The following is a 142,289-nucleotide window of genomic DNA, read 5'->3' as shown; positions in this document are numbered from 1 at the left end:
CTCACACACACACATGTATGCACACCCACCAGCACACAATCATTCTTTACAGAACTCTAGGGCGAGGTGCTAAGAATCTGAAAGTCACCCTGACCTGCGTACCCCACAGCCCAACACTGACATGGCATGTGAGTGTCCTCCCTCATCCCTCACTCTCAGGACCATAGGGCCACTTAGGCTGTCATGTCCTGGGGGCAGTGGCCAGCTCAGGTTCCTCGGTCCATGGCAGGCCTCACATCCACACTGTGCCCTGCTCACCAAGGCTGGGCTCCACTCTGGGTGTTCTCTGTCCCAGACCCAAGGTGCCAGAAGAGAAACTGAGCCAGTGAGAGAGGTGACTCAGAGAAAGAGGACCTGAATCCTGTCTTAATCCTAAAAGTTTGTGTATTAAATTTATTTTGATTTTTAACAACCTTTCACTAAAAAAGTTATGACTGGGATTATTGGTGACCCCTTAAACTATGTGACTCTCTCTGCAAGTGGCAATTGGCCCATTCTCTCATTCCCACTGATATACAGGCAGTTGGGTTTGAGGGACATGTATGTATTTCACAGAAATAAAGCAAAGCAGGAGATGTTGAGATTGGACCTCAGCCCTCCTCCCTTTGCCAGTTCCCAGAGTCCTGTCTGCAGACAAAAGTTATGAACACACTCCTACTCACACCTCCGTGGGTACCTCCTCCTTCCCTTCACCCAGAATGGCCCTGACCTTTCCCAGGACAATTCAGATCCCTTCAGAGCTGACTCTTCCACCAGGCAACACCCAAACAGAGAATTAGGCAATCAATGTTTTTAGGTTCCTTCAACATATTTCCTTCAAAATACTTGTGTAGTCAACTAAAATTGACTACAAAAATAACAAATATGTACAAATGAATCTAGTGGGGTCTATTTGTCTTTATATTAATGCATAAAGAAGAGGCTGAAAGTACCTAAGTCTCAATAGGTCATAATGAGCAACTTCCTTCCAATTCTCCATGGCACCTCCACGCTGGTGACAATATTAGGCCCAGACAAAAAGACGATGTCCCTGGATCCACACCTCACATTTTAATATTTTGCTTATTACAACCCCTACACACACACTTGTTTATTAGGGACTCTTGATTCCTGCTCAGTCTCAGTGCTTTGCACACACATGCAGAAGTTGGCCTTTGCTCACTGGTTGATGTGGTCCACTTGGAGAGGAGTCCATATGTCCAGTCCACATGTCTGGAGTGGACATGTGGAGGAAGCAACAAAAGGTCTGTGATGGGGAATCAGAAGGAGAAGTATGACTGCAGTCACTGAAATGGCCATACTCTCATCAGAGTGGTCACTGGCTTGAAAGGGAGGAGAGGCCTCAGGACCCTGAGTAATGGCAGCTTCAAGGATCCCCAGAGCAAGAGTGCAGAACCAGAGGTCATCCCGTGGATCGGGCAGCCTGGGAATACCACCCATCTCCTCAGACTCAGTCCCTGGACCATGTTGGCCCCACCTGCCTGAGGATACACCCAAGCTGCCCTGGTGCACTTAGGGGAAAGCTGATGTGTTCACGTTTCCCAGGGGCCCCTCTTGTCTCGTGATATAGTTGAGGAGGTCAGTCAGAGGGTATTGACTGCATTACTTAGAAAAGTCTCAGATTTCCAGCCAAGATGGAGGCATAGGTAGACACACTGTGCCTCTTCAAACGACCAAAATAAGGACAACAACAATTTAGAAACACAATAACAACAAAATTTCTTAAGAGAAAATTGAACTGTATGGAAGTCCGACAACCAAGGAGTTAAAATAGACACATTCATCCAGACCGGTAGTCAGGGCAGAGTCCAGCAGCCGAGGGGAGACAGGCTGTGGCACAGGAAGTGGTGACACCAGGCTTGCAAGGCATCCCGGGCGCCAGGCAGACCCTGAGCGCCCAGGCGGCAGCTGGCAAACTCCAGGCGTGGGGTGGCCATGGGTAGACCAAGCAGGACGGCAATTGAGAAACATGTACAAGGTGGCTGGCTGACCAGGCAGCAGTCCCACATTCACGCGTAGATAACTGGGGAGCGAGACAGATCGTGCAACCCAGGGTCCTAGAGCTGGGAAATAAAGCCTCAAAACACTAATTGAAAATACATGTGGGGGTTGAGGTGCAGGGAGAGACTCCCAGCCTCACAGGAGAGTTCCTTGGAGAGACCCACAGGGTCCTAGAATGCACACAAGTCCACCCACACAGGAATCAGCATCAGAAAGGCCCAGTTTGCTTGGGGGAAGCTGCGGAAGCAACTGAGGTGCAACAGAGAGGGAGCAAAGCCCAATAGTTCCCTCTCAGACACTACCCCCACATACAGCATCATAACCCAGTGACCTGGGTTGCCCCACCCTGGTGAACACCTAAGGCTCCGCCCCTCATACATAACAGGCTCAACCTGACCAAAGCATTATGGCTCCAGAAGAAGAACAGCTCAAAGCCCCAGAGCCAATACTTCTAAGAGACAAAGAGATAGCTAACCTATCAGATGCACAGTTCAAAGCACTGGTGATCAGGATGCTCACAGAACTGGTTGATTTTAGCCACAAATTAGATGAACAAATGAAGGCTACACTAAGTGAAATGAAGCAAAATGCACAGTGATGGGAAAGAAAACTGGGACTAAAATCAGTGGAGTGGACCAGAAGGAAGAAAGAAACATTCAACCAGAACAGAATGAAGAAACAAGAATTCAAAAACATAAGGAGAGGCTTAGGAACCTCCAGGACATCTTTAAACATTCCAACATCCGAATTATAGGGGTACCAGAAGGGGAAGAGGAATGGCAACAAGTGGAAAACTTATTTGAACAAATAATGAAGGAGAACTTCCCCAATCTGGCAAAGGAAATAGACTTCCAGGAAGTCCAGGAAGCTCAGAGAGTCCCAAAGAGGGTGGACCCAAGGAGGAACACACCAAGGCATATCATCATTACATTAGCCAAGATTCAAATGAAGGAGAGAATCCTAGAAGCAGCAAGAGATAAGGAGACAGTTACCTACAAAGGAGTTCCCATCAAACTGTCAGCTGATTTCTCAAAAGAGACCTTACAGGCAAGAAGGGGCTGGAAAGAAGTATTCCAAGTCATGAAATCCAAAGATCTACATCCAAGATTGTTCTATCCAGCAAAGCTTTCATTTAGAATGGAAGGACAGGTAATGTGCTTCTCAGATAAGGTCCAGTTCAAGGAGTTCATCATCACCAAGCCTTTATTATATGAAATGTTAAAGGGACTTATCTAAGAAAAAAAAGATAAAAAAACATGTATAGCAAAATGACAGCAAACTTACAAATTACTAACAACCACACCTAAAATACAAACAAACTAAGGAAACAATAGAACAGGAACAGTACCACAGAAATGGAGATCACAATGAGGGGTAGCAACAGGGGAATGGGAGGAGGAGCGGGGGAAGGGTACAGAGAATAAGTAGCATAGATGGCAGGCAGAAAATAGACAGGGGGAGGGCAAAAAAGTATGGTAAATGTAAAAGCTAAAGAACTTAAGACACATGCACATGAACTAAAGGGGGGGGAATGTGGATGGAAGAGGGTGTGCAGGGTGGAAGGGAATGAAGGGGGGAAATGGGACAACTGTAATAGCATAATCAATAAAATATATTTTCAAAAATTAAAAAAATAATAAAATTGGAAAAAAAACAGAAAAGTCTCTATGCATTGTGTTAATTGTGACAACAGCTCCAGCAAATACCAGAGGACTAGGTCGCTCAAAGGATTAGAAGAAATATTGGAGATGGGGGCAGGGAAGCACTGGTGCTAGAGTGCCCATACTAAAGGGAAGACTTGTGAGGACCCCAGATGGGGGGGTTGGCTCCCAACAAGCCATCCATGGCCAAATTTATCCAATCCATGCCAGTGAAAATGCACCAGGCCAGCAGGGAACAAAGCAGGTGAAAGCTCCTGAAATGAACCACAGAATGAACATTTTTGTGAAAAGGATTAAGGTAAAGTGGGATAAGAAGGTATGAAAGTGTCTTTGAGACATAAGCTGCGCAACCCAACCACACCTGGTGTCCCCTGAGAAACTAGCCAATAACTTGTGGAGGGAGGCTCAGTGAGGGCACACACTCCAAGATGGCAAAGGGAGGAAACAGATAAGACACCACTTGGCTTAAAGGAGCCATCACAGATGACTGACCATCCCAGGAGGAAAGCCCACATAGTCACGACCCAAGTGTGGAAAGTGGTTATTCCAGCAAGGCTCAGTGCCTTGTCAGGAGGAGGAGATGACTTTTGTCTGCTGTTTGGTGAACGTTTATCCCACTGGGGTTCCCCTGTGCAGTGAGAACTTCCTCTTAATGGTGAGGATTGATGGTGAGGATCTTCATCAGCACTGGGTGGAGGTTGCATGTGGATAGTTGGGGAGAGTCTTTGTCAGCACTGGGTGGAGTTTTCACGGAGATCAAGAGTTGGAGGGGCAACTGGGCTCTCAGGACACTGCTGATACACAGACACTGGACCCCTCGCTGATTGTGTGAGGAGCTTCCTGGAGCCCGTGAACACTGACCAGATTCTCACCCTTTGCATCAGGTGTGGGAGGGTGCATACAGACTGTTGGGGAGAGTGTCCAGGCCCCAGCTGGGGCCTTGCCACCATTCTTACAAACATCACAATCATTGGAATCAATTGGAGCATGTTTCTGACCATGGTAGAATCAATGAAAATCAAGAACAGGATAATAAGACTCAATCAACCTTTGACTGCTTGGTAAAAACCACTGTACCTGAAAAAAAAATCAATGAACCAGAAAATACTTATTAAAATCACATTTGACCTGTGTGTCTCCAGAATCAGGCTATAGTTCTGTGTGGGCAGAAAATAGCAATCTCGTTCAACCCAGAGTCCTCACCACCTAACATTCTGTAGTGCTCAGGGGACCTCAGGGGACAGTGAGATGGTAGGTGCACCAGCATAAATGCCCTGTGGCATATACACTGGTGACTAACTCTGGTGGAAAGAAACAGGAATCACAGAAACCAGTGAGAAGGCTAGAATCACTGGTGTAGGGCCTAGAGTTGAAAGCAGGTAGACAGAGGCGAGACCCTATGCTAATGTTCTCCTGGTCCCTCCCCTGCACAGTCTCAGGTCCACTGTGTGATTATAGGGAGGGCTGCCTGGAAGGGAAGAGAGCGTGTGACATGTGTTCAGGTGGAAATCCATCATTCTGGCTATACTTCCAACCAATGTCTTGGGATTTAAGCAAATATTACCTCTTAGGAAATAGACACTGGAGTTCAACCCCTTTTCACATGATACGTGAACAGGATGGCAACATCCCGGACATGGTCATCATGATAAACCTTTTCTCCCTAGATCTTTGGGGGTATTAGGATAGAAATGTTACACAGTGTTTGCCTTCAATATCAGCCATGTATAAAATAGTTCATATTCTAGAGAGGAAGGATATTGAAAACAGTAACACAATCAATCAGAAGAAAGATATTGCAATGTCATAGGTAATTTAAAATTGTGCAGTTAAAGGAGCAAAAAGATTAAATATGAAAAGGCTTGAAGAAAGCTTAAGGCTCTACAGGGATATTATTAAATGATGCAGTACATGCATTGGGAGTGCTAGAAAGAGAAGAAAGATGGAAAGCAATATAAATGTCATTTTAAAAAGTAGCTGATATTGTTCCAGTTTTGGAGAGGGAAATGAACATTCAGATTCAGGAAGCCTGAAGAACACTGTTGAACTGAACTGAAAGAAATCAACACTGAGACCCATTATACTAAACCTGTCAAAAGTAAAAAAGACAGTGACCTTTTGGAAGTAGCCGTTGAAAGATAACTAGTCATATACCAGAGATTCCCATACAACTACCAATGGATTTTTCAGCAGAAACCTTGGAGAACAACAGGGAGTGGGATCATTTATTCAAAATGCTACTAGAAAATATGGCCCTCAAGTATGCTAGACATGGAAAAACTATTCTTTAAAAAAAATCAATGGATAATTCAACAATTCCACTTTTAAGAAATCGTCATAAGAAAATTCATAACAATGTGTACTACTATGTTTGCTGTTGTGTGTATATAATTTCAACAGTTACAGATGGCAGAGTTGATGCTCCTTAATGATCGATCGTGTGGCTGAGGAATTGGAAAAGCTACGGGATAAACGGCCAGCTTAGAAATAAACATGTTTAGGTGACATCAGCATCATGGCCAAGTGAGAAGACCCTTTGTGTCTCCCCTTAGATTTACAACAAGTAGGACAACCTTTGTGTTCTTATTTTAGTGTGACACTTAGAGTTTGCAGGCCCATGTAGACTAATAATGGGTTCATCAGGTATTTCCCTCCACCACCATTATAATAGAAGCACTTTAGTACTCACTGTTTTAGAGTGATGTTGGCTGTCGACTTTGAACATTGATTATATTGGTTCTAAAGAGTGTTCTTCTAGTCTTACTTTATTTAGAATTCTTTACTAAGAAAGTTCACCAGATTACACAATATTCATTTGTTGATATACGAATGTCGATTAAAGCCTTAGAAATTGAGGTGGACACTTGCTTCTGGAATCCACTCCATACGTTTAAATTGTTAAGGCAACTCTGCTCTCTGTCCTTCACCTAATTGGCACACAACACAAACGTCACCATACACACGCACACTTATGTGCCACTACTGATGGGACCCTCCAACCCAGGGCGTCTGGAACAAAACTTCTTTAATAACAACATTAAGGTTTATGCTCCTGGGTCAATCCCATTCCCTCACAGGTGTGCAGTGGAATCTTCCAGAGACTACCTGACATGTGATACTGCAACAGAGTGAAGAGTGAAGCAAATATGTGAATACACCTGTCTTCCACCGAGCCAGACATTAAGAGACTTGGGCGGATGTAAACAGTGTTACTCTCCCCAGCAAGAACAAATATTTGAATAAAGATCAAAGAACTAAGAGAATTTGAGAGAGTAGAACAGGATTGAGGCTCTGCTACACACTGTATATGCAATAAAAAAAAATAACTACTTCAAGTATGTTATTCAGCGTATTTTGGAAAACATGCTCCTCAGATTCAGGACCAAGGTGGCAATCCATTTCTTCTAGGCCTCCAATCTTTTTCCTCCAGATCACACATCTGTCATCATCTTGCTACCTTTTCCCTTGCAGTGGATTAAAAAACAGTGGATTATCATTGTGGCATCTGGGTGCAGTGCAGAGGCCAGCAGAGGGGACATGCTGCAGGATGTGCTTAGGTCAGAGGGTGGGGCAGTGGTAGTGCCCCAGGGGTATGGACAATGAAGGGTGCACTGTCTGTGGAGAACTGAGAAATGATAATAAAATGGAAGTAACTCCACTGCTTTATCCCCATGGTCCAGTGTTCTCAACAGTATCACTAATGACACAGTCCTCTGTGATGGACACTCTGAACAACTGTTGCCTTGACCTGGATCTACTGCTCCCAGATGCCTGTTCAGGATACATCCTGACCTCAAGGGTTAGTCTGAGACCCAGGCTTCTCCCACTGACTGGCTGCAGCATCTCTCAGGCCCTTAGGGCTTACAGGATCCCTGATGCAATGGCAGAGACTGGGAAAGGTCAAAGCCATGGAGACACTGGAATATCAGTCAGTGGTCTCCAGTGGTTGGGGAGAGAGGGCAGGAAAGCTGTCTGCACTGTAAGGGTGGGTACACATCGTTATACATGTCACCAAACATGTGGAATGTACAAAACAAGTGCAAACCCCAATGGTAGCTACAGGCTGTGAGTGATACTGGTGTACCAATAGAGGTTTGTCAGTTGTGACACATGTCCCAGCCTGATGGGGCTGTAGAGGGAGGCGGGGGGATTGTGCCTTTGTGAGTGGGACGCATGTGGGAAGTCTGCAATTGCTGTTCAATTTCTCTGTGAACCTAAACTGCTCTTTAAAAAATGTTTATTAAAGAAAAGAAAGGAGAAAAGTGTAAAAAAAATTCTCTTCAGACAAGGAAAAAAATCTATATAAAAACGGTTTGAACCATAGTGGGTGTGGCTCAGAGGGTTGGAGTGACCTCCCATAAACCCAAAAGTCACAGGTTTGATTCCTGGTCAGGGATTGTGCCTAGGTTGGGGGTTCAATCCCTGGCTGGTTGGATATGGGAGGTAACTGATCGATAACTCTCTCTCACACTGATGTTTTTCACCCTTTATCTTTCTCTGCCACCCTCCCTCTAAAATCAGTAAGCACATCATCCAGTGAGGATTTTTCCAAAGTGAATTGTTGAGGACTCATGGACATGGGCAACAGTGTGGAGATTGCAGAGGGGAGATGGGTGTAAGGGGACTAAGTGGTAATGGAAAAGTACAATAAAGATTAAATTAAAAAATGAATTGGTGAATTAAACATTTAAGATATCTACTGAAAAATCCTATTGGAACTGATAAGAATTCTTCATATGAGCTGAACTCATGCTCAGCACAGAACAATTGACTTCTCTCCTGTAGCTCAGCCATTCCCACCACACAATGTCATGGGAAAAGTGGGACTGTGGCAACAGGAGCAGTACCAGCAGCATAACACTGAAATGGACCTGCAGAATGTACCACACAGTGTTGCCTCAGAAACACAATTTTTAACTTTGTGTATAGAAATGACTTCACTCTCATACAAATAGTACAATAATGTACACACTATAAGAACACCTGCGCACCTTTTCCAGATCTTCCATTTACTTTATTACACTGTCTCTTTTGGGGAATTCTACTCAATAACAACTCTAGCCAATAGTTTCAATTATGGGACACATTTTCTAATTAGTGTGCAACGTTTTAACCATCAAATCACAACGCCAGCACCCTGGCACAGTCCCCAACACAGGCGGGGCACACAAGGCCTCAGGAAGCTGTGCCGGGCAGGCCTGGTGTGGGCTCAGCCCTGTCAGGGTCACAGTGACCACACAGGCTGGCCCCAGGGTGGGGGACCATGGGCTCTGCACAGATGGCATTGTCATGGGCCCCTGATTCTTCCAGGTGGGACCCAGTGATCTTCTTCACCAGTAGACACTTGGTTGTCAAGGACTCTCCTTCCATCCAGAGCTTCTTTTCAGCAAGAGTCAAGGTTACCAGGCCAAGGGGAGGTTCTGGCCAACACATCTGTTCCTTCTGGCAATTGACTTATCATGAAGCACATCCCAAGGAACAATCGCCTCCCAGCTGTGAAGTGCCCACAGCTCTTCTTGACCCTCCCCATGGTCGGTAAGTGTGCTGGTCTGTTCCAAGGTCCATACTGCTCAGGGTACCACCCGTGAACAGGATGCTCCAGAACAGCAAGTCACAACCCCACCGAAGGTCCCTCCCAAACAGGGGAGTGAGGTCCTCTGTACATACTTCGGCAAGTGTCATTCATGTACACTGATGATAAATGAAAATAAGCAGACTGTCCTCATCTTTAGTCCAGCAACAGAAGTCACCCTGCAGCACCCACACCAGGTTGAATAAAGTCATTTATGGATTTTGGAAGAACACCCGAGACAAAGAGGCCAAACAGCCTCAGGGCTGTGCGAGGAACAGGGACATGGCTGAGCTAACAGTGCAGCATCTCACCTTCCAGACTATTTAATTTTAAGTTAATGAAAATGTTTTTTCATGTTGTGAGCAACAAACTACCAGCTATAACTTTTTTGTTGTTTGTGTTTTTTAAATCTTCACCAAGGATATGTTTGTTGATTTTAGAAAGAGAGGAAGGGAGAGACTTCCGCCAAGGTGGAGGCATAGGTGGATATGCCGTGCCTTCTCACACAACCAAGTTTAGAGACAACTATATATTAGCAACAGAAAACACAGCCAGAACACAGAAAATTGACCTTTTCGGAAGTCGGTTAACAACAAATTCTTCAGCCCGATAGGTAAGAGGGGCGAAACCAGCAGCTGGTGGAGCGGGGTTGCACAGGAAAACTTGATCGGACGGATTCAGGGGCGCGGAATCCAGGCTCGCGGAATCCAGGCGCAGGGTTGGACCTAGTGAGCTACCGAGCGAGCGACCAAGCGAGTGACCTCGGGGGAAACAGCAAGGGAGCAGGGCTGCGGGTTGACTGTGGTCTCGCATTTGTGCGTAGACAAGCGAGGGAGTGGGCCATTGGACCGCCACCCAGCGGGGCCCGCAGTAAGCGGCACGGAGGGCGCCGCCATTTCCCTGCTCTGACCCCACCTCCATATACAGCGTCATAACCCAGAGACTCTGAGTGGCCCGGCCCAGGTGAACCAACTAAGGCGCTGCTCCTCACCCAGCAGTGCGAAACTGCAGAGGGGGTCGCCATTTCCCCGCTCTGACCACGCCCCCACATACAGTGTCACAACCCAGAGACCTGGGAGTCCAAGGCGCCCCTCCTCACACTTAAAGGGCATGCGAACAGACCAAAAATGGCTCAAGAAGATCTCAAAGCCCCAGAGCCTATAAATCTAAGTGATGAAGAAATAGCAAAACTCTCAGACGCACAGTTTAAAACACTGGTCATCAGGATCCTCACAGAACTGGTTGATTATAGCCACAAATTAGAGAAATATATGAAGGCGAAACTAATTGAAATGAATGGAATTGCACAGGACACCAATAGCAATGAAAAGGAAACTGGGACTCAAATCAATGGAGTGGACCAGAAGAAAGCAAATAATGGCCAAACAGAAAAGAGTCAAGAAGCAAGAATTCAAAGAAATGAGGAGAGTCTTAGGAACCTCCAGGACATCTTTAAACGCTCCAACATCCGAATTATAGGGGTACCAGAAGGGGGAAAGGCACAGCCACCAGTGGAAAACTTATTTGAACAAATAATAAAGGAGAATTCCCCCAATATGACAAAGGAAATAGACTTCCAGGAAATCCAGGAAGCTCAGAGCATCCCAAAGAAGTTGGACCCAAGAAGGAACACACCAAGGCACATCATCATTACATTAGCCGAAATTAAAATGAAGGAGAAAATCCTAGAAGCAGCAAGAGCTAAGGGGACAGTCACCTACAAAGGAGTCCCCATCAGACTGTCAGCAGATTTCTCAAAAGAGACCTTACAGGCAAGAAGGGGCTGGAAAGAAGTATTCCAAGTCATGAAATCCAAAGACCTACAACCAAGATTGCTCTATCCAGCAAAACTTTCATTTAGAATGGAAGGACAGATAAAGTGCTTCTCAGATAAGACCAAATTCAAGGAGTTCATCATCACCAAGCCCTTATTATATGAAATGTTAAAGGGACTTATCTAAGAAAAAGAAGTTAAAGAAACATGAACAGTGAAAGGACAACAAATTCACAGTTATTAACAACCACACCTAAAATAAAAGCAAACTAAAAGGACAGCTAGATCAGGAGTGGAAACATAGAAATGAAGATCTCAAGGAGGGTTAGCAGCAGGGGAGTGGGAGCAGGAGAAGGGGGGAGAAGGTACAGAAAATAAGTAGCATATACAGTAGATAGAAAATAGATGGGGGGCAAGAATAGCATGGGAAATATAGAATCTAAAGGAATTGAGACACATGGTCATAAACTAAAGGGGGGGTAATGGTGGGGACGGGGGGGTAGGGTGGAATGGAATGAGGGGGGGAATAGAACAACTGTAACAGCATAATCAATAAAAAAAATTTAAAAAAAAAAGAAAGAGAGGAAGGGAGACAGAGAGAAACAACTGTGAGAGAGAAGCATGGACCAGTCACCTCCTGTCTGTGCCTGACAGAGAATCCAGCCCACAACCTTTTGGTGTATGAGATGATGCTCCAACCAACTGAGCCACCCGGCCAGGGCCAGCTATAACTTTTGTAAGGATCAGATAAATTATCTCCACTGGATGAAAATGAGAATAGTCAGTTTGCAGAGGAAGCTTTGTGATCTTGTTCACAGGCATATGTCGTCGGCCAGTTTGACTCCAACTCATAAAGAATTTGAGAGAAGAAGAAGGGTACTCTGTGGGTCACCGTCACTGGGCCAGAGAGGATCTCTCCTGCCTCTGTCCCAGAGTTGTCTGTCCTACTCACCTTTCTGTTGCTGGAGCTGACGGCCTCCGACTTCCACATCCCAGGCCCGCCTCCAGGTGCCTTCTTGCTAGCATCTGCGTGGAAGGCTCTGGTGGGAGACTGAAGCTGGGAAGAGGGCAGGCACATGTGAGTGTTCTCAGCTTTGACATCGCCTCCTGCAGGGGTCACAGGAGTGGTGCGTGTGGTACCCACAGCAGCCCAGGGAGGCCGTGCGGCTGCTGTGGCTTTGTGGGCAGGCTTCCGGGTTCTCACTCAGTCAGCCCAGTCCCAAGAGCAGCAGCCTCAGCTTCCCCTGCAGCCATGGGGCCTGGGCAACAGCACTTGTCTTTCTCTCTTGCACTTCCAGAAACTGCCTTCCTGCCATCTGCAGTCAACAGGCAGCCTGTGTAGTCTCTTTTTCACTTCTCTAGCCCTGCAAACACCTTTATTACCAACTCCTTGGTGAGCTCCCTGTTCAATAAGCCTTCAGCGTTTTCCATTTTCCTTATTGGACACCAGCTGATAAACACCAGGGAAGACTGCTTATGGCTAACATGATTGTATGCACAGAAATGCATAACTTGTAGAGTCACAAACTGAAGAGAGGAGCCCCATCCTGGACAGGACTGTCGGTCACACTGACTGCCAGCTAAAGGGTAAAATTAAAGTGCCACATGTGGAAAAACCCCAATGTTTTACATTGTCTGAACCAATACTCTTGACATCTTCAAAAGCATGAGATCAGCAGCATTACCAGTACTTCAGAAACTGTGCTAATCTGTGGCTCATTTGATAATTGACACAATATAACATTTTGTGATGCAGTGTCCTTTTGTCATTTCAGTGTCATCAGCTGACCTGTAACTTATTGCTCCTACAGAAGTCAGTTGTACAACCTTTGACTTCTGTCTTCTATGGTGAAATGCCACGTCCTGAGCAAACCCAGGGAACAGGAGAGAGGCAGCTGCCCAGTGCTGGTCATGTGCTTCTCCTCTCATCCTTCCCTCCTTTCAGAGTTAACAATTGTTCACGTCCCACCCTGACCCTCCATTCCTCCTTTGCACAAAAATCTGCTCACTCTGAAGGAGCTTTCTCCAGCACACGCTTGGGCTTCTCTTCCTCCAGATTTATTTCTCAGTGGACTTCATCCTACCTGCTCTCTATCTGCGTGAACAACACTTCTAATCAAATGTCGTCAGTTTCTTTTCCCACCACACTATTGGGTTTACTGTTTTATTCTTTCTCTGTGTTAATCTCGTACTGTGGTTTTTTGGTGGAAGGTGGATTTCAGAGGAGGATGTGCAGAGATTAAGCCCATGGCTGGCCTGTGCTGTCGATTCAGTCTTGGGTGATGTGCTGAGTTCCACTGTGGTCCAGGGCTTTGATTGATCATGACCTTGTGGTGGCAGTTGGAAGTTTGTTTATGGGTTATTTTTTAAGTGAGTATAACTCCCTCTAAATCTCCTTTTAAAATACATTTCTGTACTGAGAAACCTTAATTTCCTATATCGGATGATAGTGACAAAGCTAAAGATTTTGTAGCAGGGAAATCGTTTGAATATTGTTTAAGGGAGATGGGGAAGGCCTCAGCCTAGGGCTGAAACAGGACTCCAGGGTCTCCTTCATAAGGGCTGGCTCAGATGGCAGGGACACAGCCCAGGCAGGCAGTTCAGTGCAGGCTTCTCCCTCAAGTGCAGTTTAGCCGAGAGGTCCTGTGTAGAAATGGCTGCCAGAGTCTGTTTTTTTAAAATTTGAGCCCAGTTAACCACCAGGAGCCCTTCTTAGTAGGTGTCCTTTTCCTCAGGGATCACACTTTCAATTTCAAAACCTTCACGGAACCCCAAAATTCCCTTTGGTCTTGATGCAACAGATCATTGATTGACACTTAACATGTCCTTTCAAGCATCTCCAGCCTTTAAGAAAGAGGAGCAGAAGGTGTAGGTGCCAGACATCCCACTAAGAATCTCTGCTGGGTGGAGGGGCAGAGACGTCCCCGGTCTGGGAGCCACACAACTCAGGTCCGGCCAGAAGTGGAGACTCGGCAGATGTGCAAGATTTTGGGCCACCGCCGCATTCTGAGCTTTACGGTAAATCTGCGCCGTGCGCCCCACCCTCGTGCGCAGGCGCGGTGCCGTTGACCGCAGGGCAGTTGCTAACCCAGCAGTTTTCAGAGCAACTTCGCGGCCCGACAGGGCGGTGCAAGATCCGAGGCTGAAGGGGCGGCTCCGCCCATCCTGAAGCCCCCGGAGTCTTCGGTTAGTCGATAGCGCTGCCTTAGCAGCAGCCGGAGACTGGGGAAGAACCCTCCCTGGAGCTTCTGGTTCGAGGCGGGAGGGCGCTGCTGAGATAACACTGCTAGGATGTCAAGGCCGAGGAATGCCCGGAAGCTACGGCTTGAGGGGAACCGGCGGGACCCCAGCGCATAGGTTGGCCCGGGAAGTCCAAGCGTGTAAAACCGGGACCGGAGGTGGAGCCCGTGGCGCCATTCTCGCATCCCCCCGGTCCGTGGTCCAACGTGGGTCAGGGACTGCGGTGCTCGGAGAAATTGAGGCCCGCAGGTGCCCCAGGCCTGGGCAGCCGGGGGGGGAGGGGGACGCCAGGGGGCGCTCTAGGATTTTCCTGCAAAATTCAATCCCAGCCGCCTCTTTTCCCACCTATCCTGTTAGTATCAAGAAATTGCCCGATTCCACATATAAGTGAGAGCGTACAATATTTGTCTTTCTCTGAGTTGCTTATTTTGCTTAGCATAGTAATCTCGAGGTCCATCCATGCTGTCGCAGAAGGGAAAAGTTCCATTTTTTTACAGCCCAATAGTATTACATTACGTAAGTGACCACAGTTTTTTTAATCCACTCATCTCCTGATGGGCACGTGGGCTGTTTACAGATCTTGGCTATCGTAAATAACACTGCTGTGAACATAGGGGTGCTTTCCTTCTTTCTGATTGGTGTTTTGGGATTTTTAGGGTATATCTCCGGAAGTGGCATTGCTTGGGTCAAAAGGCAGTTCCATGCAACAGACTGAGAGATTGCGCGGGGAGGGAGACTGGATAAAAGAAGATGAAGAGATTGTTAACATGACTCACGGACACTAACAATAGGGTGGTGAAGGCCAGGGGAGGGGGACAGGGGCCTGGTGGAGGTGGGCAAAGGCGGGGGTGAAATGGGGGTCACCTGCGATGGTGTCAACAATAAAAATTTATCAAACAAAAGAAGAAAGAAATTGCCTGAGCTATAAGCCCTGCCTTCCTCCTGGAGTAGAAGCTGGACGGTGTCCTCAGCGGAAACTCCCAAGAAAATTGTACCCCTTGAGGTTTTCCGGAGCGATTTGAAAGGACGTTTTCCTCTTCCTAATCGCTAGGGTCCATCGATATGAATCCCGTCGTCGTGGTCCACGGTGGCGGAGCCAGCAGTATCTCCAAGGACCGCAAAGAGCGGGTGCACCAGGGAATCATCCAAGCCGCCACCGCGGGGTACAACATCTTAAAGGAGGGAGGGAGCGCAGTTGACGCTGTGGAAGGAGCTGTGACCGTCCTGGAAAATGATCCCGAGTTCAACGCAGGTAAATTTGCATTGCAGCTAACCAGGTTAAGCTTCTCCCCCAGAATAACTGGAATCGTTCTAAAGTGTCCAGTCACCTTTGTGGTAGAACTTAGTATGCTTAAGAGGTTTAATTGTTCTCTTATTACCTGTTGACCAAGTTGCTTTAAGAATTTTTAAACCTTTCCACCCATTTTTTCCTTTAAATTGCTTCTTAGAATTCACATCCCAAGAGGCTTTTTATTACTTTTTTGGGGAGGGAGACTGGGGGTGGACTACATACCATATACTGTGCCCACTTTAAGTTTTGAAAAATGTATAATACACCTGTGTGACCACACCATAGTCAAGATTTATCACATTTCCATCACCCCCAAAAGCTGCTTGGTGCTGCTTTGCTGTTAATCTCCTCTCTAACCCCCAGCACCAGGCGTCCACTGATCTGCTTCTATCACTCTAGCTTAATGTTTGGTCTCCAGAATTTCGTGTAAATGCAATCATGCAGAATGTATTCTCTCATGTTTGCCTTCTTTCACTCAATCGATCAGAATAATAATAATCATAACTACTATGTACCAAACAATGATCTAAGAAATTGGCATGGCTAACTACTTTAATCGGCACCATTGTCTTATGAGTTGGGTGTAATTATTATGCTCATTTCTATGTGCCTTAGATGAGAAAACTAAGGCAAAAAAAGGTTAAGTAATTTGCTGCAAGACACTCATTTCTGCTTTATTTTAAAACAGAAAACCTAAGAGGTAGGGATTAAAATACTTCTTGGAATTATGCCACCCACTGAACATCTGTTAGGGAAAAGAATTTCAGGAAATCTTAACCAATTAGTCATCAACTGTTACTACTTGTTCCGTCCCCTTGCCTTTGCTAAGCACTCTTTAACACTCATGCAAAATTTCATAAGTCAGCCTGACACTAGTATGGCTGTTCGTTGAGCCACAATGTCCTAGATGCCTCCCCTTGCAGGCAGGAGGGGCAGCCTGCTGTTGGAGTGGGACCCTCCTTACACTAGATGCCGTTAGTCGCTGCCCTCCTGCTTACACACACCAGTTATTCACAAAGGCCCTTGATTTGGGGCACGCGGTCCTGGTTTCCCACCTTCTCTAACAGGATCCTTCTCCTGAGTGATTTAAGGACATGTGGATCAGGGAACTCGTGGAGCTAGGCCTTGTTTCTTTGCTCTGTAGCCAGGGCCTGCCTTCAGAACGTCTCTGTTCTGGTTTCCCCAGATCCCTGCTGTTCAGCCCGTGGAGAGCCAAGAGAGTAGGGCTGAAGACAAGGCAATCAGAGATGGAGGGAAGAAAGGTGGGACTTTTAACAGTGGTCTGCTCCCCCTCGAGCTCTGTTTTCCCAGCTGAGGTCACTACAAACAGTATTTCTGGTAGCCTGTGCTCTAATCCTTTGGGACAACTATTCAGGAGCTTCCTACAGAAGCTGAGTCTAGGTAGCGACTGCCTTAGGGGTCAGTAATTTGAACAGTGACACAGTTTATCGGAACGCTTATAATTTCAATTATAATTTCAATATAATGCCACATTTCAATTGGATTTCACTTTAGGTTTAAAGCTTATGTCATAATACCTAGTTTATTAAAATTAGTTTATTTGTTAGAAACCAACACTAGAGAAAAATGAACCCTTAGTCAGAGTGATAGAAATACTCTGTAAAGACTTCGATTGGCAACCAAATAATGACCATTTGCTTCCACTGGAGTTGAGCAGTACTCAACACGGAACTTCAGCTAGTTAATTTATTCTCCCTAGAATTCAGTTTGATTAGTGCTCACAGAGTCTTTGAGATAACAGGATTTTTATTTATCCACCCTCTCTGAAGTACCAGGTCTAGAATTCACTAACCAATACCATATAATTTTAATGGGGTTTTTTTAGTGTCATTTTTTTTACATATAGTAAAATTTCCCCCTGTTTCAGTGTACAGTTCCACGAATGTGATAAAGTCATTCTTAATAAATTTTCATATGTGGTGCAAGGTACATATCAAGGTTCAGTTTCTGCTTGATTGTTCCCAGCACCCGTTGTCGAAAAGGCAGTTCTTTCCCCATTGTCTTATCCATTCACCCTTGTTGAAAATGGGTCGGCTTTATGTGCTTGTCTCTGTTTCTGGCCCCTGCTCCGTTCCATTAATCCGCACCTGCATTCTTGCACCAACTCCACCCCATCTTGATTACTGTGCTTTTATGCTGTCTTAAAATTCCATACTAAGTCTTCCAACTCTATTGCTTTCTCATTATTGTTTTGGCTGTTCTAGTCTCTTTGCCTTTCCCACGAATTCGAGAATCCCCTTGTCGATTTCTACCCAAAAAAATTCTACTAGCATTCTGATTAGGGGTGTGTTGAATCTATAGATCAGTATGGGGAGAATTAAAAATCTTAATAGTGATCTTTCTAATTCATAAACACAGCATGTACTTCCATGCACTTAGGTCTTTGATTCCTTTGCTCAGTGTTTTGTAGTTTTCAGCATTCATATGTCATATTTTATTAGATTTATACCTAATAACTTCATGTATTGTGTTGGTATTGTAAATACTACTTTTTAAATTTTCGATTGCCAGTTGTTCATTCGTAGTATATGAAATTAGTTGATTTTTATATGCGTATTTGTCATATATGCTTATTTGCATATATCTTCTTTGCCAGAGTGTCTGTTAAGGTCTTTGACTCATTTTTTAATTAAGTTCATTTCTTATTGTTGAATTTTAAGAGTTTTCTGCCTATTTGGATAACAGTCCTGTGTCAGGTATGGCTTTTAACAAACACTTCCAGTTTGTGGCTTGTCTCGTCATTCTCTTGACAGTGTCTCTCACAGGGCAAAAACTTTTCATTTTAATGAAATCCATCTTAATTTTTTCTTTAATGGTTCAGCCCTTTGGCGGTGTACCTAAAAAGCCAGACCCAGGGTGGTCTACATTTTCTCCTATGTTATCCTCTAGGCATTTTATAGTTTTGCCCTTTACATTCATATCTGCGGTCCACTTTGAGTTGGCATCATTTTTTCACATGTGGGTGTCCAGTTGTTCCAGCTGCTTTTGTCGAAAAGACTTGTGTTTGCTCCCTTGGTGTCCGGGCACGTCTCGGTGCCATGGGAAACCCACACACGCTGGGGCAAGGTGCAGAGTCCTAGAAGAGAAGTGATCAAAGGGAGCACTTGGTGTCCGGCCACTTAGCTTGATCCCGACTCCACCTGCATCCCTAAGTTGGTATTAACGCCATGCAGTGCTTTTTACTTCAGACTTTTTTTTTCATTTCAAGAAGTTCTATTTGGTGGACTTCCGCCTAGATGGAGGCATAGGTGAATGTGCCGTGCCTTCTCACGCAACCAAGTTTAGAGACAACTAAATATTGGCAACAAAAAACACAGCCAGAACACGGAAAATTGAACTTTTCGGAAGTCCGTTAACAACAAATTCTTCAGCCTGACCGGTAAGGGGCGAAACCAGCAGCTGGTGGAGCAGGGTTGCACAGGAGGACTCGGTCAGACGGACTCAGGCGCGGAATCCAGACGCCCGGAATCCAGGCGCAGGACCTAGTGAGCTACCCAGCGAGTGACCAGGCGAGCGACCTTGGGGGGAGACAGCGGGGGACCGGGGCTGCGGGTTGACTGTGGTCGCGCATTTGTGTGCGGGTGGACAGGCGAGGGAGTGGGCAATTGGACCGGGACCCAGCGGGTCCCCTGGCAAGCGGCAAGGAGGGCGCTGCCATTTCCCTGCTCTGACCCCACCTCCACATACAGCGTCATAACCCAGCGACTCTGAGTGGCCTGGCCCAGGTGAACCAACTAAGGTGCTGCTCCTCACCCAGCTGTGAGAAACAGCAGAGGGGGTCGCCATTTCCCTGCTCTGACCACGCCCCGACATACAGTGTCACAACCCAGAGACCTGGGAGTCCAAGGCGCCCCTCCTCACACTTAAAGGGTGCGAACAGACCAAAAATGGTGCAAGAAGATCTCAAAGCCCCAGAGCCTATAGATCTAAGTGATGAAGAAATAGCAAAACTCTCAGACGCACAGTTTAAAACACTGGTCATCAGGATCCTCACAGAACTGGTTGATTATAGCCACAAATTAGACAAATATATGAAGGCAAAACTAATTGAAATGAATGGAATTGCACTGGAAACCAATAGCAATGAAAAGGAAACTGGGACTCAAATCAATGGAGTGGACCAGAAGAAAGCAAATAATGGCCAAACAGAAAAGAGTCAAGAAGCAAGAATTCAAAGAAATGAGGAGAGTCTTAGGAACCTCCAGGACATCTTTAAACGCTCCAACATCTGAATTATAGGGGTACCAGAAGGGGGAAAGGCACAGCCACCAGTGGAAAACTTATTTGAACAAATAATAAAGGAGAATTTCCCCAATCTGGCAAAGGAAATAGACTTCCAGGAAATCCAGGAAGCTCAGAGAGTCCCAAAGAAGTTGGACCCAAGAAGGAACACACCAAGGCACATCATCATTACATTAGCCAAAATTAAAATGAAGGAGAGAATCCTAGAAGCAGCAAGAGCTAAGGGGACAGTCACCTACAAAGGAGTCCCCATCAGACTGTCAGCAGATTTCTCAAAAGAGACCTTACAGGCAAGAAGGGGCTGGAAAGAGGTATTCCAAGTCATGAAATCCAAAGACCTACAACCAAGATTGCTCTATCCAGCAAAACTTTCATTTAGAATGGAAGGACAGATACAGTGCTTCTCAGATAAGATCAAATTCAAGGAGTTCATCATCACCAAGCCCTTATTATATGAAATGTTAAAGGGACTTATCTAAGAAAAAGAAGTTAAAGAAACATGAACAGTGAAAGGACAACAAACTCACAGTTATTAACAACCACACCTAAAACGAAAGCAAACTAAGAGGACAGCTAGATCAGGAGTGGAAACATAGAAATGAAGATCTCAAGGAGGGTTAGCAACAGGGGAGTGGGAGGAGGAGAAGGGGGGGAGAAGGTACAGAAAATAAGTAGCATAGACAGTAGATAGAAAATAGATGGGGGGGCAAGAATAGCATGGGAAATATAGAATCTAAAGGACTTGAGACACATGGTCATAAACTAAAGGGGGGGGTAATGGTGGGGATGGGGGGGTAGGGTGGAGGGGAATGAAAAGGGGAATAGAACAACTGTAACAGCATAATCAATAAAAAAAATTTTTTTAAAAGTTCTATTTGAACCCTTTCCACATTTTTCTCCAGGTTCTGGTACCTATGGAACAACAGTTATAACAGCTATTTTAACATGATGCTTTACTAATTCTTATTATTTCTGGATCTGCTAACCACTGATGGATTTTTTTCCCTTCTTATTACGGGTCAGATTTTCCAGTTTCTTTGCATGCCTGATAATTTCTTACTGGATACCAAACACTGAATCTTACCTTGTTAGGAACTGGGTACTTTTATAATCCTTTAAATATGCTTTCCCTGGCCAGGTGGCTCAGTTGGTTGGGGTGTCATCCTGTACAACCAAAAGGTTGTGGGTTCCATCCCTGATCAGGGTGCACACAGGAGGCACCCAATCAATGTTTCTCTCTCGTACAGATCTCTCTCTGTCTCTCTCTGTCTCTCTCTCAAATTAATGAACAGCCCTGGCCAGGGGGCTCGGTTGGTTGGAGCACCCCTGCCATGAACCAAAAGGTTGCAGGTTTAGTTCTAGGTCAGGGCACCTGACCTAGAATTTTGTGTGTTTAGTTCTGTGTGTTTGGTCCCCAGTTGGGGCACCTGCGAGAGGCAACCAATCAATGATCCTATCTCACATCTGTGTTTCTACCTCCCTTCCTTTCTCTCTAAAATCAGTAAAAACATCTCTTTGGGTAAGAATTAAAAATATAATAAAAATTTTAAAAATGAAATCAATGAGCATATCCTCTGGTGAGGATTAAAAATAATAATATATAAATAAATAAATATTCTTGAGCTTTATTCTTATTCCCTTTTTACAGATGAGGAAACAGTCACAAAGAGGTTCAGCGTAGCCAGACGTGTAGGCGTTACCCTGGGCAGAGAACCCGGGAGGAAGGATACTAGTGGTGAAGAGGGCAGCACTGCCAAGGGGGCAGCACTGCCAAGGGCACAGCACTGCCAAGGGCACAGAGCAAAGTGAGCTTACAATACATTCGGGGAAAGCTGGTATTTCAGTAACATGTGGCCAAGGAGAGGAGATGAAGCTGGAAAAGTAAGTCAGAAGCCAGGTCAGAAAGGCTTCGTACTATCGATTTTGCAGGTCATGGGGCACCAAGTCAGGTTTTCGTTCCCTCTGGCGATGGAGTGAAGGGTGAATCAAAGGAGGCGGCTTAGAGGAAACTCGGAAGCCACTTGTAAATTCTCGCTTTCAACTTCTCTTTGGGTCTAGGTTGTGGCTCCGTCCTGAACGTCAATGGTGAGGTTGAAATGGATGCCAGCATCATGAGCGGCAAAGACCTGTCTTCAGGAGCCGTGTCCGCCATCCGGTGCATCGCAAATCCCATCAAACTCGCGAGGCTTGTCATGGAAAAGGTACGTGTGACCATTGCACCCTTTTCCTACAGCATCGTCACCGCTGTACTTCAGTGACTACAGGGGTCAGACCATATGGAAATGCCTGAGGTCATTCTCCTAAAACTATATGAAAGAACAGAAGTAATGTTGACTTTCTCAAATAAGCCAGGATTCTGGCTCTGCGGACAATGTAATTTGACTGGTAGTCACTGGCCCAGTGATTCCTTTGTTTTCATGTTATCTTCCCGCATTCAGCCTTCTCTCAACACATATAAAACACATACACACTGAACAAACCAACTGTTTAATAGCATATATTAAACACAAATAGATAAGTTCTCCAAATTTAAGGTCATATATGTCACATTCCTAGCATTATACCATTGGGGGGTTTTCTTTAAATACAAAACTCAGAGCCAGGTTCCCTCCCTCCCTCCCTCCCTCCCTCCTTCCTTCCTTCCTTCCTTCCTTCCTTCCTTCCTTCCTTTTTTTAGAGAGTGGGGAAGAGAAGGAGAAAAAGAGAAAAACATCGATGTGTGAGAGAAACATCTATGGTTGCGTCTTGTACATTCCCTACCAGGGACCTGGCCCACAACCCAAGCATGTGCCCCTTCTGGGAATTGAACCAACCCACTGAGCCACACCAGCCAGGGCAAAATACAAAACTCAGAGCCAGGCTCCTTTCAACATTCAGAAAAGTAAGCCACTGAAATTTGCATTTTTAAGGTTCACAATAGGAACAGTTTAAAAGGTTTTCACTTGCCCCCACTTGTGTGGCTCAGTGGGTTGGACGTTGTTCCACAGACCAATTGCCGGTTTGATTCCCGCCCAGGGCACATGCCTGGGTTGTGGGCCAGGTACCCAGTTGCGGGTGTGCAAGAGGCAAACAATCAGTGTTTCCCTCTCACATCAATGCTTCTCTCCCTCTCTTTCTCCCTCCCTTCCCCTCTCTCTAAGAATAAATAATTTTTTTTTTTAAAGATTTAAACTTTTTCAAAAACTAACCATTTTTTTCCATTTCTTTCTGGTTCAAGACACCTCACTGCTTCCTGACTGGCCAGGGTGCCGCAGAATTCGCAGCCACCATGGGGATCCCAGCAGTTCCTGGGGAGCAGCTGGTAACAGAGAGAAACGTCAGGCACCTACAGAAAGAGAAGCAAGAGAAAGCTGCTCAGAAACCATGCCAGCAAATGTAAGTACCCTCTGCCGCTCACAGGCTCACAGCGGGGGCGTCATTCGAGTGTGAAGGTTTGACAAACAGGTGATTATTTGCATTTCTGAAGTAGCTCAAATATCACATGGTAGTTTGTTTTGAACAAAATAATGCACTCTAAGTAATGGGGAAACTGCTCTTTTGATTCTTAAATTTAACCCCATTTATTGCTCCTACGAATAGTAACTCACACGGAGCTGACAGAGTTCCTTCAACAACGTGACTCAACAGAAGAATGCCCGGTGTCGAGGTGTGAACCCTCTGAGTGCTTCCTGCCGGGTCTGGCACCTTGAGTAGACAAAGCAGGCCCCCTGGCCTGTAGTGCACCCCGGGAGCCCTTTCACAGTGAGAAGAAACCAGTGCCACTCTTGGGGGCTCGGGTTAATCATGCGTTCTGAACTGCGGTTTTCTGTGGTGCAGAGTTCAGAATCCCAAATAAAACTCCTCTTATTTAAAACAAAATCTGAAAAATATGCCCTGGCTGGTATAGCTCAGTGTATTGAGTGCAGGCCTGCAAACCAAAAGATCGCGATTCAATTCCCAGTCAGGGCAATGCCTGGGTTGCTGGCCAGTTCCCAGCGGGGGAACACATGAGAAGCAACCATACATTGATATTTCTCTCCCTCTCCTTCCCTTTTCCTCTAAAGATAAATAAATAAAATCTTTAAAAATAAATAAATAAATAATAAAACAAAATCTGAAAAATATAATTTGAATATGGCCTGGGAGTTTATAGTGAAATATAATCTATTAACTTTGCATATTTTTTTAGAGTTGTACTATTTAACCAGACATATCCTTCAGTATTGCCTAGGGAGCTTTTTCAAAATAAACATATCTGGGCTCTTTCCCTGAAAAATCTAATTTAATAGATGGGAGGCTGAGAGGCCAGGCAGGTGTATTAGAAGTTCCCCAGGTTGAGAAGGTGCTTTCCGAGACTGCCATCTGCTGGTAGCCGTTGTGTCTGCAGGCTGGAGGGGCAGGAATGGGCTTACTTACTCAGTGGTGCACGGACATTTCCACATATGTTGCCGCAGCGTCTTCCAAACCTTGTAGAACAACACACATCTCCACCAGCCTGTATTGCCCTTAGAGAACAGTAAGAAGGGCTTCTGCCCTGCACCCTGGCACACCCTCACGTCACAGCTACGCAAAACAGCTGGCTCATTCCAGGTGCTGGGCACCTCTGCCACTCAGTGCTGGCACAGCATCATCCTCCCCATATCCGCTCTTGTAACTGACACCATTCAACCCCCAGGGAAATGCTTCTCTACGTCTACTGCTCTATGTCCCCGAAGCAAAGGACCTCTGAGTCTCATGGTTTGTAGACTGTGCCACGGCAGATACCAGGGATGGGCACAGCTGCGGAGTGTGGGGAAGAGTCAAATAGCAGGAGAAAAGGCAAGTTCATAACTTGTCAGATAAATTCGTGCATGACTAAGGATCATTCCTCCATAGCGCCAAATGTCCATTGTCTTTCCTTTCTCCGTGTTTAGACTGTGGTCCTGGGGTGTTCATGGGTTAGGTCAGTACCTGTGAGCCTTGCTTGTGAGGGCTGATTCCTATCACTCTTACATTTGTACATGTGTACACCAGCATTGTCCACTACAAATATGAGTGCCATGTTTTTAAAAGGTAAAAAGAACCCTGGCTGGTGTAGCTCAGTGGGTTGAGCACCAGCCTATGAACCAAAGGGTCACTGGTTCGATTCCCAGTCAGGGCATGTGCCTGGGTTGCAGGCCACGTCCCCAGTAGGGAGCATGTGAGAGGCAACCACACATTAATGTTTCTCTCCCTCTCTTTCTCCCTCCTTTCCCCTCTCTCTAAAGATGAATAAATTAAATCTTTTTTTAAAAAAAGTAAGAAGAGGTGAAATTAACTATATTTGACCCATTATGTCCAAAATACTATCTCAATATGGAATCAATATAAGAAATTACTTGGGATAGTTTATCTTCTTGTTTCATACTAAATCTTCAAACCCTGGTGTGTACTGCACACTTACAGCGGGCCTCCCCCGGTCGCAGCTGGTGTCCAGGGCTCAGCACCACAGCAGCGAGTGCCTGCTGGGCTGCACGCACAGCGCCGGTGGGGACCGCCGCGGGGACAGCCGGGGCTTCCGGTCGGCAGTGAGATGGACACTGAATATGAGAGTCAGGAATGGCTCCATTCTTATAAAAACATTGAAAAGACAATGTTAACATTTTCAGCTCTCAAATAATTTTGATGTTAAATATTATCGTAATTCGTGGTTTAATTCATGTATATTTTAGGGGAAAGCTAACTTTCTGAAATTATATCTGCAAATTTTTCCCATTTTTTTTGCTTTTATTAAAAGAGTTTATTTATTTATTTTTAGAGAGGGGAAGGGAGGGAGAGAGAGAGAGAGAGAGACATCAGTGTGTGGTTGCCTCTTTGTGTCCCCCACTGGGGACCTGGCCTGCAACCCAGGCATGTGCCCTGACTGGGAATCCAATCGGCGACCCTTTGGTTCACAGCCCACACTCAATTCACTGAGCTACGCGCCAGACAGGGCTTCCTCTTTATTTTTTATGAAAATACATTCTAACTTTACCCATTCAGTATAATTACAACTCACTTTTTAATCTCTAGATGATTAAAAATGAGTATGAGTCTCAAAAACTTGATAGAAAAAGAATACCAAAGTGGACCTCACAAAAGAAAAACAAAAAAAAAAGAAGTAAAAAATCTTCCAGAAGCAGTCTGCTTGCATTTTTAGAAGCAAAACAGTAAAAGTAAGCACTCTTCTTCGAGGACGACCCACATAAAATTTGCAGACAGGACACTACGAATTCTTTATTCAGTGGAGATTTAATTATTTATCAAAACAATGAAAATTAGTAATGATATTATTCTTTCCAAATCCACAGCTTGAACAGTTCAGCTGAAATCCCTGAAACATCATGTTCATTACTAGAGGAGGGTCTAGTTGCTAGTCGCAAAGACTCGTGCACAGGAAAGGACACGGGGAGGTACCAGCACTGGGGGAGCTGAGTAAGTCATGGACCACTGATGGTACTGGGCAAATGATACAAAACATCAGTGTAATGGCCTTGGTAGAACAATACCATGCGTCCATTGTTTAGCCACGCCTCATGATGCTTTTCATGGAACCATCAACACAATGTTTACAAAAAACAGTGGAAATTTTCTAGGTTTATTAACAATTATTTCAAAATTTGATAAAATGCCAAACATGTAATTAGGACAAATAATAATGAATCTAATGATTACTATCTAGACTAGAAAATACGGATTAATTTTAATGGGTAATAAGTGAAAAATGAAATCACATGTAAAAAAATTTTTTAAGATTCTTATTTATTTATTTTTAAAGAGAGGAGAAGGGAGGAAAAAGGAGAGAAACATCCATGTGTGGTTGCCTCTGGTGCGCCCCCTACTGGGCATGTGCCCTGGCTGGGAATCCAACTGGCAACTCTGCTTCACAGGCCGGTGCTCAATCCACTGAGTCAGTCCAGCCAGGACACACGCAAAATTTTTTCAATACTCAGTTCACCTAGAATGTTCCATGGCGTGAAGACATGTTGAACAACTAACATACGCATCATTCCACTGCCCAGAGAAGAAAAACAAGTCTAAATCAATGTTTTGAATGAAGAGAACAATTGGGAAGAATTTTTTTATATTAGACTTTAGTCTAAGATAAACTGTCGAAGGCAAGCCTATGACAATGGAGCTAATGTGGTTGGTAACTAAAAGGTCCGTAAGCATGAAGTTCGTCCCAGAACCCAGAAGTATCTACATGACACAGATGGCTCATGGTTTGAGTCCTTCTAGGAGACATACCCTCGGCGACCCTAGCAGCGGAGACATGCGGGACCACGAAGGGCCTGGTTCAAGGTCTTCCAGATCTGCCCAAAGACAAAACAGCTTGGTCAGACCAACGTCCAGCTTTATGACAAATCTCAGGCACGTGGTGGGGGTACCAACTAAATGCTGCTGAAGTAAAAAAATTTAATTTTGATCAAAGTTGAAAAAGTTTTGATCAAAACCACAGGAGATTCTCAAAGAACAAATCATTGACTCTAACAGAAAGTGAGGTTTTGAATCTATGCTCTCTACAGTTACTTAATTCAAACTGTTTGTTTCTACTGATAAGCTTAACAAAAGCTTTGAAAAACATCTGTTGGCTACTTCATTTTCAAAAGGATTAAAAATATTTTTTTAAGTTTAAAGAAACCAAACCAAAACTGCCTGTGAAATATGCAAGAAAAACAACATTCCAATAAAAATACAAGGAAACAAAAACATGGGCCTGACTTGGAGAAGATTCCTGCGCCAATAATCCTGAAACCAGTTTCTCTTTGTTGTGTATCAGAGCGTAGCATCATTTGAAGAGAGTTTTGAAGGAAATCGAACAAGGTGCTTTCAGTTTCCTTTATAGAATACCAACACGGAAATGTGAAAGAACGTAAGATCTCCGTGGATCTAAATCTTGAGACGATGAAAAGGGCAACCATAAGTGATTGTGAAACACAACGTCAAATCAAAACAGTGACCTCTTCTGTGACAACGTACCACATGTAACCCCAGACGGCATGTGAGTGAGTAATGTCAGAGCCAGGACCCATGCCCAAGTCCAAGTGTTGCTTTAAGAATTCTGTTGAAAATTCCAGCTGCTGCTGCCTTCGCAGAATGATGCTGCTCCAAGCTAAAATTAATTAAAAACTTGCTAAGAATGACATTGACTCAAGAAAAGTTGTCTTATTTGGTACTTTCTGTATAGAGTGTTTATGTACAGAAATGTGGATTGTGAGAACATACTCAGTATGAGGCAAGGAAAGTTAATTTTGTGGACTAAATACACAAGTTATGTATCTCATGTGTGTGTGTGTGTTTTCACTCACCCAGCTGATCAACAGAGGATCCAGATAATAATAATTAAGTGGGCGATAATAATTAAGTCACTGTCGGTAGTTTGTTAGCCTTCAGTCACATGAACACCAGAGCTTTACTGTACAGTGTCCTGCAGAAGGAGCGCCACGGAGCGTGGTGGGTGGGTGCGTGAATGTCCCACACGGGATGGACAGCGATGTGAACGTTTCACCCGACATGCCGTATGGTGTGCTTGAGAGTGATATTGTTATGCTACAGAATTACATGCTTATGATTTTGTAATAAAAGATTTTTATGTAATAAAAAAGGGGCATTACTTGTGCCAGACCCTGTATTTTTGACTTCTGGATATTGACTTTGTCACCCGCTGTTTTGCCAAATTCATTTATTAGGTCGAGCAGTTTTTTGGTGGAGTCCATAGGATTTTCCATGTACACTGTCATGTCATCCGCAAACAGTGACAGTTTTGTTTCCTCCTTTCCAATTTGGATGCCTTTTCCTTTTTTTGTCTGATTGCTGTGGCTAAAGCCTCCGATACTATGTTGAATAGAAGTGGTGAAAGTGGACAACCTTGGGTTGTTCCTGATCTTAGTGGGAAAGCAGACCCTGTATTTTTAAGATGCACTTATCACAGTAAAATACTAGAACACATTTATAACTTCCAAGTATCAAACATGAAGTGTGGCCTCCATTTGTATTGTATGCTTGCCTTGACCCCTGGCCAGTGCTGGGGGTGGGCCTGCCACCAGCAAGGGCTGCTAGCACCTCCTTCCTCATCTGGCACAGGAAGGACAACGCTGTCACCTTAAATTTGCCCCTCCCGGACTGAACAGCTGAGCATTCCGCACATGTTGAGGGCCATTCCTTACCAGGAGTTTGCTTCTTTCGTACTGTGATTATTTTTCTCTTTACTTGTTTCGACTCCTTATCGGTCTTAAGCCTGTCTGACCTATGTTAAATTTTCCCCAGATCTGTAGTCTTTAATCTTGCTTTTACTTTGCTTATGGTGTTTGGCCACACATCAGCTTTCATTTCCTGTAACGAAGTGGGCGCTGCCTTTTCTTGTACAGGTTGTGAGACTAGAAACTTAGAAGGCTCCCCCACCCGAGACGTAAGCACCTAGGTTTTCTTCAGGAATGTTGTTTTACGTTTCATATTCAGGTTGTTAGCTGTCTGGAGTTGATTTTTGTGAGTGGGCTCCTGTTTACTTCTAAACAGAACACCAAATCTCCCCTTCCAGCCCCAGACACCGGAGTATGTCTAGCGAGATTCAGATGCTCTGTGATTGCCTGGCAGGTACCTCAGTCTTGTGTCCAAAACTGAACTTTTTATTTCCCACCCCACCCCACCCCCCACTCCACGAACACCAACAACAAAACAAAACACCTGTCCCTAATAGTCTCCGACATTGCCACCAACGCTTCCTGCAGCCTTTTGGTTCCAGAGCCCGAAGGCCCTAGAGTTGCTCTGAGGTCTAGTGCTCCTGCCCTTCACTGGCCCTTCAGTGTTCCAGGCCCAGCCTCCTTCTCACCTTGTCCACTGAAACCACCCCGACAGACCACCATCTGTTCCCCCCTCATCCCCCTCAGTCAACACACACCAACCATAGTGGTCGTTAAGATAAACCTTGTGTAAGGACTTCCGCCAAGATGGAGGCATAGGTGGAGACATTGTGCTTCCTCACACAGCCAAGTTTAGAGACAACTAAATATTAGCAACAGAAAACACAGCCAGAACACAGAAAATTGAACTTTTCGGCAGTCTGATAACAACAAATTCTTCAGCCTGACCGGTAAGAGGGGCGAAACCAGCAGCTGGCGGAGCAGTGTTGCACAGGCAAACTCGGTCAGACGGACTCAGGCCCGCGATATCCAGGCGCACGGTTGGACCTGGTGGGCACTCAGCAAGCGACCGCGGGGAAACAGCGAGGGAGCAGGGCTGCGGGTTGTCTGTGGTCGAGCATTGGTGTGTGGATAGACAAGCGAGGGAGTGGGCAATTGGACAGGACCCAGTGGGTCCCGGCGGCGAGCGGCAGCAGCAGAGGGCGGGCGCTGCCATTTCCCGCTCTGACCCCGCCTCCACATGCAGTGTCATAATCCAGCGACCTAAGTGGCCGTGCCCTGGTGAACCACCCAAGGCTCTGCTCCACACCCAGCGGCACGAAACAACAGAGGGCGCCGCCATTTCCCCACTCTGACAACGCCCCCACATACAGCATCACAACCCAGAGACCTGGGAGTCCAAGGCTCCGCTCCTCATACTTAACGGGCGTGAACAGACCAAAAATGGCTCAAGAAGATCTCAAAGCCCCAGAGCCTATAAATCTAAGTGATGAAGAAATAGCAAAACTCTCAGACGCACAGTTTAAAACACTGGTGATCAGGATCCTCACAGAACTGGTTGGTTATAGCCACAAATTAGAGAAACATATGAAGGCGAAACTAATTGAGATGAATGGAATTGCACAGGAAACCAATAACGATGAAAAGGAAACTGGGACTCAAATCAATGGAGTGGACCAGAAGAAAGCAAATAATGGCCAAACAAAAAAGAGTGAAGAAGCAAGAATTCAAAAAAATGAGGAGAGGCTTAGGAACCTCCAGGACATCTTTAAACGCTCCAACATCCGAATTATAGGGGTACCAGAAGGGGGAAAGGCACAGCCACCAGTGGAAAACTTATTTGAACAAATAATAAAGGAGAATTTCCCCAATCTGGCAAAGGAAATAGACTTCCAGGAAATCCAGGAAGCTCAGAGAGTCCCAAAGAAGTTGGACGCAGGAAGAAACACACCAAGGCACATCATCATTACATTAGCCAAGATTCAAATGAAGGAGAAAATCCTAGAAGCAGCAAGAGATAAGGGGACAGTCACCTACAAAGGAGTCCCCATCAGACTGTCAGCTGATTTCTCAAAAGAGACCTTACAGGCAAGAAGGGGCTGGAAAGAAGTATTCCAAGTCATGAAATCCAAAGACCTACAACCAAGATTGCTCTATCCAGCAAAACTTTCATTTAGAATGGAAGGACAGATAAGGTGCTTCTCAGATAAGACCAAATTCAAGGAGTTCATCATCACCAAGCCCTTATTATATGAAATGTTGAAGGGACTTATCTAAGAAAAAGAAGTTAAAGAAACATGAACAGTGAAAAGACAGCAAACTCACAGTTATTAACAACCACACCTAAAACAAAAGCAAACTAAAAGGACAGCTAGATCAGGAGTGAACCATAGAAATGAAGATCTCATGGAGGGTTAGCAACAGGGGAGTGGGAGGAGGAGAAGGGGAAAGAAGGTACAGAAAATAAGTAGCATAGACAGTAGGTAGAAAATAGAAGGGGGGGCAAGAATAGTATGGGAAATATAGAACCTAAAGGACTTGAGATACGTGGTCATAAACTAAAGGGGGGTAATGGTGAGGACGGGGGTGTGCAGGGTGGAGGGGAATGAAGGGGGGATAGAACAACTGTAATGGCATAATCAATAAAAAAAATAAATTAAAAAAAAAGATAAACCTTGCGTAGAAGCAGAGCACACGTACAGCAGTGCGCGAGTCACATGTGCCCCTTGGTGAACTTTCAGAGTGGACTCCCCATGTGTGCAGCACTCAGCAAGGAACAGAGCGTTGCAGAAGCACCCCTAGTCCCTTCCCTTCACTGCCCGCCCTCCCGGTGGGTCAGCGCTGGGAGCCCTCCTGTCGTTTCCAGGTTGCTGCATTACAGTAGCACAGCTGTGAGCATGCGGCGCCCTTGGTGAGTGGGCGGCACATTTCTTTTCATTGTTGTTCCAGTTCTTCCCCCATTGCTCTCCCCTACCCCCCCGCCTGCTCCTTCCCGAGCTCCCACACGCATAAAGGACCCACGGGCACGGACAACAGGGTAGGGGTTTGGCTGTGGGAGCGGCACATTACTGTCAGACAGAAACGTAGGAGTGTGACCGCTGAGTGGGCTTTGGTAGGCGCCGCCAGGTTGTCCCCCAGGGGGCTGTGGCCAGAGGCAGAACTCCAGCCCCTGCAGGGCCCCGCCCACACTTGACACCGAGCCTTGCCTTTCAGCCACTCGGGGGGTCGGGCAGTGGTGGGAATGGCGACCCGTCTCGGCTCAAGCTCTCCAGTGTCTTCCCACGTCACTCCACAAATGCCTTACAGTGGCCCATAAGCAGGATGATGACAGGATTTTGTGCTCAAACCGGAACTTAAACTCTGAGAGTGAAGGGGCACTGCTGAGCCAGGACGACAGGCGCAAGTTGTCTGTCAGTCACCGCGGTCCCCAGGCTGCGTGGTCACTGCCTCCCCCCACCCCGCCCCCAGCAGAACCATCACTGTCTGCCTGCTGCACTCCCTCCCCTGCTTTGCTCTCTGCGACCACAGCGGCCTCCTTGAAACTCCGTAGTCTGAGCGATCGCGCTCCCCTGGTGCCGCTGGGCCCCCCTGGCTTGTACTGCTCTTCAGTAAAACCTGGCCTTTTCGTCGCTCTGTTACCCAAAAGCAGCTCCCTGGGAGGAGGAAGGCCGTCCCTGCAGTTCACAGCTGTGTCCCAGCACTTACCAAAATGCCTCAAATGTCACTCCTCATAGAATCGGGGTGGTAGGCAGAGGGCTAACATGCAGTGTCTTCAACTTTTCTACTTGAAGGTTTATAACAAAATGGGAGGGGAAAGTTACCTTTCTCCACCTTTAGAGCAAGCCTCAGAAATAGGCAAAGCGAGGTCTGGACAGGCAGCACCAGCATCACCTGGGAGGCTGTTGCACCCCAGACCCCCCAACTCAGGGTCTCGGGGCCACTGGGGCGGAGAATTCTGTGCACGCTCGGGTTGGAGACGCACTCAGGTGCGTTCACCCCCATGTCACAGGCAGGGGAAATGAGACAACACTAAGGCACACAGCCAGCAGATGGCTGGCGCGGCTGGGCCCCGAGGGCCCTGAGGGCCCCTTCAAGCGGAGGTCTGAGGGCGTGTCTGCAACCTCACTGACTTGTCCAACAAAAAGCAGTCGGCCCCGCTCCGTCGTCTCTGAGGGTCCGGAACGCTGGAACCGAAGTGTGTGGCATGTGCCACTCGAATGTGATGGGCACGTATGGGGTCCAGGCTACAGTGTTACTCGTCCTCCACCTGTCACTTTTCGTCTCCTTATTTTTTGGCAGAAACTTGGGAACCGTGGGAGCCGTCGCCCTGGACTGCACAGGAAATGTGGCTTACGCAACCTCGACGGGGGGCATCGTGAATAAAATGGTCGGCCGCGTGGGAGACACGCCGTGTATAGGTACTCCTGGCGGGGGGCTCCCGCCCCCTCCTTCCCTGTCACCAAGTTCCCACCCTCTGCTTTTCCTGTCTCCTCTCTCCTCATTTATTCCTCCTCCTGGTGGCAGCTGGGTGGGAAGGCACTGCCGTATGTCCTGTGGGCATGCTGTCCCTGGTCACGTGACTTGTGGGGTTGCCCCCAAGCTATCCGCAGTGTCTCTTCTCTGTAGCTCCAGGTTCAGGGTCCACATACTTAGTCCCAAAGGGTTAAATACACAAAACCTCTTCCCAGGCATGGGCACGAATGAAGGAACTAAGAAAGCTGAGAATTTAAGGGTGCAGTTATCACATTTGCATGGCGCAGAAGTGACACACTGCTACTACTAAATGTTACAGATTCAAAGGTTCTCTGCATTAGGGTCGAAGCGGATTCTGGCTAACTCCCAGGAGGGGGCGAGTGGTGGGAGTGGGGTGGTTGTGCATGTTCCGGCCTGGGGAAGACTGCGGGGGCCTCCAGGCAGAGGAGGAGCTGTCCCGGAGTAGCCGCTCCATGGACGGTCAGGCCTACTGCCCCTCCACCTGCCCCGGTGCCCTTGGCCCTCCTGATTCTAGGGCAGTCACACGGTGCTTCCCAGTCCGCCCACCGTTGCATCCCGAGATCTTTGTCCACACTTTGGCACTCCTTGGGATTTAACATTCATGTGGTACTAGACTTGCGATAGGCATTCACCTCTTCACTGTTACTCAGAACCAATCTTTTTCCCTGAGCAGGGTCCGGAGGTTATGCTGACAACGGCATCGGAGCCGTTTCAACAACGGGGCATGGGGAAAGCATCCTGAAGGTGAACCTGGCCAGACTCACACTCTTCCACGTAGAGCAAGGTACGTCGAACAAGTTCATGCTGCCTTGCTGTTTGTAGATAGATGGTGAAGCATCCAAAACCCTTCCTCCTCTGCTGCAGAGGTTGCTTTCAGGGCAACAGTGTTTCCCACCCACAGTTAGGGTGGGATCCGGACTAGGAGAGCGTGAAGGGCACTGCCTGCCGCATGACAGGGGCAGTAGAGGCTTGGAGCCTGGGCACCAGAGACAGGAGGCCTGCTCGGGCCGGTGGCAGGCCCGTCTCGGGGCCAGGAGGGCCTTGGGTGGCACGGGTCCTGCTCGGAAGCCTCAGAGATCGCTGACCAAGAACCTCTGTCACCTCACTTTGGTTTTCCATTCTGCAAATGATTCGTCCATCCAATTCGTACAAAAGTAACATGTGACTTCTCAATGTTTCCTTATTTTCAGGAAAGACACTGGAAGAAGCTGCTGATATGTCACTGGGTTATATGAAGTCAAAGCTCAAAGGCTTGGGTGGTGTCATCGTGGTCGGCAAAGCAGGGGACTGGGCAGTGAAGTGGACCTCCGAAGCCATGCCCTGGGCGGCCGCCAAGGACGGCAAGGTGCACTCCGGCATCGACGTCGGTGAGACCAGCATCACCGACCTGCCCTGAGCCCCTGGAAGATCATTCACTGGCACCAGCCTGCATGCAGGTCAAGTGCAGTTTCCTGGTGTGCAGAGTCAGCTTAACCAATTAGAGCTAGAAATAGAAAAATTCCACAGTCTGTCACTCATTTTGTTGCCTTGATCAATAAGTACCTGAATGTTTGGTGCGGGGTGGATTCCACAGTGATGAGAGAAATGCCCGTGGAGGCTCCATGTAAGATGGAGCCTTTCTCATACTCCACTGTCTTAGGTTGGAGAGAAAAAAATGACATGATCTTGACCCAACTGGGTGCAGGGAGTGCCCTTGGAACTGGGAGGCCCGCGCCTGCAGTGCCCACCCCCACTCTCTTGGTTGCACTTTCCACGAGGACCCCAGGACCCCGTGGGGAGGCTGAGGTGGGAAGGAGAGAGTGGGGGAGGGACCTGAAAGCGAGGCGGGGCGGCAGCGCAGCGCTAAGGGGCCCGGTCCTCTGGACTCAGAACGAGATTGGGCAGAAGCCGCTGTGAGAGGGTGGGTTGATTTTTCTGAGAAAGTTCGGATCTTCTCAACTTGCTAGTAAAGATGGTTCCACATAAGGGCCCTCTGGTAGCCGTAGCTCCCTAATCTGGGGGGAGGGTGATAATGCAGATGGCGGATGACGTGTCTTCAAATCGGAGCGTTCTCTTGGGCTGCGCAAGAGCCACAGGCTTGCCCCCTCTCCTCCTCTCCTGCGACAGGGAGGGCGACCTCTGCAGAGGTGACAGTGTGACGGTGACTGGCCGAGCTGCGGCCCCACCCCCGCACTGGCCGGGTGAAGAAAGTAGTGTCCTTGGCAGGCGGTGGATTCCTGTCCGTCTGTCTTCACACTGGAGTGAGTGGTGGTTCTGCGGTGACATGTCCGCTCCTCTTTCTGGTCTGTCAGGGCCGACCTTCCTTCTGGAAAGAAATTGCTTAACTTTCAATTCCATGTGCCTCTAATAAAATGTATTTTGAAAGAGTAACAGTGTGGTCAGGAGTCACTGCTGACAAAGGCCCGAGTGTGTGCGCGAGCTCCCCTTGGCCTGGGGCCCAGAGAGGTGCCAGGTGAAAGGCACGTGCCGGTGAGAGATGTGTGCAGGTGGCCACCGCGCCCCCTGGTGGACGACACGCTTTTCAGAAGAACCGAGCTTTTTCTGGATGGGTCGAGGCAGACCCCAGACCAGCACCTACAAGGATCAGCGGGGTGTAGGGGTCGGTCTTCCCGCAGTTTGCCGTTACTCACACCGAGAGCCTCACGATTCTAGCTGCTGGCCCCTGACCCTCCCTGCGCCCACGTCAGCTGCTCTGAACTAAAGAGAAAGACGCGGCCCTTGGAGGCAGAACCGAGTTTGAATTCTGCTGGAGACCCTGGGCATGTTAACTTTATCTACAGAGCAGATCACTGTGAAGACCAGATGAAATGACAGAATTGCTCCGCGTTTGTCCTAAGGGTCCCACAGACAAATGTGGACGCCGGCTGAGCCCAGGAGGGAGGCTCCAGGTGTGTGTCCTCGACAGCCTCGGCGTTCGATGGCTGCCCACCAGAAACAAGGGTTCTGTGAGCAGGTGTATTCGTTCGCTAAGGCCACCAACAGTAAAAACTCACAGACAGCGGCTCACACACAGTTCTTTTGTCGCAGTTCTGGCGGCCAGAAGTCCAAGATGAAGGTGTCAGCCCGTTGGGTTTCTCCTGAGGCCTCTCTGCTTGCCTTGCAGACGGCCACCTTCGCTTCGTGTGCTCACGCGGTCTTTCCTTCATATGTACTGCGGCCAAATGTCCCTCCTGTTAGGGACGCAGTCAGATTCGGGATGGGCCCACTGAGCAGCCCCACTTGAACTCCGTCGCCCTTCACAGGCCCCACCTCCAAATGCAGTCGGGCTGGGGCTTCAGCATACGGGTGTTGGGGGGACACTGTTCAGCCATCACAGGAGGTGAAGCAGAATCGCTTTAGGGCAGGGGTCCCTAGCCTCCCTCCTCTCCATGGACACCACCCACGTTATCGCCTGAGCTCCACCTCCTGTCTCCCCCACCCACCCCACCGCAGTCCGTGGAAAAATCATCCTCCATGAAACCCGTCCCCGGCACCGACAAGGTTGGGAGCGGATGATTTAGGGGGTGGCAAAGGAGCGTCTTCGTTGAAGAAGATAACAATCACCAAGTAGAAAAGGGGGACGGAAGGAAAGAAGGGAGGATGGGCTAGTGGGAACATCTGATTTGCACTTATCAGTCTGGCCACCCCCAAGGGAAGTGACTCCAGGTATCTGGGGCTGCGGGAGGCTCTGTCTGCGGCCCCTGACCTGTGTGGCCAAGCAGCCCCACTAAGCCAGCATGCGGGCAGCCCCTCCGTGCAGGCCAAGGCTCGAGTGCTTGCCCCGGCGCGAGTCTGTGGAAAGTCGCCTCCACTAGCCTGGGAGTTGCATAAGCCATGCCTGGGTCCCTTTGCCCCACAATTTGTCCGGTGGCCTTGCTCTGTGGAACAAACAAATGAGCGAGATAGTATCCAAAAGAGAATGACAACCTTTTCATCACTTCTCAGCCACAAGAGGGCAGCAAACTGTAAAATGTCCAGCGGTTTCTGCAGTCCAGCAAGGAAATGATCTTGATTCTGGGTCAAACAATCTACACAGAAAACATAAAACCGAAAGGGCATTCCTGTTCCCCACCTTCAATTCATCCAAATGCCACAATTTATTTTAGAGCAGAATTGTCCAAAACACACCCACACACCAGCAAAGGCGCCACGAGCCCATCAGATGCACTGCCCCGGTGGCTGCGTCCAGCCAGGAAGGCAGACAGACCCTGATTTGGCCCGAACTTGCGGAAAGGCTGGGACAACGCGGAGTGTGAGAGGGAGAGCAGGGAGCAGCATCTGCCCAGCAGGGAAGCAAGGGCTTTGACCCTGTAGCTGTTGCACAATAAATGTTCTTTTCAAACGATACTCTTTCTGCACGTGCTCCGTTCTAGCCCAAGAGTCCATACACTCTGAGGGCGGAAGTGGAGTGGAATGTGGTCAGGCCTCATCGCTGTCCCTCTCGTCAGAAGTGGTGGCCCCTGGGAAACTGACAGGGGACACAGTCCTTCCGACCCACACCTTCCCTGTGGTCCTCCTGGCGGCCCCAACCACCACCTTCAGACTTCTAGCAAACTTTGGGGGAGCAAGGAAGTGCCCCCACAGAGCTTGCCCAGCTGAGAAAAACGCAGGGGTCTCCTCCTCTGCAGAGGTGCGGGTGTGACCCAGGAAGGAGTGGGTGCTGGGCTGCAGGAGTGGGCGCGGGAGGTGTGGGCCAGGAGTGGGTGCCGGTGCCCATCCACTGGGCCATCCAGAGGGCGAATACGACCGATACCACAGCGGGCAAGCAGCCTTCCTGCCTCACCTGCCCGCACACCTGCCCCCAGGAGGAACAAACCCAGAGGTGCAGCCCACTCAGATTGAACCGAGGCTCACCTCAGCCTTGCTGTGGCCCTGAAGTGACAGTCCTGCTGTCCCATCATTCATGGCAGCCAGCCTCCACCAAGACTGAGGGGCAGCCCAGGTGAGAAGCAGAAAAGAGCAGCATGTTTTTGGCAACTTTATCCTTCAAATCCTGCTCCTCTTCTTCCAGCCTACTATTTAAGAAACTTGGAGCTTCATACAGTGAAAGGTCTGGGCCAAGCGTGGGCTGGGTGGGCAGAGGAAAGCAGGCTGGGGCTTTTTTTTAAATCACTGATCATCTCGGAGTTAACCACTTCCGGCTGCACAGCTATCAGCACCTTCTGGCTGCCGTGCAGCTTGGCTCTAAGCTACTGGGGGGGGGGGGGAGCAAGGAGAAAGGAGCCTCGCCCACCCTGCAGGTCTGAGGCTCCCCATGGAACACCCACCTCACATGGGCCCTGGATTGCATCTTGCAGGGTAGCAATGTTTTAATAAACATTGTTAAGTTAAATTTTTAAGTTAAAAATTAACCTTGTCATACACTAAAAGGGGTGTATCTGCATCAGAGAGTTTGGAAAAACTAGATTCACGATCTCAAAAATGTTTAAGTGAGTAAACAGATCCACAAAACTAAGAACTAAAGGGGACATTTCCTAGCAGCCAATAACTATCAGTATTAATGCCTTATTCATTAGTATTTTCCCCAGAATGAGATCATACTGTGCATGCTTTTGCAGTTAACCACTTTGCCACATTAAACTTTCGTGTTATGCAATACTCAGTCACTATTCAAATTTCTGCCGTTCTCTCAAAAACATCCCTGGCAGCAGATCCGACCAGCCCCACCCCTTGCCTGGACTGGTGACGGTGTCCCCTCTAGGCTGTGACTTGGTTGGGCCCAGTCCCCGGCACCACCACACCCTCCGGGTTGGTTGGGTGGCCCCTTCGAGGGGCAAGGTGAGCATTTGGCCAGAACGCATCACAGGGGCTGGGAGCCAGGCAGCCCATTTCAAACAGAAACGTCGACACCCCTTCTGCCACAGACAGTGTTGGGCTGTGGGAATAGGACTGGGCTTAAGGTCTGGGAAGGGGAATTCGGGTTGTGCCAAAAGCCCAGGGTCCCACCCGGGAGTTTGGCAAGGAGGGATTGGAGTCAGAAGAGCAGGTGGGAGCGAGTTTGCCCTGGGCAGCCACCAGGAACGGACTGGCCCACCACCGGGCCGCTCAGAGCCCCCCCAGCATCCTCTTCCCAGGCCACTTCCTCTCCCCGACTGTGCACACCAATCCTTCCCCAGGCCTGACCTGCCGCACAATAAGCCAGAGCTATCCAAGGGCCTTCTGGGCAAAGGGGAAGTTTTTGGAAGTATTGCCAGCCGCAGGTGAACACCAGCCTCCTACCAAATCCAGGGGAACATACCAGGGGGTGAGAACAAAGGCTGGGCTCCCCTAGCCTTTCAGATGGACGTCCCACTGTCCCCCCAGTGCCAGGTCCCTGGAGGGTTGGACTCCTGGACTCTCTCTCCCAAGTTTCTTTTCAGACATCAAGGACTTAATCTTTTGGAAAAAGCAAGAAAGATCAAGACAAGTTCTTCCCTTCCCCCCTTCTTCTGTCTGGTTTCTCTCCTCCCTCCGCCCCATGCCCACCCCCCTCAGCTCGCTTTGGGGCCGCATGCTTCCCCGTGACCTCACCCCGACTCACCGACCCCCACCTCAATCTTCCTGGCCATCTCCCTTCATCTTATCTTAGCTCTTCCACAGATGTCACACCCTGAATGCCTCATGACTAAACTCTCTGCCATTTCTTCCCCGAGCCCTTCCCCACCCTGTCTGTCTTCCTTAGAAATTCCAGCATGGTTTGTCAACTGCTCTCAAGCAGGAATGAACGGTCAGGACCCAGGGTAAGGCACCCTGCAGAACGGAGTGCCCCCAGCACCCGCCCGGCCAGCCCAGCCCCAAGTCCCAAATGGACATGCACAGAAGATAGGCGTCCAGTTTCTGGGAGTGTGACGCACCCCACAAATGTGTTTGCACCCAAGTTCTCACCCAGCTCAGCAGTGGCCTCCCCAGGAAAGGGCTTCATTTTATTTGAGAGAGAATGTTCCAGCACCAATTCCTGCCTCTGAGCCCCCTACCCTAACCCAAAGCAGGTCCAGCAGCCTGCGGCTACAAAAGCCCATAGTCAGAGCAGGTGCTGATGTGCAGTGGTTTATCTTCAGGGACCAGCCACCGGGAAGATGGGGGCTCGGGTCACAAAGCCCATCGCCACCTCTCAGTGCAGCCAGAGATTTTTATAAGGAGGGGGGTGGGCAGAACAAAGAGACCGAGGGGGGGGCTTGCAAAGTTCCCCACATGCCGACAAGTGCGGTCCATTCCGATAAGGCCAGTGATGGCCAGGTGTGTGGCAGCCTGGTTTGGTCACCCCTGCTTCGTGGCTGAAGGTCCGCAAATCTCCTTCAACCACAAGGTTGGAGTCTGTATCTTCTGAGGTTAGTTCCTAGGATTCTTACACAAACATGCTGTTCATCGACAAGCTACATATTACTCAGAGTCAGCACTCACAGAATCAATGCCAAAGGAATGATGGGGCGGGTTACAATCCCCCACTGTTACACGGCTGCCCGGGGCTCAGGCCCAGGGTGGGGGGCACCGTCGTCCTGCTGGCTGGGCAGAATAGGCCAGGCTCCTCTCACGCCCGCACTCCCTGGGGTCAGCTCCCAGGATCGGACGGAGGGGGGACAGCACACGCGGGACCCGCTCCAGGCCACGTGGCTACTGCCCTGGCCTGCTGGGGCTCTGGGCCTCAGCCCCAGTCCACAGACCACCCAGCCTCTGAGCCTGTCCTGGAGGCAAGTCTTCCCCTGGGGGCCACTTGGGTGGCAGCTGGGCCTGTGCTCAAGTGTGAAGACAGAAGAATGAGGAGCCCCTGCCTCGTTCCTCACACTCTGCACCCCGGCGGCCAGTTCGCCCGGGCTCCCCGCCCAGGAGCCCCACCCAGCCCACCCAAGAGCCTTGTGTTCCTGCTGCTGACTATCCACCCGAGACCCCTCGGCTGGCAAGGGGCTCCCCAGGCCTCTGCACTCCCAATTCCCTCTCCCCAAATGCCTTTCGACCCTTAAAGGTGTTCAAAGGGGGAATCATAGGTACCTCCAAAGGGGGAATCAGAGGGTTATCGTGAGGACTGATCAGTTACTACACGGGAAACTCTTAGAAGGGTACCACACATGCCGTGAGTGCTCAGAACGCATCGGCCGTCCTTCCTGAGTGACCGGTTCCCAGGCCACGCCGGCCAGAGGGAGCCCTTCCTTTCCTGCGTCCCTGCCATTCTTTGGGGTCACCAACTCGCAGCCCCCCAAATAGGCCCATGTTCCGGGCACCTGCAAGTGGCTTTGACCATTACCAACAGGTGGGCCAGGTCCTCCGCCAGCAGGCCCAGCCGCTCTGTGTACGGCGAGGTACCTGGGTGGAGCCCCACCCAGGACGAGGCCGACACAAAGGGGACCCCCGCTTTCAGAGTCGATCTTTTACAAAGACCTTTCCCATCTATTTCTATTGTGGAGTAGGCAGAGCAGAAATAATTACTCTGGGTTTTCCATGTGAGGCCTTGGACGCACACAGAGACCACGAGACCCTCTCCAGGCTGCACAGCGAGGGGGAGTGGTCCCATCAGGCTTCGAAACTCCAAGGCCAGCGCTTCGTCCAACCAACTGGGTCCAACCAACTAAGCGCCTCTTCCTCCTCCCAGTAGAAGCTCCAGTGCCAAAGGAACTGGAGGCTGCCACTCGATGAAAACCAGACACCCTCCCCTGTCTCTGGACCAGCTCCCAGGAAAGAAAAAACAACTGACATGTGGCCCGGCTGCCCCGTGAGCTCAGCTCCTGGCCCGCAGAGTCTCCCCGAGGAGAAGCCCGATGGGACCCTGGGGCCGGGGAGCCTCTTCCCGGAGCTGGGGCCAGACCGCAGGGCTCCTTCACGCCACCCTGGGCTGCCACTAACCCGCCCCCGAACCCTAACTATTCTGCCAACCAGGTGCTGTGCCCGTTTTTCAGAGGGCAAAATCAAGGCTTGGAGAAATGTGACCTTCTAAGCTGAAGAAGGCTGAGGTGCAGCCTGCGGCAGACCCACCCCGAGACCCAGGGAAATGCAGCCGGCTCTGCCCCAGCCCAGAGGCAGGGCCCACCAGGATGCCCCTGTCCCCCACTAGCCATTTCACTGGGTCAGGAGACCCCCGTGCTGCCAGGGGGGTGGCATCAGCTCCCAGGAGCAGTGAAAGCTTTCTGGGCAGAGTCCCCAGCAGGTCGGGGCCTGGGAGAAGGGGCCAGGGCCCCGTGAGGGTGCACGTGGGGCCGGGAGAGCAGGGGTGGGGGTGGCTGAGGATGAGGATGAGGCAGGCAGAACAGGAGTCCAGGTCTCAGACGCCCCAGTTCCCAGCCCCAAGCCCCACTTCAGGGGCCACTGCTCTAGGCGGCTCTCCCACCCAGTGACAGAATGTGAGGGCTTGCGGGGCTGCGGGCAGAGCCGGCTCCAGAGGAGCTGGGGAGGCAGACGCTCGTCGGGGTGCAGGTGGGTGTGTATGTGCGGGTGGTGTCCTGGCTAAATCCAAGTTCATGAGCCCAGCAAGGGGATCATTCACGTTCACTTAACAAACATCACCGCCCGGATCACAAAGTACAAATAACAATGAGCTCAAATTACACCCAACCCGTTCTCCAGTACGCAATGCTTCTAGAAGGCTCGGTGAATTGAATGGTGCGCTTGGCGCCTGGCTTTGCCCGCCTCCCCCACCTGAACACGCCCTGTTCTCCTCGGCCCACCGCTCATGGGACACCCTTCCTTCCTGCCATGCCCACTGTCCCCACTGTCCCCGCTCCAGCCTCCCCCCGAGCCTGCTCTCCATCCCTGGAACACCTTCGTAGTCCCCTGTGACCAACTCATACCCGAAAGCCACCGCTTTGCAGCCGAGGCTCCGTGCGGACGGGCTCCGCCCAGAGGTCCCAGGCCACATTGAGCATGTCCGCCTGGCCCTGCTAACTTCCCGTGTGTGCCCTGGCCCCTCTGGCCACCACGCTGCACGCACACTCTTCCCTCCCCTTCACCAGACGCTGCCCACTGACCCCACAAGGTCGCCCAAGAGACACTTCCTCCAACTCCCCAACCCAGTGATGCCCATAACTGGCCCAAGTCTCTCCATCAGGGGCTTGTCGCCACGGCAGTTAGCGTCTGCTCCCACACTAGATGGTGTCCCCAGAACCAGCAGCAGGCCTGGCACTCGGCGGGGCCTTAATGAATGACTGACCGATGAAGAAACAGCAGGCGGAGGTACCTGGCTTCTCCAAGCTCTGACCTCGCTCCCTCCCAGCCCCTCCAAGACCCAGCTCAAGACACCTCCTCCGGGAAGCCTCTCTCCTCCCACTCAGAAGTTGTCTTTTCCTCCTGAGCAATTCCAAGGGGAACTGCCCATGAACTACAGTCACCTTTGTCCATCCACCTGCCCACGTGGTTGGGAGACCCTTGAGGCCACGTCCTGGGCCGGCCAGCCACAGGTGCTTACCCACACCACGCCCTCTCGCCACTCAAGCCAAGGACCTTCTCCTCTGGAAAGCCTTGCCTTACTCCTCTCCCTTACTAAACTCTGACAGCCCCTCTGGGAGGGACAGCTGGTGGCCTCCATTAATCCCACTTTACAGAGGAGATCACTGAGGCTAAGAGAAAAAGAGCCCCAAGTTCTGAACACTTACTCTGTTCAGAGGCCAGGGTCCCAGACGTGCCTGCCTCAGGACTTTCCACGCTCAGGTCCCACCCTAGACTCTCCTGAAGCAAGAGACAAAGGACTGAATTCCTTCTGTCTGACTGCATGTTAAAACTTACCCTGTGGCCATTTGGAGGGCAGAGGAGTGTGTCACACCTGAAATGTGAAGTGACAGTGACATTTACCATTGTCACTTTGCATTTGCCAAAGTCCTGCCAGTCCCTTCCTGGAGTGTGACCTGCTTTTCCATCAAAACTTCCCTATCTAATTGTACAAAACCAGTATTTTTATTGGCTTATGACAATTATTTTAAAATAATTGATTTAGCCCTGACTGGTGTGGCTCAGTGGGTTGGGCATCATCTTGTAAACCATCAGGGCAATGACCAGGTTGCAGGCGGGGTCCCCAGGCGGGGTCCGCAGTCGGGGCACAGACGTGCAAGAGACAACCAATCTGTGTTTCCTTCGTTCACCAATGGTTCTCTCTCTCTTTCTCCCTCCCTTCCCCTTTCTCTAAAAAGAAATTAATAAAATGTTTTTTAAATACTGTACTAAAAGATAAAGAGAAAAGGATACCTCTCCACCACAACACACCACACCCCACCCCCTCCACCCGCGGCCCAGAAAGGGCAGGCTCTCAGGGTACGAGGAGGAAGGGTGGGAGTCAGGTTCAATCCCACCCAGCCAGAGCTGTTGAGACTCGGAGCGTGCAGTTTCCAAAAACAGCAAGAAGGACGCAGCTGCAGGCTGGCGCAGCCCAGGGGAGCCCGGTTCGGTCCAGGCAGAACGTAGGGGCCCGTGAGGGAAGAGGCGAGGTGAGCCTGGAGGAGGTGGCGCTCCGCAGAGGGGTGTCCAATCCCGGGCTGCGGTCAGCGCCCCGGGTTGGGGTCCTAGCTCCTCTGCTTGCCGACTGCGAGACCTCGGGCCACTTTCCGAGGCTCTGTCTCCCCTTCTTTGCAAGAGGAACAGACGTAGGACCCACGTGTTAGGACCGTTGGGAGGGTGGAATGAGAGAGTGCATCTAGCTGGTGCCCAGCGGAGGGTCCCTACGAGTCCCTGCTGTTGTTGTCGCCCCTGTTGCTGGCATACGCTCCCTGAAGAGGGAGAGCGGATTTCGTGGAAGGTTGCCTGGCCCGGGTCTTGAAGGTAAGAAGGACTTCAGGAGGCAGGGACAGGTAGGGCAGGACCTCCAAGAGCATTTCAGGAAACGGAGAAATCACGGAGGCCAGGCCCCGGGGGTGGGCCTGAGAGTGCCACAGCTGCCCCAGAAAAAGACACTGAGCGCTTCACAGTTTAACGGGTGTGATGCACACCCTCCCACCAACACCCCCAGAACACCTGGAAAGGAACCTGAGGGGGGAGCATGGCACTGCAGGGCAGAAGGCCCCCCTTCCACCCCTACAACAGCTATTTCAGAAGCACTTGCTCTGTGCTGGGCCTGGGGAGGCCTCGGGGAGCACGAGCACACATTCTAGAGGGAGACCAGGGGGAATCAGGCAAACACACAGGCGAGATCATCTCAGATGGAGACAAAGGCTCTGAAGGAGAGAAGCTGGGTCCTGAGACCCACAGTGACTGGGGGGAAGGCGCTCGGTGACGGGGGAGACTTATCTGCAGAGGGGACCTGGAAGTTGACCTCTCCAACGATGCTAGAGGGAGGGTAATCAAAAATCAGGAGGCAATCAGGAAACAGCCTGGGTGGCGCCTCCAGGCAGAGGGAGCAGGAGCAAAGGCCCGGCTGTGAGCGGCTGAGAAGGCCGCCGTGCCCGCAGGGTTCTGAGTCAGAGGACAAGTGACAGAAGATGGGACTGGAGAGATAGGGGACAGGTCACCAGGCAGACCAGGTGAGATTTGGGGTTTAGTTCCAAGTGTTGTGGGAAGCCAAGTGGGGTTTACACAGAAAAAAAAGTGACATTTACGTTTTTAAGAGATCACTCAGCTGCTCTGGGGAGAGCTGACCTCATGTGGGTGCACTGTGGGTGGAGATCCTAACCTTGGACATGAACCCCATGCTGAGCCGGAAGCCCAGGGAGGCAGTCCCCACACCTTCTATCCCCTCAGGTCAGGCCATCTCTCTCACTCAGGCCTGAGCCACCAAGAACAGGCTGCTCCCAGCTGTCCCTCGCCTGACCAATGCTTTTCTGCCTCCGGCCTCTGTGATGGATAGAAGGATGTGTGTTCTCAAGTGAGCATAGTTCCTGGCAGTCCGCATCCACCCAGAAAAGACCCACAGCGCCTTTAGGGGAAAGGGAATTACAGCCAGCAGTGGTTGTTTTTCAGCAGTTTTACAGGCCCCAAGGGGCCAGGAGGCTCGGAGCATAAATGCATTGAAGTGTGTTTGCTCCTAAGATGCTGGGAGCAGTCAGGGTTGAACGGTGAACAGCAGGGCCGGGCTGTGCTCTGCCGGTCACAGCAGTGGGAAGACCCCTGGGCGAGCATCACGGGACCCAGCTTCAAGACCTGTCTCTGTCCCTAACGCTGTGCTACCTCATAGCTTCCAGCTTCTCCCTGAGCCGGAGCCCAGAACACAAGAGGGCGGAGCAGAGGTTCCCCACCGCCCTTCCAGATAACAGAGGCGTCTGCCCCACAGGTCACATCTGGGCAAGCCCAAGGCAGCTGCAGAGAACCACCCAGCAACATGTGCGGCCTCTGGGAGCCTGGGCCGAGAACAAAACAGGGGCCTCATGAGGGCCTCCCAACCACGGTGGGTGCAGAAACATTAAACCTAATGTTATTTTCCCTTGTCATCCTTTCCTCTCCCGGTTCTTTCTCTTTCTTAGGCAGCCCCAGGGAAGGGTTGTGTCAGGGGAAGGCGGAGGAAGGAGGAGTCTTTCCCCAGATTTTGCAGCTCAAAAGCCTAGAAAGGACGTCAGGCACTGCTCCGTGTCAGAGCCAGGCTTCCAGAGCCCCCCCCCACCCCCCCAGACTGGAAAAGGACTCCCAGGTTGGGCAGGAGGTAAAAGGCAAGTGTGAGCGCGAGTTGGTGGCCGCTGCTGAAGCTGGTGGCCTGCTGCCCACTCCAGGTGCGGGAGGTAAGAAGACCTAAAAACAATGATAAGACCCACTACCAAGTATCTTTGCATCATTGCCATGTGCCAGCTATTCCAAACAATGTCGGTGATTTTAAAAAAAAAAAAAAAACTGTTACCAAACTCAAGGGGTTCCCAGCTCAGGGTGTTCTATTCAAGAGTAAGATGTGGTTGTCTGGTTGTAGTTAAGGTAGTTCTACTTACTTGAGCAAGTAAGGGTGGGGCTTAGCCATTGCTCCTATACACTATTTGTCAATTGCATGTTGATTTCTTCTTTGCAGTTGGCTACACTATGCTATACACTTTAACATTTAGTAGGACAGCGTTTAGTTAAGAGCCACCGAGACCTTGAGACCCTTGTCCTGTCTAACGGTTCTGCTACCTAAAAGATTTCCTAAGCATTTGCCATGGTTACTATTGAGTTTTCATAATGTAGGGGTGAGCTGCAACTTAGCACATGTCTATTGCTTATCTTTTCATAGACATTGAATTCTACATGGACATTATTTCCAAGAACTCCCAGTTAAACAGTGGTCTCCCCCCTGTCGTGAAGCCTCAGGTCCTGGGAGCTGGCTCCAGCTCGGGATCCAGCTCTCACATGCCACATGCCACTGTGTCTAAACAGAAATGGAGAGCAAAGCACAGAAGCATGTGACTGTGAAGACCAAGAAAGAAAATATGAGCCGCCTCGATTCCGTCACCTAGGAGACCACAACTGCAAGTTTTTATCTGGGTTTACAATTTCACATAGTAAAACAGTGCAAGGTATAATATTTTTGTTTGGAGAGTGAACATTTTAGTTTATATGGGAAATATTTTTAATTATAATATCTTTAATATTGCAAGGTATTCTATTTCCATTGTTGATTGCTTTAGGACTAAAGCAATGAATCCCCAAAATAAACTATTGCACAGGTGGTAGTTTAGTAGTTGACTAAATGTTACATTTTGCAGCTATTTTGGTATCATAAAAATTCACTTATGGGAGGACTTCTGCCAAGATGGAGGTGTAGGTGGAAGCACTGTGCCTTCGCACACAACCAAGTTTAAAAACAACAAAGTTTTAGCAACAAAAACGCAGCCAAACCACAGGAAATTGAACTACATGGAAGTCTGACAACAACGAACCCTTCAGCCAAACCGGTAAGAGGGGCAGAGCCAGCAGCAGAGCAGGGGGTCAGGCAGGAAAGATCCCCTGGACCAATCCGGGTGCGCGACCCAGGTGCACCAGCAGCTGTAGGCGGATCCCAGGTGTGGAGAAGCGGGCGGACCCACTGAGGGCACAAGGCGGGGGACTCACTGAGGGCGGATCATGGTCACACATTCGCACACAGATAAACTGGTGAAGAAGCGATCAGTGAGACAAACCTCGCAGGCCCCAGTGGCAGGAAGCAGCAGAGGGAACTGCCATTGTCCTTCTCTGACCCCGCCCCCACATACAGTGTCACAAACCAGCGACCTGGGTAGTCCCGCCCTGGTGAACAACTAAGGCTCCACTCCTTATATATAACAGGCACAAACAGATCAAAACATGGCTCAAGAACAACTCGGAGCCCCAGAGCCGATAAATCTAAGCGATGAAGAAATGGCCAAACTTTCAGATGCACAGTTCAAAACACTGGTGATCAGGATGCTCACAGAACTGGTTGATTTTAGTCACAAATTAGAGGAACATATGAAGGCGAAACTAATTGAAATGAAGGGAAATGCACAGGAAACCAATAGTAATGGAAAGGAAACTGGGACTCAAATCAAAGGAGTGGACCAGAAGGAGGAAAAAAAATGACCAAACAGAAAAGGATGAAGAAACAAGAATTCAAAAAAATGAGAAGAGGCTTAGGAACCTTCAGGACATCTTTAAAAGCTCCAACATCCGAATATAGGGGTCCCAGAATGGGAAGAGGAACAGCCACAAGTGGAAAACTTATTTGAACAAATGATAAAACTTCCCCAATCTGGCAAAGGAAATAGACTTCCAGGAAATCCAGGAAGCTCAGAGAGTCCCAAAGAAGTTGGACCAAAGAAGGAACACACCAAGGCACATCGTCATTACATTAGCCAAGATTAAAATGAAGGAGAGAATCCTAGAAGCAGCAAGAGATAAGGGAACAGTCACCTACAAAGAAGTTCCCATCAGACTGTCAGCAGATTTCTCAAAAGAGACCTTACAGGCAAGAAGGGGCTGGAAAGAGGTATTCCAAGTCGTGAAATCCAAAGACCTACATCTAAGATTGCTCTATCCAGCAAAGCTTTCATTTAGAATGGAAGGGCAGATAAAGAGCTTCTCAGATAAGATCAAATTCAAGTTCATCATCACCAAGCCCTTATTATATGAAATGTTAAAGGGACTTACCTAGGAAAAAGAAGATAAAAAAAGATGAACAGTGAAAGGACAGCAAACTCACAGTTATTAAGAACCACACCTACAACAAAAGCAAACTAAGAGGACAGCTAGATCAGGAGCAGAACCATAGAAATGAAGATCACAGGGAGGGTTAGCAACAGGGGAGTGGGAGGAGGGGAAGGGGGGAGAAGGTACAGAAAATAAGTAGTATAGACAATAGGTAGAAAATAGATAGGGGGGAGAGCAAGAATAGTAGGGGAAATATAGAATCTAAAGAACTTGAGACATGTGGTCATAAACTAAAGGGGGGAAGTGGTGGGGGAGGGGGTATGCAGGGTGGAGGGGAATGAAGGGGGGAAATAGAACAACTGTAATGGCATAATTAATAAAATATATTTTAAAAAACAAAAAAATGCACTTATGGGTGAATTTTAATTGGGTAATTATTCACATAAAATATTAAAATATTACCAAGGAATCAAAGTTTATTAGGTAAATACACAAACTACTGAATAAATGTGTGAATATTTGTGTGTGCTCTAATATTTATGGCATTTTTTGAGATTTTATTTATTTATTTTTAGAGAGAGGGATAGGGAGGGGGAAAGAGAAGGAGAGAAACATCAGTATGTGGTTCCCTCTCATGTGCACCCCCTACTGGGGACCTGGCCCAAACCCAGGCATGTGCCCTGACTGGGAATGGAACAGGTGACCCTTTGGTTTGCAGGCCGGCACTCAGTCCACTAAACCACACCAGCCAGGGCTAGTATTTATGTTTTTTACTGGCATGATGTATATATATATATATATATATGTGTGTATTTCAATAAAGGAAAGTGAACATAAATAAATGAAAATGATCACTGTCTACATTCCCTTTCTGGGCTTTATTCTTTATTTCATCCCACAGATATGACTGGGAATAATTTTCGTTGTGTGTGGTAGGGAGGCATTAAAAAACGTTCCTCTCCAGGTGTCCCTGGAAAGACCAAGCCTCAGTTAGTAGCAGAGTCCCCAGAGGGGGCTGAAGAAACTGGGAGCAGAGAGCAGAACCCCCCAAAGGAAAACCAGAGCCAGACACATCCAGGCAGACAGGCCATCGGTGGGGTCAGAGCAGAATTTCCAGGTCCCAACACAAGTTCGGAACAGCAGCAGGTTTTTGCGCATCTGGCAGTGGCCCTGAGGTGGCAGAGAATGCCAGCGAGCTCAAGGTCTGCAGACAGGTGGAGGGACCACCTGGGAGCAGCCCTCGCAGACTGGTGGCCAACAGGGACTGGCTGCTGACGGGAGACTTCAGGCACTAGATGCCCTCATCCACACAAGTCCCTCTGATGCCTTGGGGGTTCTGCACAAACCCCCAGAAGTTAGGCACAACCTTGGGGAGGCGGGTCCCCAAGGTGACTGACACTGTGTCTTCATCCCCTTAGCAGTGTGAAGGCTTGAGACTGAAATTACATTTTATTTTTGTTATAAATATATGAACTCTGAACAAGAAGATACCTACTAAAAAGGGCTCCTGGTGGCTAACTGGGTTCAAATTTTTTTAAATAAAATAAAAAACCAGGGCCTAGCAGCCATTCTACACAGGAGCCTCTCACACAAACTGACTTCAGGGAGAAGCCTGCACTGGACCACCTGCCCCAGCACAACTGGCTGCCTGCACTGTTTCTGCCACCTGAGCCAGCCCTTATAAAGGACTTCCCACAATCCTATTTAAACCAATAGAACTGAGGCTTTCCCCCGCCCAATCACAGCTGCACAGCTATATGCCCATCAAAATCACTGATCAATCAGGGCAGCTCATTTCTGACTAATGAGGGCAGTGCATTTTGGACCAATCAAGCTGCCCTGGACTTGAATTCTTCATGTACAGGAGTCTTCATTTGCATGAGGACAGACCAATGAAGGACAGGGGGCGGGGACTTCTGTCTATATATGCCAGCTTTCCTCCAACTCTTGGGAGTGCACTTTTTCTTTTCACTGAAGGCTGTGTTTCCCCAGCGGACGCTGAAACACTGGACACACCTTGCTGGAGCGGAGCAGAGCAGAGCAGACCAAGCTATAGCAGCCCAGTGCAGAGCATCAGTTGTGCCAACGACCATCAGTGGACAAATATATCATATATTATGTATTATGTGAATACGTTCACATATGTATATGCAATAACTATGCACTATATGATATGCATTACATATAAAATATGCAAAGATGAAACACAACTTTTAGTTACAAAAATAGAAAGAGATAGATGATAGACAAAATAAGTTCCGTGCCATTCCTCTGTGTCTGAGGACCCTGAATCACCCTAGTGAACCAACTGTGATGTGGCACCCAGAGGGGACAGTGTAGGCTGCTGGGTGGGAGATGCAGGGACAAGGGCTCACCAGGCCCCTCTGTGCCTCAGACTAAGAATCAGAGGAAGCCGGTGGCATCTGCTCTCCCCATCTCCCTGCCACCATGTGTAGGACAACTGCAGCCCTGAGAGCCTCTCAGCTGGCCCGCAGCAGAGCTTGGCCTTGACCCACACCTGCTGACCGTGTCAGCTCATGACCCCATGGCAGCTGAGAACCGGGCTGTGCAACTCACCCTGAGGTGCCAGGACAGAGGGGCCTGCAGTGACCTGCCAAGTGCAGGGCAGTGAAGGTGGAAGAGGGCACATGCAGGGCCGGATCTGGGTGACTCACCGCAGAACAAAGGACCTGCAGGATTAGACCACAAACCCAGCAAGCATCCCGGAAAAGGGCAAGAAGTAAACCGGGTCATGTAACGTCAGCCCTCGAATCTACGGCCCAAATCCCCAGAGCCGGCCTGCAAAACGGAGGGGAACCGGTTCCACCCTGCAGAACAGGGCTTTCCATCACTTTGGCTGTCCCTACCCCGAGGAGAGAGCTTATCCCAGAGCAAAGAACCTGCTGGTTCTGCCAGTGCTCCGGCTTCTAGAAGGCTTTTCCTCCGCTTCCAGCCCTGCTCCACCCTCCTGCCCTCCAAATTCTAGTTCATCCACCAGCCAGTCTGGGGAGCATAGAAAGTGCTCAGGTCCTCAGCAGGGTGGCAAGGCCGCACCCCCACCCCTCCCTGAAACTCCAGAGACAGCAACAGCCAGGTCGCCTGTGCCTGGGTACGGCACACCTGGGTCCGGCACACCTGGGTCCGGCACACCTGGGTACAAAGCCGGGGTGGGGGAGTGATGGGCACTCCTGGAACAGAGGGGCTTCGCCTTGGGATTGTCCGCAGCAAGGGATAGAGGCAGCACGTCTAAACCCAGGCGTCTCTCCCACAGAGGAAGCCCCCTGAGCAGAAGGAGGCGGGCTGGTCACTGCATGCTTCGTACCGGCAGAGAGCTGGAAACAATACAGGTGCCCGTCCATAAGACTCTGGTAACTTACACGGTGTTACAACCTGTGAAGGGATATTCTGTGGCATGAAAAAAATCAAGGGTATTTATAAGTGTCAAAGTTTTGAAAGCTACACAAGACATAACAGTAAGTGGGAAAAGCAAGACCTAGAGCTACACATACAGCGAATGATACCATTATGTGCTGCTCATTCTGTAGGCGACAATCACCCGCCCACCCATTCTGCACCTTTCTCAGGTCTGTGCTGTGCCCCAGGAGGCCGGCCTCTGAGGACCACAAACGGGGAGCTCCCTTGCTGGCTGAATGCCAACTGGTTAGGCCAATGGAAGGCTCTGGCTGTAGATCGGAGGGTGGGACAAGACAGAAGTGGGGGCATTTCTTCCCTCGGGTCCCTCCCTGCCTGTCCTGGAGGTGGCTCCAGTGTGGCCACAGCTGCAGGTGTGGGAGGCCTCTAGGTTTTCATGTTTCCACTCCACACCACATCAAACTCATCGGAATATACACACTCACAAATAAGTATCGTTCTGGTCCTAAGCTTCTGAAGAGACTCATATAATTTTAATAATTCTGATGCTAAGAACAGATCACACATTTGGTTCCCCTGATTTGAACTTGACTGCATCTACGTCTAACTGTAACAAAGTTGAACTGAGTTTCATAAGCTGTTGTGAATAATGTTACGTAGGCAAATATTCTTTAATTACAACTTTGAGGTCTTTTTAAAAAATATATTCTGAAGCCAACAGATGCATGACAAATCAGCAGGCCCTCCAAAAGCTCACAAGCCTTAGGAGTCATGGCTGGGGGACCGTTGGGAAGTTGCCAAGCCCCTCCTGGGAGGGCCCCGGGTTACTGCGGGGGTTGGCCCTAAGAGGAACAAAGGCAGAAGAAAATGAGCCAAACCCGCAGGCAAGTCTGCTCTGCTCAGAGGCTGCTTCCTGAGTGAACCCAGAGCCGGAAGCCCAGGGAGGAGGGAGGAGGCCCGACCATACAGTTTGCCAGCTGAGCTGACCTGTGAGCCTGTGGCCTGGCCAGTCCCCCTCCAGCAGCCCAGCCAGACGGACAGGATCGCAACAGTCCGCCCACCGCATCCAACCTGTTTTCTGGGCCATGCTGAGACTTGCAGCAAGGCAGAAGCCAGCACAGGCTGCACCCCAGCTTTCTGCTTGTTAGGATAGCCAAGCACTGAGCCCCGGGGCGAACATCTGGTCTGAGTCAGTACCTCTGGCAGTATAGGCGGGGGCTGCTGCTGGCCCACCCTTCCACCCCCCACTCCCACCCCCTCCACCAGATGCTCCCTCAGGGCCCTGCACACATGTCGGCGACCCGGCACCGTGTGTGCATGAGCACACACTCACCAAATGCATGGGAGGGGTCAGCAGACTTATAGTCCAAACCTTGAGTCAGGGCTTCCAGACCCCCCAACACCCCCCCACCCTCAACAAGGCACAACCTTCAAGCTGCAGCCAATGAAGGCAGCACCCAGGGCAGCCTCCCTGGCCACGTTCCAGCTGTGGCCAGGCCCTGCTCCAGCAGCTTAGGTCAGGGCTCACCCAGACCCAGCCTCAGCCAACATAGGGGATGCTCTGGGTTGGAGGGGCCCTGCCAATCCACTGCCTTCCCCACAGGGCTAATACGTGAGTGGCTTGTCTTTCCCCAGACGTTTGTCATTGCACAGTAACCAGGCCACTGCCCACGTGTCGCCGGAAATGGTGGTGCCCAGTCCTCACCCTGTGCTAAGGCAGGCTCGAGGGTTCCGGCTGGAGCCCAGTGTGTGGGGACACGGATGTGGGGAGCCAGCGTTAGAGCCTAAGAAGCTCTGCACTCTGAGCCTTGACTGTCGCTTCTTGCCTAATGGTCCCACAAGGCAAGTCAGAGAGGCCGCTGTCCTGTGGCTCCAGGCAGGGACGGGAGGCCCCCACCTCGCCCAAGCAAGGCTCTCCCCAGGGCCGGGACAGGAGAGCCCGTCTCGGAACACCTGGTAGTGGCTGTCCAGGCCCCACCCAGCACGGGGACAAATCCCCAGCCTCACACCTGGAATGTGACTGACTGCTCTAGGGGCCTCCTGAAAGTGGAGCTGCACAGTACTTGTCCTTCTGTGACTGGCTTCTTTCACTTAGCACAGTGTGTCCTCGGGCTCGTCACGTCCTAGCAGGTGTCAGACCGGCTCTCCCGTTTTTTTCACTTAATTTCAAATCGCGCTGGGTGGGCGGCTCCCTTGGTTGGAGCATCTTCTGTGCACTCAGTTCCTGGCTGGGGCGCTCGCGGGAGGCGGCCGGTCAGTGTTTCTCTGTCACATTGTTGTCTCTCTCTGCCTGCTGCCCACAGTAGGCAAATACACCCTTAGGTGAGGGTTTACATTCTTTTCTGGTTTTGAATCCATCATATATTTCTACGATTCCAATTCAAACAGCACAGAAGGGCTCCCATTGACGTCTCCTTCTCCCCGGGGCCCCTCCACATGGGCCTCCTTTCCGGAAACCACCATCTCCTTCCACGAATGTTTTATGCACACGCAAGCATTTACATATGTGGATTCTTTTTGCTCTTTTTGATCCTGCTTCTTGCTCTGCTCTGCCTTGTTCTCTTTCCCTCTGCAGCCGGCCTCGGCCATCATCTCACCAGTCCAGACCTCCCTCCCTGGATCTTCCAGCGACACGACCCACCACCACTGACTGGACAAGTCCTCGTGGGAGGCAAGTTTTGTTTTTTGTTTTCTGAAAGTAACAGTCAAGCTTTCATCTACCTGTGACAACAGCAGACCGTAGGTGGCTAGTTTAGAGCCTGTGCTCTTAACCATATTAAAGTCCCTCCTAACTTCCCAATGTGAAATGTCGCGAAAGCCTCTTTCATCGATTCGTGCCGCACAATTCCTGTCGAGCAGCTGCCACATAAAGAATTGCAACCTTGAGCCCCGGCTGGTGTGGCTCAGTGGATTGAGTGCCGGCCTGTGAACCATTTTTTTTTTTGCGTCGTTGGGGTGTCGTTTTTTTTTTTTCTCCTTTTCCTTTTTATTTTTAAAGGGTCGCCAGTTTGATTCCCACTCAGGGCACATGACTGGGTTTCGAGCCAGATCCCCAGTAGGGGTCACTCAAGAGGCACCCACAGATTCATGTTTCTCTTCCTTTCTCTCTCTCTAAAAGTAAATAAATAAAATCATTTTAAAAATTAAAAAAAAAAAGAATTGCAAAGTTGAAGCAGGTACATCACATCCGGGAGTGGGGGCCTGCAGTGCGCGTGGTCGCTGATTAGAACCGTTGGTCGGAGAAGACCTCACCCACTTCGCATCCCCAGCCCTATTCCCCCCAAGTCTTCTCAAGGTAAGGGAACAGCACCCATGCACCCGCCGCCCCGTCAGAAACCTTCGGGCTCACCCCTGACGCCTGCTTCTCCCTGCCCTGCCACCCGCGACCCGGCATCCTGCCCACGTGCCTCCCAGGTCCTCACCCCACGGCCCTGAGCTGGTACAAAACCCCACCTCGCCTCCTGCTCAGCTGCTCGGTCACCCTCCCCGCCCCACCCTCGTCAAGATGCCACTCCCAATCCGAACCTTCCAGACTGCGTGGCATGTTCATAGCATAGCGGCATCGACCTCAATCCCTAAAACTTGGACACAACCCCAATGTCTGTCCATCGACGGGTGAAGAGATAAGCAAAGCACGGTCTATACATACAACGGGGTCTTATTCAGCCTTAAAAGGAAAAAAATTCTGCAATATGCTGCACGGATGAACCTTGAGGACAATATGCTGAGTAAAATAAGCCAGACGCAGAAAGGCAAGTGCTGTACGATTTACTTACAGGCGGCACTTAGTCAAAATCACACAGGCAGAAAGTAGGACAGTAGGCGCCAGGGCCTGGGGCGGTGCAGGGATTTAGTGTCTCTTGGGGCAGAGCTCCAGCTTTACAGGACGGGACGATGGCGGTGATGGCTACCCGGCAGCGTGAATGGGAATGTATCTCACACACTCAAAAACGGGCAAGATGGTAAGTTTTGTTACGTGTGTTTTAACAGAATTGCTTAAAAGCACTTAAAATAAAACATCCTCCAGCTTCCTTTGACTCTGAGCATAAAGAGCTTAGCGGGAGGTCCTTTGAGATGAGGTCCCCACGGTTCCCGAATGCGTGGGGCCCGGGTGCTGGGTGTGGCCTCTGTGCGTCTCAGCACTGAGTCGCCTGCTTGGAGGGGACCAGAGGCCCCTAGTCCCCCCTTTAAGCAGGCCGCTCTCGCCTTCTCTGCGCCGGCACCCCGCTGACTTCTCCCGTGGCACTGGGCAGACCTGCGGTCCGCTTGCTCATCTGCCTCCCTCGCCAGGGGCAGCTCTGCAGCAGCAGAGACCGGCCCACTTCATGCACCACCGCGTACCTGTCGTTGGGTGGATGCCGTCAGGAAAGCAGTCGCTGAGAGGGAGCCTGGCCTGCAAGATGGTTGTTAGGGATGCTTGGCCGTGAAGGGGAGGGGGCAGAAGCGGGCCGGGCAGGAGGAAAAGCTGGTCTGTGTTGTGGGCCTGGCAAAGTCTCAGACAACCGGGCAGGGAGCTCTGGAGTGAGTGCTCCAACTCCCTCTGGAGTTGTCCTGCCTGGCACAGCAGCGCCCTCTTGTTCGGTCGCCGCATGTGAGCAGCCCCGGGAAGATGCAGGGGTCTGTAGCTGGGGCAGCCCCCAAGGCTGCTGGCAGCTGTCTGCTGGCCACTCTCCTCACAGCCAGCGGCAAGCTCTTCTCTGAGGGGCTCTAAGCAGCGCCTCTCTCTGTCTGCCCCAATTCCCAGTTCCTAGCACAGTGCCTGGCACATAGTAGGGGCTCAGCATGCATTGGGTGAATGCATGAATGGATGAATGGCTAGATGAATATGTGATTGAATCCTGAAGTACCAACAGCATTTGGAGAAGCAGACAAGGCAAGAGGTGTGTGCTCCAGGCACGAGGCGTAGCTTGTGACCGCTCCAAACCCACAGACGCGAGGGTGGGGGGAGATCATGGCGTGGAGGAGCGGGGAACGAGGCTCAAACGGCAGGCCAGGGCCAGGGCCACAGTTTTGTAAACCACACTTGAATTTCATCCTTCTTGCCAAAGGAAGCTCCAAAAGGGCTTCGAGAAGGCAAATGTTGTGACCGCTGGGTTTTAGAAAGGTCTCTCTGGTGCCCTTTCTGAGGATGGTTGAGGAGGTCGGGAGGCCCTTTCTGAGTTGGCTTTGCCCAGGCCAGGCTGGGCGTCGGGGCAACGGGAGCAGCCGCAGGACGCGGCAACTGGAGGAGAGAAGGGGTGAAAAAGCAGGGAGGACAACAGGAAAGAACTCAGTCGTGGGAACACGAGGAGGAAAAGGTTCAAGAAGGAAAGGTCAAGAAGGTCAAGGCCATGAAGAGGGTCGAGGCCATGAAGAGGTCCAGCGAGGTAAGGACTAAAGGTGCCCTGGATTCAGCCATGGGGAGGGCAGGACTCGGGAGCAGTTTGGGTGGGAACAGACCCAGCCCGGGGCGGTGCCCCCTCGGCCTGAGTGGGGCTTGGGCTCCTTCCTCTGTCGGCACGCTTCAGTTCAGGGTCTCCCCAGGTCGGACTGCAACGGGGACGAGACCTTCACGGCTGGAGGAGCAGCCCTGGCCTCCTCCCTCCACGGGAGGGGCAGAAGGAGGCACCCGACGGTCAGTCTCACACAAGACCATGGACCCAGGGACGGGCCAGAGCCTGCCCTGCCACCCGGCTCCGTGCGGGATCGGGGCAGCTGTCTGCGCCCTCTGCTTGGCTGCTGGGCGGCCTGGGAGTGCTGACGCCCAGCCAGGAAGCTGGTCTGGTGACCAGCCCACCGTGGAAACGTGGGGAGCCCCCTGAGACTGTGAAGAAATGGGAGACGCGTTGCATCCTCCATGTCCATCACCCTCCAAATTCCAGGGAGTGGACTGGACTGGAGGGAGGGGTGGAGGAGACCCCACGGAGATGTGTCTGCCCATCGACACAGGGAAGAGGAACAACGAGCTCCTCAAAGCCCAGTCCTGGACGGACCCCAAGACGCCGAGAGGCCTGGCACCGCCTCTGGGTTTGGGGGCTCCACCCAATTCTGTCAGCCCGGGGGTGGGAAGGAGCTGCAAGGCCCCAGGTCGCCGTCGCCGAGGGAAACGCAGCCCAAGGCGAGATCTCCCATCCTGAGCAGAGAGGAATATTCTAGAAAGGGATCTTCCCTTTAGGAAACCACCAATCCAGAGTGGAGTTTCCTAAACGTTTTTGTCCTCTGAAGAAAGGATTAGGAGTCTCTGAACAGGGGCAGAAGTCGCTGATAGGAAGGGGTTGGGGCAGGGGAGAGAGAGAGAAGGAAGAGAGGAAGGCAGACCCCACCTGCCTCCAAGACCCTCCACTGCTTTTGGAAATTGGTTACCTAACCATGTTTTACTTTGTATCAACCTTTTTACTCCTTTCAATAAACAAAAAAAAAAATTTTTGAACACGTTTCAATTAATTCACTTTGAAAGTCCCATCATAACTGTGGCGATAAGTTTTATGACCCTGGGGGATGGCGGGCAAGTTAAAAACCAAAACCAAGAGGCAGTGGGAGCAGCTGTTGTGCAGATACTTGTTTTTAAGGAGCAGTGACATTTCGGACTAACATGGGAATGAATGAGAGGGTCTCAGTGCTGCGTACAGGTGGGAAGGCTCAGGCAGAGAGGCCTGAGCAGGTCAGGGGCAGTTCGGAATGAGTTTGGGGGCTTGTGTGTGTGCACACCTAACAGTGATGACAATCCCAACATTTATTCAGCATTTACAGTGTGCCCATCACTATGCCGAAGCCCCTTCACATATTATCTCTTTTCAACCCTATGAAGTAGGGATATTATTCCCATTTCACAGATGAGAAAACTGAGCTGCAGATGGATTCAGTAATTTGCCTGATGACCTAGTAAAACAGGGACCCAAGTTCTGGAGAGGTTTGGTGTGTACTGGCCACTCTGGGGCTGGGGGTGGAGGGGCTAGAGTCCAGGCAGAAAAGCCAAATATGCACACAAGGCAGAGAATACAAGGATGGGGATTTGAGACTCAGTGGGAAGGCGGGGTGTGCAGGGAGTAGGAGGCGGTGACTCTGCCTGTGCCCCCCCCCGTTGGGGAGGAGGGGGACCTGGGAGCACAGCGGGTGAAGGGCACAGTGGGGAGAGGACAGAGGCTCGTGTTCTGTGGGTGAGCGTCCCGCCTTGCCCAGCCCTCACGGTGCAGACCTGTGCTAGGCCAAGTTCAGGGGCCAGTACAAGTGCTTCTTTCTACCAGAGCCTGACTTTGCCATGTGCCCCCAGTGACAAGTGGCTCAGACTATCACTAACCATTGATAAGAGACAGTCTCTGCCAGGACAACAACCAGAAACCCTCCATGGTCTCTTCCCAGCCCCCACCCTGCATCAAAAATCAGACCAGCTGCTTCTAGGATCAGTGCTCCGCTTTGCACCCTCACGGAAAGAACAAGTGGCCCTCTGCCCACACAGCCCCCCCACCACCACCACCACACACACACCCAGGAAGTGTGAGCAGGGCTCGAGCAAGGCACGAAAAGCTGGCTGCAGCCCAGGCCACATCCACACGGTGCCAAAGGGCCAACCTCTTGGAGCACCACCAATTCTCACATTCGGAGCCACGACTGCTAGGCTGCTATCTCCCGCTGACAGGCAGGCCCGGCATTCGCGTCTGGGGAAGGCCCAGCCAGGGGCTGCCCCTTGGAACAGTGCTCCAGCTTCTGCCGAGAGCTGCCAGAGCTTTATCGTTAAAACCCTCTCTGGGAGCAGGCTCTCCAGTCAGCAGCCCTCAGGAGAGCTTTTTAGCCCTGACGCTGCATCTAGGAGGGGCTGGCAGACACCCTCCCCCAGCGGGGCAGACACAGCATCTTGAGATTCTTGGCATCCGCTTCCTTCTTCCACACTGCTTGGTGGCAGGTCCCCCCAAGTCCCTCAGCTGCATTGCAGGCCCGTTTCGTGGACCCGTTCTTAATCCAGAGAGAGAGAGAGAAGTCACAATAATGGATGGGGGGCGTGGGGGCAGGGCAGCAGGTACAGTCATTTCATCTTCGGGTACCCGGCTTCTGAGAAAAAATCAAAGCCCTTCTGAGTTTAGTTCCTTCCACAGCAACTGAGCTCTTAGTTGACATTAAGGTGACTAGGCTGCCTAAACAGGCAGCATCCAGAGATGGAGCTTTCGAGGCAGCTTCGCTTCCCCAAACGCAGTACGTGCCCATCGCTGGCTCTCACTCCCCGGCCTCCTTCTCGGCGCTCACTCCTCCAGCTCATTCCCGGGCCCTGCCGCCCCCTCCGCCCCTTCCCACCCCAGCGCCTCCGCACACGCTGCGGCCACGCAGCCTCAGCTGCTCAAAAAGTGTTATTGATCGCTTTTTAAAACTGCCCTAGAACAACATATGCAAAGAATAGAACTTGTCATAAAGGTGGGTCCCATGTCTGATTTAAAACCCCCTCCCCCCCCCCCCCCCCCAACACTCCCTGTTCTTTGGCAGTTGATTCTGGGCAGGCCACGCCCTCCTCGGTACTAAGTGGTGGGCTGGGACTCGCCTTCCGCGCCCTCCATGCCCGGGGCCTCTGCAGCCACGAGGGGGCAGTGTTGTCCACGGGGTCCAGGAGCTGAGCGGAGAGCGGGTTCCAGCCCTGCAGGTCACAGCTGGGCTCACTCCGCGCGCAAGATGATGAAACACCCACCATTCCTTTCTACGGATCTTTTATCATCTATAGGATTGCTTTAATTTTATCTTTGAGGTTTTTTAGAATTCTGGGGGGGAAACAGAGGCCATCACACAAAGTTGCTGCCCATTGAGTCTTGCCCGTGATGGGTCAGCCCTCTTGGAATTAGTAATGATTTCATTCCCAGACAATTCCAAGGGCAAGTCGACAGAAGGTAGAACCCAGGGTGACCCAGAAGGTGGAGAGGACCAAGGCGCTGGGGTGGGGCAGGACTTTGGCCTCTGTGTGCCTGTCTTGAAAGACTGGGAGCACAGCCACAGCCTGATCATTGCTTTATTGATTGTTTATTCACTGGCAGACGTTTTCGCAATTTCTCACTTACGCATGCCTCTTCACACAACGCAGACTCCAGAGCCCAGCCCCAAGCCCTGCCCTACAGAGTGGGATCCAGTTGGGGAACCCTCGTGAGATAGTAAGTGAACTGAAACGGCTGAGAAAGGTCCACCCCACCCCCACCCCACCCCCAAATACACGCACGCACTCACCAACTGCAAAGCCACCCCGTGGGCCCTCCATGGCCTGCCACAGGGTGGCCGCTGGTGGTAAGAAATCCAGAGCAGGTCAAGGAGAGGGACAATCCCAAACGAGAGCCTGGGCCCAGGGCGGGGCTCTGACCACCTCCTCCTCCCCAACTCCCTCACTGCTAAGGCCCTGGCTGCTTCTTCTGCATCGTCATCATTTAATTCACATCTTTGCCTTGGGTGAGCCATCCACCTAGGTGACCCTTGTTCAAAGGTATTAGGACCCAAGGCCATCAAAGGGTAAGAATTTTAATTGGCCGTTCCCAGCTGGGGAAATATTTACCTAGGGCAAATACCGCACAGGTACCTGGGGATGAAAGGACCGACCATTATATTGCTGTGCATTGCGTTGTAAAAGAGCAGAATGTGTAGGCTGCGTTGCCAGAAAGTAGAAGAAAACAGGCACAGAGGGGTGGTCATGGGGTTACTCACATGTCACCGCAGAGTCCGCAGACCGTGGCCCGCAGGCCAAATTCAGACGAAGAAAGGCTTTTCCATTTGCAGAGGGAGAGGAGGAGAAAACGTTTGTCCACCCTTGTCTCGTATAAATATCTAATTCTGTAAGCAGTCATTTTCCACTATGAATACGGCCAAACTCTGAAACAAAGTTTCAGTACAAGCTTCCTGCATTTGAGAAGTATTACGCACAACCTGTGTAGAGAAACTTAAAATGTATCTCCACACAACAAAAGATGAAAAACAAGACATGTATTTTTAGCACTCGATTGCTTTTAGCACTCAGGCCTCTGAGGATTCCAGGGGCAAATTCATATTTCTTGATCACATTGTCAATTCCGCTGTGAATCTGGATGGAAATTTTCTTTGGAAATTATACACACACACACACAAAATTACCTATTACCGGTCTCCCTCCCCAAACTCGCAACCTAGGGAACATTTCACCCTTGATGGAAGCTAAGGAGGAAGGAAGGGTAGTTCTCAGACATGGCTGTCCCCTCGCAGAATCCAAGGGCCCACCCTCAACTGTAGGTGAATCTGCACTGATTGACAGGTAGAAAAGCTGCATTTCACACTCTCAACTTGTGAGCTGGTTCTGGGTTAGCCTGGCAGAAAAGTCTATAAATGACTCATGGGGCAGGAAGAGGAAATAAAACCAGCCCTCGCCAACTTTATCAAGATAATGTGGATAAAATTATGTCTAGTTTATGTCTAATGCGAGGCGTGCTTGTGCGAGTGCCAAGCATTTGTGGGTAGTAATTCACCGTGGGGCGATTGCAGCTCAAAATGGCTTCAGAGAGATGGTAAAGGAAGCCTTGCTGGGTGATGATAGGGCCACACAAACGATGCAGTCTGCAACGTGTAATTAGGGGCCGCTCCTCCCCCGGCGCATGGGAGCAGTGTGAGGGTGAGTCATCAGCAGTTAGCCACCCAACATATTTCCATGAGCACACTAAAATTATAAAACTATAACCCATGCAAGAAAAAATCTGAAAATAGATTCAGCTAAGCGTGCTGGTCGCCTGGGTCGGAATGGACGAACCCAGGGTCTGGGACTCAGATTGGTCTCCGTCAAGTGAACCGATTCCTCTCCTATCACAAAGTCTAGTTAACTCGGGACATCTGCAGTCAAGTGCCAGCAGCACTCACCATCCGGTGTCACCGCAAGGCAGGTCACTGTAGAGCATCCTTTACAATGTCCTCTCGTGGCTCTGGTAACAGAGGCAGTCACTCCCTCAGCCCTAGGACAGGACAGGGACAAGGGTAGGGGGATCCCCAGTGCAGATGAGATTAGAAGCAGGCCCTGGGGCAGGAGAAAGGATCTCCCGACTGACTGACCCAAGGTTTCCAATGGGTCTCTGAGTCCATCTCCTTCTCAACTTACCTTGAACTTGCTCCTCTCTCTACCCCTATTGCCAACTCCAGGCCTTCCCCATCTATGGCCTGGATTATTGCAAACAGCCTCTAAATTACTGTCCTACGGTTGTTGCACCGAATTACCACAAAACTAATGCCTTAAAAAAACAAAACCCACAAATTTATTATCTTCTGGATCTGGAAGTCAGAAGTCCAAAATGGTTTTCACAGGGCCAAAAAGCCAAGGTGTCCGCAGTGTGGAGGTTCTAGGGAGAGTTTGTCTCCTCCCTTATTCAGTTTCTAGAGGCCACCCGTGTTCCTGGGCACGCGGCGCCTGCCCCGGGTTCATTGCCAGACTGCAGTCTCTGGCTGCCTCCTTCCATTCACCCTCTGGACTGCACCAGGCCCATGTAGTGGATTAGCAACTGGAATCCCCTTTGCAACTGTGTCTTCCTTTGCCATGTAACCTAACACGGTCACAGGCTCTGGGGGTCAGGGCACGGACACCCCCAGGGACCCTTTCTCTGCCTCCTACGTGGTCTCTAAGATGTCGGTCTTGCCCCTTCCACCACACAGGCACGCCTTGTTTTATTGCTCTTCGCTTTGTGGCACACCACAGATCATGGTTTTTTACAAAGCGAAGGCAAGACCCTCTACGGGGGAAAAAAGATTAGGACTCACTTTATTTTGATATTTGCTCTATCGCAGTGGTCCGGAACCAAATCCGCATAATCTCCAAGATCTGCCAGCATTATCCTCATGTTTGCCAAATATCAAACAATGATTTCATGCTTTGGCTTAAAATCCTTCCCTACCACCACTCTCTCGCAGGGATGAAATCCAGACCCCTCCCCCGGCTCTGGAGACCCTCCGGGAAGAGGGCCCTGCCTCTTGCTCTGGCCTCAAATTCTGCCACTTCTTCCATCCACCTCAGGGGGCAGCGGTGCACACAAGGCTTAGAAGCAAGCTTGTCCTCCGAGTTAGGCCGGAAAATTCTCAGACGATGAAGAGGGTGAGGCATCCACGGGAAGGACCAAGAGCTTGTCTCTCGCTGGAAGAAACTCAGCCACACCCTGGACCCAACCAAGGCGATCGGGGAGTCATGAGGGGCCAGGACTAGAATGTGGGTGGGAGCTAGTAAGTGGAATCTGGTCCAGTGTACTGTACCCACTGGATGTACGGAAAGGGTAGGCGTGCCAAAGAGGCCGGATGGGAGCAACGGGAGGGAGACAGGGGGGCCCTGAGCAGGGAGAAGGAGCAACAGAGGGGCCATGGACAGGGAACCTTCACTGGGCACCCTTTCAGCAGCCCCTGGTTCTAAGTCTGTGCTCACCACCCAACCTTCGTGAGGTTTGTCCACAAAGGGAGAACACGTCTGTCTGGCCCACACCAGACCCTCGCATTTCTCATGAATAAATGTGCTTCTGCTCATGGATGTCATTGCAAGAGGTGAAACCCTTCTCATTTTGTCCCCAAAGCAGGTCCTCAGGCCACAAAGCCACGAGACAGAGCGTGGTGGTGCTGTCTCAGATCACCCACACCCCCCTTCTCCCACCAGTCCCAGGCACACGGTCCGTGGAAGAGGGGCTGAAGCCAAGAAAGGAGAGCGAAGGCGAAACCTGATGCCACAAGCCCAGAACAGGTCTCGGCAGGCAGACTTCCTTCCTCAAGTGACAACCTGCGTTACTATGATTCACACACCTTAACATTTGACACAGGCAACAAATCTGTGCCGTTCACACCCCCACACCTTTGCACAGGCTGTTCCCACTGACTGAAGTGCCTAAAGACCCAAAGTCACTTAAAGACCCAAACTCCAGCCTCTGTCACCTATGCAATATTTGAGACACGCTTATACTAAACAGTAATTCATTATTTATCTAAAATTGAAATTTAACCAGGCATCCTGTATTTTCACCTGACAACCTTAAGATTCCTTCAGCACTCAGCTCCTGGGTGCTCCCCACTCTGCCTTGGTGCCCGAGGCCCGGGGGGCTCTCTCTGCCTCCGGTCACAACAACCTGGGCTCCTCACTGCATCTGCCTCACTGTGGCACATTTGCTTATTATAGCTGCTTCCGTCTCTAGAACGTGATTCCCAGGTAGGCATGATCCAATTCTTTGTTCTCTTCCACCTCATTGAAAAATCATTTAGACAACCCAAATAGTCAGGGGACTGGTGTAACTCAGTGGATTGAGCTTGGGCTGCAAACCAAAGGGTGGCCAATTCAAGTCCCAGTCAGGGCACATGCCTGGGTTGCAGGCCAGGTCCCCAGTAGGGGGCACTAAAGAGGCAACCACATACTCATATTTCTTTCCCCCTTTTTCTCCTTCTCTTCCCCTCTGTCTAAAAATGAACAAATAGGACCTTTAAAAAAAAAAGGAAAATCCAAATAAGCAAAAGGAAAATACATCGCTGGCGGGCTCCGGCACAGCAGGGCCTCTAGCAGGGAAGCTGGAGGCACCGTGGACACCAACGTAGATTAAGCGCACATTGCGGAACTGGAGACCCTGTTATTCCGTCCCTGGCTCCCAGGCGGGGCCGCATCAGTAACGGAGCGTCCCCGAGAGACAGCCCTGGCTCCCAGGGATCCGCCACCACTCCCCGGCCAGCCCACTGCAGGAATGCACATGCTCACAGACAGGAAGTTCCAACCAAAGTCAACACGTCCTGAACAGTGCAAAATGTGTTCTTTCCCATCGCTCCCCTCTTGCTTCTTGTTTCTGACGAAGATGAGAGCAACTGATGGAACGGGACTCTTTTTAAACCATGCATCCATCTGAAATGTGCTCATGTCACGCGTGATTATTTTGTAATTATATCGATGTCGATTCATGTTGAATATTAACCAGAAAAGTATCCTTTGATGTCTGATATCAGGGGTCAAGCAGTTCTAGCTGTACCCCAGTGACTGGTAACTTTGGGGAAAAAAATATGCCTAAAGAAATGTGTTGATGGGCATGTTAAACATAACACTTTCGTTTCTGTGGACCAATGAAGGAGAAAGAGAGGAGAGAGAGAGAAAGAAGAAAGATGGAAAGAAAGGAGAGGATGGGGAGAATGTGCCGAGGTTCCCTCCAGCCCCTCAGAAGCAGACGTCACACACCGACTCTGAAAACTGAAAACCAGTGACCAGAAGGCCCCCCCCTACTGCCAGCTCTCCCGGGACTCTGACAACGCCAGAGAATGGAGCGGAGACACCCCCCAGGGCTGATCCAGTGTATGTTTATTAAGTGCACGAGTGGAGGACAACCTGTTACAAATGTCAATTCCCCCCAGAGGTGAAGGGCAGCACCAGGCAGCACTCCCGGGCGGGCGGCTCTGCCTCCCGCGCCGGCTGGGGCTCTGAGAGCTGCCTCGTGCAAGGTGTGCCACGGGCTGCAGGTGTTAGTTTGCTCTGGCACAGCAACATATAATTTCCCATTTTTAGAACAATGCTCCAAAGAACAGTCACAAAAACAGCCTTCCGAGGGGGCGGTTTTCTTCCTGGCCTTGGCTACAGTCCTGTAAAACAACAATAACAAAGAGGTTTTTATTGAAAATACTGTTTGCATCCCTCCCCAACATGGGGAGGCTGTTTGTGAACTCTGCATGGGCTGCAGGGGCCTGCCCTCCCTTCTCCTTGGTAGGACATCTTAACAAACTCCGGCCTTTGGGAGGGGTGGATTTGGACAGGATTCTGCCTTTGGAGCGGCTTGCCACGCCCCCCGCTGTGCGGTTCCCGTGTGCAAAGGGGGGAAGGAAGCTTGGAGGAAGGCCCTCGGAGTGCCCCTGACAAGTCTGAGACCAGAAGAGGACAATGTGTTCTTGAGAGCTTTCAATGAGCAGACCAGAGAAAGTGAGGAGTCAGGAAAGGGTGACAGGCAGCCCCTTAAGTCCCAGAGAGCAAGAAATTCCTTTCACTGTCACTTCCAAACTGACTTGCTCTCTGCCTCCCCATTTCTGCTTCTATCATAAACTCGGGAAATGGGCTTCAAGGCTCCGGGAGCCGTTCCCCGCCCCGCCCCATCTCCCCAACCCTCCCTCTTTGTGCTCAGTGGGACCCCATAGGGCTCTCCCTTTCCAGCTTCACGGTCTGCAACTTCCTACATAAACCTTAGCCACCAACCACAGTGGCCAATGGCCACCCCAAAGTCCCCCTTTGCTAAGTATCACCTTCTCCCCTCTTCCAACTGACAATGACCTGTGACTAACCCCTACCCATTTTCTTAAAGATTTTATTTATTCATTTTTAGAGAGAGGGCAAGATACATCAACATGCAGTTGCCTCTTGAGTGTCCTGTACTGGGGACCCGGCCCGCAGCCCGGGCACATGCCCTGAGTGGGAATCAAACCAGCAACCCTTTTGCTTGCAGGCCAACACTCCATCCACTGAGCCACGCCAGCCAGGGCTAACCCCTACCCATCCTTGAAGGCCCTCACATATACCCCCTTGCTGACCGACCTCACTGAAAATGACCTCCCCGTGCCCTCCTCCACCGCAGCTCTGAAAGCCTGCCATGCCTTCAGTGCCTCTACCGTGTGGAGAAACCACTCGCACAAGCGCTCTTTCAGAAGTGTGTGGAGCCCGAGAACAGGGGCCTGTTAGGAACCAGGCCGCACAGCAGGAGGTGGGCGGGGCTGAGCCCGCAGAGCTTCACGTGTTTACATCATCGCCCAAGCTCCGCCTCCTCTCAGATCAGCCGCATCCACAGGTTCTCGGAGCCACGTGAACCACGCTGAGAACTGCGCAGCCGCGAGACCTGTGCTGTGCACCTTCGTGAGGATCCAATACCTGATGATCGGAGGCAGAGCCGAGGCAGTGAGGCCAGCGCTGGGGCGTGGCTGCAAACAGGGATTATCATGAGCAGAGAGAGTCGTAAACCCATCGCTTGCAGACTCCTAGCAAAACCCTATCAGTGAGTGGCAAGTGACAATTAAGCTGCATCAGGTGGCAGGCTGTAAAGCCATCTCTCCTCCCCACCTGACCCCCACCCGGGTCCATGAATAAAATGTCTTCCATGATACCCATCCCTGGTGCCAAAAACGGCTGAAGTCTGCTGCTTTAGAAGAGAGAGAGGTGCCATAGCCTCTCTCAGAGACTTGGAAGGAATCGGGCATCAGTAATGTGGAAGCTTTGACATTTAACATTGCCTTTTACTCAGCATTTGCTGGGATCCCAAGGCTTAGCTGGGTTCTTATGCGTGACCCCGCAAGTACTCACCCTGAAACTGTGAGATAAGTACCACAATCTCCGTTTTACAGCCGAGGACACACAGGTTTTAGGAAATTCAATAACTTCCTGAGAGCCTCAGAGTTCCCCTCAGTGGCCGCACCGCTGGACACCCCCTCAGCAGTGTTTGGTCGTTCCAGTAGCTCCACACCCTCAGTGACACTTGGTACTGTCCCTCTGTTCGCTTTAGCCATTCTGGCGGGTGCACAGTGGCACCTCCTTGTCACTCTGACTCATCTCCCTGGTGAGTAATGATGCTGAGCGCTTTTCCACAGTGTATTTGGCCATCCGATAGGTTCTTTGTGCGTGCGAGGTCTTGGGCCCCGTTTTTACTGGGTCCTTTGTCTAGTGGCTCTTCCTCTGCCCGCTCTGGCCACGACTGCTGCGTCAGATGCGTGTCCTGCAGGTGCTGTCTCTGTGGCTGAGCCTCGTCCCTTTGTGTGTCTAATGGTGCTTTGGACGAAGACACACTTTTCGTTTTGATAAAATCCAGTTACTGAGTTTTTGTGCTTTCCGTGTTCTGTTTTAGAAATTCTTGCTCAGCCCCAAGGTCATGAAGACATTCTATGTTCATTTCTTTTAGCTTCATTTTTTAATCACAATTTACATTCAGTATTATCTTATGTGCATTTCAGGTGTGCAGCGTAGCGGTTAGACAGCCGTGTGTTTTACAGAGTGTCCCCCAGTATTTCCAGCCCCCACCTGGCACCATACGGAGTCATCACAGTATTCCTGGCTGTATTCCCTGTGCTGAACTTCGAACCCCCCTGACTGTTAGTTTCTTTCACTCTTGCTTTTAGAGTATCTTCCTCTGGAGTTGCAGGCAACAGAACCAGGCAACTGAACCGATTTGTTGCTACTTCAGTTCAAGCAAAGGTCTCAGGAAAACTCGCCCTGCCTGACTCGATGAGGCTCCTACAACAATGCCCACCTGAGTCTCCGACCATCCAGCCCCGTAGCCCAGGGGCACCTTGCGGCTCCCCCACACCCACCTGGACGCACACCATTGCAGACTGGCTGCACTGCTGAAATTCCACAGGGGAACCCTGAAAGACCAGTGGGCGGGGCGACATCCTCCGCAGTGAACCAGGAAGGAGCGGGCAGCAGAAATCCCCCCATGCTGGTTTGGACTCCCAGGCCCTCGGCTCAGGCTAACAACCCCAGCTTTGCAGACACTTTGCAGACACTTCCTTCCCCATCCCAGCAACTCCTCCTCCTCCGCTTTAACAGCTTTCCCCAGACATCTTCTTCGCTCCCTGAATTTTCTCTTTCATCGTCATTCATCCAACCATTCACCATCTGTAGGACACCCATCACGCGTTTGCCTTCGAAACCTTTCTTCCCTGTCTCTCCTGCCCCGAAGCAGGCTTTCTCAGCCTCTGCACTACCAACAGTTTGAACCTGCTGTGTGTTGTGGGGCCTGTGCTGTACACTGGGGGGTGCACGGCTCTCCCCACTTCTCCCTTCCTTCCTACCTTTCTTCTCCTGTCAATGAAGAGGCCTGGGGGGCAAGTGAGCGGGTGGCTGGGAGGTGAATCATAGCTCGAAGGGGCCTTAAATACAATCAACCCCCTCATTTTACAGATGAGGAAATAGATCCAGAGAGGGGAGGGAGAGGATGTATCAGAGCCGTATATGTGGGGAGGGCGAACACCAGGCCAAACAGGAAGTTGAAATTCCAGGGCCTGAGGCAGAGTTTCCAGGCTCCCCCCGCCCCACCCCAGGAACCTGGGATGGCTTCCCACAGCTCCTTTCTCCCTCCAAGCCATGAGTCCCATTCCAGGAAGGGCCCAGGGCTGCTCAGATGGAGCAGCAGGCCCAGATCTGACAAGCCCCCAGGACACGCACGCTGGGGCCACCCCGGGAGCCCATTCCAGAGCCTCCATTGCCCAAAGATGATCATGGATTCCAGTGGGGACGTTTCATACTGACTCTTACCGTGACCTCATCTTAGTTCAGTCCTATAGTCACGAGGAAGAGGACAGCCATGACACTTGGCTGCACCTGTCACCGTGAAAGAGGTGGGGAGCAACAGAAATCCGTGGAGGGTGAGAGGGGGCCTGGGGACCTTGTCTGGCGGGGCCCTGTCCCCAGGCAGGCAGGTGATAGGACCCCCAGTGGGGCTGAGAGCCCTCAGCCAGGATCTCCCGAGTTAGGGTGGGTGTTAACCCTCATGGAGCACTTACCACGCACTAGGTCCTGTTCCAAATGCCGTATAAATTTGCATGCTCAGTCTGTCTTCACCCGCCCTTGGAAGGAGATAGCCATTGTCCCACGCTGGACAGGCCGGTACAGAGCCAGGAGCCCTCGGTCAAGCAGCGGGGTGCTCTCCCGGGAGTGTCTTTGATGGGGCCACAGTCAGCACAAAGCCCCCCCGCCCTTTGCTTCTTACCAACACCAGGATCACCCCGACACCACCAGCAGACACACACGGAGACCCCTCGTGTGCAAAGCCTACATTGTGAACACATGTGAAGCCTTGGGTGGCCTCCAAGGTTTGGGTGGGAGATGACGGATTTATTTTTAACTCTATTTTAACTTAGGAACCTGTCATCCTTGTTAGAAAAATTCGAGGTTTCATTTATGGCAGTCACATAAAGGTTTCTCTTTAATTCAATGTAAGGTTTTTAGAATAAATTCACTTACAAAGAACTATCGGATGAAGAGTATGCGGGTGTGGCAGAAAGAGCAATGGTGGCACTTGAGTGACTTAAGCCACGGGCAGCCCTGCTCTGGTCTCGTCACGTCTGAAAGACCCTTCCTGGGCCTCTTCCAGGCCGAGTCACCCGCTCACCTCCCTCATCCCCGCCGGCCACTCTTGTGGCACCCTACTCAGTAAAACCCTGCAGACTCGAAGATGGCGAACAGCCCCAAGGCCTCTTCCTGCCCCTGCACACCCGGGAGTCGCTCGCTTTCCCGTTCTCTGCTTTCTGCTGACGAACGAGAAGCGAGGCTGATCAATGCCCTGAGATCCAAGGCTAGAGGCCAAGTTCGAAGAAAGGAATGAGGAAACCCCACCCCAGCCCTTGGACACTGTGCTGGGCCTTCTGCCCCCGGCTGGCCTCACGAGGCCCTGGCTGGGGAAACGTCAGCCCAGGATCCTCCGCGGAGCGTGCCTCCCGGATGCTGACCTGTGGTCTGGACTGGGCCTGGCCTGTGTGTTCAAAGACCCAACACTGTCCCCCTGCTGTTGGGGACACAGTGGCGTGCAGTGGCCTCATGGCCCCATCCTAGAGGGACTCCTGTGGGTTCCAGGGCCCCCTCCGCCCACCCAGCCCCAGTTGAATGAAGGCAGCACGTGAAGGAAAGTCCTTCCTTGGTAAATGAGACAGTTTAAAAATTAGGCTCGTCAGTGAGATGGGGGTGGACCTGCTCCAAGACCCAGGGATAGAACAACAAACAGAACAGCCGAGGTTTGAAGGGGCCACCAAATCCCACCAACCCCAGTGATCTGCAGAGGACACAGGAGTCAAAGGCCACCTGCCTGGCCATTGTATCCTCTCGGGCACCGCCTTCCCTGCAGCTGGCCCGGTGCCCGCGAGGAAGCCCAGGCCCCATTCGAGACATTGTTCTCTCTCAGAAGAGGATCTCGAAAGCAGAAGGAAATTAGAAACCACCACACAATGAATATCAGATTCTCCTTTCTCCTGCGGCGCCTGCCAGGAGATTACGCTGACCGTGTGCCCCACCCCGCAGCTGCTTGGCGTCCAGGATGTCCCTCCGAGCTGCGGGGCAGGGCTGGTCCCAGAGGTTGCACTTGTTTTCCCTGGATTCCCAGTGTCCGTTGCCTCCGTCCAGCTATTCAGTGAGGGGGCAGAGACCCACCTGAGGCTTCCTTCCCACAAGGCACAGCGCAGACTAGCTCCAGGTGGCCTGTCAGCACCTGACTGCGCAGGGCCCTTTGCCAAAGGCTTCACTCACTGATGGCCCGTGGACACCCCTGAGGTCCGGGCCACCAGCCGACAGCCAGGACTGATCTGACGGGGGCAGCTCTGGTAGGGCCTCATGACCCTTCTCCTCGCTTCTTACCAACATCAGCCTCCCCCAGTGACTCTGTGGGACAAGCACAGAGACCTCCGTAGGTCAAAGCCCAAGGAAGAATGTGACCCAGGAGAAGGTGTGTCCATTTCAGAACTTGCACCCACGAGAGGGCACGAGATGTGGGGGAAGGTTAACGGGCTTTGAGGCGAGAGAGACACACGGACAGTCAGTGGCTAAGAACCTTTTTTTAAAAATGCACTTTTCTTCTGTCAGGGCTATTATTCATTTTAACATAATGTTGTGTTTTCTGCCTCCTACGTAAGTAGACACCAGTTTTAAATGGGGCGTATCGAGCTCATGCATCTAGTCAAACTTCTGTTTGCTTTTCGCTGCATCCATAGCTACCATCTGGATAAACAGAGGAGAAAGGTTTGGCTCCCAGTCCTCCTAGCTGGGCCTGATGCCATCATTCCCCAAAACAAAGGAGAAGAGATGCCAGAAGTGAGGGACCAGGGCTAAGGATGAAGGAGTACACTGTTCCGTTTCAGGGGGTTACGGAGCAGGGTCAGATTCCCCAGAGAAGGGTGGGGGACGGGGCCAGAAGCCTCGCCATGGTTCCCTGTGAGGAGCCAGCAGATTTTATAACTGTGGGCTGAGAAGGGAGGGGCTGAACCACCACACACGGCCCAAGCCTCCGCAGATGACGCCCGTGAACGCCAGCTTGTACGTGGTGGGCCTGGACCTGGGACCTAAGTCTTCTCTGCCCAGTTCAGCCGGGGCTCTCCCACTCCGCCCTGCCACCCACGAGCTGCAGGGTTTGGTGGCTCTGCGCTGTCTGCTAAGTGATCTGCACCCTCTGTACAGTATCGTGTAATAGCCACTGAGCCACCCCTGCCCATGCTCTGGGCGGCTGCATTTATCTGAACAAGGAAACCCAAGGATCGGCCCTGGCTGGTGTGGCTCAGTGAACTGAGCATCAGCCTTTGAACCAAAAGGTCACAGGTCTGATCCCAGGTCAGGGCACATGCCTGGGCTGCGTGCGAGAGGCAACTGGCCCGTGTTTCTTTCCTTCTCCCTCCCTCTAAAAGCAAATAAATAAAATCTTAAAAAAAAAAAAAAAAAAGAAAACCCAAGTAGCCTTCCAGCGTGCAACCACACGAACGTGACCTGTGTTTTTCTGTCTGTTCTATCAGAATGTAAAAACAAAGGTTAACGGAAGGTCAAGGTCATTCAATCTCTAAAGGAGCCCACCTTCACACAAAGGAAAGTGACAGGACTCTTCGGCCCTGCTGGGCATCTTCACCCTCCCACCCCCTCCCATCTCAGAAGGCAGCTGAGTGTCCTCAGAGCAGCCTGTCACCTCTCCTGCACTTGATACCAGCCGGTTTCGTTCAGGGCCAGGAACCGACTGGCTCGTCCTGCTTCAAAACCTCTGTGCCCTCTCTCTCCTGCTGGCTCCTTTGGCTCAGCCTATCCACCTCCACCTTCAGGTCTGCCCCAAACTGAAGACTCCGACCCTTGCGTCTGCCTCCTGCGCCCCAACACTGTCCCTTCTCTCCTCTTCCCTTTCACACCTGACTTCCCAGTAACTTACCTTCACTACCTGCATCTCCAAGTAAATCCCTAGCCCCGGGCTGTGTGCAGCCCAGGCAGCCACTCCTGGGGAACCAACCTCCCAAGGGCCACAGACAGTCTATAAGCATCAAATCCAACAGCCAGTTCTCAAGAGCCATCCCATCCGGCCTCCCTGCATCAATTAATGCAGCAGAGAAACCCTCCTCCCCGTGAAAGGGCCCGGGCCGAACACTGTCATTGCTTCCTCCTTGCCATTCCCCTGCTCCTCAGCGGGCAGAACCGCAACTTTGTTCAAAGACAGGAAAGAGATCCTTTTATGTCAGCAAGATGGGCACACGCCCTGGCCCAAGGGCAAGCATGTGTCCTTTCTGACCAGTAGATTATAGGGGAAGACTGGGTGGGACCTTCTGGGGCCAACCCCTCCACCATCACCCCAACCCCCCACCAACGAGAGGGAGGAGAATACACGCCCCACACTGCTCCTGGTTTCCTGTCCTTGAACTCAGTCACGTGAGGATGTGATGCGTGAAGCTGCAGGAAGTCCAGGAGGACCTCAGAGACAGTGACCGGAACTTTGAACATCCCTACTATGAAGAAAGGACCAACAGTTCTCCTGTCAGCACTTCCATTGGACAGGTGTGCTGTTACCTGCAGCCAAAAGCATCCCCAACTGGTGTGTGCCTCCTCTCCTGGTTACTGACACTACCCCCCTGTCCCTCATCCTCAAGTCTCCTTGACAGCCCCTCTGCCTGCCCCGTGAACATCTGTGTTCTGCAGGCCCTCTGCATGGGCCATCATTGATGAGGTGTGTGCCTGTTTGGCCAGCCGACACACACCTCGTGGCGCCTGTGATGTGCCAGGCTGCCCCTGCAGAGCTGGAACCCTGGTGACAATAATCAAGGTGACAGACAGAAAACGTCAGGCTGAAACCGGTGTGTGCTCTGGGTGAAATGCCTGGCTGCAGAGGATGTAGAGAAGGAGGCGGCCCTGGCTGGTGCAGCTCGGTGGATTGAGCACGGGCTGTGAACCAAGTGGTTGCCGGTTCAATTCCCAGTCAGGGCTCATGCCTGGGTCACGGGCCAAATCCCCAGTGGGGGCCACGTGAGAGGCAACCACACATTAATGTTTCTCTCCCTCTCTCCCTCCCTTTCTTCTAAAAATAAATAAATAAAATCTTTAAAAAAAGAAAAAGAAGAAGAAGAAAAAGGAGGACCCTCCTTCAGTCATGGGCAGGGAGTGACCAGGGGCAACGCTGAGACTGAAGGCCGAGAGAGAAGGAACCAACCACGCAAAGGCGAGGCAGAGCGTTCGGTCGGTGGGAGCGGCGGTGCGGCACGGGGAGGCCCGAGGGAGGGAAGCCTCGATGTGTCGTGGGGACCACAGGGAAGCCAGTGAGGCTAAAGAGAAGGAAGTGACAGGGAAGAGGGAAGCCAGGCAAAGCTGAGATCCACTGCAGAACCTTGGGTTGTTGGGGTTTTTTAGACTTTATTAATTTATTTTGAGAGAAAGGAGAAGGGAGGGAGAAATGGAGGGAAACATCAATTGGTTGCCTCTCGAATGCTCCCAACTGGGGATCTGACCCGCAACCCAGGCATGTGCACTGACCGGAAATCAAACCGGGGGCGCTTCAGTTTGTGAGACAATACCCAATTCATGAGCCACGCCGGTGTGAAGCTTGTAAGCCATGAGAGGGTGGTTTAGTTGGAAGTCCTTAGGTAAAAGGATTCACAATCAAATCTGTGTTCCTCAAAGACCCCTGGGGCTGGAATCTGGAGCTAGGGTGGAAGAGGGGAGGCAGTGTGGACTCAGCCACCCAGGTGAGAGACGGGGGTGGCTGGACCTAGGAAGGTGGCGGTGCAGGTGGCGAGAGGCGATGCGTTCCTGAGGCAGAAAAGGTGGGACTTACGGAGCAGTGGGCTGCAAGGGGTGAGGAGGAGGAGGGAGGCGTCGGGAGGATGCTCCGATTTTCTAGCTTGCATATGAGCACGAGTAGTACCGCTGAGCAAGAGGGGGACACAAGTTCCGGAGTGAGGGGCCAAATCATTTCTGGAGCTCCATTTTGGAAATACCGTGCTGGACACGCCCGAGGGACAGCCAAGTGGAGAGAGCGAGGGTCAGGGGAACAGCCGGGGCTGGGGCTCAGGGATCTGGGAGTTGGGCAGCTGTCAGGGGATGGACCACACTTGGCACCTGGCGAGCAACAGGGGCACAGCCACGAGGCCATTCAAGTTAGAAAGAGTATTTATTGTTCACCCCCCGCTCCTCTCCTCATGGGATTGGACAGTCATCTCCTGTCACTCCTAAATCGAAAATATCTCCTAAAACTGCTGTCACTCTCCATTCCCAAGGCCAGGGCCCTTCGCCTTGTCCCCCGGGCGGTCGTCACCAGTCTCCCATTGCCCCAGCTCAGCCAGAGCCAAACCAAGACCAGGGAATGAGGGAGGCAACCTCAGAGAAGCAGCTCGTGGGGCCGGGCGGGAACGGGGTCACCCTGACCTGAGCTGAAGAGGCCTCGGTGACAGAGCGAGAACCAGGTGCTCACACTGGTAACCACGGCAACGGGGGAGGATACAGGAAGCCGCCTGTGCAGCACCCTGCTTTGAGCGGGGTAGCTTCATTTGCCCAGCTTCCTCATGCGGCCCATGTGGTTTCAAACTTAAAGGTACCACCCAACACCTGGCATGCCAGGGGGCACTCTCTGAAACAGATAATAACAATAACAAACAGAGACACAGCTAGTGTTTACTGAGCACATACAGTGTGCCGGGCACTGTGCCAAGCACTTGGAATACATCCCCCAGCGGAGGAAAACCACCCTGTGGTGTAGCTGACAAATGAGGGCAGTGAGGTTCGGGGAGGCTGCAGAGCCAGCTGTTCACAGAGAGGGCTTTGCTGCCGGCTGGAGGTGGGTTTGTCCCAGTTCTGCAGCTACAGGACCGGCTTTGTGGCCTCGCCCAGCCTCATCTGTAAAATGGGATTACATGAGATAGCTCCGGTGAGTGCATTTAGCTAAGCCTGTCACAAGGGAAGTGCTCAGCACTGAGCATGTCATGCTGCCATCAGGACTGTGCTGGAAAAACAAAGTCAGCCCTGCCGGGCGTGGCCCCTGGGTTGGGCGTGGCCCCTGGGTTGGGCGTGGCCCCTGGGTTGGGCGTGGCCCCTCCAAGCCACTCCTGTCAGGGCCCAGGCCTGGGCTTCAGCCGGGCCCCCCCTCCAGCCCCTGTGGGAGTGCCTGCAAGAGGCAAAGACGGGATTGGGATTGACGTTTCTCTAACACAGGGATGTTTCTCTCCCTCTCTTTTCCCTCCCTTCCTCTCTGTCTAAAGATAAGTAAATAAAATATTTTTTAAAATAAAAACAAAAGTGCCCTGGCTGGTGTAGCTCAGTGGATTGAGCACGGGCCTGCGAACCAGACAATCATGGTTCGATTCCCAGACAGGGCACATACTGGGGTTGCAGGCAGGTTCCCTGCAGGCCAGTTCCCAGCAGGGGGCGCACGAAAGGCAGCCATACATTGATGTTTCTCCCCCTCTCTCCTTCCCTTCCCCTCTAAAGATAAATAAATAAAATCTTTAAAAAAAATAAAAATAAAAACAAAAGTTAGCTCATGTCATTTCCCTGTAAGAAAACTTCCAGTGCCTCTGATGGGGGACTGAAATGTTGGAAACATTTCAGTTTCAGGTGAAAGCTAATAAACTTAGTCATCAATGTATGAAACAAGGTATCGTTCCAGGAACTGAAGGTAGGACCCACCCTGACTGCAGGAGACCATCAGCACTCCCACCTTTGTGCCTCAGGGGGACTGCAAGCAATGAAGATGGTATCTGAGCCCCTGGGCTCCAGGGTGAGACACCCAGGCCCAGGACAACTACAGAGAACTCCGCCGGGCACACAGATGGAAGACTGCTGCAGCTTTTATCTGATGAACTTTTCCCCTGAAGTCCAATCCCCTTACCTACACTTTTCTTCTCTTTATAAAAAGGGTCAATTGAAAATGGAATTTAAGACAGTTTGTTGGGTATGAACAGTTTCTGCTCCCACCCCCCCAAGAACAAGGATGCCCTGGTCCCACGGGTGGCCCACCCACGCCCACTCTTCCTCTAGCCACCCAGTGCCACTCGCTTCCTGAACAGACCCTGAGTCATGACACCTCCCGAGCCTCTGCTCTTGCTGTCCCTGTACCCAGAACCCGCAGGAGATGGGAAGGTGGTATCGGCAGGAAGGCCCAAGGGCCACGGGCTGCAGGCCTGTGGGACTTTACCAGCTGGGACATCTGTCTCTCTATTTGCATCCTGGGCGCCTGGCTCAGCAGCAGACACTCACTGGGTGCTGACTGAAGTACAGTCAAAAGCTCACTGTACTTTTCTAAAGCGGTCATTGGTGAAGGTTGGTGGAGAGCCCCGTTCAAGATCCCAGAAAGAGCCCACGTCCCGCCGGGGCTCAGCGGTACCACCTCCATGTGCCAAGGACAGGCCTCAACGCATCTCTCCACCAAAACTCCACAACAATAGTGGGGGGCAAGACTTCAGCTGAAAGAAAACCAGCGACGTGTACACTGGAGGAACACAAGCCCAGGGCCAAATGCCCATCAGAAAAAAGGCTGCCCCCCCCCCACACCCACCTGTCGCTTCTCCCAGAGCCCGGCCCCAGACGCCTACCACGTGCGACCCCAGGTTCCCGCCCAGCCAGCCACATGGCCGTGGCCGGGCGGCTGCTGGACGGAAGTGGTTGCCTCTTAACACTTCCTTCGGAGACCAAAACCTTTTAGTCTCAAAACGAAAATTAATCTCACAGGGTGGATGGCGCTTCAGGGCCTGAGACAGGTCCGCAGCAAAATATTCTCTTTTTGAAGAATTTCATTTCTTTACTTATCAGAGAGGGGAAGGGAGGGAGAAAGACAGGGAGAGAAACATCCATGTTCGAGAGAAACATTGACCAGTTGCCCCTTTTATTATTATTGTTACTATTGTTCTTTTGCAGTTGTCCCAATCCTTCCCCCACTGCTCCCTCCTGCCCTGCCCACCCCCACCCCCCACGACCCCCACGGTCAGGCCCCACCCTGCTGTCCACGTCCATGGGTCATTTATACATGTCCCTTAACAGGACCCCTTGCCTTCTTTCCCCCTCCCCTCTGGTCACTGTCAGCCTCTTCCCTGCCTCTGGGTCTACTTTGCTCATTTGTTTGTTTTGTTCCTTAGGTTCCGAGAGGCCTGCGGGCAGATCGCAACCCTACTCCGAACAGAAACAATGACGGCTTCCGGCAGGTCCAGCACTTCACCTTCAGGGTCTCGTCTTGTCCTCAGCACAACACTATGATGCAGCGGCCTTAGCGTCCCCATTTCTAGCAAGGGGGAAACCGAGACCAGGGAAGAACGTTGCATAAGTGGGGGAGCCGGGACGGACGCCGGCAGCCCCGCTCTGGCACTTGATGACCACTGCCGCCCCCAGTGCCCTTGGTCCAAGGGAAACCACCACCCTCAAGTCCGTTTGGGCTGAGGAAGTTGAACAAATGGGAAGAAGAAGAAGAAGAATTAGGCCTAATTTGCTGGGTACTTAATGAATGTGTGTGAGGCGCACAACTCAGAAGTGAGGGAGCAGAGCTCCTGGCGTGGCTGCACCTGCTCAGGCCAGAAACTCCAAGAGGGCGTGAGCTGGCTCTGTTTCCTCCATCGCTCCAAACGCAGCATGTCCCTCAAGGTGTGGTACCGGATTCACCGGCCCCAGACTCACCTGGGGGCCTCTATTAAGTGCAAATTCTTAGTTCCCACTCGAGATCCACTGAGTCTGACTCTCCAGGGTGGGGCCCAGGAGTCTGCATCTGCCGAGCACCAGCCCCCCGCCACGACACTGAGGTTCACTAACCTGCCGGCTCCTTCATGTAACCATGGCCCGTCCCATTCAGGACGCTGTCCAGGTCCTGGCGTGGAACGCGGCTGGGGAACCAACCATCTGGTGGGGACTGAGGGGTTTCCTGGGACATGGGACTTCCAGTGGTAAAGCCAGGACAGTCCAGGACAGACCAGGGTGGCTGGTTGGCCAAGCCCCAAGGCTCACAGGTGACAGAGATTATCTCCAAAGTGGTCCACTTGGCATTGAAATGGTGCTGGACCGCACCGCAAATGTACTCAGAGCTGAAGTGGGCGTGGGTGACATTCTGGGATTTCACAACCCGTCAAAGGGAAAAATGAAGTCAGACCGCAGGGAACTGACTCAGGGGCTCTGGAAAAAAGTCCAGCTTCCCCAGTCTGCCTGCCCCCCTGCCCCCGCCACCCCAGACCTACTGTGGCCACCCACCCTGTGCCTGCCCTGAGCTAGCTGCTCCCCTTGGGATCAGTGGGGTCACCCCAGAGTAGAAGGAGACCATGAAAATCCCGGGCATCAGACCAGAAAGGCTCCTGGAGATCAAACAGGCCTGGTTCCTCGATGCTCAGCTGCGGAAACTAGGTCCCAGAGGGCCAAGGCACCGGAAGGGTCACACGGCTAGGCAGCCAAAAGGAGACTCTCGACCGCCATATAGTTCAACACAAGCCCTCTGCTGGGCAAAAATGCCAAGAGCAGAGCGAGAAACCAAAAATACTCCCTGGGGGGAGGGGGCCAGGCGCACGGACGGGTCAGAACAAGGGCGGTGGGAGTCCCAACCCCGCACGTCACAGGTGAGGACACTGAGACCCACAGAGGTCGAATCTACTTCCTGGGCTACGTACAGGAAACCACTCCTGCGGGTCACCCAGGCCTGTCCACAGCGTCTACGGAAGTGGGCACTGCCAACACCTGGGACGACCTGCTGTGCCTGCGTGAGAGACTCTGGTGACAGTGTCCACAGAAAGGTGGGACTAAGGCACCAGCAGCTGGAACCGAAGACCCGGACCCACAGACACGCAGCCGGCGGGGCGGGGGGTGGGGGGCGCTTTCCCGGATAGAGAGTCATCGTAAGCAGGAGTTACTCAGGAACAGGGGGGTGACTTTCACCTTTGACTTTAAACAGTTTTGAGTTGTATAAAATAAAAGAAGGCAAAAGGTGTAGCCAAAGAAAGACCCTCGGACACGGTGGACAATGAGGGGCTGGCCTGGGGGAGGGCAGGGAGGGGTTGGGTGGGGCAGGCAAAGGGAGAAAAAGCAGGGGCAACTGTAATAGCATAAATAATAAAATATCATTTTTTAAAAAAGGAAACTAGGTAAAGCCACAAAAAAATTGAAAAGAATTTGTTTTTTGTGGTATCTTTATAAAATGGTAAAAGTGGGCAAAAAAAAAACACAAACCCTTTCTTTGGAGGATAAGGAGCACAGAGCCAGAGGCCAAGCCCCGAGCTTGGAAGCGGACAGGACCGCACCTCCGCACAGCTGGACCCCACGGCCTTTAATGACATTAGATAAAGGACCTGTCACACTGAATCGAGAGAGAAGGGCGACCCCTCAGGCCCGCAGAACTAATTTCTAATAAGTAATCTGTGATGGGAGAAAAAGACAGAAAACTGTACTTGAACAATTTTTAAAAATTAAAAAAAAAAGATAAATTAAAAAAAAAGTATTCTGCGTCATCCCTCACTGAGAATTGGAAAACATTCCCTCCAAGTGACAGCCCCTGACAAAACGGGAACAATCCTCCAGGCACTGCTGTCCCGTGTTTGGCCGGCCGGCCAAGCCCTCCGGGAGCGAGTGAGTCATTTTACAGAGCAGGATTTCCTGAATCGCTGAAGGTGAAACCTTTAAGTGACAGACATTTAAACTTCTAAATAGAAGTGTCTCTAAAACAGTCTGTCCCCTCCTGCCATTACCCCAGTGGAGGGGGCAGCCTGGGGCCGGCCCACCGGGAACTGCTCTGATGTCAGTGCCTTGGTTCAGCACCCTCCCCACCTCAGTCCCGGCCCCTGCCCACCTTCTCACGCTGCACGGCCACCACCCTGCCCTCCATGTCACTCGCCGCTGGTGGCTAGTCCAGCACCTCAATCCTCCCGGTCACAGTTATTGAAAGCTCAGCGGCCACGCCTGCGGCTCAGCAGTTTTCTGTCCCTATTTATTAAAGCTACAGGACTGGGAACTAGGGAAGAGCCATAGAATTGTGCAGCAAGTCATCACAGCAACGACACACAATACTTCCGTCTACAGATGTGATGAGGTCCTGACGCGGCCAGCCCAGGCTCTTCTGGCCATGTTTTTTAATGACGAAACTAAGATTTACAGGCTAAATGAGCTTTCAGAAGGTCACCTGACCCGTACTCAGTAGGTGGATCATTTGAATTCAGGTCTTCGAACTCCAAGTCCACAGACGTGGCTGCTCTTAAATTGTCTACTTTGATTAAATATCTGTCATCTAACATCTGCCCCCCAAAATGGGCAGGATGGGTAAAACGTGGCGACCCAGCTGAACTCCTTTCACATGGAGATGGGCAGAATCGAGCCTGGCAATGACCTTTCCTTTCCATCAGGGTTAAACCGTTGCTGGTGCAAATCACTGTCCCTGCTACTCACAGAGAAGTGCTGGGTGAGAAGGAGCCGCGGAGCTGTCCTCTGCAGGGGATGGGAGGAAGGGTGGCCTGGTCACAAGAGTTTGGACCACGTGACTGAACTGAGAACTGTGATCATTTCCAGGGGTGTCCAACTTTTGGCATCTCTGGGCCACACCGGAAGAAGAAGGGCCGTCTCAGGCCACACGTGAAATACACTGTGACACGCAATCACAAAAAAAATCTCATCATGTTTTAAATAAATCTTCGATTTTGTGTTTGAGCTGCATTCATAGCCGGCCCGAGGGCTGCGGGTTGGACACCCCTGGATTTTAAACAGAGGCTATGACGAAGCAAATTTACAGTGTAACTAAGATAAGGAAGCAGTTTCACTACTCGGGATAATAAACTGTTTACAAACAACATGCCTGTTCATTGTGGATCCAAGTTTGTTTTCAAAAGACCCAGTTTGCTGGGTGGCTATGCAAAGCCTGGGTCCTTTCTCATGGCCTCCTTTAGTGCATTCACCGTGTGTCCTTGAAATTAACATAACTGCATTTCTTTCAAAGAAAATACTTATCGGACCATCAAACTTTCGCAGTGACCTCCTTAGAAAGCATCTGCTGTAAACACCTTAAACTCTCCGCGCCTCTGGCCTCCCCCATGGCTCGCCCGGCATTCCAAACATTCATCCCGGAACACTCAAGCCTCCGGACACAGAGGCGAGAATGTCAGACGGTGTAATGGGTTTGAGAAAGAGAGGTGGGCGCTCGCTCGGGCAGTACCCAGCGTACCCTGCTGAGAGACATGCCATGCCGCCTTTCATCCATACACCACGGTGGCCCAAATTTGCCATTTTTCCTGTGAAATTGTTGCTTACAGGTCACTCCCTTGAAGTCCAGTTCAATTCAACAAACGCTTCTTGAAGCTGGATCTCGAGCCAGACCCAGCATCAGTGCCTAGGGCTCTAAGAAAGGGCACAGCACATGGCCCCTGCCCTCCAGAACCTTGTTCCGTTGGGGGATAAATGTATGCATTATACTGATTATATTGGGATTACACTCACAGAACCAGTCCGTAATAAGAGCTATGGTTGAGGGAACTGGGTGGGAAAAGGAACAGGTCATTCCAGAGAGGGAGACAGGTTAGGGACAGAGCAGGTGACACGTGAAACCACTTGAGTTCACAAAGTTGACGGCACAGGGAAAGCAGGACGCGCAGTCCCTCCAGGTGTGAGTGCTGGATCTGAAACCAAAAACGCCACGGAAAAACCTGTGGGGCTTCCAAAATGACTCCCGCAACTGGACCTCTGGTTCCTAGCTGCCCAACCCACAGAAAGAGCGAAGCATAAATCGCAGCTTACGAACCCATCCAACTGCATTGTCCCCCAGCCACAGCAAGAGGCCTGAGTGCTGAGCGCAGGGCCCGATGGGTGGCCGTCCCCGGTGGGCACGGTCAGTAATTTTGTTAATGGCCGTGGACATCAGATCTTTGTCTCCGGCCAAGCCTTGCCTCTCATCTCTTCATTCTTTCAGGGAATAAACAAAACTTCTAAAGAGCTGACCTGTTCACCATAATCCCGCGCTCACCCAGCTGGTGGATTCGACAGAATAAACAGAGGACACCAGATGCTGCTGCACTTCCTCCAGACCCACCCCGCCCTGCCCTTCACCCCAGATGCCTGCTCCACCTGGGGTCCACCGCGGCCAGCTGAACGAACGTCCGACCTCATTTACACCAGCACAGGGGGAGGATCTGTGGGGGCAAGAGCTTCAGCCTCCTGCAGTCACAGGGAAGAGGACAGGGGTGCTGGCCCTGGCACCCTGGGGAGGTGACAGGCCCGGCAGGAGAGCTTCTGACTGCCAACACTGTCCATGCCACCGGAGAGCAGAGGGTCTCAACAGCGACACGTGAACGTTTGCATTGGATACATTCTCAGGTGTGGGAGGCCGCCCTGCACATGGCGGTGTGTTCAGCAGCATCCTGGCATCTTTGGCGGTTCCAGCTGCTCTGGCAAAAACGCCACAGACAGGGCGGCTTGCACCACAGAAACCTGTGTCACGGTTCTGGAGGCTGCAAGTCTGCGATCGGGTCCAGCTCCACCCCAAGAGGAAAAAGTTAAGGACCTCATAAGTGTGGAAAGGTGGCTTCTTCTTTCTGACACAGAGCGGAAACTTGCAGTCTAAGTCGGAAGAGGGAGCATCATCTTTTACTCATAAATGCGTCACTCGCACATGTAATGTGCACACCGGCATCTGCCCGGCTGCCCCAGCCTGGGCTGCAGGTTGGAGCCATCTGACAGTAATAACAGGGATGTCATTGCCTCTCGCCTCGGACAACTCTGATGAGGTCCCAGCCTTCTCCCAAACCTGCCCCCCTGAATACACACACACACACTTACTCCTGAAGTCCTCACACAGCTGCTCACATGTCCTCCAAAGCAGGCTCCCTCCATGGGAGGCCCACCGCCCACACCCCACTGCTGGCTCAGCTGCCCGAAGGCGTCACGACTGCCCCTGGACCCCCACACCAGCCCCCGGCCTCGGGTGCCAGATCGCTGCCTGCTGCTGGGCAGGGCTGCACCTCCTCCCCGACCACAGCCTGTGAGGGCACTGCCACTCTGCCGGGCACTGTGTCACCCCAGGCACTGTGCTGCGGCGGCCGTGCATGAAGGGCCAAAGCCACGCTGTATTTCCTGGGTTCTCGGTGTACCAAAGACACCCCCCCCCTTCCACGCCCAGGTGGGAAAAACATCTCTCTCTCTGCCTCTGGCTGAAGAGTGCGAAAGTATCATCTCTCCTTCCCATCACCTTACAGAGACTGTGGTAAAACCACCCTTCCCTGGTAAGACCCGGAGCCCCTCGTCTCCACAGGACTCACAGGTGGGACCCCAGGAGGGTCCCACATCAGGCTGCGGGCAGAACCATCCTCCCCCTCCACTGGCTAAGCCTGAATCTGTCTTCCCTTAAAGGAACTTACCTACCAGAAAACCCCTCGGTTCCAGAAGCTGCTCCACACCCCACAGAAAGACACGCCTGAAACCCAGCGACCCCCACCCCACGGCCGCGGGAACTCCCAACGCTGCCTATAGCTCCCGGAGGCTGGCTGCCTGGGCCTCCTTTCCCAGCCTCCGTTTGCATTGCTGTGGGGAGGGGAGAAAAGAAGTCGGAGCAAGTCACACACACCTCCCCCCCCCACCCCCCACACCTCTGCGAGTGAGAACGGAGACTGCCTGCCTGCTCCCTCTGCACCTGCCACTGGGCTGAGCCCTCCACGCGGATCCCCTCCTTCAATCCTCACAACCGCCTCTGTGGTCGGTCATAAATGGGGAAAGGGAGGTGTGGACGTGGGTGCGGACCTGCCGAGGGCCGGGCAGCCCACAGGAGGCAGAGCAGGGGCCTCGAGGCCTGCCGTGGGAGCTCCCGCGTGCTCGCAGGCGCCATCCACACCTCTCTCAGCTCCATTCGGGGTCAGCGAAGAGAGAGGACTTAATTACGAAGAAAGGGGGAGCTGAGAAAAGAAAACAGAGCCCGAATAAAGAAGGGCTCAGAGGACAGATGGGGGTGGAAAGGGAGAGAAGGGCCCGTCAGCCCCTGCTCCCTGGGGTGGGATGGGGCACCCTCCTTGCCAGGGCCCTGGGGCCATGCTCCCCGGAAACTGAGGGAGGATCGTGTTCTGCTGTGTATAATATGCACTTCTTTGCCCAAATTTTTGAGAGAAAAGTAAGGATGCCCATTATACATGAGTAGTACTAATTCTGTGTCTATAGAAATGTTTTTAATTCTTCTATTTATGTTTATGCATTAAAAGTGTAACTCTAGAAAGCAATAACAATACCCACATGCTCAAAAATAAATGTTAAAATTCCTTTCTAATGCCAAAAAGGTCTCTAAATATAAATAAATAATTAATTAAAATTTAAAAATGAAAACAAAACACTTTTTCCCTGAAAGTTTGGGCCAAAAACCTGGGTGCGCATTATACATGGCAGAACATGGTACCTGCCATCTCCCGGCTGCTGCAGTGGCTGGCTCCACATCAGTCCGTCCTCCCCACCCCCACCCCCCCACAAGCCCCCTTTCCCGCATCTCCCCACCCTCCTCACCCACCCCGACTTCCCACTGTTTGCCTCTAGACCTGGAGTAGGGTGGGGTCCCCGCTCCTCCTGGGAACCTCCACTTGGGTGGATGAGTGGGGCTCTTGCCCACTGCCCACTCTGATTTTTCCCATTCTCTGTGGCCTCCCTCACTCCCCCCAACTCAGCCTCCCCCTTTCTCTGGCTTTCCCTTGTCAGCTCCTCATCCTGGCCTGGGACCAGGCTCACGGACAGACCTCCCAGAACTGACCAGTCCATACACCTGTCCCTCCACCCTCCGTCCACTCTGAGTCCTTAGGCCTTCATCAACACCCCACTCTGAGCAGTGCTTTCCAGAAACCAGCCACCGCCCACCCCAGGGCCCCTCTGTCTCCCACCCCCCTCACCTGCCCCCTCCTGCGTCTCAGCCCACACTGCTCCCTGACCCACCCAGCCCTCCCCATCCCTATCCACCAACCGCCTCAAGGCCTGTGTGGGGACCAGGGCAATGTTCCCCACCCACCTCCCATCCTCTCCCGGAATTTCTCCACGAAGGGTCCAGACCCAACATGAGGATTTCCAGGGGCCCGTGTTTGAAATCCTGTGACAGTGAAACAAGCCAGGCGCAAGAGAACGAACGCTCTGATTCCACAGAGAGGAGGTCCCTGGAGCGGCCACGTTGGCGGGACAGAAAACAGCACGGTGGGTGCGGAGGCAGGGGGCAGGGATGGTTCCTGTGTAATGGGGAAGGACTTCCAGTCTGTGGTAAGGGGCAAGCTCTGGAGGGGACGGTGCAGGTGGGACTGTGCTCGATCCACAGAAATATGCGCCTAAAAGTGGTTCGGGCAGTAGATTGTACGTTATATACATTTTACTGCCACAGAAAAGCAATGTCCCAAGAACATCGACATTTTGGAAGCGGTGCCAGTAAATCTCCCAGTGGTTCTCACGAAGCCCCCGTGTGAGGACAGGGAACCGCTACAGCTTCTTAGCTGTGTAACCTCAGCCTAGTCATGATGCTCTCACCTGCGAATGGACACGGCAGCTTCCACCCACGGTTCTCATGAGGGTCACACAAGACAAGGAACGCAAAGTGCCAGGCGGGTGGCCGCTGCTCAGCAAAACGGCGTTCAGCCCAGCCACATTCACTCAGTAGCCCCCCATCCCAGGGTCCTCCCCCAGCGAACCTCGAGCCCCAGTGCTTGCAGATGCACGAGTTACCTGTCTGTGAAACACCTGGAGACATGTAAGGAGGTCCCTCACTTCTCAGAGGCCAGGGTTATTGCCTGGTGAAGGAGAGGAGGAATTACAGAGGTGAAGTTCAGGGAGACATCCCAACCCAGCCCGGAGTCAAGGCTTTCCTGAGAGGGTAAGTGCTGCACCCACTCCTGAAGGTCAATTGCCTTAGAGGGCAGCTGGGGCATTCCTGGCCAAAGGAGCAGCCTGTGCAAAGGCCCAGGGGCCGCTGGTACTTTTGAGAAAGCGCAGGAGAGTGGGGTGGTGAGGGCTGGAGGATGTGTACCCACATCAAAGGGAAACCCTGTCAGATGGTTTCACACCTCTGTATCCCAGAAGCCCTGGGGCATTAGCATCGTTTCCAGTTGCCTCTGCCCTGGGGAACTTTCCCCTAGAGAAGAGGGTTATCTCAGAGCACAGAGCACTCCGCATCATTATCTCCTCCCCCACAATTCCCTGCAGCTCCCGGGGGGCCTCTCCCCTCCCACAGCTTCCCCCAGGCAGAAGGGCCCACATTCTACAATCCAGAGCTAGCACCCCAAGGCTGGGAGGGGTGGGCCACCCCCACAGACCCCCCCACAAACCCCCACATCTGCAGGTACAAGGCCACTGGGCCATCTTAACCATTTTCCAGACCTCAGGAGAGCGCCCGTGGGAAAGGGCTTCTTCTCTTTTTCTCTGTAGCTTTTCCCAAATCGCCTGCCCCGTCCAGGCTGAGAGAACAGGAGGTGCACACCAGGGCAAAGTCGCTCTAGAACAATACCTCCCAGGCCTCTTGGCACACAAGTGCCTCACTAACGTCGACAGTGAAGATTACAAAGTGCACCCACTTTAGCACGTACTGTTAATAAGAGAGTCAGGCACATTTTTAGTAGCTTTATTTCTTGAAGGGACCAATTTACTTGAGCCGTGGGGGGCCTGGAGAGCGATAAATGCGCCAGGGAGCCACAAAAGGGTTTTGTCAGGCTGACATTTTCATCTCAGGTACAAGGCGGGGGTAGAAGGTTGCCACGCTGCCCCTGACCCCTTTACTAAGGTGTCTCCCTGAGAACCTGTTGCCACACAGAGGGGACATCCCGGCCTCCACCCCACCAACCCAGCGTCTCTGGTCCCTTCTGCCTCTCTCTGTGCGTGAAGCCGCAGTGTGACACGCCCCACTCTCTTTCTGGAATCAGCTCTCCAAGTGGGTGATCCAGCCCTGGGTGTAATGCTGCCCTTTTCCCTGTTTTGTCTGAAACCTATTCTTGAAAGTATTCCAGAGTGGCTTCAGGAAATACTCACATCTCAAGCTTTTCGATTCAGTAAAAGTGATGGCGAATCGGGCCAGTACCGGGGGCAGGAACCCACAGGGAGAAGAAGGAAGGTGCCTCCGGGCCTGATCCCGCCAGACTGTGCACGGACAGGACGCCCCTCTCCCCTCGTTTGCAGCAAGAGGGTGGCTGGGAGGACTCGGGAAGCCTGGTCCAGACCCGGCCGCCTGCCAGGCAGGGTGGCCCTCTGTCCCCAGCCTGTGCCCACTGGAGGAGCAGGCTAGACCCAGTGGCCACTGTCCTGAATTGCCCGTGGTGACTAATACTTCAGGAATGAGAGAAAATAAAGCTTAAGAGTTAAATTAGATTGCTGGTTGTGACCAAGTTTATTCTAGGTACCTCAATTCAGAGGCTAACCAAGCAAATGTGGGATCGGCAGAGAACAGCCCGACCCTTTCTCACGGGCCCTGAACTCTGCAGCCCTGACCTCTGTCCCCAGGCAGGGCCTTCCTTCCCGGCTCTCTGCTATGCGAGGAATCCTGCATGCAGAAAGAAAAAAATCCCCCTGGGTTTGCCGCTTTCTGGTCGGACCAAGCTGGAACGGGCGGCACAGAGGAACACGCCTTGCCCAGCAGGGTCAGCCACGCACGGGAAAACGAGCCTCAGGAAACAAGGTCCCCCACCTTTCCAGCAAAGCTCACAGGCTGCCGTCGGTGACCAACCACCCGGCGGAGCTGCGCAGCTGGTCTAGCTGCTGGGCTGGCCTCTCACCGTGAGGTAACCTGGGCGAGAAGGAAGGTGTCGTGGGCTCCCTTGTGCTCCCCGCCCCGAGTCCCACGGAGAAGCCCTACGTCCGGTGCCTCAGGACTTGGCTGCATGTGAAGATGCGTCTTTAAAGAAGTAATTACATTAAAATAAGGTCCTGCGGGCTCTTCAAAGGCTCTGTGCTTCCCGAGCCCGTTGAAACCCTCTGCCCGGCTCAGGCGGACGATGTCAGCGCCTTTTCCCATCTGTCCCCGCCCTCCTATCTCACCAGCTCCAGCCCACGCCCCCGGCCAGAGAGGTCAACTTCATCTTCCCTGGTGGGGTCCGCCACACCTGCGCCGTCCCCGGGCTGCGGGTCCTCTCATTCTTCAAGTGTCACCTCCTTCGCAAAACCTTCATCAAGGCCATTGGATGTAGCAAGTAAGAGGGAGGACTTGGGAGCCAGGCGGTCTGGATTCAGATCCCGGCTTTGCCCTTATGAGCTCTCTATGGCTTTGGGCGAATTTCTTCATCTTCCTGTGCCTCAGACGCTGCCACTATAAAATGGGAATGGGATTCCACCTACTCGATAGGGTTGTGAGGAAGACTAAGTGAGTTTGGTCACAGAATGTATTTGTATCATGCCTGACACATAGGAAATGCTTGAAAGAGTTAGTTCTTATTTCACTTGTATATTATTATCTAACCATCCCTACCTTCGTCAATACTCTTTTCCCCTGAATTTCTACACCTAATGGAGTAGAGACCGTGCCACTTAGGTCAACTGTGTCCTGTTCCCTACAGGGTCAAGGGCACTGAGAACATTTTAACAGAACGAGAACATTTTATCTATAATCAGACCGTCAGTGAGCAATAACTTTTTCATGAGCACAAAACATTCCTCATTCCCAACATGCTGAAGAGGGGGGCAGATCGGGCCCTGCCTCCTCCTGGGAGCGTTTAACCCCTGAGAGACCTGGGAGGGAAAAGATGGGGATGAACTGGAACAGACATGAAGACACAAAAATGCCCTGAAACTCATCCGTCTGGTGCATTTGAACACCAAAGAGACGACATTTGAAAGACGCGGCTTTCACACCGAGAAGCACTGCTGGAGGACCGCCTGGTCAGAGAGGCAGGGACCTCCGGCAGCATCTGTTCCTCCTGAAACTGGACAGCACCCAAGTTACAGGAGACCCCCGAGGCCAGGGCCCGAGAGCCACTAGAGGGCGATAGTAGCAGGTGGGGTGGGTCCCTGATGCTGTGCAGGCTCCCAGCACTCCTGCCAGGGGCCTTCTGCTTTAGCACCCAGACCACTGAGGCTCATGAAGCACCAGTGACAGCTGAAAACAATACAGAAGTCGCGCAGCACTCGGCCTCTTCGGGTCTCTTTCTCTTCCGCTTTAAAATGAAGGGGTCCGTGGAACCAGAGGACCACTAGCAAACCACCCCGTTCTGAAATTCTGCACAGTCGAAGCAAGGAAATGCAGCCCTGGAGAATCTGAGAGTTGGAGTTTTGTCAATACCACGCAAAGCACCCTGCCCCATGCAAACCCTACCAAAACTCCAATGGCGTTTTCCACAGAAATAGAACAAACAAGCATCAAATTTGTGTAGAACCACAAAAGACTCCACGTAACCAAAGCGATCCCAAGAAAGGAGAACAAGGGGGAAGGCATCGCACTTCCTGGCTTCAAATTATATCACAAAGCTACAGTCATCAAAACAGCATGGCGCCAGCGGGTGTAGGTGGCAGTCCTCAGCTGGAAGGCGGCCATCAAAACACCAAGGATTACTTTCCTTTTTTTCCCCTTAGACTGTCATCAAAGTGTAAAAACAACAGCTTGGGTTATGTAGTCCCCTGGGGCCCCTGAGCCTAGCTGGAGGGACCCTGCACAGGGCACATGCCTTCAGAGAGCTGTTCATTTTAGGGTAAATCCTTGCCCTAAATGTGATCGGAACATGTACGAGAACTGTAAATGCTGCAGAAGGGAGTTGCAAATGCTGAGCAACCAGTTTCACTTGGTTTTGAAGCTGTCCTGGGCCAGAAAGATGAGCCCAGGTCCTGAGACCTCGGGGCAACTGTCAGAGACATAGAAACATCCCTGGACTATCAGGCCGAGCACCTCAAAGGACCCTGCATCCAGTCCTCCGACAGATGCCGAGTGAGCACCTACCATGTGGATAGGACGGGAAACCGGCCAAGCCCCTGCCATCACAAAGCACACTCTGTAGCAAGGAAGAAGGAAGTTGGGGAGTTATGGGTCAGAGGGCAGTAAGCAAGTGGGTACAAGGATGGGCAACGCCTGAGGTCAGGGAGGGAGGGCTCTGTGCCTTTACGTCAGGAGTCGGAGAAGGCCTCTGCTGAAGTGACACTGGAGGGTGAAGTGTTTGTCAAGGGTTAAGAACATTCCAGGCACAGTTCGCAGCAGGAAGGAGCCTCACCAAGTTGGAAGGGCAGGGAGGGTGGCGGACCTGTGCACGTCCCTGAGCTTTGTCTCGAGGGGCAGGGAGAGCAACGGGGTCCTGAGTGAGGAGTGATGTGATTTGACTGATGTTTTAGAAGGGTCACACCTGTCGCTGTGCTAGGAAGGGACCAGAGGGTGACCGAGGCGCAAACAGGGAGACCAGTTAGGAAACAAGATGGGGAGGCCCGGTCCAGGGTGGTAACAGTGGAGATAGGAACTGTCTGGATGTGGAACTGCTAGTGGTCGGAGGGTCCGGGATGATGGCAAGGCTTCTGCCTGCACAACCCGAGGGTGGAAGTGCTGTTTATGGAGATGCCGTCTGTGGGGGGTGCTGGGGGGTGGGGGTGAAGAGTGGTGAAGAGGGAGTTTTCTCACCAGGTGTTCAAGCTCTTGATTTATAAAGTCAGCCTTGCACAAGAGATGGATCCCACCATCCAGCAATTCCACTCCCGGGCATGTACCCCGAGGAACTGGAAGCAGGGACTGGTACAGACACCTGCACGCATGCTCAAGGCAGTATCATTCACAGTAGCCAGGAGGTGGGCGAAGTCCCAATGTCCATCAAAGGGACGAACGGACCAACAAATGGCATGTACACACACTGGAATACTGTTCAGCCTTAAAAAGGAGTAAAATTCCAATGCAAGCTACACCATGGATGAGCCTTGAAGACATTATGCTGAGTGGAGTCAGTCAGACGTCAAACAGCAAATATAAGGGACTTCTTAAAGTGGTTAACATCACAGAAACAGAAGACGGGGATGTGGTCGCCGGGGGCCTGGAGCATGGGGAGGGGCAGTCAGTGTGCAGCGGGGGCAGAGCCGCAGCAGCGGGGGAGACGGGGAGGCTCCGAGGGGCGGGGGTGGGGGCTGCGCAGCAGCGTGAACGCACTTCCTGTCGCCCTGAGCTGCACGCTGCAAAATGCTTATGACCGGCTACGTCCCTTTTACAAGTTTTAAAACCCAGATGGGTGGTCCACAGGTGAGTGCCCTGGCGAGGGCTCCAAATGGCGTCGGAGATTTATAAATACAAACCCAGATGGAAAATCGCCGCAGAGCTTTCCCCCGGGTACCTGTGGGTCCACTCCACCGAGCAGGCTTCAGAACTGGGGAGAGGGGCGGGGGCAAAACAGAAGCCCACGCCAGGCGGAAAGAACAGTATGAAAGAGTATAAAACTGGGATACAGTGGCCAGAGGGGCAAAGTGAGCTAAGGAGCTGAAAGAACAGGAACGGGGACACAGGCCCGCGAATGGAAGGAGATCTGAGGACAGCTTGGCAACCAAGAGAAAGACATCCTGTGACCCAGGGCTGTGACGCTGATAAAGGGAACCGGCTTAATCATCACAACCACCACATAAGGGAAGTAAGTACTCCAATCACCCTAATTTCACAAGTGGGGGAACGAGACTTGCCCGAACTTAGAGGAGCAGAAGCAGAATTCAGACCCCGGGCAGACCAGGTCCAGAGCGGGGCTCCTAACCATCAGGCTACTCTGCTCTCAACCCCCGGCCACGCAACATCCAACTTGTGACTTTCTGGGTTGGCATTTACAGGTTCGATTGGCTGGCATTTCCGCCTTCGAAACTGCGTGAGCACCTAGGGCGCCGTGTGACCAGATCGCTGTCTTGGTTCCCAAACTCTGCGGCACCGTGAACTCCACAGCCTCATCCCAAAGTCCAGCAACCCCACTGACATTCTGCTTATTTACCAAAACGACTCTGGATGGCAACAGCACACAGCCGTGCAGCCAGGAGAGGGCCGACCCGAGCTCTCTGCTGCTCAAACGTGTTTTTAAAGATTAAGGGCGTGCAGACTCCCCTGGGGAAGGTCCACTGAGGAGAAAGCTGGAGGCCGAAGGCAGGAGTGGGCCAGGTCCACTTCTGGCCTCCTGGTGAAGTGTGTTTACACAAAACTCTGGCTTCAAAGTCCACGAAAGCAAGGGATGGGCAAGCTGGTTGCTAAGGCAACATCCACAATCAGAGAAAAGCCCGTGGGGTGGTGCCTAGAGGAGCCTCAGTCCAGGAGAACTGCGATCTTTCCCCTCCGAGCCAAGGCCACGGAGACAGAAAGCCACTGCCAGGTCCTCTAAACTCTGCAGGCTTGACCGGAATCCCTGGGCCCGGCGACTTCACTCCGGCCTCCTCCGGGGCTGGCTCTCCATAAATGTTCATTGAATAAATACATATAATGCATTCAGTGGACCACAAGTCCTTTGAGGAAAGGGGTCAAATTCCAGTCACCTTTAAATCCCAAGACACTTAATAAATGTCGACGGGTACGTCGTACAAGAAAAAAATGCTGCATGGGGAAGGCAGACATAGTGAGAAGCTAGAATCTGCGCCCAAAAGGGTAAGGCAGGAGGATCCAGTCACCCAACCCCAGGGGTGCTGGACAGCCAGCCAGAAGCTCCTGCCACCATCCACCCGTTCTGTGCACAAGGCATTCCGTGCAAGGGACCTTCCCAGATCTCTGCTGAATGTGAAGTCTAGTGGATGCCCCACACTGTGGTAGCCAAAACCTGGGTGTCCAGGTTCCGTGGGAGAGCACAGAAAAGGGGCCCTGAGCCCAGACTTGCAGGCTCAGGGGGCGCCTGGACTGGCGACTCAAAGGCCCAGAAAATCAGGGGCAGAAGGAGTGTGGAAAAGCACAGTGAACACGGGAGCAGGAGCCAGCATCGTGGGTTTGGACGCCTGCAGACACTGTGGAATGGAAGGTGCACCTGGGAAACTGGGTGCGGAGACCAAGCCCAGGTCCCGGTGGCCTTGTATGCTAAGCCAAGGATCTGAACATCCCCTTGGAAAGCCGAGAGGAGCCACTGAAGAATTTTAAACAGGGGAGTGAGATAATCCGATTTTTATTCTAGACTGCTCTCTAGGTAAAGCTCGCTCCAACCGTGGAGGGAAGGAGCTAAGACAGGCAGACCCGTTAGGAGGCAACTGCAGCAAACCACAAAAACTTAAGATGTCAGAGACGTTAAGGAGGTAGCAGACTGGGGTGGTGACCAGATGGTTAGTGGAGCCGACCAGAAGCAGGGAAGACAAGAGGGAGGTCAGGCTGGCAGGGAATCAGGAGGTATCCCAGGTGTGCAGGCCCGGAGCTCAGGAGAGGGGGCCTGGCTGGAGAGCAGGTCTGAGAACCAGCCGGCCCCAAGAGGCTGCCCAGAGTGACGAAAATAAAGACCCTCAGCCAAGTCCTTGGGGGACCTGCCATTTGAGAACTTGGGAGAAGAAAGGAGCCCGGGGAAGGGAGAGAAAACTCATCCTAACCAGAGAGACATTAAGACAAGCAAGATGTTGCCCTGGCTGGTGTGGCTCAGTGGATTGGGTGCCAGCCATGAACCAAAAGGTCACCGGTTCAATCCCCAGTCAGGGCACACGCCTGGGTTGCAGGCTAAGTCCCCACTTCGGGGTGTGCAAGAGGCAACTGATTGACATACCTCCTGCACATCCAGGTTTCTCTCCCTCTTTCTCCCTCTCTTAGCACCGGGCACCCAGACACCACACTGGGCAGAATAAAGGACAGGCAGGGACAGGGAGCGGAGCACTGGAGGGAGTGGGAGACGAGGAAGAGGCAACCCTTTCAAGCAGTTTGATTCTACAGGGACAACCCCACAGCAAGAAAGGAGAGGTGCTGAGGGAGGATTTTTAAAGGGAGAGGGGCGTGTGTCTATTTACTTGTAGCAAGGAGACACCAGGATAGAGGTGGGGTGCTGGAGAGAGAAGGGGTGGCTGCTGACCGTGAGGGGAGGGGATCCACAGAAGCCCTGCTGGGATGGTCCCCAGGGCGAATGGGGAAGAAGCTGACGAGTTCCCATTCCCCAGGGACAGGGCAGTCGCTCTGTCCCAGCTAACATTGCCACATAGGCTCATGGAAGATTTCGAAATTTCAAGAGAGGCCACACATTCTGTGAAATCTCCTGATTTTGGAATGTTTGCAACTACCTCAAAAAAAGTTGACTTGTTGGCCAGGCCCAAAAGGCAGCTATGACCCGGACTGAGCCCATGGCCCACGGCCCCCCTGGTGAGCTCCCTGTGAACCCGGATCCGCACAGCCCATAGCTACTCCTCCCCCCGTCTCAGCCTCCGTGTGGGCGTCTCCCCTCTGGAAGGCCAGAGAAGGCATGTCCGTGACAGGGTCAGAAATACTGTTTCCGAAACACTGGAAGACTTTCATCCAGAAGTAGATACTAACCCTTTCACTGGAAGTCTCCGCTCTCAGCCCCACCCCGCACTCTAGATTTCACAGACGCGGGCCTGTGGGCACGGGATGGTCCGCTGCAGCCCCAGGTACAAAGAAACCCTTGAGAATCCTTCCGAAGGAGTAAAAAGCTCTTCTACAGTGAGTGCCTTTTCTACAGACTTCGAAAAGCTGAAAGGAGAGAAGGACCCGAATTTCTGGGCTCTGGCAAGGGAGGGACCAGGCCGCTGGGGTTCTGAGCCAACTCTTTCCAGAGTGTGACTTCTACGGCCCAGGAAGGCAGGGTCATCTGCGGATGCTCCTTATCTCTGGATGGAGGGGCTCACTGTGACAACTCAGGTTATCATTCCTTCAGTCCCCACACCCTCCTCTCACCTGCATTTGGAGCGGAGACTGAAGTTGCCCGGGCTTGGCTGGAGGCCTCATCGGGTATATTCCGGTCCTTGTGTCCCAGGGCTGGCGGCTGGCGTGTGTTCTGACAACGAGGGCAAGGATTATTACCGGGTGACCCAACAAACCATCCAATCGGTTAACACTTCCCAAGTGCCTAGTGCGGGTACATAAAACACCGGAGGCCCCACCTGTACCGCGCCCCCCTGCCCCTGACCCCCAGCAGCCCAGCCCAGCCCAGCCCAGCCCAGCCCGCTCCCAGCTGGCGAGGAAGCTGTGCAGGTGGAGGAGATAACAGACACTCAAGAAGTGAGCTGCCAGAAGACACCCTCCTGTGAAAGTGAAACTCCAAGGAACCTCGTACAGAGGGGACCATGCCACCTCAGGTCCCCCAGGATTTCGAGGTGGCAGAAGAAAAGAGAGAAGCTTCGATTCAACACTGAGGGCCAAGGGGATGTCAAGGGAAAAGTGTGTAGAAAGGAGGGTAGGGCATCACTGCTCCCGAGCAGCTCCTCTGCCCAGCACCGAGCTGGATGCCAAGGAGCAGGCACCCAATGGCTTGAACTTTTCTAGGAGTCCTGATGCCTGTGCAGTCGACCTCCAGTGCAGGGGTGGCCACCCCTCATCATCTGGAAGTAGGGGTCCATCCCATCAGGCAGGAAAGTGCACCAGGGCCCAGGACTCCCTGGCCAACACCTGGGTTCCTTCCAGCAGCAACGCAGGAACCCGTTCGCAGAGAGCGTGGCTGCCGGCCACAGCTTCACCGGGCCTTCTTTTCAGGGGTGTGCTCAAGTTGAACGTCATCCCAAGGAGTTACAATTCCTCAGAAGGAAGTCACTTGGAGGCTGGTGTATGGAATGAGTCTGGATCTTCAACTTCAAAGTGTCAGTTTTCTCACTCATGCTCCCTTCTTACAGAATGTTCACCTTCCCTGCCCCAAGCCTGCAGGAGGATGCTGGGACCACTGAAATTGCTCCTCAGCCATAAGTAATCGTTCCTTTGCTAAGGGCTGGGGATTATGCACCTTTGTATCTCTGTTTGTGGAGACGCGCATGGTGTCCCAGGCAGTCTGGAAAAGTTCGTGGCTTGGATAAATGACCAAGGAAGGAAGGGAGGGAGGGGGAGGGAGGGGGGAGGGGGGAGGGAGGGAGGGAGGGAGGGGAAGGGAGGGAAACTCTGCCGTTTGCAAGCTTATGGAAAGAGAGGAGCCCAGGGAAAGGAGGGCAAACTCATTATAACGGCAGAGACATTAAGACAAACGAGATGTCACTAAGCCAGGGGAGGAGAGGGTTACCAGGAAGAGAGGGCACAGCCCCAGGCGCCCAGACACTGCCCTGGGCAGAATAAAGGACAGGCGGGAACAGGGGGTGCGGCACTGGAGCGGTGGGAGGTAAGAGGCTACAGCTCATCCAAGCAGGGAGGGGAGGGGAAATATACGTGCACGTGAATGACACTTGCATTTCTTTAACAACCAGTGGCATGAAAACTTCCAAGGCTCCTAAAAACTCCACATAGATTAAATCCATCCCACTGGTCCTTTTAAGTCCACAAATGATCAAAAATTCTAATGGGTTAATCAGGTGTGAATCATTTCCCCGAAACAGTCTTGCCTTTTCCAGAAATGATCTGGTTGAATAATTAAGCATTCAAAAACTCTACTTTTTTTCAATTTGTTCAGTTGTCGATTCCAACAAGAAACTCAAAATAATTCTGAGCAACCACCAAAGAAAGGAATGTCTTTTCTTTCAAAAAGGACTGAATAAAGGCAAACACGTCACCACTTACAATGTGCCCGTTTTTTGTTTTTTACGAGAGGGGAAGGGAAAAAGAAAGACAAGGAGAGAAACATCAGTGTGTATTTGCCTCTTGCACCTCCCCCACCAGGGACCTGGCCTGCAACCCAGGCATGAGCCCTGCCTGGGAATCGAACCAGCGACCCTTTGGTACGCAGGCCAGTGCTCAATCTACTGAACCACATCAGCCAGGGCCCACGTGCCAGTTTCAACTTGAATATTTTTCCTTATAGCAACTCTGAGGCAGTTGCTACCATTCCTCCATTTTACACAAGAGAAAGCTCAGGCTCGGAGAGCGTAAGTAACTTGCCCAAGCGCGTGCAGCTAGGTAGTGGCGGAGCTGGGATTTGAACCCAGGCCATCTGGTTCATGAACCCACACCCAAAACGTTCAACCACTCACCCATGTTTTGCAGCATGTATCAAAAATATACGGAATTAAAAACAGGCCAAGCCAAAGTAACCTGAATATGAAGTTACTCTGAAGAAAGAATGGTTCTTAGCTAAAAATACAGACGGCCTCTGTGTCCCGTTGGAATAACCTGTGACCGAAACTAGACTGCCTTAGAAACAAGTCATAATTCTGAAACCAGCAACACGGAGGTTTCTGTACTGGCTGGGCTGGGTAAATTCACTTTAGAAAATGAAACAATCAAATCGTCAAGCAAATAGTTTTCCGACACAAATATGATATCCAATGCAGATAGGACATTAATCTGAGACCATCAAAACAAGTCACACTGTTTTAAAACCCTGTGCTCCCTCCAGAAATGGGGACCTTAGCCGGACACCAGGACCAACTCCGGCCGTACTGGACGGTGGTTCCAATGAATGATTCAAAGCGAATCAAGTCAGTAATGAAGAGTCAGGCCCAGGGAGAACGTGCAGGGAGAAAAATCCTCCCACAGCCACGATTTTGGTGTTAGCCTGAATACAGAGGTTTAGAAAAATAGAAGAACCCCTGACATCAAAGGGGGTGGAGAATAGCCATAAAATTAAATAGAGAAAAACTTCCAATACACTTACAGCTTTCCCTTTTAAAAGGTACTACCCTAAGGAAATACTGTGCTAGGTGATTTGTGAACCAGGAAGACTGAGGCCCGTGGTATAGCTTCTGATGGACCAGAAGATGGGCCTGCTATCCTCAGAGCCAAGCCAAGGACAAGCCCAGCAACTTCTGCTGACACGCTCTGAGCTGATCAAAGGAGCGATGGAAGGGCTAGGGAGCAGAGAACGACTCTGGCACCGTCGTTTCAGGACACGGCCACTGTGTGGCAGGAAAGACGTGGAGGAAAGGCAGGCTGAGGCAGCAGGCAACTCGCTGAGGCCCCTCCAGAGAAGCAGAGAAGACAGGTGGAGGGCGGGGCGGGGAGGGGTGGGGTGGGGTGGGGTGGGCATTGCCCGGGGTGCTCTACGAACCCAAGCTCTCTCTCATGTTTTACATCCAAAGGTCACTGTGCCCTGTATAGACAACACTGATACGTAACTATTCTAATCCAAAAGGATAGAGGCCTGATTACGCACGCAAAGTAAAATAGTTACTAAGCAACAGAACACATAGCCGTTAAATAGTACCATCTCTCTATATTATGAATCACAATTTCCTGGCCAAGAAGGCTGACCCGAAATTGCTATTCTAACAATGAGATCATGGCACACAATACCATACACAGGTGCTGCATGACAGAACAGTACACCTGAAACCTGTGTAATTGTATTAACCAGTGTCGTCCCGATAAGTTCAGTAAAACTTTCTAAAATAAATGAATAAAAAATAGGAAGAAGGGGCCAGGGAGTGGATGAAATAGGTGAAGGGGGCCAAAAGGTCCAAACTTCCAGGTAGAAGACAAGTAAGCCCTGGGGACATAACAGCGCGGTGCCTGCAGGTAACACTACTGTACGGTGTGTTTGCGAACCGCTAAGAGAGTAGGTCTCAAAGGTTCTCACTGCAAGAAAAAAATGGTAACTGTGTGGCTGTGGACTTGACTTCACTGTGGTGATCATTTTGTAACATACACAAAACAAATCATTACGCTGTACGTCTAACACTAAAGTGTTATGTGTCAATTATGTCTCAGTAAAGAGTGAATTTATCCCACAAAGTGAAAACTTACTAGTTGTTTCACATAGTTAAAGTCTAAAGTGAAATGAATAAAAATTGTTCCTGCCCTGGCTAGTGTGGCTCAGTGGATTGGGCGCTGGCCTGCAAACCAAAGGTTGCTGGTTCGATTCCCAGTCAGGGTACATGCCTGGGCTGCAGGCTGGGTCCCTGGTTAGGAGCGTGTGAGAGGGAACCTATCAATGTGTCTATCACCCATCGATGTTTCTCTCCCTCTCTTTCTCCCTGCCTTCTCTAAAAGGTAAATAAGTAAAATCTCTTAACCAAACAAAATGGTTCCTAATCAGAAGATTTAAAAATCAATTTTGAATGTTCTTTCACCTAGCTTTAACCGCCCTTTTATTTCACACTGCTTACTATTCCTTATAGTTTATATGTATTCAGTCAATAAATAAATCAGCAAGCATTCAAAAAAAAACCAATGAGACCATGTTTTTTGGCCATCAGATTGGTAAATCAATCGATCACTCAGTCAACAAAAGAAATCAATGAAAACCAACAAGGGTGTGAAGAAGAAGAGGGTCTCCCACCCAGCAGCAGGACTGTGCTTGGCCACAGCCCTTCCGGGGGGGCGGGGGGAGATCTGGAATAATTATTAAAATGTTAATCGCATATGCACCTTCTCCCAGCCATTTTGTCCCTAGGCACCCAGGTGAAGAACTTGACCATGGGCTCAAAGTGGCGTGTGCAAGGATGCTCGTGGACACAGGGAAGACCTCGAGGTCTATCGACAGGGGACTCCTTAACCACACGGCACCTGGCTGCGCTGTGCAATATTTCACAGCAGTAAAAAAGAATTAAGGTCTGTAAAGGTCTGGTGACCTGCCAGACGACAGACGTCTGTGCTGATACACAGACGTGTCCAGATGCACAGACCGAAGTCCACAGGGTGTGCAGGCCAAGGTGAGAGGAAGGGCTAGCGCTAGGGAGACACGTGCACTTGAGTTTACTGGGAGGAAGAGAATCCTCTTATTGTTTCGATTTTTTTACAAAGATGAATTGCTACGTGTTGTGGATTAAAAATGAAGTCTTTGGAAATGTTAGTCTTCGGAATGTCTACCTGCCCAATACAGTGTTCGTCGGGGTTGGAAGTATTTTGCCAGCTGGTTACTTCCACAGGAGCAGGTTTGTTCAACAACCATTTATTGAGTGCCTACTATGGGCCAGCCACGCTTCTAGACTCTAGGGAAGTATTTAAAAGATGTACCTCCCTTTGTGGAGTTTATAGTCCAATGGAGTTTATGGCGACATCACCGTTGGGGGCTTCCTCTGGGAGCTCCTTGGGCTGACACAACACGCCCAGAGGCGGGGGTGTGACAGCTGCAGCCCCCTCCTCCAGGCCAGGGGAAGAGGGGAAGGCGCGAATGGTTAAGGCTGTAGTGCCAGCTCACAGCACCTGTCTGGCCCCTCACTAAACACTCTCCCATCTGCTCCAACCAGCTGCACAAGCTGGGGTGCCCGCAGCTGGGCAGCTCTGAGCCACTCCCCAGGCCCTGAGGAGGGCGTGTAGACCAAGTGCGGAAGCGGGAAGGGTGCAGCCAAGCTGGGTGCAGCCTGGCTTGGGAGATCCTGGCTCCTCCGGGCTATGTAGGACAGTCCCCTCCCTGAAGGGGGCCACTTAGAATGGAGGAAAGTGTATGAGTGGAAGTGAGAAAGGAAAGAAGCAGAGCAGAAGCTGACAGTGCTCCGCCTTGGTCAGAAGAGGGGAGAATAACCCACTCCAGGAGCCATCTGTTGGCAGGGCAAGGCCATGTGACAGCCTGCTGGACTTCAGCACCCTCGCTGTCCCTTCCCCCGCTCCTCTGTCCCCTGCCCCAGGCCACCTGGCTTCCGGTTTTGCTTCCCCGCTAAGCTGATCAGAATAGGGAATAGGGTAGGTGAGGTGACCCCAGAGAGCCCTGACATGAAAAAGTGGAACTGAGACTAAATAAGCTTTCTGTGATCATTTCACAATACATGCATGCATCAACTCTTTACACTGTACACCTGAAAGTAATACAAGGTTACCTGTCCATTAAGTCTCAATAAGACTGGAAAAACAAAAAGTAGGGCTGAGTGTGTGGTTTAACCAATAGATGAAACGTACAACTAAAGGTGAAAAGGTTAAGTGAATCCCAGACCAACACGCATTTACAAAAGCACAGCAAGGAGAGGGCCTCTGTGGTAAACACAAAGGAATGACTCACTAACAGTGAAATTGCAGGCATCCTTGACAAGCCAGTAGGGGAGAGATTTCAGGCTAGGGCAGCCTTTCCTGACGCCTTCAAATCACATCTTACAGGCACCAGGTGACCCCACCTGAGCCCAGCCCAGCCTGCTTCCCTTCAATGTCTGTGCACACAGGTGCTGGAAGGCTGAGCTAACCTGACTGGCCCGGAGATTCACGTTTGCTCGGGGAAGATTGGCCCTGTTAATGATCAGGCTCAAGTTAGAACCTGTTCCTCCCAAACCTACGTGCAGTCCCTCAGAGAGCCAGTAGTGAGACGTGCAGGGCGTGGTCAGCAGCTCTGCATTGCTCCGATGATTTACAAAACCCATGTGGGCTTTATAATGCTGAGTGCAGACAGCTACCCTGGGAATCGGGCTAAAGACCCACCTCCATTCTTTTCCACAACTAAGAGAATCAGCTGGGTGACTGCTGACGCACCACGGTACGTAGTAAACAACCTTTCCATCAGCTGGGAGGTCCTGCCTACCTCGGGGGATTGCTCTCTGCAGACAAGGAACCAACACAAGACACCTGAGTCACAGCCGTGCAAACTAGTCTGTGTCGGGCTTTTTCCGGACGACCGGATGTGAACACGTTCACAAGCCCTGCGTCCCATTAAGCCAAGAAATTCCCTCCCACTCCCCCAGGAGATTCGGGATCTCAGGGCCTCTGGCCTGATGGTCTGATGAGGAGAGGCAGACAGACAATATGAACGGTGCTGAGAACAGGAAAATGAAGAGCAACATGAGCACACGGACAGTTTTATGGGGTGGGGGTGGTCAGGGAAGAAGACTTCCAGAAGGATATGCTCCCTAAGCTGAAACCCAGAGGTTGAGGAAGAAAAGCCTGCTTGAAAGCTGAGGGGCTGGAGAGCTCAGACCACGAAAGAGCTCAGCAGCAGGACAGAGCAGGCCAGCTCAGTCTGAGTGCAGGAGTTGGCAATGGCCTGCGTCCAAAGCAGAAGGGTCCTCAGGAGACTGGGGTGAACACCAGCCAGGGGCTTGCTCACAGCCCTGTCCAAGACCTTTTCTTCTCTGGGCGAACCTACCTGCGGTCAGGCTGTCTCCATGAAGCATTCCTGCCCAGCACTGCACTGCCTCGTGTCGTGAGAGTTAACCCAACGCCCAGGAACACAACACAACAGAGTCCAATCCGTGTCCGATTAGAGTGAGCAGGAGACACGCCCCACTCCCCGTGTTTTTTCCTGTACTTCTTTCTGTGGCCAGAGAAGCCCTACCAAAGGTTCTCCGTGGTTATAAAACAGGAACATGGCAAGCAAGCCGGGCAGACACAGGGCATTCACCGTTTCCCCTTCAGAAACCGTGAAGCACTTCAGAAAATGCGTGTTGGCATTTTCAGAACACATCACGCTGGTTTTCCACTCGGCTTGCTGGCGCGGTCTGGAATCCCCATCCAGTGACAAGAACCCTATTCAGCCAAGGTGTTTATTTCCTTTTGATAAACAGTAACATGTAATTTCCCAGTTTTAGGAACAACCATTACTTCAAACAAAGAGCAGTTACCAAAAACAGTACTTGGAGGGAATGGTTTTCCTCCATAGGAGGACAGCAGCTCAGTTAAAAATGATAATAATAATAATGATAATTTTTCAAGAAAGCCCTTGGCTTAAAGCATTCATTTGTTTCTTGGTTATGATTCAAGAGACGAGTAATCTCTGGGCAAACGGGGTTCCAACAGAGAGCGAGCAAGGCCCCCTGGACCACCAGCTCTAGCCCTGGGGGGGGGGGGCTGGCTCTGAGTGCCCACTCCTGACATGCCTCCCACCCACAACTAAATTCCTAGAATTTATTTTCTAGGAATTTAGACAATCCACACCGGCTGCCTCCACGTTCTCACTTGACCTCCCTAATCTGCCTGAAGGACCCACTTGAGATTCAAGTTGTGAGTTGAACCTACACTCTCACAAGTAGAAAAACGCCCATCATTATTCTCTGCTGCCGGCTCACATTCCAGCCCTCCCCACAGCCTCACCGCTGGACACAGGGGACAGTGGCCTGTGCCCTGCAGGAGCCAGCACGCCCAGGTAGAACACAAAACCCAGGCCACAGGGCGCTGGCTAGAAAAGCCTTCCTCCACATCTGGGCCTGAGTGGGGACCTTAAGTTGGGCAGTAGTCCATGCCCCTCGACAGCCCAAGCCCAGGAAGCTGCAGCTCAAGATCCCGAGCTGTGTCAGGAACCTGGAAGACAAAGCTGGGCGGGCATCTATCTACCCATGCTGTTTGGGACACTTTAGTAATAGGCTCTCCTGTCCCAAAATACCCAGAGCTGGCTGCCCACGGGCCTGAAATAACCACCACGAGGGCCCCAAAGCCCCACTTTTGAATGTAAATAACCCACAGGGTTAACATAGTAGGCGCCGGTACGCTCCAGCATAGCAGTACAAAGCTGTACCCAGAGTTCAAAATTGTCGACTGAGGGAAAAGTCTGGACTAAGAGAAAAAGCATGTGTCCCTACACTGTTAGGGGCTTGGGGCTTAAGGACCCACCAGGATAAGGGAGCTAATTCCCCGCGTCCACACTTTGGCCCTCGAGCACCTTCACAGCGGCCTCCCAGGGTCCTCCTTCCCGCTTTTCTAGCCTCTGGACAGTGCATCCTGCCACACCCGTCCACCGCACGACAGAAGGTTCGCGGCAGTCCAGAGGTGGATAAAAAATCTGCCTGGCAACGGGTCATGGGACCCGAATGCGGCCTAGGGATTGGCAGTTGGGCCGAGCGGGGCGTGGCACCAGCTGCTCCTTGTAGACTGCCCGCTCCCCTCTCCCTTCCCTTCCTCCTCCTCCCTCCCTCTCCTTTGGGACCTCGAAGTCTTTCTGGGAGGCTCCTTTACTGCTTGGATCATAGTGCCGGGGACTTAAGGGTGTCATCTGGTTTCTGGCTGGAGCGGGGAAGCTGACGTTGCAAGCGCGCTGCTTTACTTATGTTGTACATTCATTTAGGGCGCCAGGAGGGACTTACACTGATGGGGGGCGTTGCTAAAGTCCCCCCGATGCCACTTGGCGCTGTCTCTGCCTCTACGGGTCCTCCCTTCCTTTCCCTCTCCACGCCCCTTTGCGTTTGCAGCCGCTCCTTCCAAAACTTCTCTCTCCTCTTCCAGAGGCTTTGCTCCTGCCCTTCCTCCTCCCGGCAGGCTCCCGCCTCTGCCCCAACCTGGGCTCGCTCTTCTGTTTTCTCCATTGATTTCTATTTGCTTCCTTCCTCCTTCGCGCCCCAGAACGAAGAGCCAGTGGTCCAAGCTGGTGGAGGGTCCAGTCCCCTATTGGGCGGGGCGTGGTTGGCGGTGGAGTGTGAGTGGGTGGGTGAGTGGGTGAGTGAATTGGCTGCTCCTTCCACCCCAAAGCCAGGCGGTCCCCCGCCTACTCACATCGCTGATTGTTTGCAGGTTCTAAAGCCTGGCTCCAATTGGCCTCAGCCCTGGGGCCAAGCAGGGCCGGCAGCCGGAGGGATAAAAAGGGAGACTCTGTCCCCAGTTGGGAACAAACAACTCGGTTCTGGGCAAAATTTCTCTTTGGAGCCCCTCTCACATTCCCAAGCCCTCCCGCAGACAGGGGGCTCAGCCCCACAGGGCCCCGTCCCACCAGAGGGATGGACGCAGGCCTGGCCTGCTCTCCCGCAACTGCAGACAGGGAAGCCACAGGCTGGGGCCCGCCCAGGGGCTTCCTGGCTGCGAGGACTGCAGTCGGAAACAGTGGGTGGGGCTAGTTACAATGCCGATGCTTTAATTGACGTCTCTCCCTTATTTATCATCATCCTGGATTATCCTGGAAGTGAGGAGAGAGGAAAGACCCAGGGTGACACCAGGCCAGAGGGACTAGCAGCAACTGAGGAAGCTGAACCTGGGCCAAGGGTTCATTTCACTTCGCCGGGCCCTGAAGCCCACCCCCTACTCCCCAAATGGGCAAATCGGTGAGAGCCTTTCCTTTTCGTTGGGGACGGGACCGGAAACCAGCCAAGCTGCCTGGAGTCTCAAGTTACATCCTAAATCGTCCGTTCCTTGGCTCCCCCAGCCCGGCCTTCCTGAGCCTGCCCACCCACCTCAACTTCCACACTCGACCCCTGCCGTTCCCTCTGTCTGGAATGCCCTCCCCACGCTCCTCTCCAAACCTTGAAACAGTTGTAAACTGTTAACTAGCAGCCTTCCCAGAAGGCTGTTAGTTAAAGCAGAGGCTTCTCTGGCAAGCCAGACCTACTTTGAATCCTGGCTTTGTGGTTGACTAGCTGTGTGTTCCTCAACATGTCTCTTCACTTCTCTGAGCCTCAGTTGCTTTGTCTGTAAGTGAGAAAAATAATACCCACCTCATGGGGTGTTGAAGAAATTAATAAATGTAAAGCATGTATAACATATATCATGCCTAACAAAGTGAGTTTTTGATATCAATAGCTAACACGGACAGTATTTATTGATGCAGAGCACACGGTATGTGTTAACTGACATCTTCCTCACCGCACAGCTATGAGAGAGGCGCCAAATCATCCCTATTTTACAGACAAGGAAACTGAGGCGCAGAGAGGTTCGATAATTTGCCCAAGATCACACACAGCTAGGAAGTGGCAGAACTGATAGCTGTTATTACTATTATTAGTATTATTATTATATTATTATTACTATTATTAGTCCCCTACTAGATCGTAGGCTGAGAAAAGAGGCTTTGCAAATTAATAACTACTAGGATGTTGTTAAAAGGTCAAGGCCCTACAAATTTCAAAAGACATTTTCCATTTCCTAAAATCTCCTCAGAAAAAAATTCCCCACTTCCTTAGGGAAACAGCAATGGCATCATGGGAAAAATAAAAATAATTTTTTTTCTTAATCAGACCACTTGGCTTGACCTAGGCAGAGTCATCTCGTCCCAGCTCTGTGAGTGGAGACCAATGGCTTCACTTCTCCCAACCTCACCTTTCTGTGCGCTTCTTGCCCCACCTGAGCGGAGAAGCCCCGCCTGAGATCTCAGATGGTAGATAAAGCACTGTGTGCACTAGAACGCCCTGTCCAAAGAGGTCTTTTCATTCTTAACCCTTTCCAATCCTTGGCCCCACTATGGGGAAGTCTTTCCATTGAGGCCAGGCCTCAGGCTGTGGTGGAAAATAACAGAGGTTTTTAAAGGGAACTAAAACCACCCTCCTCAGCAGAATGTTCCCCACACATTTGCTGTGGCCCTTGGCAGCCTCCGCTGGGCACGCCCAGCCTTCGGAAGCGCTTGTGCCTGCCGGAACGACGCCACAGGGCCATCGGAGGCTGGTAAACAGCACATGGCATTCTCGGCCCATGGCAGGCATTCATGCCCCGAATTCTTTGTCCTCGTGAGGGGAGACAGAGGGCTACTCTGTGTTGCAAAGCCCCAGAGCCAGAACACCGCTTTCCAAACCCTGAGCGGGAGAGCACGCCAAGGCTGAGGCACACAGGCCACGGCCGTTTCAAGTGTGCTTGCGAAATGCATTTGCCCAAACTTGGACTTCTTTCTTGAAAACTTGGGTTTACTTGTTAATTCCAGAAAGAAACCGTGGCACTGTTTCAAGGGAGAAACTTGGCAATCTCCTCAATCCAGGGACCGAGGTCATGTGGGTCCTGAGAAGGGTCCCCACACCACTTAAGTGGCATTCCTGCCCCGAAAGGCATCACCGGAATCTCACGAGGAAACACAGGCAAAGCCGGACGGAGGGGCGTTTTCAAATCAACTGGCCTCATACACTTAAAAAAGCTCAACGTCCCAACGGCAACAAAAAGCTGAGGGACTGTCCCGATGAAAGGATTCAGTGTCCTGTGGGATCATGGACATGGGTCGAAGCCTCAATAGGAAAAAAGATATTGCTATAAGGAAATTATTGTGCAACTAGTGAAATTTAAATATGGACTCTCTGCCAGAAAATAATATGTCGATGTTAAGTTTCCTGAATTTGAAGATTGTATTCTGGTGACATAAGAGAATGCCCATGCGTGCTCAGGTATTTAGGGGTGAAAGGTCACAGTGTCTGCGATTCACTCTCCCACGATTCAGCAAAAGTCATGATAATTATAACACACACATGCACACACACAGGGGTCCAGCACAAATAACACCCCTTTTATTACAAAATCATAAGCATGTAACTCTGTAACGTAACAATGTCACACTCAAGCACGCCATAGGACATTTTAGGTGAAATGTTCAAGTCAAAACTATAAATTATTACACCCAAATCATTACCCCACCAACCACACTCCAGCAGGCGTTACTTCTGCCGGACCCTACATAGGAGAGATGAAAATGAAGGAAATTGGTAAATCTAAGTGAAAGGTATATGGGTAAGCATTGTCTTACTCTTGCAACTTCTCTGCTGGGTTGAACTCAAACTACATACATTTAAAAAGGAAAGGAAAAAAAAGGAACATCAGGGACATGCTTAACTGAATGTCCTGGGTACTACTCATGTCACAGCTGACGCGCGTCACCAGAGGGCTGAGGTGAGACTCCGAAGGTGTGAGACACACACACACCTACCAGCACCATGCAGAGCCCTGCTGGGGGCTGTGCTTGTGCCTTGGGCCACCGGAGACGCAGCAGGTCTCAGTAACGCTGCCATTGCTCAAACCATCTGATCCAACTTCCCAGCCACACAGGAAAATTGGTCGCACATTCTAATCACATCTTACCCTGGACACACAGCAGCCCCATCCACCTAGTGAACCAGCCTGGATCCCAGACTGGAGAAATTGTCCAGGGCCTCGGAGAACGTGTGGCTGGTCCTTGTGACAAATCAGGAAGCCGAGGCGGAGAGGGATCTTAATCCGTCCGAGGCCACTGCCAGGCCCACTGACTTCCAGGCCGGTGGGATATTTGGGGTTCTGTCCTGGGAAACTTATCTTCCAGACCTTTTGGCTTTTCACAAAAATCAAGAGAGGGAGACTTTTGTTTCCCCCAAGAAAGTAAATTTTTTAATGTACAGGTGACACTGAGAGCAGTTCCAAGAAAAAGATCGAAAATATTCATAACAAGCCCCGCCTGGTGTGGCTCAGTGGATTGAGCACCAGCCTGCAAACCAAAGGGTTGCAGTTTGATTCCCAGTCAAGGCACATGCCTGGGCACATCCCTGGGTTGCGGGCCAGGTCCCTGGTGGGGGGGCCCACAAGAGGCTACCACACACTGACGTTTCCCTTTCTTTCTCTAACCTCTCTAAAAATAAATGAATAAAATCTTTAAAAATATATTCGTAACAGCAGAGGTAGTATTTCGTTCTACCTCATGGGGCAGCTATAGTTCCTGCAGCTTATGGTCCCTCCTCTGCCTCAGCTGGAGCCGGCTTCCAGGGACACCCTTTCTTCCCAGATGCCATCAGGCCCAGGGGCAGGACCAGCTTCCCACTGTCCCTGGGGGCTCTCCACCCTTGCTGGCTCCTTTGCCCCTGCCCAGCCTCCGCAAACAGTCCCTTATTAAAATCCCCGTGGCTGAACCACCTTCGAGTGGAATTCTCTTTCCTGTGCGGACCCTGACAGACTCCGAGATGAGTCCGAGTTGATGAAAAACACTCACTACTATTTGTGAGCATGTGGTACATTTCAAGTCAATTCAGTTTTCCAAATGCCTGCTTACCCACGCCACTTTCCCTACGGTCACATGGCCTAAAGCAAGGTGCAGCAGTGTCGGGCTGCAGTCCCTACTATGGTTCCACGCTGGGAACTTCCTTCCCAGTCTCCTGATGCTGCTCCCGCAGGAACTGGGACCTCAGAGTTTAGATCTTATGAGTCTGGACCCTGCAGGGCCCTGGGGAGCAACCTAGACCAACCCCAGCAGGGACCGAGTGCAGGGCAGGTAGTGATGAAAGTGTCCGGTAGGAACAGAAGGAAAGAGGAACTGAGAGTAGGCAGGCAGGGCAGGCGGAGAGCCAGCGGGGATGGACCATCCGCAGGCCTCTCCAGGTCCTGGCACTCCTCTAAGGCAGCCCTATGCTAACGGTCACTGCAGGGGGTGGGGGGGCTCTGTTCCCTAGCCACTGCCTCTGGCCTGGGCCTGATGTAGGAAGAGGGCAGCTAGAAAGCATCCCCCACTTGAATGGCCAGTTGCCATCTTCCTCTCCCGTCTTACTCAGCAGCCCCGACTGTCCCAGCCGGGGAGGTCACATCTCAAGAGGCAGGGGAACCATCACCATCCTTACCATCCCTGGCAGATGTATCTACGTATCGTTTGCTCATGTACATTTCTAGGGTTCAAAGCATTCCAGCCCTGACTGGCGTGCCTCAGTGGGTTGGCAGAATCCCACAAAGGGAAAGGGTGCTGGTTCCATTCCCGGTCACGGCACAGGCCTGGGTGGCAGGCCAGGTGCCTGGGTGCAGGCGTTTGAGAGGCAACTGATGGATGTTTCTCCTACACATTGATGTTTCTCTCCCTCTTTCTCTCTCCCTCCCCCTCTCTCTAAAAATTAAATAAAATCTTTAAAAAAGAAAAAAAGCACTCTAGTTTCCTGCGTCCACCGTATCATTTGGTCTGTGGAGGTCAGCAGAGGAGGATTCTGAGGCAAGGGGGGCTAAAAAATTACTTACTGAATGAATGAACACTGGGGGCCATTACTAAGCCTGTATCACACCCCTTCTCCATCCTTAAAACACACACACACACACACACACACACGATAATTATTGGACCCCATGGGTAGTTCTGCCCAGGGCATCTTTCCAGCACCCCAGGAGATGTCCCCTGGCCACTGTCACCCACTCATCCCACCCTTCAGACACCAGGGCTGTGCATCGCAGGAGGCACACACACCATCCCACGGCACGTACCTGTCAGCTTCAGAACTGAGCAAGGGCCAGGAACCGGGCACGAGCTGTGGCTCAGCAAAAGCACCCTCTGAGGAGCGCAGACCCAGCTGAGACAGAAGGCGGGTCCCCGGGGCATGTGGGCAGTAGGTGTGTGCGCATTCTCACTCCGGGACTCCACACCCCACCCCCGGAGCCCGCTGTAAAACAACACGAGGCATTGCCATGAAGTCCACGCCGGTAAATGTGGTATCCCTGCACAGCACATAGCCCAAACACCCGAGGGGACTCTGACCTTGTGGACACTGTCCCTAATTTTAGGGACAAGGAAACTGAGGCTAAAGGAGGGTTCAGTATCTGGCCCAATTCACAAACACAGCAGTAAGTCAGTTGCCTTAAGAAAGCGGCAACAGGACCACATGTTTGCCTTGTTACCTCTCTTTTCCAAACCAACTGCCCCAGCCCCCAGGGACAGAGGCTGTGCTGGCCGAGGGGGGAATGGATGGATGGACCGAGCTGAGCAAGGGCAGGTTGAGTTCACGTTGGGCAGGTCCCATTGCTCCTGTAGAAACCCCGAGAAGCTGCCCACAGAGGGTGGGCGGGGGCGGCAGCTGTTGTGTGATCTGAGGGTGATGGGAGAGTCGCCTGCACCGGCAGCAAGGCCGCAGCTCCGGGGAAGGCGGGGGAAGAGCTTAGTCTCTTTGCTTTGGTGTGAGAGGACACGACCCTCTGCCCAGCAGTGTCGGACCTGAGGAGCCACCTTCCACGAGGCTCCCCCACTGTGTATTGTCCTCAGAGCTGGAAATCGAAAGGGGACTATGCTCAGAAGAGACCGGCCATCGTGTTCAGCCCTGACGTGGCCTCGAAGGAACCACGAAGGTGTCTGATACAAGACCCGCACCCTTGCTTATTTCAAAGGGCAAACTGAGGCCCAGGCAGGGCAGATAACTTGAGACCACCCGGCAAAGCTGCAGCCAAGCCAGGATTCAACGGCCGGCCTATGGCTCACGGCTAGATCCCTTCCACCACTCCAACAGGCCTTTTTAAAAACTCCCCTCTGCATCGTTTTACCGGTTTAGAACCATTTCCGAATCGTGCGTTCAGATCTGAGGTGGCAAAGGTGTCAAGTGGGTCCTGGGGCTTGGAGTGCCAGCATCAAGCCTCTCAAAGGCACGGCCAGCCTTACCAGGAGGGGCCGGGAGCCCGGAGTCCCTCCCCTTACCCAGTAGTGAACCCAGCGATGCCCCAGGGTGGATCCCGTGTGAACTCTCAGGGCTGGTGTGCAGCCTCCTTCAGCTTCTTCCCCTCAACACATAACGCCAAGGCACAGGACGTCAGGGTTAATACACAGCTTTATTTGCCTTTGACAGCGTCGATTTTCTTACATTCTTAATTAGGTTGCCATTAAAGTGCGGGAAAATTCCTTAATCATGATAACAACTGTTACAAGAAATCAGAACTAATCAGGAAAATGGTGGCCACGAAGAAAACGTTTCTCTTCCAACACACGGAATGGAAGCCCCCGGTGTTCGGCTAGTGGGTCGGCCGATTGGCACAGTTTCTAATTCCCTCTGACTGAAGCGCCCCACCGGCTGGGACCACCACCCCTGGGGGACAAAGCGATGCTGAAGAGAATTCTAAAACAACACCCACACACCCAGCCTGCCACCTCCTCTCGGCCCTCTTTGGGTGTTGGCTGTTTGCGTACATCCGATTTTAGGAGAAAATGGAGGTCTGGCCCCCCTCTACTGCCTTTCTACCCCACCCCCCTTGCTAACAAAAGCCCCCAAAGTCATCATTGCAATGAAAAAGTGGGTCTCCATTACCCCGACACTAACAATGTTCAGTAAAAATGAGGATAATAATAAACACAAAAGCTGGCGTAGTAAACAGGAGCTCCCAGCGCACAATCTGCAACGGCAGCAACAAAACCGAAATCCCCAGGCACACGCCGCGACTCTGCACACGGGCTGGTGGGACTTGAAGCCCCGGCCTGCCCGTGAGGCTCCAGGAGCTGGATGGCAGCTGGCTCAGCACCCGCCGCCGGCAGAGGCCAGCTGGTCGCACTGCTGCTGAGGCTGTCGGCGTGTTTCTCTGGGGAGGTCATATACAAACACACCCGAAGCTGATGGATCTTTATACATGTATGTACACGAAGGCCTGCTACTCCTTCTTCGTGGAAACCACCACCTCCACCTCGGGAAGCTGTATGCCAACCTTCGTCCCACTGTCATTGCTGGAGGAAGAGGACAGTCTGGACTTCTTAGAGGCCAAGGACACTCCACTCCCCTGTAACTTGCCTGCCTCATCATCACTTCCAGTCACCTCATAATGACCTTTGCTCTTTGACCCTAATCCACCAAAGGTACCAAACTTCAGCTTCGCGTGTTTCCCTTTGACTTTCTCACCTTCCAGCGACACTTCCCCACCTTCAAACTCCAAAGTCCCGGTCGGGGTGGAAGGTGCAGAGAGCTCCCTTTCGTCGCTGAAGGAATTGGAGCGGTGCTGTGGCTTCTTACTTTTAAACAAGGAGAACTTGGCTTTGGGTGAAGATGTTTCCGCCTCTGCTTCCCCCTCCAGGGAGCCCAGGCTGGCCTTCGAGCTCTTCAGGTCCCCTTTGGACCCCGAGATGGACGCTTCTGGGGAGCTGGTGACACCGCCTTTCCCTTTAGGTTTAGAAAAATTGAACTTGGGCATTTTGATTTTGGACTTTTTAAGTTTTACATCGGACTCTTCCCACTCGCCCTCTCCGGCACCAGGCTGGACACTGGCCTCTGCTTTGGGGAAATTGATATCCACCCCCACTTCTCTGCCAACCAGCTCACGGCCAGAGAAGGTGAATTTGGGGATCTTCATCTTAGGGAATGTTACTTTTCCAGATCTGCTTTCCAACTGACCTTGAAGCCCAGATACACTCAGTCCAGGACCCTGGAGTCCAATCTGGCCTTTCGCACCTCCTCCTGCTTTTGGTCCTGAGAAATGAAGTCCTCCGGCATCCAAGTTGAGAGCAGAGGACACCTGGGGTCCTTTCCACTCAACCCCAGAACCTTTGACACTCATGTGCCCTTCCCCCAGGCTGACGTCTGGGACACTGACACCCCCTGAAACATCCACACCTCCTTTGATTTTCGGGCCCTTCAAGCCAATACCAAAATCAGACTGCGGAGATGCCGTGTTAAATGAAGGCCCTTTCACACTGATGTCGGGAGCGGCCCCGTGGACACCTATTCCTGGCAGGTTGCCTTTGATTTCAGGGCCAGAAATTTGCCCGGTGGGGAGTTTCACATGCACACCTTGCAGCCCCACGCCACATGCAGAGGCCTTACTTCCGGGCACTTGGAGGCTCCCTTCCAGGCCTTGAACACTGATGCCTGGAAGACCTCCTCCAAAAGAGGGGCCTTTCATCTCACCAATGCCCCCAAGGCTCCCTTTTACTTTTGGTCCTTCCAAGTTCAAGTCCACATCCGGTGCTGAGATCTGAGGGCCAGAGATCTGTGGCCCTTTCAAGTTCAGTCCTCCGAGGTTCATGTCCATGCCTGGCCCCTTTAGATCTCCAGTAAGCTGTGGCCCCTTGACGTTAATGTCCAAGTCAGACCCTGGACAGGAGATGCCGAACTGGGGTAGCTTCATGTGGGGAAGTTTGAAACCACCTTCAGGTGTCTCCAAGCTTAGGTCAGGGCCACCTACCGATACTTTAGGGCATTTAATGTCACCAGAGACAGCCAGGTCTCCCTTCAAACTTGGTCCTTTCAAGTTCAGATCAAGGTCAGGTCCGGAGATTTTTGGCATAGAGAGGTTCACTGAAGGCAAGTCTACTTTTGGCCCCTTCAGAGACACATCGGGCCCTGCAAGCTTAATATCCGGTGAGCTCACGCTTCCTTCAAGCGAGGGCAGCTGTGCATGGGCCTCAGCCACCCCACCCTCCATTTTCACACCAGGGACGCCAATCTTGGGCATCGAAAACTTGGGGAACTTGATTTTCGATTCTGGACCTTGCAGATCTATGTCTGGTCCTTCCAATCCTACACTGGGGACATCACCCTTTATCTTTGGTCCTTTCAAGCTAACGTTCACATCAGGGAGGGCGACTTGAGGGGCAGAAATGTTGAATGATGGTGCTTTGACTTTAGCATCTGGGCCTTCAATATTGACATCAGGTGCACCCAAGTTTGCCTGCACCCTGGGGCCTTTCAAGCTGCCCTCAATCTTGGGTCCAGACACATCCACACTCGGCACCTTCAGCTTGATGTCAGAACCTTCCACACTCATCCCTGGTGAAGACATATCAAGGTCAGGAACCTGGATTTCACCCTCCATTTTGGGGGCCTCCGCTTTAAATTTGGGTGATTTAATGTCAAATTCTACATCTGGGAAGTACATTTTTCCAAACATAGTTTTCTTGGTCTTTGGAGATTTCGCGTCGACTTTCAGTGTGGCGTCTGGCCCAGTCACACTGACATCTACATCGGGAGTCTTCATGCTGGCGTCGATCTCACCCCCAGGAACACTCAAATCAAAGCCTTGTTTCTTGGTTTTAATTTTAGGGCCACTCATGTGAATTTTAGGCATTTTAAACTTACTCTTCTTGCCCTTGCCACCAACACTAATGTCAGGAGTTTCAATGTTCAACTCTGCCTCAGGAACAGTCACATCAACCGAAGGTGACTTCAGGTCAGCTTTGGGGCCTTTCGCCCCAAATCCAAACTTGGGTTTCTTAAATTTAGGGATTTTAACATCTGGTCCTTCAATGTTAACATCCGGGCTCTCCATGTGTACATCTAAGTCTGGAGCTTCTAAATCAACATTAGGCCCCTTAAAGTCCAGTTCTCCACCTTCTAATTTGGGACCAGAAATTCCGATTTTGGGTGCCTTGAGATGCAAATCGACATCAGGGACAGTTACTTTAGGGGCAGATATATCCAGTGATGGCATCTTCAAATGTGGGCCACTGAGTTTGGCATCTGGGCCTTCAAAATCCAAACCCGGACCTTTAAGGTCTACTTCTGGGCCTTGGAAATTACCTTTAATCTTAGGGACAGACACATCGAAGTCTCCTTTGACTTTGGGTCCTTTCAAATCTAGATCGACATCAGGCATGGAAATTTTGGGAGCTTTGATATTAATCTCAGGCATCTTGAATTTGGGGCCCTTCAGTTTCGCATCTGGACCTTCAACACTCACATCTGGAACAGCAATGTCCACCTTGGGTCCTGAGACATCAATGTCAGCCTTGGGCAAGTTCACATCTATTTCTGGGCCCTCTCCTTTGAAGCCAGGCATGCTGAACTTGGGCATTTTCACCTTGGGCATCTTCAGGTGCCAGTCTGGACCATGAACATCCACATCGGGAGCATCAATGTCCACTTTGGGACCTTTGATGTCAATTCCAGGACCCTTGAGGTCACCTTCAACCTTAGGCAGGGAAACATCAACATCACCCTTTACTTTGGGACCTTTCAGGTTTAAGTCAATGTCAGGCATGGAGATCTTAGGAGCTTTGATGTTCATCTCAGGCATCTTGAACTTGGGACCCTTCAGTTTTGCATCTGGACCTTCAATATTCACATCTGGAACATCAATGTCCACCTTGGGTCCTGAGACATTAATATCACCTTTGGGCAGATTCACATCCACCTCAGGGCCCTCTCCTTTGAAGCCAGGCATGCTGAACTTGGGCATTTTCACCTTGGGCATCTTCAGGTGCCAGTCTGGGCCATGAACATCCACATCTGGGACATCAATGTCCACTTTAGGGCCTTTGATGTCAACTTCAGGGCCCTTGAGATCACCTTCCACTTTGGGCAGAGACACGTCCACATCTCCCTTTACTTTAGGACCCTTCAGATTCAGGTCAACCTCAGGCATGGAGATCTTGGGTGCTTTGAGATGCAGGTCAGGCATTTTAAACTTGGGGCCCTTCAGTTTCCCTTCTGGGCCATGAATGTCAATGTCAGGAGTGTCTACGTCCAGCTTAGGGCCTTTAACATCCACTTTGGGGCCTTTCAGATCTCCTTCCAGTTTAGGAACGGAAATGTCCAAATCTCCTTTTACCTTTGGTCCTTTCAAGTTCAAATCAATGTCACTCATGGAGATTTGTGGGGTTTTAAAATGCACATCAGGCATCTTAAATTTGGGGCCTTTCAGTTTCCCTTCAGGACCCTCAATGTCCATCTCTGGCCCTTTCAGATCACCTTCTACCTTAGGAAGTGAAAGGTCCACATCACCCTTTGCCTTTGGCCCTTTCAAGTTTAAGTCAAAGTCGGGCATGGAGATCTTGGGAGCTTTAATGTGCATCTCTGGCATCTTAAATTTGGGCCCCTTCAATTTTCCTTCTGGACCTTCAATATTGATATCAGGAGTATCAATGTCCAATTTGGGTGCCTTCATGTCAATTTCTGGGCCTTTGAGGTCACCTTCCACTTTAGGTAGAGAGACATCCACATTACCCTTCACTTTGGGGCCCTTCAAGTTTAAGTCAAGGTCAGGCATGGAGATTTTGGGAGCTTTGATGTTCATCTCAGGCATCTTGAATTTGGGACCCTTCAGTTTTGCATCTGGACCTTCAACACTCACATCTGGAACAGCAATGTCCACCTTGGGTCCTGAGACATCAATGTCAGCCTTGGGCAAGTTCACATCTATTTCTGGGCCCTCTCCTTTGAAGCCAGGCATGCTGAACTTGGGCATTTTCACCTTGGGCATCTTCAGGTGCCAGTCTGGACCATGAACATCCACATCGGGAGCATCAATGTCCACTTTGGGACCTTTGATGTCAATTCCAGGACCCTTGAGGTCACCTTCAACCTTAGGCAGGGAAACATCAACATCACCCTTTACTTTGGGACCTTTCAGGTTTAAGTCAATGTCAGGCATGGAGATCTTAGGAGCTTTGATGTTCATCTCAGGCATCTTGAACTTGGGACCCTTCAGTTTTGCATCTGGACCTTCGATATTCACATCTGGAACATCAATGTCCACCTTGGGTCCTGAGACATTAATATCACCTTTGGGCAGATTCACATCCACCTCAGGGCCTTCTCCTTTGAAGCCAGGCATGCTGAACTTGGGCATTTTCACCTTGGGCATCTTCAGGTGCCAGTCTGGGCCATGAACATCCACATCTGGGACATCAATGTCCACTTTGGGGCCTTTAATATCCACTTCAGGAGCCTTAATGTCACCTTCCACTTTTGGTAAAGACACATCCACATCACCCTTCACTTTGGGGCCTTTCAGATTCAGGTCAACCTCAGGCATGGAGATCTTGGGTGCTTTGAGATGCAGGTCAGGCATTTTAAACTTGGGGCCCTTCAGTTTCCCTTCTGGGCCATGAATGTCAATGTCAGGAGTGTCTATGTCCACCTTGGGTCCTGAGATGTCAATGTCAGCTTTGGGGAGGTTCACATCGACCTCAGGGCCTTCTCCTTTGAAGCCGGGCATGCTGAACTTGGGCATTTTTATCTTGGGCATCTTGAGATGCCAGTCTGGACCTTGAACATCCACATCTGGTGCATCAATGTCCATTTTGGGGGCTTTGATGTCCACTTCAGGGCCTCTCAGGTCACCTTCCACCTTAGGGAGTGAAACATCCACATCTCCTTTGACCTTAGGTCCTTTCAGATGCAAATCAAAGTCAGGCATGGAGATCTTGGGGGCTTTGATGTTCATCTCAGGCATCTTGAACTTAGGACCTTTCAACTTTCCTTCTGGTCCTTCAATGTTAACATCAGGACCCTCAATGTCCACTTTGGGTCCTGAGACATCGATGTCAGCCCTGGGCAAGTTCACATCCACTTCTGGGCCCTCTCCTTTGAAGCCAGGCATGCTGATTTTGGGCATTTTTATCTTGGGCATCTTAAGGTGCCAGTCTGGGCCATGAACGTCCACATCTGGTGCATCAATGTCCATTTTGGGGGCTTTGATGTCCACTTCAGGGCCTTTCAAGTCACCTTCTATCTTAGGGAGGGAAACATCCACATCTCCTTTGACCTTAGGACCTTTCAGATGCAAATCAAAGTCAGGCATGGAGATCTTGGGGGCTTTGATGTTCATCTCAGGCATCTTGAACTTAGGACCTTTCAACTTTCCTTCTGGTCCTTCAATGTTAACATCAGGACCCTCAATGTCCACTTTGGGTCCTGAGACATCGATGTCAGCCCTGGGCAAGTTCACATCCACTTCTGGGCCCTCTCCTTTGAAGCCTGGCATGCTGATCTTTGGCATTTTTATCTTGGGCATCTTCAGGTGCCAATCTGGGCCATGCACATCCACATCTGGGACGTCAATATCCACTTTAGGGCCTTTGATGTCAAATTCAGGGCCTTTCAGGTCACCTTCAACCTTAGGCAGGGAAATATCCATATCACTTTTTACCTTGGGGCCTTTCAAGTTTAAATCAATGTCAGGCATAGAGATCTTGGGAGCCTTTATGTGCATTTCTGGCATCTTGAATTTAGGCCCCTTCAATTTCCCCTCTGGGCCTTCAATGTTAATATCAGGAGTGTCAATGTCCACTTTGGGGCCCTTGATGTCCACCTCAGGGCCTTTTAGGTCACCTTCCATTTTTGGCAAAGACACATCCACATCGCCCTTCATTTTGGGTCCCTTCAGGTTTAAGTCAATGTCAGGCATGGAGATCTTAGGAGCTTTGATGTTCATCTCAGGCATCTTGAACTTGGGACCCTTCAGTTTTGCATCTGGACCTTCAATATTCACATCTGGAACATCAATGTCCACCTTGGGTCCTGAGACACCAATGTCGGCCTGGGGCAGATTCACATCCACCTCAGGGCCTTCTCCTTTGAAGCCAGGCATGTTGAACTTTGGCATTTTCATTTTGGGCATCTTTAGGTGCCAGTCTGGGCCATGAACATCCACATCAGGAACACCAATGTCTACTTTGGGACCTTTGATGTCAACCCCTGGCACTTTTAGATCTCCTTCTACTTTGGGCAGAGAAACATCCACATCACCTCTTATCTTGGGGCCCTTCAGGTTTAAATCAATGTCAGGCATGGAGATCTTGGGTGCTTTGATATTCACGTCAGGCATCTTAATTTTGGGACCTTTTAAACCTCCTTCTAGACCTTCCACATTCACTTCTGGGCCCTCAATGTCCATTTTAGGAGCCTCTATGTGGATATCTCCTTTTGGTAGATCCACAGCCACATCTGGCCCTTCTGCTTTTAAGCCAGGCACACCAAACTTCGGCATTTTCATCTTGGGCATTTTCAAATTCCAGTCTGGACCATGTACATCCACATCAGGTGCATCAAGATGAACTTCTGGTGCTTTAAGATCCACTTGTGGTCCTTTAAAGTCACCTTCTAAGTTAGGACCTGTAACATCTAAGTCTCCTTTGACTTTAGGACTTTTCAGATTTAACTCCACATCAGGCATAGAAACTTTAGGAGATGAAATGCTCAGAAAAGGCATTTTGAACTTGGATCCTTTTGCTTTTCCTTGGACCTCAACATCAGGAGCATTGATATCAACTTTGGGGCCTGTTACATCAATATCTGGCTTTTTCACTTTGACATCCACCTCAGGCATTTGAACTTTGGAGCCCGAAAAATTAAATTTGGGAAGCTTAAAACGAGATTTCTTTGACTTGCCTTCAACATTAAGCTTAGGACCAGAAATGTCCACTTCTGGGCCCTTTACGTCCAACTTGGGAGCTTTAATGTCACCTTCAAACTTGGGCCCAGAAACATCAACATCTCCCTTGAGCTTTGAGCCTTTCAAATTCAAGTCAATTTCTGGCATGGAAATCTTGGGCATGTTTACATGCATGTCAGGCATCTTCAGTTTTGGGCCTTTTAATTTGCCTTCTGGGCCATGAATGTCAACATCTGGAGCATCCAAATCTATCTTCGGGCCCTTGATGTCAATACTAGGCCCTTTCAAATCACCTTCAACAGCTGGAAGTGAAACATCGACATCTCCTTTCATTTTAGGACCTTTAAGATTGAGATCCAAATCTGGCATTGATATCTTAGGAGCTTTGATATTCATCTCAGGCATCTTGAATTTGGGACCCTTCAGTTTTGCATCTGGACCTTCGATATTAACATCTGGAACATCAATATCCACCTTGGGTCCTGAGACATTAATATCACCTTTGGGCAGATTCACATCCACCTCAGGGCCTTCTCCTTTGAAGCCAGGCATGCTGAACTTGGGCATTTTCACCTTGGGCATCTTCAGGTGCCAGTCTGGGCCATGAACATCCACATCTGGGACATCAATGTCCACTTTGGGGCCTTTAATATCCACTTCAGGAGCCTTAATGTCACCTTCCACTTTTGGTAAAGACACATCCACATCACCCTTCACTTTGGGGCCTTTCAGGTTAAGATCAATGTCAGGCATGGAGATCTTTGGGGCCTTGATGTTCATCTCGGGCATCTTAAACTTGGGACCTTTTAACTTTCCCTCAGGACCTTCAATGTTAACATCAGGACCTTCAATGTCCACTTTGGGTCCTGAGACATCAATGTCAGCCTTGGGCAGGTTCACATCCACCTCAGGACTTTCTCCTTTGAAACCTGGCATGCTAAACTTGGGCATTTTCACCTTGGGCATTTTCAGATGCCAATCTGGGCCATGAACATCCATATCTGGAACATTGACACCCACTTTGGGGCCTTTGATGTCAACTTCAGGACCTTTCAGGTCACCTTCAACTTTAGGCAGAGAAACATCCACATCACCCTTTACTTTCGGGCCTTTCAGATGCAAATCAAAGTCAGGCATGGAGATCTTGGGGGTTTTGATGTTCATCTCAGGCATCTTAAATTTGGGACCTTTCAATTTTCCTTCTGGTCCTTCAATGTTAACATCAGGGCCCTCAATGTCTACCTTGGGTCCAGTAACATCAATGTCCGCTTTGGGAAGGTTCACATCCACTTCTGGGCCCTCTGCTTTGAATCCTGGCATGCTGAACTTGGGCATTTTCATCTTAGGCATCTTCAAGTGCCAGTCTGGTCCATGAACATCCACATCTGGGACATCAATGTCCACTTTGGGGCCCTTGAGGTCAACTTCAGGGCCTTTCAGATCTCCTTCTACCTTGGGACCTGTGACTTCCATGCCTCCTTTTATTTTTGGACCTGTTAGATTAAGATCAATATCTGGCATGGATAACTTTGGAGTCTTAAAATGCATTTCAGGCATCTTAAACTTTGGACTTTTCCACTTTCCTTCTGGTCCTTCAATATTCACATCCGGACCTTCAATGTCCACTTTGGGTCCTGAGACATCAATGTCAGCCTTGGGCAGGTTCACATCCACTTCTGGGCCCTCTCCTTTGAGGCCAGGCATGCTGAACTTGGGCATTTTCACCTTGGGCATCTTCAGATGCCAATCTGGGCCATGAACATCTACATCTGGTACATCAATGTCCACTTTGGGGCCCTTTATGTCAACTTCAGGGCCTTCAACTTTAGGCAGAGAAACGTCCACATCGCCCTTTACTTTTGGGCCTTTCAGATGCAAATCAATGTCAGGCATGGAGATCTTGGGGGCTTTGATGTTCATCTCAGGCATCTTGAATTTAGGACCTTTCAATTTTCCTTCTGGTCCTTCAATGTTAACATCAGGACCTTCAATGTCCACTTTGGGCACTGAGACATCAATGTCGGCCTTGGGCAGGTTCACATCCACTTCTGGACCCTCTGCTTTGAAGCCAGGCATGCTGAACTTTGGCATTTTCATCTTGGGCATCTTCAGGTGCCAGTCTGGTCCGTGAACTTCAGGAACACTTATGTCTGCTTTGGGGCCCTTGATGTTCACATCTGGTACTTTACCTTCTACCTCAGGCACAGACACATCAACATCCCCCTTGATTTTAGGTCCTTTCAGATTCAGGTCCACATCAGGCATAGAAATATTTGGGGCTTTGAAATGCATGTCAGGCATCTTGAACTTGGGGCCTTTCAATTTGCCCTCTGGCCCTTCAATGTCGGTATCTGGCCCACTGATGTCACCTTTGAGGTCCCCTTCCAATTTGGGAACATCTACATCCACTTCTCCTTTGATCTTGGGGCTTTTTAAGTGTAGATTGACATCTGGCATGGAGATTTTGGGAGCTTTAAAATGCATATCTGGCATCTTAAATTTAGGACTTTTCCATTTGCCATCTGGGCCTTCCACAGCTACGTCTGGCACTTCAACATCCAATTTGGGGCCCTTGACATCCAATTCTGGACCCTTGAACTCTCCTTCCATCTTTGGGGCAGAAACATCAAAGTCTCCTTTCACTTTAGGCCCCTTTAAGTTGAAGTCAACATCAGGCATGGAGATCTTGGGAGCATGGAAGTGCATGTCTGGCATCTTGAACTTAGGGCCTTTCAACTTCCCTTCTGGTCCCTCCAGGCTCACATCTGGGGCTTCAATGTCAACCTTGGGTCCAGAGATGTCAATGTCGGCCTTGGGCAGATTCACATCCACTTCTGGGCCCTCTGCTTTGAAGCCAGGCATGCTGAACTTGGGCATTTTCATCTTGGGCATCTTCAGGTTCCAGTCTGGGCCATGAACATCCACATCTGGGACATCAATGTCTACTTTGGGTCCTTTGATGTCCACATCTGGCACTTTCATTTCACCTTCTATCTTGGGCACAGACACATCCACATCCCCTTTGACTTTGGGGCCTTTCAAATGTACATCAGGCATGGAGATCTTGGGGGTCTTGAAGTGCATCTCAGGCATCTTAAACTTGGGACCCTTCAACTTTGCATCAGGACATTCCAGATCGACGTCAGGCAGCGCTATGTCCACATTGGGACCCTTCAAATCTCCCTCCAATTTTGGCACAGACACATCCACATCCCCTTTGACTTTGGGGCCTTTCAAGTGTAAGTCTACATCAGGCATGGAGATCTTGGGGGTCTTGAAATGCATATCAGGCATCTTAAACTTAGGACCCTTCAGCTTCCCTTCTGGTCCCTCCAGGCTCACATCTGGGGCTTCAATGTCAACCTTGGGTCCAGAGATGTCAATGTCGGCCTTGGGCAGGTTCACATCCACTTCTGGGCCCTCTGCTTTGAAGCCAGGCATGCTGAACTTGGGCATTTTCATCTTGGGCATCTTCAGGTTCCAGTCTGGGCCATGAACATCCACATCTGGGACATCAATGTCTACTTTGGGTCCTTTGATGTCCACATCTGGCACTTTCATTTCACCTTCTATCTTGGGCACAGACACATCCACATCCCCTTTGACTTTGGGGCCTTTCAAATGTACATCAGGCATGGAGATCTTGGGGGTCTTGAAGTGCATCTCAGGCATCTTAAACTTGGGACCCTTCAACTTTGCATCAGGACATTCCAGATCGACGTCAGGCAGCGCTATGTCCACATTGGGACCCTTCAAATCTCCCTCCAATTTTGGCACAGACACATCCACATCCCCTTTGACTTTGGGGCCTTTCAAATGTACATCAGGCATGGAGATCTTGGGGGTCTTGAAGTGCATCTCAGGCATCTTAAACTTGGGACCCTTCAACTTTGCATCAGGACATTCCAGATCGACATCGGGCACCTCCACATCCACGCTGGGACCTCTGATATCACCTTCTAGTTCTGGCATGGAAGCATCTATCTCACCTTTCAGTTTGGGTCCCTTCAAATTCAAGTCCACATTTGGCATGGATATCTTGGAAGTTTTGATATTCAATTTAGGCATCTTAAATTTAGAGCCTTTTAATTTTCCTTCTGGTCCCTCAATATCCAAATCAGGAGCATCAATGTCCAGTTTGGGGCCAGAAACATTAATGTCAGCCTTTGGCAAGTTTACATCCACTTCTGGGCCCTCTCCTTTGAAGCCAGGCATGCTGAACTTGGGCATTTTCACTTTGGGCATCTTCAGGTGCCAGTCTGGGCCTTGAACATCCACATCTGGTGCATCAATGTCCATTTTGGGGGCTTTGATGTCCACATCTGGCACTTTCATTTCACCTTCTATCTTGGGCACGGACACATCCACATCCCCTTTGACTTTGGGGCCTTTCAAGTGTACATCAGGCATGGAGATCTTGGGGGCTTTAAAGTGCATCTCAGGCATCTTAAATTTAGGGCCTTTCATCTTTCCTTCAGGACATTCAATATCAATATCACCAACATCCACATCCACCTGAGGAGCTTTCACATCTATTTCAGGAAATTTTAGGTCTCCTTCCACTTTAGGGAGGGAAACATCTACATCAGTCTTCAGTTTAGGGGCTTTCAGATTAAGTCCAACATCAGGCATAGAAATTTTGTGTGTCTGTATATTCATGCTTGGCATTTTGAACTTGGGACCCTTTAGCTTCCCCTCTGGACTTTCAAGAGTCACATCTGGGGCATTAATGTCCACCTTGGGTCCAGAGACACTAACGTCAGCCTTGGGAAGGTTCACATCCACTTCTGGGCCCTCTCCTTTGAAGCCAGGCATGCTGAACTTTGGCATTTTCACTTTGGGCATCTTCAGGTGCCAGTCTGGACCATGAACCCCCACATCTGGTGCACTGATATCCACTTTGGGACCTTTAACGTCCACATCAGGAGCTTTTATCTCTCCTTCTACTTTTGGGACTGTAACATCAAAATCTCCTTTCATTTTAGGACCTTTCAAATGCAAACCAACATCTGGCATGGGTATCTTCTGAGGCTTTATATTCACTTCTGGCATCTTAAATTTAGGACCCTTTAGTTTTGCATCTGGACCTTCAACGTTCACATCTGGAACTTCCACATCTACCTTGGGTCCTGAGACGTCAATGTCAGCTTTGGGCAGGTTCACGTCCACTTCTGGGCCTTCTGCTTTGAAGCCAGGCATGCTGAACTTGGGCATTTTCATCTTGGGCATCTTCAGGTGCCAGTCTGGGCCATGAACATCCACATCTGGGGCACTAATGTCAACCTTGGGTCCTTTAAGATTGACATCTGGCACTTTTATTTCACCTTCTACATCAGGCAAAGACACATCTGCATCTCCCTTTAGTTTTGGTCCCTTAAGGTTTAGGTTCACATCAGGCATGGAGATCTTGGGAGTCTTGAAGTGCATCTCAGGCATCTTAAACTTGGGACCCTTCAGCTTCCCTTCTGGTCCCTCCAGGCTCACATCTGGGGCTTCAATGTCAACCTTGGGTCCAGAGATGTCAATGTCGGCCTTGGGCAGATTCACATCCACTTCTGGGCCCTCTGCTTTGAAGCCAGGCATGCTGAACTTGGGCATTTTCATCTTGGGCATCTTCAGGTTCCAGTCTGGGCCATGAACATCCACATCTGGGACATCAATGTCTACTTTGGGTCCTTTGATGTCCATATCTGGCACTTTCATTTCACCTTCTATCTTGGGCATAGACACATCCACATCCACATCCCCTTTGACTTTGGGGCCTTTCAAATGTAAATCAGGCTTGGAGATCTTGGGGGCCTTGAAATGCATCTCAGGCATCTTAAACTTGGGACCCTTCAGCTTCCCTTCTGGTCCCTCCAGGCTCACATCTGGGGCTTCAATGTCAACCTTGGGTCCAGAGACGTCAATGTCGGCCTTGGGCAGGTTCACATCCACTTCTGGGCCCTCTGCTTTGAAGCCAGGCATGCTGAACTTTGGCATTTTCATCTTGGGCATTTTCAGGCCCCAGTCTCCTTGTACCTCCACATCTGGTGCTTTCATATCTATCTTGGGGCCTTTGATTTCCACGTCTGGAACTTTCATCTCACCTTCTATTTTTGGTGCAGACATATCTAGATTTCCTTTCATTTTGGGTCCTTTAAGATCAAGGTCAACATCAGGCAGAGTCATCTTAGGAGCTTTGAAGTGCATTTCAGGCATCTTAAACTTGGGGCCTTTCAACTTCCCTTCAGGTCCTTCAAGGCTCAGATCTGGAGCACTAACATCTACCTTGGGTGCAGAAAGGTCCACATCATGCTTGGGCAGGTTCACATCAAGTTCTGGGCCCTCTCCTTTGAGACTAGGCATGGTAAATTTGGGCATTTTCATCTTGGGCATCTTTAGGTTCCAATCAGGACCATGAACTTCAACATCTGGGGCACTGACATCTACTTTTGGCCCTTTCAGGTCACCTTCCAGCTTTGGCACTGTGACATCATATTCTCCCTTGACCTTGGGACCTTTCATATGCAAGTCCACATCAGGCATGGAGATCTTTGGGGCCTTGATATTCATCTCAGGCATCTTAAACTTGGGACCCTTCAGCTTTCCTTCAGGTCCTTCGATGTTCACATCTGGAACTTCAACATCCACCTTGGGTCCTGAGATGTCAATGTCAGCTTTGGGCAGGTTCACATCCACTTCTGGGCCCTCTGCTTTGAAGCCAGGCATGCTGAACTTTGGCATTTTCATCTTGGGCATCTTCAGGTGCCAATCTGGGCCATGCACATCCACATCTGGGACATCAATGTCCACTTTGGCACTTTTGAGTTCAACATCGGGAACTTTAACCTCACCTTCAATCTTTGGTGCTGTGACATCATATTCTCCTTTTACACTAGGGCCTTTCAGATGTAAACCCACATCTGGCATGGAGATCTTGGGGGCTTTGATGTTCATCTCAGGCATCTTAAATTTGGGCCCTTTCAATTTTCCTTCTGGTCCCTCAATTCTCACATCAGGAGCACTAACATCTACCTTGGGCCCGGAAATGTCCACATCAGGCTTGGGCAGGTTCACGTCCACATCTGGGCCCTCTGCTTTGAGCCCTGGCACTGTGAACTTGGGCATTTTCATCTTGGGCATCTTCAGATGCCAGTCGGGGCCGTGAACATCCACATCTGGAGCATTAATGTTCACCTGGGGGCCTTTCAGTTCCCCTTCCAGTTTTGGTGCCGTTACATCATACTCTCCTTTTATCTTTGTGCCTTTAACATGTAGCTCTACATCAGGCATGGAGATCTTTGGTGTCTTGACACTCACTTCAGGCAACTTAACATCAGGGCCTTTAAATTCACGCCCCTGGCCTCCTATGTTGACATCTGGGACTTCCATGTTGACGTTGGGCCCTGTAATACTGGCATGTCCTTTGGGTAGATTCACATCTACGTCCAGACCTTCCCCTTTGACTCCAGGAGTGCTGAACTTGGGCATTTTCATCTTGGGCATTTTCAGGTTCCACTCTGGGCCATGAAGATCCACATCTGGGGCACTGACATCCACTTTGGGGCCTCTGACATTAACTTCAGGGACTTTGACTTTCCCTTCTACTTTTGGGAGTGTGGCATCTGCACCCCCTTTCACTTTAGGTGCACCCACGGTTAGGTCTACATCTGCCATAGAGATACTGCAGGTTCCGACTTTCCCAGGAGAACCACTCAGCTTGGGTCCTGCCAGGGTCCCCTCTAGGCTGGGTGTCTGTACGTCCACTTTGGAGCCTTTAACTGTCACTTGAGGTCCCTTAACATCACTTTGCACCTCCTGAGTGGGAAGTTTAATATCTCCTTTCAGTTTGGAGGACCCCAGGGTCAGATCCACCTCCTGCAAGGAGATTTTAGGTTTCTGAATAACCATTTCAGGATTCTTGACTTTAGTACCCTTTATCTTCCCTTCCAGCCCCCCAGTAGCAACCTTAGGCAGGCTGACATGCCCAGAGACCCCAGGAAGAGTCACTTCACCTGTGGGTTGTATCACATCAATTCCAGCTCCTTCTCCCTTAGAACCCGATACAGAGAATTTGGGGACTTTCATCTTGGGCATATTCAGTTTGCCTCCAGGCCCCTGCATATCAACATCAGGGCCTTGAACTTCCACACTGGGGCCAGTGATGTTGCCCTTGACTTTTGGAGCAGAGATATTCATCCCTATATTCCCCTGTGGCTTGGCACCTTTCAGGCTTAGGTCTCCCTCAAGTGATGGTCCGGTAATCTGGGGGCCCTTCAGCTTCCCCTCAACACTGGCACAGGGAGCACTGACTTCTAGCTGAGGGGTTTGGATGTTCCCACCCATGGTCATGCCTGGCTTGCTGCCCTTGTGCCCCACAGACAATTCAGGTGCAGAAATACTAAACCCTGTCTCTGAAAACTGGCCCTCGGGCCCTGTGGAGACACCCAATTTGGGCACCTTCATGGTGGGAATTTTAATTTTCCCATTATTGTCATTCTCAAGAGATGGGCCCTGTACCTCTACTGCCCCGCCCCTAAAAGCAGATGAAATGCCCACTTCTGGAATTTGGACTCCCCCTTTGCCACCCAAGTCTAGGCCCTTTGAACCGACATTGACGCCTGGGCTTCCCACCTTTATGCCAGGCACGGTGACCTGGAGTTTCGAGTGGCTGGCACCTTGGAGCTCTGGTCCGGAAGTGGAAATGGAACCTGCTTGAATGTCCACAGCAGAGCCTGTGGTCGAAGACGCTTCCCCCAAGCCTGAGGGCAGCCTGATCACTGTCTTTCCAGGCTGGCTCTGCACATCCACAGTGGAAATTTCGGTCAGTTCGTGCCGTGGAATCTTGATCTTGAAGTCAGGGCTGCTGATGTCGATGTCCTTGGCTCCTTCCCGGCCCGTCACATCCACAGTGTAGGCCGTGACCCTTCTAGTCACCGTGATGGTGCGGCTCTGGGTCTCCCCTTCCATTCCGTCCTCCGACTTCAGCCGAGGCTTGATCTTTGTGTCATAGATGCGCTGGTACTCCTCATCATCCCCGCTCTGCAGAGAGACACGCCCAGCAGAGGTTGCAGCAGAGTCTGCCTGGGTTACAGACGCCGGCCGCAGCCCAGCCTGTTTCCCAGAGAAGCTGGGACCATAACAGCAGTCCACGGAGCCTCCCGGGGCAGAGCACAGAGGGCCGGTGAGAGGGGCTGACAACCACATCGCAGGAGGAAAACAGAAATTATTTGGGGAAACTCAAGGAAGCAAAAGCCTTGGGGAGAGGAGGGGTGTAGACTCCTGGATGGCACAGTGTGGAAAAAGGATTTACCATTGATTCTAGACTCCAACCTCCGGTCAAGTACTGGGGACGCTTCTGAGAGACCAGCTCTGCCCTGACTTGACCCTGAGGCTCTCAACTCCCTGGCATGATTATTTAAGTGGGGAGCCCAGGAAAGCTGGGGTGAGAGTGGCCATGCTTGGGCGAATGCTTTCCCTTTGATCCCCATTATCCGTTACAGAAAGAAGCCATCGGAAGGAGCAGGGAGATGTCCCTCAGGTACCTTGTGGCCCAGCCTCTGACTCACAGGTGAGTCCAGGCCTCTGAAGTAGGAAAATGTTGTGAGCGGTACAGCTGGGCACCTGTGAAATCATTTCAAAGATTCTGGCAAAGCAGCATCTAGGACCAAACAGCATGAGCCCGTGCCCACACTGGAGCACTCTGCGGAGGCTGAGATGGAGTGGCAGCATCAGCCACACGCCACCCGGGAATTGGAACAACTTGGCTGACTCAACCGAGAGCGCAGAGGAGTGAGATCAGCAGAAGGACAGACAGGAGAGGTGCAGGAGGCAGACAGAAAGCTCAGGAAGTGGGGCCAGCAGGTCGGTGCGGCCGGGGGGAGCTCAGGACGCAGACAGACCGGCAGGGCACTCACCAGAACCACTTCTGAGGAGTGGGAGCTGAAGACCTCCTGGGTCCAGGTCTGGCCAGGCTCAGGGGAGCGGTCCCCCTTACGGTGCAGCTTCAGACCCACGGTGTGGTGCCCCATGCAACTCAGCAACTGCGTCACCTCTCCTGACTGCAGGTTGTCGAAGTAGATGGTGGCACCCACAATCTGGTCCCCTGAGCAGGGAGGAACAAGAAGCGGGTCTCAGAGAAAGGACACACAAACACCATGTGCTCAGTGCTCCAACGGACTTGCATTTAATGCATGTCCTAACCATTCTGCAATGCAGACGTGGTGGCACCCATTATACAGATGAGGAAACTGAGGCTTAGAGAGGTCAGCTAATTTTCCCAAAATGGCAAGAACTTGTGAGTGGTGTGGTCAGAACTGAGGACTGTCTCCAGCTTCCTCCCCACATGACCACCTCTCCCAGGGATCCTGAGCAAGTGGTGGACATGGAGTGGACAAGAGAGGGTGGGATCTGGGTACTGACCATCCTGATGGCACTGAGCCCAGCCCCTCCACAGCCACATGTCCACTTTTGCTTGCCCTCTGCCCTTCTCTCTGCAACCCTCACCCACCCCAACCCAGCCCCCAGGCAACACCCTGTGATGACTCACCCTCCTTGACCACCCCAGTGCGGGCCGCAGGGGAATTCTGCATGACCTCCTGCACAAAGACGCCATCTTCCCTCTGGGCAATGGTCAGCCCGTGGGAGGAACTACTGCCCTGCCAATTGGGCAGCAGCAGCTCCCGTGTTGTCTCCTCCTCCTTCTCCATCTGGAACGAGGGGAGGGGGTGAGTTCGAGACAGTGAGGCACAAGGTGCACCGCTAAGGGGATGAGAAGGCCTGGGACGGATCTTGGGTGCGTCTCCAAGGCACCCACTCCCTCCGCAGAGATGCTCCAAGGCACAATGAAGAAGATGGAAAGCGGATGAGGGATGCAACCGGCCTCACGTGTCACCAGCCCCATGTTGCTCCCACACGCCCACGCCCAGCTTCCTGATGCCACCCAGGGGTCTCCACCCTCCCCACCCCATCACCTCCACCTCGCTCGTCACCTTCCCTCCTACTGACCTTTTGCAGGACTCAGTTCAGGAGCGAATGCCTTGCCAGGAGCCCGCCCCTCCTTCCTGTCCTCTCCTCAGTCTCTCCGTGGGGAATCTCGGTCACACAGCCTAGGGAAAAGTTCACACTGATGACCGCACTCAACAACAGTGTGCTCGAACCCCAACCGGTGGCCACAAAAGCAATGGCTGATGTTCTGTCCCCCGGGCCAGACCAGAACCCGGACCCTCGCTGTCGTCAGTTCCATTCACTCGCGACTCACCAGCCTGGGAGCACGGAGACAGGTTAGAGGAGGCCGGCTCAGCGTCAAGTCCTGGATCTGATCCTCCCAGCTGGGCCACCCCCTGCCAAGTCCCTTAAGATCCCCCGAGCCTCCAATTCCACATCTGTGACAATGGAGAGGATAAGGACTTCCGTGAGGACTGAAGGGGAGAGAGTGTCCTGAAAAGATCCGGGCACAGGAGCCCCCCGACACACACAGCCCCGTGAGCGCCTTCACACCAGCTTCAGGAGGCGCCGTCCCTGTGCAGACAGAAGGGCTGGCATTCAGTGGCCCCCTGGCCCCGGTCCCACACCCAGTAACGAAGCGACTGTCCATGGGCATGGGCCCAGACCTGGACCTCCTTCCCCACACCCTGTCACATCAGCTCTGCAGGTAGCGACGGTGACTCTGCACCTTGTCTAAATATGTCCTCAGGGACCAGGGGGACCCTTGCAAGCTGGGAGCTCCACAAGCCCAGTCACAGGCAGTCACTGAACAAAGGAAGCCCCAGCCACCCCCCAGCCCACCCACCCCAGGCACTGGTCCCAGCCCGAGAGGCTGGAGTCCAGCAGAGCGGCCTCAGGGACCGGGTGAGTCAGGGCCCATCCGGCCGCCCACGCTGGGCCCCGAGCCAGGATCCCATAGGTGCAGGCACTCAGGAGCAAAGACGCCCTCTGGCCACAGGATGAGCTGGCAGCAAGAGAGGTGCCCCGAGAAGACAGCAGGCGGGACTCCGGCTCCAGTCACAGCCTACAGCCACCTACACAAAATGGCAGTGGCAGTGCCACCCAGAGCATGTCTGGGAGACTGGGGGACGCTGTCAATCACGGAGCACCTGGCCCGGCGCCCCACTCTACAGCCATTTGCACACAGAAGTGAGTCAGCCAGTCGGTAGATGTGTGTATGCTGACCGCCTCCTGCATGTCCCACCCTGCCCTGGGCCCTGCAGAGCACACGGGTGAGGGACAGACAGCTGGGCTCAGCACCAAATGTGTCGACACGCCACGCTCAACTGTCACCCAATTGCACCCTCCATCCTCCACGGGCCAGACATGGGGATGGAAAAGACGCGGCTCCCGTCCTGGATATAAACATGAACAGACGTTCCAGGAGGCTTGGGAGACTTCTGAGAGAATGAAACATAGGTGGGATCTTGAAGGTGCTAGTTTGCCTCTGAGAAACAGGATTATTCGTGGACACTCGTGGGCACTTAGCATTGCCAACGTCACAACACGGGGGAAGACAGCCCCACGGACCCTCAGGCGCCCGACCACCTGCACTCACACCTGCGGTATTTACGATAATGCGGCTCCTCCTCAGCACAGGTGTTCCAGGAGGCCGGCAGGGCTGCGTGTGGGGGCGGAGGGCAGGGAGCAGCCTGTGGGCACAGATGTGAGCGGGAGCCACACCTCCTCCCTTCCTCACAGGCAGAGGAGGCGACAAGTCACACTGACCCTTCCCCACGTGAAAGGGACAGAGCCGGAACTTAACCGTGCCTCCCCTGCAGCCAGCCCTGCAGGCGAGAGCCAGGCAGAGCAGGGAAGGAAGAGGCCTGCAGCCTGAGGGCTTCTCGCATCTCTGATCCCCGGGCACCCACCTTCCTCCCTGAGAGGGCCCCCATTTCTCAGCCCAGCATCCTGGTGCTGAGCCAGCAGCGGGCGCAGGGGGAGAGCAAGCTCACCCTCGCCCACATCTTGGCCCCACCCTCCCTCCTTCCCCAGTGAGTCACTGTGGTCACAACAGCCCCAAACATGCTAAGGGCAACACCTAAAAACCACCCAACAAAGGGCTTCGTGGGCCAAACCCCCAGTGCCAGAGGGGCTGGGGCTCCAGCGGACACAGACAGTCGGCTTCCCCGCCAGCTGCTCCCACGGGGCCCCAAGCCAGACGGAGTCCCTAAGAGCACAGTCGGGAGGCTCAGGAGGGACTTGAACTTGCCTGGCCCCAGACTGCTGATGAAGAGGGGAGAAGGCCATCTGGAGTAGAGCAGGGCCCACAAGCCATGAGAGTGGGAAGCTCTGGACCCTGGGCCACAGGTTGGCCCTGGCAGAGCTTTCCGCTGGCTTCCCAGCCAGCTGGAGCTGCCAGCCAGCCTGCCTGCCTGCTCTGGCTCCGCTGCCTGCAGGCCCAGCCAGGAGGACTCCCCTGCCCTCTCATCTGATCTGGGCCACGCAGACAGCTGAACATGGGGGTACCGATAGAGATTCAGGGCCACGGTGCCCAGGGCGTGTTCTCTGCACCTGGGCCCCAGCCCTCAGTCTCCGCCACCCCTGGAGCCTGTGCCAAGCCCTGCTGCCCCCTCTTCCTCCCACACAAGTCGGGAGAAGCAGGCCACCCGAAGCAGGGTCTCCAGCGCTCCGGAGAGTTCCGTGCACTCAGCCAAGTGCCAGAAGCCTTTGCAGCTGTGCTGCCAACAAGGCAGGCACAGGTGGCTATTTACGTTTAAATTAACTGAAATTAAGTTTAAAACGTAGTTCACTGGTCTCAGTTGCCACATTTCAAGAGCTCAACAACCACACATGGTTACCGCGCTGGGCAGCACAGAGAACATTCCAGAAGGCCACAGCGCCACCTGTTGTTTGCACATGGAGAGGGTGAGGTCTGGGGGTGAGAACAGGGGGCCCTGGGGCCCAGAGCCCGAGACCTGCTGCCTGCCCACCCCTGCCCACCCCAACACCGGCAACAGCACACGCAGGGCTGCAGCAGAGCCCCTTGAAAGCAGAGGGCTGCTTGGAGAGCAGAAAAGGTGTGAGATGGTGAGGCCCCTCCAGCTGCCAGGCTGAGAGGACGCGTGTCTGAGACCGCGGGACAGAGTGTAATCCAGGCCTGAAGCAGCAAGAACGAAGCCGTCCTGTCCCTTCAAAACCCCAAAGAGGAGGTGCAGCCTCTGTAGATGGGGGACGAACAGGACAGATCCAGGGAGAAGACTCCTTGCCCTGGGCAGAGGGCTTCCACCAGGTGTGGTGACCTCCGGGGGGCACCCTCTCCCATGGCCACCCCGAGCACAGCCCCTTCTTCCCCAAAGCCCAAGGAAGACAGCAGCGCAGGGCCGGCCCAACGCTGGGGCTGCCGCAGTCAGAGACCAGCATGCAGCCAGCAACAGTGTTGCGGGACAGGAGCTCACACACACACACACACACACACACACACACACACACACCCCCACCCCACCCCCGAGAGATAGGGCAGGGCCTCAGTGCCTCTGAGCCCCCAGCCTGGAGACCAGATACACACATCAGAGGAGCGCGAGTCGGCACACACACCCAGCGCCGGCCAGACACGAGAAGTGAGCCTCTGAGCGGGGAGCAGCACTCCCACCCACAACGAGGAGAACACTCATAGCGACGAGGCTTCCACCCAGCAGCACAGGACACACACACGTGCATGAACCGACCCGCCACACACACAGGCCTGGGAGAAGCAGTCACTACACCAGGAGAATGAAATGACTCACCGCCGGGGCAGAGACCACCACCGGAGGGAAAGCCCCAAACACTTATAACCAGGGCGACCTGGGGTAAACAAGACACCCAGAGGGGCAGCCTACTCTCACTCACTCACCAGACTTCAAAGAGGAACAGAAAGTCCCACATGGAAAGAAAAGCCCAACCAGTTGGAAGAGAATCCCACAGGGCTCCCGGGGCAGGCCAGGCGGGCGGGCGCTGGAGAGCGCCGTGCCTGGGGTCCTATTCGATCCCCAAAAAGCCCTCTGGGACTAAAAATTCATGTCCTCATTTTAGAGAACAGAAACTGGCAGAAGCCGGCCCCAGAGGTAGGTGACTCGTCCAAGGATGAGCCAAGACGGACAGGCAAGCCCCGAGTCCTCTGACACCAAGGCCACCAGTCTGTACCCAGGTTGGGGACAAAGGCACAAGTAAAGGCACTCACAGGATGAGGAACCACAGAGAAAGATGCACAAGGGAGATACACAGAAGGGAGAAACCTACACTGGAAGTGGGATGGGTAAGAACCACACAGACACACCCACCAGGAAGATGGGCCTCACCCTGGTCCGGCTAGGGGACAGCGGACCCAGAATGGGCAGTGTCCAAGGCATCCCTGAGGGGTCTTCTGGTGACGAGGCTCATCGAGGCAATGTCCCCAGGGGTCAGAAATCCTGAGCAGCCCAAGACCCAGCTTTCTTGGGCCCCAACAGGTCAAGGCCAAAAGAATCATCCCCGCCTGGGGCTTGGGCAGCACGGGACCCACAGAGCTGGCCCGGCGGGGCGCGGCAAACACCTCCACTCACTGAGAAATGGGAACAGCGTGGCAGGCAGACCCTCATCCCCGAAGGCCAAGGAGAAACCCTAAGCCTCCAAACGGACCCCCACGTATGCAGCGGGCAGAACTCTGTCTAGAAAAGCCACCAGGCCCTAGTCCGGCTGGACCAGCCCTGTGCCGTCATCTCCAGGGTCTAGACTGGAGGTAAGGACGTCTACACTCAGCAGACTCTAGATGGCACGGGGGAGGGGACACCTGCAACCAGACCAGCGACATGGGCACTGGAGAGACACGGGTCTCTGCTGCCCTCCACCTGTGTGCACCTGCCTATCTCGCTTATTAGTACCTGGGCCGCTGGCCCAGCCCACAACCCAGCGGAAGGAGGTCTCTCCAGCCCCGCCAGCCCTTACCCATCTCACGGGCTTCCTGCGCCTGACTTCCAGGGCCTCCCCTCTCCCAACCCAGCCTGCCAACTGCTTCTTGGGCTCCACCCCGCCGCCATTCCCCACCTCTCCCCACCTCTCCTGTGGTCACTTCCCCAGTGAGCTCAGAAGCCAGTTCTCAGTTCCCACTCTTATCAGCCAGGGAACTCACCCTGACTAAGAGGGACTCTCCCTTCCTTGTGACAGGTGTTGAGGACAGCACTACATTCACTAGCAGGAGGTCCCCAGACCTGGCCACAGGGCCCTGGAGGCATGGGCTCTGACCCAGAGCTGCTGGGATTAAGACACCAAACTCTAGAAGTCGAATTCCATGGGTGGTGTGGGGAGGTGAGGAACCCGCCGGCTCTCCCTGGGGGGGAAGATTACAGCTTGGGAGCTGCCCACCAGCCCTGCTGGTGCCCTAATCAGAGCCCCCACGAGGCCCAGATCCCCACCCAGTGGTCAGGTCATACCAGTGCAGGCCCTTTGGCTGCCAAAGAGCCGCCACCCCCAGCCCAGCCGGGACGAGAGGCCCAAAGTCCGGATCAGCTCCAGGCACTTCCCCTTCCCCAGGAACCTCCGCTCTGGCCCCCAGGGACAGGGCAGGATACCCCTCCCTGACTACCCAGGGCAGTGCCTCGCTCAGCGGGTCCAGGCCTCACCCCCGGGGCTGTCCTTACCCTCCTATGGGACCCCTGGACACAAACTCCAGGGTCCAGAACCTGCCGGGGTTGGAGACACTTACTTCAGTCCCTACCTATGGCCCCTGCAGTCCCCATGGCACCACCAGGGCGAGTCCCATCACTGTCCCCTGCCCTCTAAACCCCAAACACAAGCAGTGATGACACACCCAGGCCCAAGGCAATGCGGGGACCACCGTGTACAGAGGGACACCCTCACACCTTGCTCGCTGCCGTGACACTGGCAGACGCAGCACCCCAAGGCCACAGTGAAACACTCACCCTGGACCCAGGACCTCCCGCTGCAACAGCCCAGCCGGCCCCCTGATGGGAACGAAGGCCAGCAGGAAGGAAGAGGGGCTCCGCAGAAACACTCAGTCCTGCTGTGCCCTGCTGTGCCCACCCTCGTGGCCCCCAAAGGCCCTCTGCACGCCCACGAGTGGAGGCAGCTGCAGGTAACCGAGCTTGCCCAGCAAGGCCAGAGGGCCCGCGGGATGGCAGGAGCCTAGGAAAATGGCAGCTCCCTGGGAGCCCGAGTGAAGCCACAGGAGACCCAGAGAACAGAGGCCCCAGACACTGGCTGCTATAACATCCTTAAACCTTCTCCAGTGGCCACCTCCCTTCCACGTGGTCAGCCCAGCTCCAGGGAGAGAAACCTGGGGGTGGCTGGGAGCGTGGGGGAGGGCCAGCAGGGGCAGAGATCCTGCCAGGAGTCAGACCAGCTCTCCCAGTCTGCCCCTTTGTCTGTCCCCAGGCGGTTCCCAGGTTCTGAGGAAGGTGGTGACCACACCCGAAGCCCCACACACACCCCTCCACCCCCACCGCTTTGCTGCAACCCCTCAAACCAGCTCCTCAGGCTCTGGGATGAGCTCTGCCAGGGCCGGCCAGCCAATTCCAGGCTCAGCCAAAGAATCCGGCCTGGCGGTGCCCCGGCAGCGCCACCCAGGGCCTCCCTGGGACCAAGAGGACCCCCACTCATCCCCTGCCTCCCTCACAGGTCTCCCACAGTCCGCTCTCTCATGTCCCCACCCAGGCCTCACCCCGAGCCCAGTCTGGCTGCTGCAGGCCCTCAGCTCTGTGAGATGGGCTCTTCAAGGAGCCCCTCAAACCAGGGACCCTTGACTCTCGGCTGTGAGCCTCCTCCAGGTTGCAGCCCTAAGCCCCGAATTACTTCCGTGGCTCCCTGAGGTGTGTGTTCTCCGAGCCATGTCCCTGGGCATAACCTCTTTGGAGCAGGGTTTTAGAGACACCCTCCAATCTCCACCTCCAATCGCCCAGGCCCTCCGCCGGCCCAGCTGTCACCATCCCAGGCCCACTCCCACCTCCCCTCACCCACAGCAAGAAGGAGCCCCCCAGGCTCGGGGCTCCCTCTGTTCTCCACTCTGCACACTCAGCTCCCGCACGCGGGCCCAGCCCATGGGCCCACCATCCCTGTGCGAGAAGGAAGCTTCCCCATTCAGCTTCGAAAGGAAGTGAGTGCCACACCCTGCCCCAGGGGTTTCCCTCCCAGCGAGCAGGGAAAGAGGAGGGTGTGAAAGCAGAATCTACCCCCCTAGTTGAGACCCAGCATAGGTGGGGATCCTAAACTGTCTCCCAAGGCACTGTCCATCTCCCTCTCGCCCCTCCTGCGCTGCAGCCTCCCCAAGACATCCCTGCACCCCACATCATCAACCCAGCCCCTATGGTGGGCTAGTCTGTGTGAGGAGGGCCACGTGACCCCTGAAACCAGAGGCTACGTTCTAATACGGGACACTTTCAACACCATTATTGGGCGCCTTACACTATGCTGGAGACACAGAGCTAAATATCTGGGTCACTTTCTCCCAGAAACTCCAGGCCATTCTCTAAAGACCCCACTTCCACGGGAAGACACCAGCCTGCCTTGCCACAAACCCACTCCACAGAGTAGGGCACTCAGCTGCCACGGCAGGCTCCCTGGAGGCCCCTCACCACCACCACCAGCACGTCTTGGTGGCCACACCCAGTGAAAGGCGCGAGCACACCATTCTCTGCGGCCACATCGAGCAGAGGCGCCAGAGCCACCCCCACCTGGTGTTCAGGCCCAGAGTTGTGAGCTGCCTCATCTGCCCACTCCAATCCCCTCCCACGCAAGGGGCACTGCCAGTCCAGCCCAGACCCGACGGGTCCCTTCAAGCCAGCATCTCCAGGGGGCTGCGCCCCCACATCCCCTGCACGGCCACTGCAGGGGTCGCCCAGCCCCGTCGGGGGAGGGCCAATCCCTAGCACACTGCACACCCTCTCCCGGCATGGGAAAGCCTTACATAACACAGTTCGAACACACCCTAAGCACGCTGCCTTTCCAACTCCGCCGCGGGGACCTGGCCCCCGGGCCCTCTCTCCCGGAGCGCAGCGCGCGTCGGAGCAGGGTTGCAGCGACCGCAGCTCGGCCCTCCTCCTACGCCGAGCCCGGCTCCAGCCCCCAACTCCAACACACAGCCCCTTCCCCCTCCCCTTTGCCCCCCACCACTCCTCCCGAGTTCTGGTTTGAATTAGTCACCGGCTCCAACCACCACATTCCTCAGGCTGCTGGCGCCAATCCAGGCGCTGGGGCGGGGGCCATCCCGCCCGGACGGGTTTGGGAGTGGGTTGGGGGAGAGAGCACCGCCTCCGGGGGAAGGGGCGGTCCCAAGGGCGGTGCCGGCGCGCAGTCCCCCCCCTTCTCCGCCCACCCCAGTGCAGGAATCTCCCTAATTATGTCCCCCACCCCCACTCCCACCCGTCCCGCAGGGAGGCGCGCTGCGAACTTGCAGGCTCCCCAGCCCTGAAGGAAGAAGGGAGTTTTCGGGATGGGGTACATAGAGGGGCAAGGCTAGGGTGGGGCAACTGGAGGGGGATTGGGGGGCAGCCAGGAGCAAGTGAGGGAGAGGCGGATGGTACAGAATTGGGTGGGGCCGGGAGGGCCCGGGACGCGGAGTTCGGGGTGGAGGTGTGGGGTACGGGGAGGAACAGAGGCAGGGGCGTCGGGAGAGGGCAAGGGGCCGCGGCAAGGGTCTCACAAACTTCTCCTGTAAACATGGAATAGGACCGGAGCGGCGCGCCGAGCCACCGCCCCACGCAGAGGGCGGGGGTGGGACGGGGGCCACCGGGCCGGGAACGCGGCGCCCGGACGTGCAGTAGGGCCAGAAATCAGCCCTCGAGAGAAATACGGACCGGGGCAAAGCGCGCTTTGGAACAACTTTCCAACTTCACCCAACTTACACCCCAACTCCGGAGCCGCAGCTCGGCTCCCAGGGCGCGCCAGCCCGGGACTGCCCAGCTTGTTCCAAACTGCTTGAATCCTCACAGCGACACTCACCGAAGTGCCTCGCCCAAGCCCTGCACCCCACCTCCCTTCCTCGCTCCCGTGTCCGGCTTCCCGACCGCGCCCCAGTGCGCCCGGCCCCTACCTGAGCGCTCAACCCCGGGGCACAGACATGGCCCGCGGTGGGCCGTGGTCGCGGAGCTGCGGCTGCTGCAGGCTTCGAGCCCCGGTCGGGGCGGGTCCGGCAGGGCGGGCGGTGCAGTCCCCGCGGCGGAGCTGCTCCGAGTGGCCGGGCCCCTGTGCGGGGAGGCGGCTCTTGTAACTCCGGCTGGGGCGGGCGGGTCTGCCCAGAGCTGTGGGGAGAGGGCGGGGCCGGGCGGGGCCGGAGTGGGGTTGGGACGAGCGAGCTGGGTCGACTGCAGGGACCCGGGAGCGGGCTGCTGGGGGTGGGGAGGGTGGAAGTGGAGGGGGGAGACCTGGGGACAAGGGGGCGCATGTCCGAGGTGCTACCTTCCCCTGACGCCTTCCACTGCCCCCTGTCCTGGCCCGGGGCTGGGTCTGCCACCCACGCGTGCAAAGTGGGGCTCCACCCGCAGGAAACCCGTCCCAGCTCCCCGAAGCTCATCCATCAAGCTGGAACTGGGAATCAGAACATTTTCCAG

The 142,289-nt window shown here is 52.1% G+C and overlaps 2 protein-coding genes across 6 annotated transcripts; one reads left to right on the top strand and one right to left on the bottom strand.

Moving 5' to 3' along the window:
* Nucleotides 1-14,083: 14,083 nt before the first annotated feature.
* Nucleotides 14,084-34,929, top strand: ASRGL1 (asparaginase and isoaspartyl peptidase 1). The gene is made up of 7 exons (XM_037126629.2): nt 14,084-14,194; nt 15,300-15,500; nt 21,861-22,003; nt 23,020-23,177; nt 33,218-33,336; nt 34,086-34,196; nt 34,603-34,929. Exons 2-7 carry the CDS (start codon nt 15,311-15,313, stop codon nt 34,806-34,808), a joined length of 927 nt encoding a protein of 308 aa, XP_036982524.2. The 5' UTR covers nt 14,084-14,194; nt 15,300-15,310; the 3' UTR covers nt 34,809-34,929.
* Nucleotides 34,930-66,955: 32,026 nt separating this feature from the next.
* AHNAK (AHNAK nucleoprotein) lies at nt 66,956-141,949 on the bottom strand. Of its 5 annotated transcripts, XM_053659174.1 has the most exons (7): nt 141,773-141,949; nt 132,790-132,890; nt 132,332-132,491; nt 131,700-131,887; nt 97,297-97,396; nt 88,248-88,312; nt 66,956-67,243 (listed from the first exon to the last, which is right to left on the bottom strand). In XM_053659174.1, exons 3-6 carry the CDS (start codon nt 132,489-132,491, stop codon nt 88,293-88,295), a joined length of 468 nt encoding a protein of 155 aa, XP_053515149.1. In that variant the 5' UTR covers nt 132,790-132,890; nt 141,773-141,949; the 3' UTR covers nt 66,956-67,243; nt 88,248-88,292. The 5 variants fall into 5 exon arrangements, with proteins under 5 accessions (XP_053515149.1, XP_036982535.2, XP_036982529.2 ...); XM_037126640.2 differs by lacking the exon at nt 88,248-88,312; XM_037126634.2 differs by lacking the exons at nt 66,956-67,243; nt 88,248-88,312; nt 97,297-97,396 and adding exons at nt 113,517-130,824; nt 133,043-133,166 and having other exon boundaries at nt 141,773-141,939.
* Nucleotides 141,950-142,289: the final 340 nt, after the last annotated feature.

This window comes from Artibeus jamaicensis, unplaced genomic scaffold, assembly GCF_021234435.1.
Source record: "Artibeus jamaicensis isolate MK-2021 breed Jamaican fruit bat unplaced genomic scaffold, CSHL_Jam_final scaffold_614, whole genome shotgun sequence".
Lineage (NCBI taxonomy): Eukaryota > Metazoa > Chordata > Mammalia > Chiroptera > Phyllostomidae > Artibeus > Artibeus jamaicensis.
This window is presented reverse-complemented; position numbering and strand designations above follow the sequence as displayed.

Excerpts from the sequence above, each read along its gene's own strand:
- AHNAK (XM_037126634.2), bottom strand. The coding sequence starts at position 132,491 with ATGGAGAAGGAGGAGGAGACAACACGGGAGCTGCTGCTGCCCAATTGG. Across the intron at positions 131,888-132,331 it reads CACTGGGGTGGTCAAGGAGG|GGGACCAGATTGTGGGTGCC; the intron begins GTGAGTCATCAC and ends CTCCCTGCTCAG. Across the intron at positions 130,825-131,699 it reads ACTCCTCAGAAGTGGTTCTG|AGCGGGGATGATGAGGAGTA; the intron begins GTGAGTGCCCTG and ends GTCTCTCTGCAG.
- ASRGL1 (XM_037126629.2), top strand. The coding sequence starts at position 15,311 with ATGAATCCCGTCGTCGTGGTCCACGGTGGCGGAGCCAGCAGTATCTCC. Across the intron at positions 15,501-21,860 it reads TGATCCCGAGTTCAACGCAG|GTTGTGGCTCCGTCCTGAAC; the intron begins GTAAATTTGCAT and ends CTTTGGGTCTAG. Across the intron at positions 33,337-34,085 it reads GGGAGACACGCCGTGTATAG|GGTCCGGAGGTTATGCTGAC; the intron begins GTACTCCTGGCG and ends TTCCCTGAGCAG.